Source organism: Scomber japonicus, chromosome 6 (assembly GCF_027409825.1).
Source record: "Scomber japonicus isolate fScoJap1 chromosome 6, fScoJap1.pri, whole genome shotgun sequence".
Lineage (NCBI taxonomy): Eukaryota > Metazoa > Chordata > Actinopteri > Scombriformes > Scombridae > Scomber > Scomber japonicus.
Genome location: NC_070583.1, coordinates 25,348,753 through 25,492,931, shown reverse-complemented (window position 1 = coordinate 25,492,931; position 144,179 = coordinate 25,348,753). Strand labels below are relative to the sequence as shown.

General features: G+C 39.6%; 5 protein-coding genes across 6 annotated transcripts in view; 3 read left to right on the top strand and 2 right to left on the bottom strand.

Moving 5' to 3' along the window:
- Positions 1–8,772: 8,772 nt before the first annotated feature.
- LOC128360157 (rho guanine nucleotide exchange factor 26-like) lies at positions 8,773–34,740 on the top strand. The gene is made up of 15 exons (XM_053320523.1): positions 8,773–8,954; positions 9,386–11,035; positions 11,790–11,841; positions 11,980–12,122; positions 14,305–14,361; positions 14,857–15,017; positions 17,966–18,118; positions 18,316–18,445; positions 19,058–19,132; positions 19,246–19,335; positions 19,785–19,939; positions 25,115–25,324; positions 31,707–31,777; positions 31,996–32,100; positions 32,267–34,740. The coding sequence occupies exons 2-15, from the start codon at positions 9,461–9,463 to the stop codon at positions 32,407–32,409; spliced, it is 3,120 nt and encodes a 1,039-aa protein (XP_053176498.1). The 5' UTR covers positions 8,773–8,954; positions 9,386–9,460; the 3' UTR covers positions 32,410–34,740.
- Positions 33,836–60,485, bottom strand: dhx36 (DEAH (Asp-Glu-Ala-His) box polypeptide 36). The gene is made up of 26 exons (XM_053320522.1): positions 59,934–60,485; positions 56,190–56,350; positions 55,962–56,027; positions 55,557–55,788; positions 53,527–53,565; positions 53,230–53,400; positions 52,976–53,055; positions 48,704–48,778; positions 47,656–47,822; positions 47,421–47,502; positions 47,157–47,297; positions 45,467–45,572; positions 42,803–42,890; positions 42,521–42,576; positions 42,334–42,398; positions 41,571–41,714; positions 41,036–41,153; positions 39,944–40,042; positions 39,170–39,343; positions 38,943–39,029; positions 38,769–38,852; positions 38,540–38,639; positions 38,337–38,427; positions 36,742–36,862; positions 35,125–35,277; positions 33,836–35,026 (listed from the first exon to the last, which is right to left on the bottom strand). Exons 1-26 carry the CDS (start codon positions 60,198–60,200, stop codon positions 34,793–34,795), a joined length of 3,201 nt encoding a protein of 1,066 aa, XP_053176497.1. The 5' UTR covers positions 60,201–60,485; the 3' UTR covers positions 33,836–34,792.
- An 8,842-nt stretch (positions 60,486–69,327) lies between these two features.
- On the bottom strand, positions 69,328–78,991 carry LOC128360727 (probable G-protein coupled receptor 149). The gene is made up of 5 exons (XM_053321218.1): positions 78,017–78,991; positions 76,258–76,438; positions 75,615–76,114; positions 70,476–70,616; positions 69,328–69,840 (listed from the first exon to the last, which is right to left on the bottom strand). Exons 1-5 carry the CDS (start codon positions 78,989–78,991, stop codon positions 69,328–69,330), a joined length of 2,310 nt encoding a protein of 769 aa, XP_053177193.1.
- A 15,595-nt stretch (positions 78,992–94,586) lies between these two features.
- On the top strand, positions 94,587–129,886 carry LOC128360530 (neprilysin-like). Of its 2 annotated transcripts, XM_053320972.1 has the most exons (23): positions 94,587–94,977; positions 98,194–98,370; positions 100,954–100,989; positions 102,153–102,314; positions 114,729–114,809; positions 115,149–115,244; positions 115,348–115,466; positions 115,651–115,719; positions 116,354–116,488; positions 117,135–117,236; positions 117,348–117,484; positions 117,707–117,800; positions 119,421–119,549; positions 125,282–125,380; positions 125,489–125,566; positions 125,749–125,852; positions 126,220–126,278; positions 126,387–126,506; positions 126,795–126,928; positions 127,338–127,403; positions 128,153–128,248; positions 128,412–128,488; positions 128,607–129,886. In XM_053320972.1, exons 1-23 carry the CDS (start codon positions 94,935–94,937, stop codon positions 128,701–128,703), a joined length of 2,310 nt encoding a protein of 769 aa, XP_053176947.1. In that variant the 5' UTR covers positions 94,587–94,934; the 3' UTR covers positions 128,704–129,886. The 2 variants fall into 2 exon arrangements, 1 of the variants encoding a protein (XP_053176947.1); XR_008321504.1 differs by lacking the exons at positions 128,412–128,488; positions 128,607–129,886 and adding an exon at positions 127,527–127,625 and having other exon boundaries at positions 128,153–128,212.
- A 12,630-nt stretch (positions 129,887–142,516) lies between these two features.
- LOC128360199 (extracellular calcium-sensing receptor-like) overlaps positions 142,517–144,179 on the top strand; it is a 5,390-nt gene continuing 3,727 nt past the window's right edge. The window contains exons 1-5 of the mRNA XM_053320572.1: positions 142,517–142,653; positions 142,782–143,073; positions 143,502–143,744; positions 143,866–143,961; positions 144,044–144,179. The exon at positions 144,044–144,179 is cut by the window's right edge and continues 165 nt beyond it. Coding sequence (XP_053176547.1) covers positions 142,520–142,653; positions 142,782–143,073; positions 143,502–143,744; positions 143,866–143,961; positions 144,044–144,179 — 901 coding nt within the window. The 5' untranslated portion in view covers positions 142,517–142,519. The remainder of the gene's footprint in view (positions 142,654–142,781; positions 143,074–143,501; positions 143,745–143,865; positions 143,962–144,043) is intronic.

Below are 144,179 nucleotides of genomic sequence, written 5' to 3'. Positions count from 1 at the left end.
TGTGATCATGTGCTTGTATGGGTGTGTCTCAGTGTGATGTATAATGATGTATATGAAGTTCAATCAATCAATCAATCAAACATTTATGATGATTTTTGATCCACAGGTTGGCTTTCATTGTCCTTTCCCTTGAGTTGTTCTTATCTTCTTTTTCCGCTCCATCTCTTTATGTTATCAGCCCAGATTATGTGTTGTCTTCCCGCTCCTCATTTCCCTTCAATTATTCTTTCCAAAAATGCCTTCCATCAGCCTCCCACTGGACCCTCTCATTACCTGCAAACTCAAACTTTCTCTTTGCAATCTTCTTCATAAAACAGGTACCAGATCCAGATCCTTATCATATATCTTCAGCTGATCTTGAAAATTATCCTGTAGCACCATATCTCAAATTTAATATTATTTTTCCTCCCTCTGCCAGTGTCCCTGTCTGTGATCCAGAACAGAAAATATGTAGGTTTCAATTATCCTTTTCTTCACTGTGATGTTCATGTTGCATGTCAGAAATTACTTATTCTCCAAGAAAACTATTTTTGCTAATTTAATTCTGCATTTAATCTTTTTCAGACATCTTCTATCTTCTTAAATCTAACATTCCAAGAATTTGAGCAATTGCTCTAATTCTGAAACCTCCAGTTTAATTTTGATCTTCACAGTATCGTATGTGTGCCTAATTTACAGCTTCTAACTTTTGTTGGAGTTCCTGCTCATCTTCTGCCAGAATAACCAGGAAACTAGAATCAGCATACCTGTTTGTCAAGATCTCCCCATTTATCTATATCCTTCTCTTCTCTTGTTTGCATTGGGCTAAAGCCAAGGTCAAAACAGTCCATTTTCATAAACTGCTGCTATATGCTGGCCAAACATTTAATGTATAGATGGGTTAAAACTGCAATCAATGCTTGATGGTCTCAGCAAACATTAAAATACATATCACAAATATGGAAGTGAATTCATACTCTGATTTAAAATTTTATTCCCATTTTACAAGATCAATAAAATATATTTTTTTCATCTGAAGAATATACAAACACAACATTAGACTTTTTTTTTAACTCGATGATGAAAGATGCTGAAATGCTCATTCACACTTTTATTACTACCTGTTTATACTATAGTAATTTTTTTTTAATGGATTACCTAATACGTCTATAAGAAAGCTATACTTAGCTCAGAATTCTGCAGCCAGAATCTAAAGCAAAGAAAATAGGACTACATCCCCCCACTGCTTAGGACACTGCAATGACTACCTCTATCTTTTATAATAGATTTTTAAAGTTATTTAACTTTTACTCATTTATAAAACTTTAAATGACCTTGCTCCTTCCTGCATCAGAGATTTTCTTTTATGTCCTTTCGGTCTGATCACTGTGGTCCTCCAACATTTCTCTTTCAAATGTTCCTCAGGTGTCCCATAACAGTTGAGGCTGTCTAACACACTGCCTCTGGATATTAGAATTGCAAACTCTCAGTATTTTGTGAAAGTAAATTAAGGGCCTATGTTTTAATTTGACTCTTAATTAGCAGTAATATTATAGCCTTAGTTTTTAAGTTTTAATCACTAGTTTTAGAGAAAAAGCGAAAGGATCACAAAAGTTATTATAATTCATCCTGTAGGGGACACAAATATGTATTACTATGACATTTCATAATAATCCATCCAATAACTGTTGAGATATTTGACCCAAAACTGCACATTTTTTGACCTCATGGTGGCGCTAGAGGAAATGTCAAGGGTTAAAGTCATAAGGCTTCGTCCTCCAGCCACCATGAACATCTGTAACAACTGCAATGGCAATCCATCCAATAGTTGTTTAGATATTTAAATCTGGACCAAAGTGATGGACTAGTTGACTGACATGTCCTTCTCTAGACTCACTGACTGACTGAACCTCACAGTTTACTGCCAACACACCTGGTGGCAGGGCGCTTATCTTCAGTTCTCACACCAGCTCATCCTCAAGCTCATCCTCAAAGTTTGCCCAAAGTGGCCCTGGGCTGTGTGGTTCAGTCTTCTGCAGGTTTGGAAAAGGTTTGGGTCACTGCACCGTGCAAAGGGAGATTTCAGTTTTATTTAATTAAAGGGTTCGTTAAGCAGCTTTGAGAAGAGTAATTAGTTGACTTGATGGGTTCACTGGAGCGGAGGAGAGGGTGGGGGGTCATGAGGAGTCGACTGGAGTGTTCAGGATGAGTCAGCAGCAGCAGGAGGAGGGGTGGTCGGGAAGCACATGGTGCGAAGACAACAGAAGGCCCTGCAACAGAGAAGCTGGGGCAAGATGGCTTGCAGGAGATCAGACTGCATCACTTCATGGATAGACCTTAAGTCAACTCCTTGTAGTCCATTTCTGTGTGTTGATTATTTTACATATTTATTTATTGCAATATATTATGTCCCATGCAGTGTGTTGCTGTGCCTTGTGTTCTTAGTTTCAGGGAGCTTAACTTTATATCTAGCATAATTTATCACAGAAATATGTCTCTTTTCTCCTGCATGCTTTTTCTGCACAGTTAAATTGCTCAAAAATAACATTTCTACTTAGTTCTGTGAGGACTGATCTTATGCATCTGGGCTTATTTTATCACTTTTACTGTCAAAACATATTCCACATTGCAAAATATATGGCAACATAATAAGCTCCACAGGGACTTATAGTAATACCACTTTCAGATTATACATTTTGAAATACAGTGCAGTCAATGGACTAGTGCATCATTTGTATTTCCACCCTTTTTCAATTTTACAGCAAAGGCTTGTTTCATCTCATTTCTTTTGTTGATCACAGAAACAGCTGATCATTAAGTGTAGTGTATTGATTTTACACACATACAGAGGAGCTCCAGCATAGATCATTTTGTGTATCGAGTGATTCACACATGATACACTAGGACTTGCATGGACATGTGTTTGTAAATTTATCCTACGGTATGCTGAGGCAGGAATATATTCTGATGGTCTTTAGGGAAATTGCTCATTCAAAGGGGAAAACCAACACATTCGAAACATCATAAAATGTGAATTTAAGGATCTGCATGTGAGTTTGTCATTACCGTCATGCTTTTCTTTTATCCCCTTGAATATGCCCTCTACTGGTTTCAATGGGTAGTATATCAGCTAGATGGGTAATATTTCTTAACCATCCTGCACAACTATTAGAAAATCTGATCCAAAGAAAACGCTGCCGTAACAGCATATGACAACCATGATCATTTTGGTCCTTAAACTTAAACCATGAAACTAAAATTAATGTGAATTATCTCTAAACAAATGCAGCTGCTACCTCCAGCTTTGATCTAATTTGGCTTTCTTTGATGCATACCCAGTAGTGCACGTTTCAATGCCACATCTAGTGAAACATGCCACACATGATGACATCATCATCCTGGGGCAAAGCGCCAATGAGAACCCATGGGAGGGAGTCAATCACGGGTCATTGCAATAATGTCAACCAATCGGCGCAAGCTGAAAGGCCCGTAACCATGGTGATTAGCCTGGGTTCAAATAGTGTATGTGTGGCAGATGCCCCCTTTGTTGGTTCCATATGCACTTGTACATGCATAGACTCATAGACTGGCCTGCTGCATTAATCCTATACGGTGGCTGTATGCATGAATGGACACAGAATTCTTATCAGCATGGGACACTGAGGTGAACTCACTCACACCACATCACATGCAATAATTAGCTGTTTTCCTAGTTCTGTAACACATGATGTGATCCATGCATGTATCAGCTATGCCTCTTCAACAGATTCAAATGTATTTTCTGTTTAGTACACAGTTTTTTTTTCAGGCATTGTAACTTAGCTATGGTAATTATGGTTGTTAGGTCTCTTCAGCATTGTTCTCCGAGAGGATGGATGAGGAGACGTGTGGGTGGCTGTGAAGGGTGAGGGGAGGGGAGGCAAGGACACCGAGCAAACGACAGTGCTGAGTAGGAGAAGTACAATGGTTTGTGAGTCAGAAGAAAAATAGGAGAGAGGAGCGAGAGAGAGGTTTGCTGAGAAAAGGTCAGTATGTGGAGGGCTTTTTTACAGTAAAATGCCAGAACACTAAGAATGCACAGGAATGTTATATCCATGCTAATTCTCTGTTTTATGGTTTCAGTGTTCATAGCTGCCTAAGTGAGACACGAGCAGGTGACTCATGATGCACAGCGGAGAGGAGCTCAACATATATATGTATTAAATGACTGTAAATGTATATCTCTAGAATACATTAAATAGCTTGTGTCTGATAACATTACTTTTAATGTTAAGTGTTTCTCTTCACAGTTTGTTCTAACAAAACTTTTTGAGTTCTTGCCTTTTCTGCTTCTTCGTTCACTAATTTTAAGTGTTCCACCATCATCATGATGAGGAATCATCTGACCCTTGCATTCCAACTCCTGAGACTGCACACACTATGGTTATCCACATTGTCTTGTGACTGAATTATCTGAATTATATGCTACAATACTTTGCACACCAAAACAGACACCACAGTCATCCAAGCTATTCACAACTTGGACCTCAGATTCAGTTGTCTCTATCAGATGGACACAAGGCAGTCCAGCACCATATCTGGCCACAGTTCAGGTCAGATATTGTCCTGATTAGATACATGCCTTTATCAAGAGCTTTGCCGATGCATTTTGCTCACCTTTTTTTAGTCTCTAGGAGGAAAGACAGTTCAGTCTTTAAGTGTTCAGATATGTAACCATGCAAATAGTTGCAGTTTAATTTGTTCAAGTTTTTTAGATCCATCTCTGAGATTAATTGCTATTTGATTTGTGGTGCTCATAGTATTGAAAAAAATACATTTTGTCTGTCGTCATTGGAACTATTTTTTAAATTAAAAATAAATACTCCTGATGAAATCTGTTCAAAGTAGGCTATTCAGATTATAAAATACCACCAGAGGTTATATGTGTAATTTGAGTGAAACTACCCTTTTACATTCCCAAAACAAGTGAAACATCCCACTTGGACTGAAACCAATGTACCTGTTTACACTGAGTACTGTGTCTTCACTCATGTTTACTGTACTTGTCACTGAAACCAAGTAAGCTTAACTGAAAGTATTTTTAACTTTCTACTGACTTTCCTTGTGTCTAAAATTTAACAAAAAACAAAAACTTTAGATTTACAGCAAACCACTGCAGAGACATCTTTACAGCAGAGTGTGTAACAGTTTAATGTAAATGCACACAACAGCAGCAAACATTTCAGGTTAAAACCTGCAGGTGAAACGAGAGATTTTTTTTTTTGTAAATGTCTAGCATTTACTTGTGTATTTTTCTTTCAATAAGGATCTGAATCAGGAGTGAAGCAGAGCTCTTTTTGGAAGGAAACCAACCTTCAGGGAACATTGGACTGCATTTTCATTAAGGTTTATTCATGGAAGGTCAGCAGGGCAGCTTGTTTGTCTACCTGGAGTCAATAGCTGAGATGACTCAACTTGGCTTTGAAAATAAACTATAGCCCCTTGGATATGTACACTAAATTCCTCTGTACAACCAAAAGCTGTACTGGATTAGCATGAGGAATGCCATGGATCACAGTGCAATGCAAGCAGTTTGCGCTTCCTTCTCTTTGTGGCTTTCTCTAGAAATACCACATCACCAGATAAACTGGTTCATCCGCCCTGGCCACTAAGGTTTAACTCTGTGAGAATAAGTTTCATGGCTTTCAGAGAATCTCATCCTGTCAGCAAAAGTTTGCACTAACTAAAAATCCAATCTGTGACAGTGCAGACAATGATACCATATGAAGCCCATAAGTCAATACATCCCCTTCTCACTACACTCCACACTTACCTGTTTGATGAAGACATTTTGGTTCTTAAGTATAAATAAGTTCAAAACACAAAATACAGCCAGTAATTATTAATTATTCCCCTATGGGAATCTTGGTTTCTTGTCTATTTATATCAATCTAATCTGTTTAGTTTTCACTGATGTACCATTGAGATGTCAGGTTGTCATTTTCACTTCCTTGTACTTGACTTGAACTGCTCTAAATTGTTTTTAAATGGATTTTGTTCAGACAAGTAAAAGCTGGCAGGGGCAGACAAACCTAATGCTCATGCCTTGCCTCGTAGAAGAATGAAGACAGATGAAGATACAGTATCTGGAGAACCTGGAAGGATAAACTCAGTCTGTAGGAGCTTACACACTGCCTCCCCTGTAGCAAGGATTTAAAGTTTTCTTGTTCTGAAAATCCAAACAAGAAGAAACCCACCATTGCTCCTTACATCCTCTACCTTTTGTCCTCCTTTTCCTTTTTTTTGTTCTACTCCTAAGGTCTGTGACAGAAAAGTTGAGGGATTCATGTCTCCTCATCAGGGCGGATGCTCGCTGTCCCAGGGGGGTTAATTCTCAGCCTTCCAGTCGGAGTTGACTATCTTGTCTGATGGCAATTTTTAAACCAAACAACCTGAGGAAACATATAGCTCTTTGAAAACAATACAACAGGATAGGCTGCTGCACTTCCTCTATAGAACATAATGAGCATTGTCATACCACCGGCATCACACATGTCTCTGGCTTGATGAATACTGGAGCTTTAAAATGTTGTGGTAAATGATATACAATACAATACAAACAACTGTATTAATCCCACTAGGGGCAATTTGGAGCAGCCTGTTGTACATAAAACACAGTAACATACAAACAAACAAATAAATAACGCAATGTATGGCAAAAATGAATATGTGGGCTATAAAAAAACACCAGAGACCTAAATGTGTAGTAGTTGAATTACAAAGGGAACAATTTAGAATAGCAGTTTTACAATCAGGTAAAACATGATGACACCTTGATAGCAACAGAGAAAATTCATTTGCAAGAAGAAGCTTTCGGTAGAATTTGTTGGTTACAAAAATAAATCAGATCCCTTTGATTCTCTCCAGTAATCTTTGAGCAGATTTAAACAATCCTGTTCAGGCTGTAACTGTCTTTTAATGTGAGGTTTTGAAACCAGCAGATAAAAGAAAAAATCAGGAAACTTTCAATGAAAGGTTGATAAAAACGACAGCGGATGACGGGACTGATAGGAAAAGAATTTGATGATACTGTAATAGTGATAATAATGGTCATTTGAATTATCATAATGGTAATTATGATAATGATGGTTGAATTGGATTTTCTTGATAAATGCATTGGTGTTAATGCTGCAAGCAGTTCATACATTAATATTGCTGCTGATTTGTGAGGGATTATTTTGGTAATGTTTTATACATCAAGAAGGAGGAAGATCATATTTGTAATGTATTTACCAGTGAAACAAATCACAGAATAAATTAATGATGATGCACATTAAAAAATCATTTCATCGGCTATGTTTTATTAACCCTCCCCACTACATATATTTATACAACATACAGTATACCTTTTGTCTGTGTCACTGTGTCTGTCATATATGTTTGTGCTGTGGATGACATTTGTTTCCTCAGCTGATCCTCCTATCTCAAACAACTTGTTAGCCTGCTGTCTGCCTAAAAAGCTTGATGCTGTACTACTAAGCACATTTCATTTCTGTTTCTATAACAACTGGATGCCTCACAGTTACTCTGCAACATATCAGACAGATGAAGAAGGAAACAATGAAGCTATTTTGGCATCTGTTTTGGACTGCAATCATAGAATAGAATGATTGACCACATGTGGCAAGTGTATAATTTGTACTTCAGTTTAATATAACAACACATTTGAAGGATGATACTTCCAAAACCATCAACAGTATTGCTATATCACCAGCAGTGATGGTATGTTGGTAACCATGGCAATCACGCCCCTTAGTGGCCAAATAGTTGAAATACTGGCACAGGAGAGCCATAGGGTGGCGCACTATCCATACAACCTTCATCACACATTACATTACAGCCTGTTTAGTCATTTACAGTGAGATCCATTGTCAGCATCCAATTTAGAGTTTCCTGGGTAGTTAATGTGAGCCGTATGTTTTAGATAATGACAGATGGTTATTATATAATTTCATAAGAACATTTTGTCACGCACAGTATTTCACAATCTGAAATTCTCAGCGATGCATGAAATAACACTGCCACAACGTGTTGCACAACACACACTCTTATTGTAGTATTATAAACTATAAATCCTTCAAGATCCCCTTCCTACTCAATGTTTTTAGAGGCATTTCAAATGTCACTGCAAAACAGACAATGTATAAGCTACCGCATCAGCAACGATGTGGATTGTAAAGAAAAAACATGACTGGACCCACAAATAGGCTTTTTTGGGAATGTAGCTGGAAGGGCAATGATTTCCTGCCAATCCACTCAGATTTATATGTAGCACATTCAGATTATACTATGCGGTAATACTGTGAAATCAGAACCATATTGTCTGTTGCAATTGCGCCACAACACACACGATGGCGCACAACAGCAACAGGTCGCAGCCTAATATTAATGCTCTGTTTGTGCAAGTGAGAAGCCAACAGCATATGAAAGGATGTTTTAAATGTTTAATATCTGCAGGCATAAAGTAAAACAAAAAAGGTGTAAACTCTCTTTAATATTCCTTAAATAATAATGTGATAATGATGGCCAATTTGTAGTTCTCATGTCATCGGTGGAAGGAAAAGTCAAAAAAAGGTCATGTACAATTTGTGAAATTCAGTTGGGTCGCTCGGATACTATGTCCCGTGTTGTTTGCCTATTCTTTCTACTCCCGTCCTCCTCCTCCTCCTCCTGTTCTTCCTCCTCCCTCCCTCCTTCAGTCACTCCCGCTCATAGAAACTCCTAAACTCAGTCAGTAACACTTTAGACGCGCTCACTGCCGCACACACTGGTTTCCTGCTGGTCACAGTTTAGTCTGCGGCTCCTACTTTGGTTTCAGAAAAAAACTCATTTGGCTTCGATACCATGCTGGATTAAGCTCATTAACTTTGCTAAGGTTTGTTTTCCAATGCTGTAGGTACAATGAGCGAATTCTGCAACAGATCGACAGATTAGAGGTAAGTTAACAACTACTAAAAATATAACAGTAATCAAACTGTTTTCTCTGTTGTAAAGAAAGTTGCATCTAATTGTGAGGGCTTACTGAATTTTCGTGGACACAAAGAAACATCAAAGTAAAAATGAATAATAAAAAAACAACAACAATACTAATATGGCAGTGAATATTATAGTGATTACTCAACTATCTTGTCAGCTTTGTGCTTGTAATTAGAGCATTTCACCACACTGAACATTTACAAAAGGATTATCAGCTGTCTTCACTGGCTCCTGTTCTGCACTGATGAACTTTTTTTCTCTTATGAATTTAGTGTCTCTAAAATTTAGCTGCCAGTTTCTGCCCCAAATCCCTGTTAATGAGTAAACTTTTGGAATTTGGACACTGCACTGCTCTTTGATAATGAATGGTTCTCTCTCTGTTTACTCTTAGGAGAGAGATCAGTGTTTTCACTGTGACCTGTAGGTTGTGACACAGATAGTGAAGAAGACAAGACACTTGAGGACCATGGATTTCGGCAATGATGTGGATTTGTCCAACAATAACATTACTCCTTTGTGGAAACGCCGCACAGACTCAAACAAACCCAAACCACGACCCCTCAGTTATCACATAAATGGGGTCATGACAACAGACTTTCCTGTGGAGGACAACAAGAGCTCCTTTACCTTGAGCCAACCTGCTGAGAGACTGGTGGTCACACCTCAGTGTCCGGGTAAGAACACTGCAGTGTTGAAACATGTTTTACACAAACCTTCCAGGAAATCCCGAGTTGTTCGAAGCATCAGCATCGGGCACCTCTCCAACGGACGCTTCTCCTTGTCCAGATTTAGGTCTGAGGACACCAGATCAGCCACACTGGACAACAGAGTGTGTAATGGTGAATGTGACGGGGTGAAAACCAGTAATGGAGGGACAGTTTGGCCTGACAAGCATGCCCAGGATTCCCAAAAAGTCTTGTCCAGTCCCTTCAGTCTCAGCTTACAGAAAGACAGGATAGCTTTTGGATCAACTTCACCTGAAGCTGCTCCTCTTAATAATTCCTCACCTGTCCTTTGTCCTCCAGACACCCCAAATAACAACAGCTATAACCACAACCACCATGAACTATCCTCCCTTTCATCTGCATCCAGCCCATCTCCTCCTGCCCGCCGTACCCCTACCCCTTCCCACAGCTCAACCTCAAGCATCCTCTCCCTTTCTTCCCTCACCTCCTCTGATCCCCCAACCCCACGCTCCTCGTCACCAGCAGACAGTAGGCAGACTCTCCACAGACAGTCCTCATCATCGTCTGCCTCCTCACAAGAAACCAGGCATGCCTCTTCCCCCTCCTCCATGTCCTGCACCTCACCCTCTCCCTCTCTTTCCCCGTCTGTCTCTCCCTCTCCTTCCATTGTCCTCAGCACCCATAGCCCAGCTGCCCTGAAGATGGGCACCAATCAACTCATTCCCAAGGGCTTGGCATCGGATATTCGCCAGAGCAAAGCACCTCCGCAAGGCCAAGGTTTGGCAGGGTTGCTAGGGCTGGATACATCCAAACGAGCAGTGAAAGCTCGAAGCATGGTGGAGACAGGAAGCTACTTCTGTACAGAAAAGGGGCATGGTGAGGGGACAGATACAGAAGGTGGGAGCCCAGGGACACTAAAGAGAGGACTGAGGAGTACATCCTATAGGAGGGCTGTTGTGAGTGGAGTCGGTCTTGAGGCCCAATCTATAGATTCTGAGGGCTTTCAGCCCTCCCAGCTTATCACCAAAGGACAAGAAGGGGATCATCTGGTTTCTCCAGCTAGCCCAGGCAGTGCTGGGTCTTCCAAGCCTGCCAGCCCTGCGACACTCAAACTCTCCATCATTGGAACACCCAAACTCTCTAGCCCTGGGTCACCCAAACTCTCCATCCTGGGAACCCCCAAACTCTCCAGCCCAGGGTCACCCAAACTCTCTATCCTTGGAACCCCCAAACTCTCGAGCCCAGGGTCACCCAAACTTTCCGGCCCTGGGACACCCAAACTCTCCAGTCCTAGGACAGAAAAAAAACCAGTAAGCCCTCAGACAGAAAAACCTACCAGCACTGGGAAAAATAAGGTAAGTAAACCTTTTATTCTATAAAAAGACATGCTCAAAAGATGCACTCAAGAAACAGACATTTGTGCTCTGGTGATATAAATACAAGTAAACAATTTAAAAAATGACCAGTTTCGACCTGAACCCCAATGCATAAAGATCAGATGTTTGCTTTTTATGTACACGTTTGCATTGACTTTATGATTCATTTGATTATACATCTGAAAAGCAAATCCCTAGTTCATTTACAACTGTGGTTGAACTTATAATAAATCTGAATGTGAGTGTAAATATTTGAATTTGGGAATGAGTTTTTTTTTTTTTTTTTTGCTGTACCCGAATTAGATTTTTCAACTCATTTAGTCATAATCCATCAAATAGGTTTATGCTTAATCATGTGTGTGCACAAAGACTGCTTCAACATTGACTTTCAGTGAGACGAGGGGTAAAGTTCATATTGTAAAAATTCAACACAGGCGGAGTATTGTGGAACAAACTTAGCATCAGCAGAAGTAAGGACAAGACCTTATCAGGAAACAATTAATGTGGTTGTTAGGAGAGATTATGTAATGTGACTCCATGCACACACACACACACATACAATGGGCCTGCATTTAGACAGGGGTCAGTGAAGGGGGTCACCAAAAAGGGCTGCAATAGGTCATGGACAGGTGACAGAGTTACACACTCCTGTTGCAGTGTGTGTGTGTGCTGTGTGTCTGCCTGTTCCTGCAGAATTATTACATTTGTGATGTTTATATTTTATTTTTTTCAGAGTCCAGATAAGAAGAAAGTTTTGACCACCCAGAGGACTTTTGACAGTGAAGGTGAGAAAACCTGTATTATTTTCTCACACTTTTTTCTTCAGTTTATTGTTTTTGTCTCTTTCTCAAATATTGTTTCTTCCTCATTGGCCTTTAAAAAAAAGGAATAATGAATCTTTCTGTCAACAAACTGTGTTTCAGAGGAGGAGCTGTACCAGAACTACCAGGAGAAGGCCTTACATAATGACTCAGATGAAGATGCAGATTCCAGAGAACCCAAACCTGATAACGGCATTGTGGTGCAGTACAGGCCCATACGCACTTCGTGGAGCCAGCTCAGTGTGGTATGTGGTCAGCAGACATTACACACACACACACACACACACAGATTTATATCTTTCTCTGTTCCCTCTATACATCCAGTACATAGACAAATATACAGTAAATTCTTCTGTGGAGGGTTGGAATGCTAGTGCTCTAAAGAATGCTGTCATATCCAGTTTGGCCACAGTCCAGATACCCATCCTCCCTCTGTTTCTGTCTTCCTCTACCCTTTACTCTATTTAGCAGGGAATACGGGGGCTATTTCGTCAAGGGCAGGAGGCAGACAGTCAGTTAGACCTGCAGGAAGTCTTGGAAGCACTGCTGGGCCTTATGCCAGTGTGTTGGCAAACTCCACAGATTTGTCAGCCTTAAAATATGTCTAAAATGCTGCCTCCAGAGAGAAGTGCAGTGGCTCTGCATTACATAATATCGTTAAGGATTGGATAGAGGAACAGAGGGATATAGAGGAAAGGAAAGAGCTAATTTAGTTTTCTACTTAGGCATTCCCATCTGTTTGTTTACTTGTCGCAGAGGAAAAATGAGGGAGCAAAAACAGGCGAGAGGATAGATAGAGGCATTCTGGAGGAGGATTGATTCTGGTATTGCTGGGCAGGGAATGATATGCACACAGACTCTAATAAACTGGAAATTAGATTGAAACTGGATAAGATTCAAAGCATCACTTTTATACTTTTTGTTATTGTGTATGTGAGCAAAATACAGAGCTGAACTGAGCAAGGATCTGGCATTACCAGGCTGACCGGGGTAAACCCAAACTCAGCTCCCTTTTTCTCAAGTGTGACTGTTTTTAGCCAGATGGTAGTCAATGAGACACTGGGATACATCTGCAACTTTCAAATTACGGATGAAGTGGTGGCATGATGCTGTCAATGTCCTGGTCTTACAGTAAACAGGCTTAGTTCCAATGAAGCCAAGAACCAGATTTACAAGTTGTCATAATGTTAGTCCAACCTTTCCAACAAGTCTCCTTTCACTCAGCTCCTCCCTTCTCTGTCTGTCCCTTTAGCACCTTCTCAGTAACAAACTACATCTCACAATTCTTATATTTCCAGGAATTACTGCCTGTGGTTTCAGAAGGTGGTGCTAAAGTTTGCCTCAAGTTTTACTTGTTTTGTTGTGCTTAAAACAAGGAAACAAGAATTCAAGCTTGAAAACAAGAATGTGTAAATTGCTGTTGAATAATGAAGATACTTAATTGATAACGTTTCGGTTACACCCAGTGAAACTGCAAGACAGGGTAAAGTTCAGTTGTCTGCTCTGACACTAAAAACAGCCTTTTAGTGATAATTGGTCTTCATCGTCATTGGTCGTCTATCATGGATTGATGGTTCAGAAGAAGGGAAAATAGGAGTGAGAAATAATTAAACAAATTTGTGTGTGAAAGGAATGAAAAATAAGAAAGCAGAGATGTTTGGTCTGTTGCAGTTTTGTTTGTTCTTGGTATTTGCTGAAAGCTGCAGGGCAGATACTGGAGAGAATGAAGGCTCCTTCAGGAGCAGTATCATTTCCTTGTGCCTTTATACCAAAACATGATGAGAAGGAAGTTAAAGAAAGGAAACACGGGTTTCTCCCTGCATGTGTAATCTGGTTAAGTATTAGCTGAATGTGCCCCAAGTGATATTATATTTTGTGAAACATGAGATGAAGGCATACTTTTGATTGAACCTTACTTTCACTCTGACGAAGCTGCAGCCTGATTAATTCAATAGCACTCCACACCCAGTCCATTCCAAAAGATTTCTTTGTTTCAATCTTACTCAAATATCTTTGGATAAAATCACACCAGCTACACACGTACACCTTCTGTATGTTTTCAGCCAAATGACACTTTCAAAATGAGCTGCCCATTTTACCTTTTAGAGCTCTGTGGATAAGTTCCAATGTATGCTCTCACCATGTGCCTCTTTATTCAGTGGAGTTCTTTTTTTTTCTTTTTCTACAACTTCATTGACTTCCTATTCAGTGTGGTATGCAAAGTGCTCACATCTTTGTGTGTCAGGACAACAGTCGTGCACAAACACATACACACACTAACATCCATGCTACAAATGCAAATGGCCCCTGACCTGAGAGAACCTCAGAGTAGTTGAACAACTGTGACCTTGTATTTGAAATCTGTTTATAAGGACTTAAAATTGTGCTTTTCAAACTTTTTTTTCACAAATTGTGTTTTCTTTTTAGGTAAAGAAAAATGGCCTCGCTGAACGGATGAGTCAGGAAGAACGCAAAAGACAGGAGGTATGAATAATGTGTTATGCTCAGTTTGGTTCCCAGTGGTTTGGCCCTCATGAGTATAATGTAGTTTTGGGACACATACATTATGTTAAGAGTTGCCAAGTTTTGGGCGGTATAGCTGACCATTTGGTCCCTGTAGACCTAGACCAATAAAAAAGCCATTAGGAAACATGCTTCACGGTCAATTATATATTTAAGGAACATGCAGTGTAAAGTCGAAGAGAAGCACAATTATTCAACTAAGCCAAATTAAGAATGAGGAAACTGATGATTAGGAACTCAGAATTGATCAACAGGTTGATATAACTTTCTGTAGCCTGCTAAACATAGTAGAGAACAGGTAGCAGTGATTGAGTCAGAACCCAGTGTGGTAACTGAAAGTCACATCTGATTGCATGAATTAGAAATATATAAAAGCAAACATAAATAGTTCTCTAATTTCTATCTCTACTTCTTCACTCTCTTGCTTTCCTCTGTCTCCCTTTTGCCTGTTCTTAGGCCATCTTCGAGGTGATCTCTTCAGAGCACTCCTACCTCCACAGTCTGGAGATCCTGATCCGCATGTTCAAGAACTCTGCAGAGCTCAGTGAGGCCATGACCAAGACTGAACACCACCACCTTTTCTCAAACATTACTGATGTCTGTGAGGCTAGCAAAAGGTAAGTGTCATTTTAATGTGTGTAGATTTCTTATGCAGAATTATTATGAGATATAAACATGTATATTGTATTGCAATCAGTGTTTGTTTATATGAATGTTTGGTGTTAGCAGAATGGTGAAACATGCTTGCTTTTGCATGCTGATAGGAATTCTTGGCTGGGCCTACATGTTCTGTAATAATGTGTCAGTGTTTGTGGCATTTGGTTTTGGATAATGAGCTGTATAATTCCTCACTTAACTACCCTTAACAGTCGGTAGACCACACTCCTTCCATGTGAGGTGTATCTGTAAACAGAATTTACTTCAGTCTGACGACCTTCAGTTAGTTGTTTTGAGAGAGTGTGGGATTGTGAGTAGTTGGCAGCTGTTTTCTGGTTGTGTGTGGGGTCATTTTTGATTGACAGAAAACAGAGCCTGGGAAGAAGTGAGGTGCAATGAGATAACAAAGAACAAAAGGACAATTTAGCTTAATTACAGTTGCATTGTTAACATGAACATTCCTTAGTGCTTGGGAGAACTCAACAGCAGGTTGGATGTGTGCTTGATGTTTAGTTTGTTTTTTATAGGTGTCTTGAGGTAAATGCATGTGGACTGTGTAATGACATCCATGACTGCGTAACTACGAACATTTAAGAATTGTTTAATCTGATGGAAACACTCGTCTGTTTATTAGAGGCCATGAGAGTTGAGACTGGTTGAAACTGTGTTGCTTCAGTGATTACTGTGTTGAACCAGGTTCTATTATTTCTACAAATAATTGACAGGAGAATTTTTGACCCTGACCTTTAGTATGTTCCTTCTCTGATTTAACTATTGCCTCATTTCTCATGTTTTTTGTTTAATGATATTATGATTCTGTATGATGCCACTATGATATAATTGGTCAATGTGAGAATATTCTCAGTTCCTTCTTAAAGGTCAGTATTCATGATGACAGTAGCCTCGGGTCCCGCTCTGAAGTCGCTGTTTACCTTGGCTGCAATTTTAAAGTGCTTCTGTGAAGTTGTCGCTTCAATTAAGACGCCACTGTTAGTCTATGTGTTGCAGTCTTTTCAAACCTTCACCCTCCCTCAGCATTTTAATGTCCAGTAGATAATTGTGATGTGCAGCAGCTAAGCCAAGTGGAATCCAGTGAATAGTCTGTATATGTTAACCCCCCATGCTCTAATTTGAAAATGTTGCCTCTTAACCAAGGGGCTTGCTGGAAACTCTGAGTTCAATACATTTAATAAGTCAGTACATCTAAGCTTAAAATGAGGTTAAGTTCCTGTTGTCTAGGGTTTAGGTTTACAAAGGGCTAAGAATGTAGAAGTGGAAATACTTTTTAAGACCATGAGTACTGAGATTTCATTGTGTTATTGCTGTTTCAGTGAAGATGAGTGTGTGCATACATGGAGAGCTTTCACAGCTTTCATTGTGCAACTGTTCATGACATTTGCTCAAGGATTCCAGGATGGCAGCCCCCTCCTTAGAGAGATTTCAATGTGTATGTGATGTAATATATTATTATTATAAGGAGGGAAATGTACTCTTCATTTTCACAGCTTATTAGTTAAATGTGGATTGACAAGTATATGCTGTGTCTACACATTGCTTTTATGACTTATTCTCATTTGCATGAATGTGGCTATATGTAAATTCCTCCCTCTGTTCAGACTTGCTGTAGCCCCTCTTTCTGCTCATTCCTATTTACAGGCCACACACATTCATAGTCATGGTTGACCCTCCCCACCTAAATACTTAGCCCAGCATAACTCCAGGGAGGAGAGTGGACGGCGAGACATGTAAGGACAGCAGATCATAGGATATAAAATGGCCTGTAGCTCTGGTTAAACAAAATGTTTTTCTTTAACAGACAGTCAGGCTTTGAGTTTGAGTTTACTCTCTCAAGGAAAATAACAGATATATCACTCCACCTGCAGGTTCTATGTTTGATAGTGAGTGGGGGGTCTGCTAGTCTTGGTATTTTACATGCAGGTATGTTACTGACTGTATTTCACTAGCAGCCCTTAGGGTATGACATACCTCATTTATTACCATAACATGCAGTATAATTGCAACAACATACTGTAATTGAGAGGTAAACTGCAACACTGCAGCATATCCCAGAAGGAACATGCATTTCATATTCAGCACTTCTTTTTCCAACCCTATTACCCTGTTTTAACTTCTCTCCCTTGACTTCCTCCCTCATGATATCATGCTGTTATTGGGGTCAGTAAGTTTTCCCCCAGGAGGGAGCGCAGCCTGTGCACTTGAGCATCCTTGACCTTTTTTAAAGCCCTGAATTAGGATATAGGCCAGAGGACAGGGCAACATGTGTATCTGTGTTTTCTGTTATCCTGTGTGCTCATGTCCTCATTTGGAAGGTTACAGTTCAGAGAGCACTGGGTCAGGCATGGACACAAAAAACATTGTTTCCCATAGATAGTCACAACATAGTGTGTGTGTGTGTGTGTGTGTGTGTGCAGTATAGGATAGGGTGGGGTGTTTTTGGGGTTACTAGAGGTGCTTTTGCAGATTAGCTCAAACTCCGTCCAACCGGTCAAGGTCAGCGTCCTGTGTCTGTGCAACACCTTCCTGTTTGTCACCTTGGATCACACACGCAAAAACACTTACTTGCTTGAAGTTGGCCATGTGGCGTGCCGTTAAACTGGCCATCTGCTGGTGTTCAGGAAGAGGAAAAGCCTCTGTGTTGTAGTTAATGGTAGGCTATGTCTATTTTAAGAGGCGTGGAATTCCTCTTTTGTGATCTTACAGCACGTTTAGAAGAAAGGTGTTGGCGGTGCTTCCTGCTCTGCTGACTCTGTATCTGTCATTGCATCCTATATTTCCCCAAGTGTGGGTTGACTCATGATTTGATGCGTCTGACTAAAGCTCATGCTATGAATGGCATGAATCGCTGACATACTAACCCTTAATCATTTACTGCCACTCATGTGTTTAGGTTTTTCAAGGAGCTGGAGGAAAAACACCAACAGAACATTGTGATCGATGACATCAGTGACATATTTTCCAAGCATGCACAGTCCAACTTCGATCCTTACATCACATACTGCTCCAATGAAGTCTACCAGCAGAGAACCCTACAGAGGCTTGTGTGAGTGATTTCTCAAACACACACAAACATATGTCCTTATCATATCTTTCCTGGATTTGATCCAACATGACTGTTCTGACACTGACACCAGGGAGTTTGCATTCCTCCTGTTCATTTTTTTCCTCTTTCTTTCTGTGTATCATCAAGTTACTCCTCTCTCAAATTACCCATGCCCCCTCTCTCTTCTCCTCCTGCAGGTCTAAGAATCCAGCTTTTAAGGAGGTGCTGACCAGGATAGAGGGCCACCCAGACTGCAGGAACCTCCCCATGATCTCCTTCCTCATCCTGCCCATGCAGAGGATCACGCGCCTCCCCCTGCTCATGGATGTGAGTGCAGTCATGGCATACAGTAGCATGAGCTTTGGAATTACATGACTTTGAGTCTTGCGCAACAGTTTGTTTATTCATCCTGCCCTGACTTCGTATCGTTATACGAAGGGTGTGTCTTTTTCTGCCTTTTAATGTCCTAACCTCAAGATATGTTGCTGACCTCACATCATTCCTTCATTTTCTTAACTGATTTAACTTTGTTTCTTCCTTTTAAATGTTTTTTCTCCTTAGGTTTCATGCTTCCGTTGGCACCACATTATTCTGTCCCTACTGTGCCTCCCTCTCTTCCTTTCTCTTGCTCTACTTTCATTCCCCTCTCTCCCCCATCTTCAGTGTCTCTCAAGGGACTCTGGGGTTTATGCTTGTACACTTGGAGGCTTTTGGATCCTGAGAAAGTTTAGTTTCAATTCATTTCTTCCCACAGCTTCCTTTTCGACATCAATATTTTATTAGGGTTTCCATAGAGTGTAGTGTACTTTGAATTGATGCCTGCATGGTTGCAGTGAATTGTTTTGGGTTTTTGTGCATTAATACATTTTAAGCGGGTTGGTTTTTGTTTAAGGTATAAATCACTTTGACTGATTTGTGCCCTGACCCCGTCTTTTGCAGACAATTTGTCAGAAGACACCAAAAGACTCTGCACAATATGAAGAATGTAAGAAAGCTTTACAAGCAGTCAGCAAGGTCAGTGGATTTACGGAGTCACATCCTAAAGCTTATTTTTCGCCCCTCGTCTTCGTTTAATTTAAGCAAATCAATCACTGACTGTGTGTGTGTGTGTGTGTGTGTGTGTGTAGGTGGTAAGAAAGTGTAATGAAGGAGCTCGCACAATGGAGAGGACAGAGATGATGTATACCATCAACTCTCAGCTGGACTTCAAGATCAAGGTATGGATAACATGAAATACATCAAACTGATACACATTTGTGTATGCGTTCTGGTCATTAAGTTTTTCACAAAGCATATACCTAGTCAACAACCCATTGTGTAACAAGCAACTATGTGAAAGATGGCTCAATGTAGTAGTGCAATGACATGTTCACACATGCAGATGCAGTTATACAACACAGTTTACACAGCATTGTCACTCACTTGCCGAGTGTCTGTACTGTACACATAATGCACACAAAGCCTGGCAGGCTCAAGTGTGTCTTGGTGTGGGAAATCACTGTTGGCACATTTGTGATTAACAGATGTCTTCCAGAAATATTCTCTTGTCTGTATAACCAGCTGTTCGCACACACAAATTGTGATTTAGTATTTCATGACAGTACCAACATTACAGACATTTCAAAATGCTTTACTCAATGTTTTCTTTCTTCCTGTGTCCCGCCAGCCATTCCCCCTGGTCTCATCATCCAGGTGGATGGTGAAAAGAGGGGAGCTGACAGCCTTTGTTGAGGACAATGGTATCTTCCTTAAGAGGACAGCACGACAACAGGTTTATTTCTTCCTCTTCAACGACGTACTCATTGTCACAAGAAAGAAGAGGTAAGCCTATCCAAGATTTCAGCAAACTGTTGGACAGTGTTAAACAGGATTTTTTTGATTTTAGCTGGTGTGAGTGTGGCCTTGATCACCTGCTCTGACATGTTGAGGGATCAGGTGTAACCATTAGCCCTCATTTTTGAATGTGTGTGAGTGTATCAACCACTAAGGCCAAGATCCTAAAAATGGGTTGTGCCATATTTTCTTCTGTATTTGAACTTGTCTTGGGATATGAGCCTGTTCAGTTGAAAAAAAAACCCTGAAATATGGGAAATGACAACAATAAAAACAAGGCTCACAGTCACTATGTGAGGTCATTATCAGTAGAGCTGACATGATTTTTAGGAAACTGAGAGGGATAGCCACCTGCAGATTCAATGTGCAATCAGACTGATCTCCCGTGCTGCCCCCCTCCCCCCCCCCCCCCCCCCCCTTGGGTGTGTTTGTTAAGCTGAACAGGTGCCGTTACCTGAACCTGCTGCGACTTGGCATTACTAATCTGAGCCTGTTTTTCTGAATGCCGTCAAGGTTTCAACGTGTCCCAGTGCCATGACTCATCGAAAGTTAGTGGAACTGTTCATTTTCAGCTCTGTCAGTGGGTAGGCCACCCCCCCTCCTTTCCCTGTTTCCTCTAGTTTTAGGCAACACCATGAGGCAAGCCATAAAGAGGACTTTCTTGAAATAATGTGGTTTTGATTTGTGTGTGTTTAGTGTGGCTGAGCACATACAAGTGTGTCTATTTTTGCCAAAAAAATCCTTTCCCGTTCATCTCCCTCTCTGTCTGGAACTGATTGTCCCATGACTCGCAGACTCAGAATTCCTGAGAATCTTTTTTTTTTTAAAAAGAAGGGAAAAAAAAAAACATTCCATATAATATTTTTCTGGGAATCTGATCCGAGACAGCAGACTCCAGCAGTGTCAGGCCTGTGTTTGGAGGAGTGATTTGGAAAAGGGAGTGCTACAGAATCAGAGGGTGTATCCGTGTGTGTGTTTGAATGAGAGAAGCTGTTATAATATTGGTTTGTACTGCGGGAAGTGGTGGAGCCCTGCTGTGGCACGCTACTCTACTGCACTCCATCTGCAGAAATCCAAACAAAAACACATAAGGCGTACACAGGGCTAGCCAGGCACCACCAGGTCACAAACCTCCTAGACATAATGGTATAATAGCTCTTTCCCTTGTCATTATGACTTTGATTGTGTGGGGGAGATGGTATACAATCACCACACTTTATTGCAGTGATCCTGTGTGCCTGAGTCCCTTCAGTTTCTTCTTGTCTCATTTTTCATTGACGTCTAGAAATACATTCAAAACCAGAAGGAAAGGGTAAAAAGGTCATAACAACAGCACTTACACAGAAGAGGGAAAAACATACCTATGACCTTTTTAGAATATTTTCTGGTTTATAGGCACAAGTATCTGTTATAGCCTGTGTTACTTTATTATGGATCCTACAAGATTAGTAGGCTGTTAAAAGCTAAACCAATACAAATTTAAGAAGTTATAATTCAGAGCTGAAACATTGAGTCAGATCAGTATCGTTTATTATTTTTAAGCAAAAGTGCCAAACATTCACTGGTCTCAGCTTCCCAAATGTGACTATTTGCTGTTTGTAAATTTAATATATTTGGATTTTGGACTGTTAGTTATACAAAACAAGACATTTGAAGACATTCCCTCCCTAATTGTTAAATTAATCAACATGGAAATTAATCATAAATTGCAGCACGGTTACAATTATTTGATAATTATAAATCATTAAGTTGAGATTCAAAGATTTCAACCTCAGTTTCTCTCACTACATTTCCCTTTGCTAATAAAGGAGAGAGGGCAAACGATTCAATAAGAGATTTGTTAGACTCTGAGGTTAACAAATCTGCTTATTTTGTTAACTTTGAACTGGATCCAAAAATGGAGCTGGTTATTGAAAACCAAACCCCATGTCAGACTGGGCTATTGTCACGCAGTGGGAAAGTGTTGAGCTGCTGCACTCTGGCTCACAGGAACACTTACATAACATCCACAGTCCACACCAGCTGGCTCCTCTCTCATCTTCAACCCCCCCCCCCCCCTTTCCTGTGTGATGCTGGGCATCATATAAACATTCAGTATTGTTGAGGTTTTAATCTCTCTCTCTTTTGTCTTTGTTTTTTCCCCCTGTCCTTTCTTTTTGGTAGTCATAAACCAGCGGGTTTGTGTATATGTGCAAGTCTTATTACCGTTACCCCAACACTTTCTGTTCTTTTTCTCTCTCTCTGTTAGTGTGAGTAAGCCATAGTCAACACTTTGCACCAGGACATTTTTCTCTAACCCTGTGTGTGCGTGTGTCTTGACTCCATGCTTGACTTGAAGTCCTATCTCAACATCTTGTGATCTGAATATTTGTGTTAGTTGTGTATTGTAGAACTGGTTGTACACTGGTTAGATAGCAGCTGGCACAGATGTGATGACGTATAGTAGATGCCTGCGCTATCTTGAACAGTGATGTTATTTTCATTCCACCAAGTTTGTGTGTTTGTTTCAGTGTAAGGAGCTGCTGATTAGCCCACATTAGAAATGATTTCTTTTAGCTATTATTTCAGTTTTGTAATGACTAACCCCCCCCCCCCCACACACACATAGAACATGACAATCATATAATCCAACACTGTATAGCCTACTCAACCACCCACTTATGCAAGAACTCACCCCACAAACATGCAGATTCCCCACCCATCCCATCTCATTCCTCAGTGTCATATAAATGGCATTCCAGGCATTTTACCTGTAATGCTGTCAGGAGAAAAATTCAGCAAGCATTCCTGTGGTACAAATAGACTTTTTAAAACTTTAATCCCATGTACGCTTTAGTCGGGAGCTGTGATAAATCTATACTTTAGTAAAGCTGATGGTAAATAAGTTAAAGGAGTAGTTGGACATTTGGGGAGATGTGCTTATTTGCTGAGAATTAGATGTGATGATCAATACCGTACTTGTGTGTTCAATACACATCTGGAGTCAGCAGTTGGATAGCTTGTAGCTTAGCATGAAGACTGAAAACAGGGTGAAATGACTAGCTTGACTCCTTCCCAAGGTAAATGTCTCTACCGGCACCTCTAGCCTCTAGGTCACCTCTAGGTTACTGAGCCTGTTTAGCTGTTTGCACCTGTTTTTAGTCTTTATGCTATGTTAAGCTAAACAGCTGCTGGCTCCATCTTCATATATGATGCAGAGAGCAGTCTGTTACAGTTGAATGCAGCTCAAGCACGTACCATTTCTTTTTCTTGGATTTTCTGTTTCAGTCTATTCTTTCTTTCCCCTCAACTCCCTCAGCCTTTTCTGATTTGTCTGTCCCTGTAGTTCCTTTCTCCTCTTTCTAGAAGTCTAATTGGTTGTGAGCAATGGGATTTAACTTGATTGATTGGTGGACAGTAGGTGGCTGATGGGTAACAGTTGAACCTTGTTGAGAACTTCTCAACCGTGACTGGGTTCTTCAACCAGTCATGGCCCCAAGAGTCTATGTGTGTGTATGTGTGTGTGTGTGAGAGACATTAAGGCATAGACACTTACACTGTTTACTCTTGTTTGTGTAAGTTCTACCTTTGTCCCTGCCCGTGTTTGTGTGTTTATAGTATGAATGGATACTCAAATGGACAAGGAGTGATTTCCTGTCCGGTAGCTTCTCAGCTTGGCTGCCGTTTCATTTTCAGGCTGATAAAACACATATGGGCTGGACTTAAGCTTCTGTTCTTCGGAACATTATGAAAACACACACACACATTCCTTTTCTCCTAGTTTATGCTGCTGCATTAAAGGTCCCATGTTTCGCAATTGGCTCCAGATGTTTTAACTAACTGTGTGTACTGTTAGGCATGGATAGGGTCACGCTCAGGTAAAGGTACTCATGGGAAAAGTAGGCATGTACTAAAGAAACCAGGTGGCAGCATGTGATTTAGCATAAGGCTATGTAGACAGCTTAATGTTTTTGACTTTTGACTGGATGAGAATCTGAGACTTAAAGCAACATCTGATTTATTAATTCAGGTGAATTTGACACATGATCTTTCACCTCTCAAGGGTTTTATTGCTGAGGGACCAAGAAGCTAGAGCTCTCCTGAAAAGAGTGACTTTAAATTTATAAGTGAGTGGATGGATGGAGGGTGTAGTGTGTGCAGAATAACAAGCATATGTATTTCAAATTTAGTGTCCAAACAAACATTTGAGGATTTGTTCTAATTTAATTAGCAATAGGAAAAGAAAATCCTGAGACACATGACCAATAATGAATGTTACCACGACAGATATTAGTTTCTTTAAACATCTCAAACAGAATATAAACATTTGGATTGAATATAATGCTGTATAAACAACAACATAGTATATTTTTATTAGCCCCAGTTGGTGACTGGTGTGCCTTGTCCATGACAGGGCAGTAAAAGGAATGCAGACTGTAGCTGGGTCAGCAGGATGCATTTCACCAGTTGTTGATTGGGGCTTTCTACAGACTATAACCATTACAACCACAAATAAACCATATTTCTAGTGTTTTTTTAAAAATGTTTGGAAAAGGTATCAGAATTTTGATCCATAATTACTATGAATGACAACCTGACAAATTATTTGGACCAGATCTAAAGAATATTTATATTTTCTAGTGAAATTGCATCTTTTCCATCTGTGTTGGCTGGTGGGACACAGTTCAAGGAGCAGTGTTTTTTTTTCTTCATTTGACTGTCAAATTCATATTTCTTCTGAAGTAAGAGTATGAGTGTTTGTTTAGTGATAACATTAGTGATAACATTCAGTCTGTATCTTACAGCATACAGTAACCCTTATGTAGCTGTACAACTGTGTGTGTGTGTGTGTGTGTGTGTGTGTGTGTGTGTGTGTGTGTGTGTGTGTGTGTATTGTAAAAGGTTATATCCTCTCAATATGTATCTGGATGCTCTTATAGTTATGGTCACCTTAATAATGGCTGTTGCATTATGTGACAATAATTGTCTTTTTTTCTTGCCTAATAAAGCCACAACATAGATACTCTTCTCATAGATCAAGGCCTCCATCACCAAATATGCCTGCCACAATGAATCTGACTTGATTTGAATTGGGTGAAGACCTTTAATGGTGAGCACTGGATGCCATCTGAAACACATGAAGTGAAATATAATTAAATCTTTATCTCTCTCTGTGTCCCTCAGTGAGGAGAGTTATTCTGTGATAGACTACGCCCTCAGGGACCAAATCTGGGTGGGTTCCCCCCAGCCTGAGGATCTCAACCTGTCACCAGTCAGAAGTACTGCCAGCATGCTGAGCTCACGGCAGGCTGGCGCCAACCATCTCTTCCGGCTCCGTTTCCGTAGCAACCACTCTGGTGAAAAGGTGCCTATGATCCTGGGGACAGAGTTACTGTGAGTACTTTATTCTGTAACCTTTTGTCCCTCTTAAAGGCACTTTTTGTATTTCACTTACATTATTGTTACAGATTTACGAGATCGGCTGTGAAGTAACAAGTTAATCTTTTTGTCCTCTTACACAACCTTGCATCTTTATACATACACATTTATTGTCGAGGCCACTCATAACACACAATGTTTCCAGTCCAGCAATGTCTTTTCTAGTCTAATAGAAGACAGCAGAGTGAGTCTAAATCTTATTTATTTCTATGTCTGATCGCTTTCCTGTGTAAGAGATAGCTCAGGTGTTCCCTGAAACCGATTCCTACTCCCTTATCTTCCCTTTATGCACTCCAATATGCTTTTAAACATGAAGTAAGAAAATCCCTTTATCCTGCTTTCCTCAGCTCTTATTTCTTTGTCTCATTACAGGTCACAGGGATATTTTGTTACATTTATTTTCAAAGAATGGCTTTAGCCTCACTGCTTGTTGTTAATGTCACCTAGGAAATGGAGTTTACTAGTCCATTATACAGTCATTGTGTCTGCAGTCGTACTGTAATGTGGACCGGCTGTTCTTGAGGTAATTGTTTTTGTTGATCGAGCGTCTTCCAAACCAGTCATCTATTCTGGAGAAAGCAACTTCCTTTTTTTTGTTTGTAGCTGAAATATACGGCATATGCAGATTACTCACACATCTGACCTAGAAATAGATTTAGCTAGTCTGAAGTTTCTTGATCCTGATTCATGCCTTTTGCTGTGTTGGTAAAGCTCAAAGCAAACCCTCAATCCTATTTTTCATTGTACGGCAAATGAAAAGCAGTGTTGTTTACATAGATTATATAACCCACAGAAACAAAGAGGATCTGTCATATATTGGACTACATAGAGGGTTTATTTGTTCTAGTTAGCATTTGTAAGTGAACGTGTGCACACATACAAACACACAAATGTGTACACACTGTTTTCACTGTAATTATTTGCTGTGGTTGAAGGCTTTGTCGTGGAGTGTTTTTCATATGCAGAGCCTGTTCCTCCTCATTCCTCTGGTATTTTAGAACCTCTCTTTGCATTCTCATTACATAGGCGTCACTGTATAAAACACTACATATAAACGGCTCTTTAGTCCTTTCTGTCTGTTTTTCCACCCTTCTTCTAGGATAAGCCCAACGACTCTTAAGTGTATGTAATTTAGCCACAAATCATGAGGGGTGCAAGGATTTAATCCAGAAGAGTTTCAGCTTTGATTTTACTTCAAAGGCTATCAGAGCTTTACAATGAAAATTATTAAAGGTAATAGAGCGGACTCAGTCAATGATAATTAAAACTTAGGCGTTAACGTTAGGTACAAGTTCAAAGAATAATAGTTATTTTCAAAGCAGAACAAAGTAAGTCACACAACAGGTGAACAGGAACAGAAACCTGTCAAAGTGACACGTAGCTTTAGAAGCCTTTTAATGACCAGAAACATTGTACTATCTACTTCAAATCTACACCAAGAGCTTTGCATATCACCTACCTTTCCTGCCTGTATGATCCATTTGTAGCCCCTAATGAAAGGTTTCATGTAATAATAGTTTTCTTGTTGAAGGGTAGCTTGAACCACTGAAATTGGTTATTAGCTTTTAACAAAGTGACTGAGGTAATAGTGTTAAGTGTGACTGCACTGGCCCTGTGTAAGAGGCATTCAGAGTGACTTGGCTTCAAAGTGCTGCCCGCTGAGCCTTTAGATAGTGCCCATGTATACATGAGGGGGAACTCTTCTAACTGCCCCCTCTGTCTAGTGTGTTGTTCTGGAAAGCCCCCAGACTCCCTCTTTTGCTTGCTTGGGTTTGGGGCCCTCGGCTGAGATGTAATGATGTGTATGTGTGTATAGCACTCACTGTAGTACTGAAAGAGCTGAGGAGAGGACACCCTGGCAACGGTCCATTGTTACAGTGGTTGCTAGGCATTTTTTCAGCAGTTGCCTAGCAGCGGTCCATTGTTAAGCAGGTTGTTTCCCATGACTATCCCTCCCCCACGCCTGTTACTTCATTCTCCCAGACCCTTCTTCATAATCCCGTGTCTCATCTTTTAGACAGCAGCCAGTGTCTGCTCTTTGTTTTCAATGACCAGAGAATAACTTCCTCTTCCTCTGTCCATTCATCCCAATTTAGCGATCTAAACCAACATGACACGTGGAATTGGTGATACATTAGCCAGCCTAGTTTAGCACTCTATCAAAGTTCGGTGAAGTAGAATGGACAAATAAGGAGTATTGAGGCTTTCTCAGAAATGCTCAAAGGGTGGAAAGTGAAATTGATTAAGCTGCTGATTATTTTTGATTACTTGTTAAAATGTGATGTAAAATGCCAGAGCTACCAGAGGTTTCTACAGATTACTTCATTTGATAGAACAGTCTATCGATAGTTTTCATTATCCATTTTTTTCTATTTAGAAAAAAACAAAACAAACAGAAAATGATGAAAAACACCCATCAGTTTTCCAGCGATATATCTCATGTTTACATTTACGAAACTGGGATCAGCGAATGTTTGACGTTTGACTTTTTTGTTTGAGAAATCACTTGAGGAACTAATCAATTAACTAACCAATCATTTCATCATAGTAGAGAGATAAGTAGATGAATAGTAACTAAAAACATTTACTAGAATTACCATGTGTTTTGTAACATTGTGTATTATTAGTTAGAATTTCATGAAACTAGATGATGTGTTACACACTTAATATGAACATACTCATACAGTGTGGGAATGGACTCAGGATAGGCTAGATTTCTTTTTGCTGTCAAATCTCAGAGGGCAAAGATGCATGCCAACTTGATGAATTATTTCTCTGTAAATAAGTGTGGGAGCAGCATGTGTTGCAGTATATTGTCCACTGCACCGTTGAATTTAAGTGCAGGGTTAAGTCAGGGTATAACGTGAAATTCCACACATTCTGGCTGAAGGCGGGTCTGTGTTTTTCTGTGGAAATGAAACTGTAGAAATGGGAATTTTCTTGTGGTGTTGCGGCTTTCAGTTCCGTTTTGGTTCTATACCTGCCGACCCTTTAAGTTGATGGCTTACCTGTGCCTCTAAGCCACTGTGTTGAGCTCTGAGAAATAAACAGCTATACTGATCTTTGACCACAGCAGTGACATGATAAGTCAGGAATCCAAGCAGGCACAAGAATGTCTGTGTGACTGGTGTGTCTCTGCAATCATATGTGATTCTCTTTTTTTTTCAGTTTCTGTCTTCTTACTTTTCTGTGTATCCTTTTGTTCGGTGTGGGTATGCCAGCGATTCTTCCCCATGACCCTGATGTTGTGTCCTGTCCGGCGAGTCAGTGAATAGTGCTTCTCTATTAGTGGAACAGAGTGGCTACAGAAGTCTGTAGCAAAACAGTTCTGTTAGTCAGATATGCAGCTATAACACAAAGCAGCACTGGTTATGTAACCGGCACAAACGGAGGAGGGAGCCTGTACTTCTGTTGCACACTTTGGCATTGCGTTATGATATTTTTCCACTCTGTCTGCTTTCGTTTATGTGATTGTTTTTGATTCTCTCACTAGTTCTGCTTTCATTTATATGATAACGAGAAGCTTGCTGATGGGAATTGTTCCCTCAGTCTGTCTGGGAGTTTCCCTGGATGGAGTAAGAATTGTACCCGAATACTGCTCTGACCTGTGGTTAAGTGGAAACAAGGGAGGGATTCAGTTGAGGGTAAACAAATTGATAGGAGGGAACAGACGGTTAGAAGGGAAGAGAGAGATGAAACTGAAAGGAGATGAAAAACAGTGGTCTGGTGGTGATTTTAAGTTGGCAGAGGACAGAAGGTTAGAAAAAGTCTGTCATCACTCTTTATCTGTGTGTGTGTGTGTGTGTGTGAAAGAAGTTTTACAGTACAGCAAGGCCTCTCTTCTTTTCAGAGATGAAACAAGAACCTCTGACAACAGATTTATGATGCTTAAATTTCACTTGCTCTTTGGGATGAATGGTTAAAGGCAGAAAGAGCTTTACTATCATGAATGGACTGATCCTGTGCAGGCTTGTAGCCCTCTTCAGGGGAAAAGGGGAGAACACCTGCCATTTGTGAATATGCAGTACTCACATGCCTGCCTGTAAACACACATACACACACACACACTCAAGGTTTGAAGGCAGCTTTTTTTTTTACCTGGTCCTCTTTTGGTATGTGCCTTACATTCCACAGATAACCATTAAGTGCCTCTCAAACACATGCGCTTGTCTGTGTGAGCTCAATAAATGGAATGGCTGTGCATTCATAGATTCAATAAAATATTTCAGCTGTTTTAGCATGAGAAGACAAGCTGTCATGATGGTGTGTTCTGCATTTGCGCATGTGTGTCCAGCTGTTAAGAGCAGGGACTATCAGCTGCCTTTCCCACAGAGCAGCTCCGATGATAGCAAAAATAAGACATGCAGCAGAGATAGATAACCAGTCAAAGTTCATTATTTCTCCTACATTTGTGTAGTATGTATTCACTTTATTATAATCATCTTGTGTAAGTTAATTCTCATAGATGTCCAGTCTCTTAGTGACCACACTTTCAGCCTGTGAGGTGGGTAGAAAGCTCAGCAGTGTTACAGCTACAATGATTTATCAGTTTATTGTCTTCTTGCCAACTATTAAATATCCTTAAATTGCAAACTGTTGCTTGGGCCAAAAGTAGACATTCACCTTAGGCTTTGTGATCAGTGATTGACATTTAATAGACCAAGCAGCTAATCAATCAATTGAGGAAATAAACAGATTAAACTATGCTGAAAATAATTGTTAGTTGCAGCCTTAGCCACAGTGCCAAGTGATAGAATATGACTCCCTGAGAGAATTGAGGATAAAAGATAAAAGAAAATATGGGTAAAATAGGTTTGTGTTTTAATAGACAATGATGGCATGTAACCAAGTTCTTCACTCTAGTAATATTTTCCCTTGAGTGTTCCCATTTTATACTCCATTGTATTTATATATAAATATTGTACTCTCCTACATTTTACACCATAGGTTTAGTTACTAGCTTCTTCTCAAATGTTTTAAATGTGCCAGATGTAAGCCTGGAGGAGATCATGCGTGTCTGTCCGTAGCTAATCTCACACACTACATGACCCATCAGCCTAACATTTTTTGTGCACATTTATGAATATGTGCTCAAGGACTTCTCATGGTTGCAGTGATCTATTATGCAACGCCATTCCTTATAAGCCTTGAGTGAAGCATATACATGCAAACATACTAAACTGAAACTATGACTATGGTAACCATTTTACGAGGTTACTGAAAAAATTGCTCATGACAAGTGAGTGATTACTTCATTCCTGAACTATGACCCCAGGACATTGTTTTAATGGTACTTGGTGTTGAACACATCAAAAGGGACCAAAGAGAGGCTATGGTCTATAAAAGTGATCATTTAACTCCAAAGGTCATCCTATACCAGTGATAATATTCCCCTAAGGGTACAAATTGATGGCCTTCTTAGTTAATGGTTTCTTTTATAGTGATGCTTTTATTTGTTTATGGTGATATGATTTCAAAACATTGGCTGTTCATGGATGACCCAGTATTTTACAGCTTTTGTGTCCTATAAACGATTAAAACAAAGTCTACAATGGGAACATGATAATGAGGCGTGAGTCATGGGACTTACCCGTTTGAGGTCCATGTGAGACCCCTGTGAAGAGCATTCACACAAATGCCCCTCTCTGTCTGTGAGCATCTTTGCATTTTGTACCCATCTGCATGATGCACACCACCGGTACTGAGTCACTGAGGGTACTGATTCACTGAGGGCCTCAATAACCCCCTATGGTTCATTTCCTGGACGCCCTTTATCTCACCCTCTCTCTAGCCCTTTCTAAATCCTTACCTCTCTTCAGCCCTAGCTGAGAACAGGTGAAATGAGATATAGAGTTTCGTGGAATCCGACCTGTTTGACTCCACCCACTGTTTTTTTCCCCCATGAAATGCACACAAGAGTGAAAGAAAGCAAAAGCATGTCTGTCCCCCTCCTGAGAATCAGCCTTTGTCCTTGTTCTCCTCAGTTCCTTCCTACTGAAAACACACCTCTGTTCTCTTACTGACAGGGGACAGAAAGAGTTTGGAGGGAGGACAAAACTTGCTGTGCTACTAAATTATCCATTTGCATGCAAGTCCCTTATTTCTTGGTCTAGTTTGATATCTCTCTCTTCTGTGGCTGTGTATGTTCATAAAAACTGCTCTGACAAAGCATTTTCTACACCTGTAGCACAAACATTAAATAATTACGCTCCTGCAAATGATTTATAAAGGCGAGCAACTCCCACAGCTTGTCCAGTTGAGACTTATGATTGTGTTTTAGAACTGCTTCAGTGGCAGAAAAGTTTACTAAATCATTTGTGTTTTTGTGTGTTTTTAGGAATGAGCGTGCTCGATGGATCAGTGCTCTGGGCCAAAATGACAACAATAAGAGGAATCAGGACAGAACCAGTAAGTTTTGTACCAAAGCATTCAAACACACACTGCACAAACAAGGCTACCCGACCTCTCATTTAAGCCTATGGCACCACCTTGTGGTTGTTGGGTAAAACTTTTTTTTTTTGGCGCATATTTATTTCACAAAGACTTTCTTCTTAATTCAGATGTAATAAAACAGGACCAGTGCAACTTATATGAAGTGATTTATGGATTTTTGTCTGTCATTTTAGATACCATGCAGGTGGAAGTGATCAGAACTTACACAGCCAAGCAGCCAGATGAGTTGTCCCTCCAGATGGCTGATGTGGTGTTAGTCTCACAAACTGTAGAGGATGGTATGTTAACTCTAGGAGCCTCTCTTGCCTTTATCGCTCAATCTCGTTCTAGTTCTCTCTACAGCTTCACTTTTCCATCTTTTTCTTTCAACCAGACCATAGAGACCATAATAGTAACACAGCACATGCCTGAGTTTTTATGCATCAATACAATTTCTCCTCTTAGGCTGGTATGAAGGAGAGCGACTGCGTGACGGAGAGAGGGGATGGTTCCTCGCGGAGTGTGCTGAACCAATCACATGCCAGGCCACTATTGAGCGCAACATGCAGAGGATGGACCGCCTGCAGGGGCTGGAGACTAATGTGTGAGCCGGATGAGCTGGGCTACTTAAACCACGGAGGGGTTTTCTCAGCTGTTAGTGACTCCTTGACACACCAGTGACCTGCCTTTTTGAAGCATTGAGCCCAGACAAATGAGTTCAGTAACAGTATCAGTGACCTGCCTTCAGGGACTGAGTTGGCCAGTATGGAAGCTACATTGGTGCTGGATTCACTCTTTTCAGCGGGATACAGATGGAGCCATAATTCAGACTTCTGCTTGATGTCCACTAAATAGCAGGCATGCTGTTTGAAAGCAACGACTGTGGTCAGAACAATCACAGTGAGAGGAACAGAGAGATTTCCTTAATTACTGATTGGCTCCTGTGTGGGAGGGATGCCTCAACAGTGGGATCTGTCACATTAATTCCCCAGTTGGATAGAAAACCTTCACACGCACTGCCAAAGTCACCGCTTGCAAGACCCTGCTACATAATGACTGATGTGAAATTTGTAAATTTTGTAATTTTCAAACAGTGTAAGTGATGTGCAATGTAATAAACAAAGCTACAGGAGGTAATGACAGCACCCAGCTCTGTTAATGAGGCACAGGTTATATAATTAGGAGCTTTGGCAGTGTAACTACAGTGTAACTGTAAGCATGTTGATTGTAAAAGTAATAATAAGGCAACATGGCGGGATTGGCAGCTTCTTTACAGTGTGTAGGTTACAGTAGGAACTTGTTGGCAAGTGAAACTATTACTATGATATTTCCTGGAAAATAAGATATGGTGTTTGTTTAGCTGCAAAAGAAAAAAAGTGCCATTTGTCTGAAGCCTGAGGCACTTTGTGTAAATAGAAGAAGTCATAATTAATTGGATAATATTTACAGTCATCTGGGAGTTATAACTTCATATGTCATCCCTAGGTTAAGCAGAGGGGCCAAGTATCTGTTTTCTCCCCCGCTGTTTGTCACCAGTTAATGTCACTGTCATGAATCAGACTCTACATTTGTGTCACAGATGCCATTATTCTCTCCATCCACTCAATGATTTGGACAGCCTGAAATATCACACACCCTTGATGCCAGCCAGAGGTGTATATATAAATACCCCACCTTGGGATTTATGTATGTGATGTTACAGAGGCTGAAATTAATTTGTGTGAGCTGATGGTGAGACCAGGAGAGACAAGTGGGCCTGCTCGACCCTGCTTTTAATGTGATTGTCCAGTATGAGTCATCTTTTTAGTGTTTCCTAGCTAAAGGAAATGAATGGCTTGGTCAGTGTGGAGATAACACCATCTATCAAGCCCACTGCTCTGGCCCAAATGACGACCACGTATGATTGAGCTACACAGAGCGAGGTATGACGACAGTGAGCAGAGCACCCTGCAGGATGGACATGTCTGTTCAGACTCTCAATAAACAAGGCTTTGCATTTGCACTCAGGGAAAATTAGCTATGTGATACCACATATATTAGCATGAAGTGATCTTTATTTCAATTGTTTCCTCTTGTAACTATTGTAAATCACCTGTGTACATGTAAATATGTAAAACAGTCACAGAGCACACAGAATTGTGACATGTATGTTTTCCTTAATACAGATTTATATGCAGAAACTTGCTTATTCAACCATATATATATTTTAATCAGACACTTTTAATAAAAGCTTAACTGCTTTGAGTCTATCATGTGTTCTGAATGATTAATGTAACATCTCTTTTCCCTGAGGACCACAGCCAGACCAAGGAACATGACTACTTTTATTCCTTAAATAACATGTAATCAGCTTTGGGCTCTTCAGACATTTGCTACAGATTAATCAGAATTATGTGTAAATCTTGTGACCAGACGTACTTTTTCAGAGATATTTACGGAGATAACGGCTGTTAAGTCAGGATAGTACAGAACTGTGCTGCTTGAGGTTGATAGCTATGCAGGTCTTCATTCCAACTAAATATTACCCAGGTGGTTCTAGTGATTGCTCTCTCAAAGCACAGAATAAATGGTGCTCTTTCATCACAGAATAGATGATGGTCTTCAATCATAACAGCAGTGATATTTCAAGGTAACGATTATCACTCTGTTTTTGAATTCTTACATTTAAGCCAAACCAGAAATTAAAAGTAAGAAACTAAACAAGAAACACAACAGCTAATGAGTGTTATACAACATGGATTGGTCCTTGCAAAAATGACCAAATAGGCAAATAAAAAGAATAATTATATAGGCATAATTCAAGTGCATAACATCTTCCAGTCCTCTTTCACCCTGTGTTTGTCCTTCAGGGGCATCCAGGGAGCACTAAATTTTCAAAGAAGAAGCTGGTTGTCATAAATATCCCAACTAACCTCCTGTGTCCTCCTCCAAGGATGCAGTCAGTCATTTCACAGGCTTTTCTTTCAAAGCCAGCCAAAAACCTGCCCATTTCTAATCATCGTCATCATCATCATCGTCATTGAAGTAAACGTGTTGTCCTCTCGGGGCAGGCTCCCACGTTCTGCCATAGCCTTTAGTGCTGCCTGCAGGCTTCTCCTGGGTAGTGATGAGGTCTATGATGGCTGTGATGACAGCACAGTCTTTGGACTGACGGTTTTGCCAGTCCACGGGAGAAGGGTTACGTATTTTCTCCTCCAGCAGAGAATCCATCTCTCTCTTTAGACTCTGGAAAATAAAATAAGTTAACAGCATATATGATCCAATATGATCAAATAGAATTAAACTTGAATGAGCTTTGTTGATATGAGTGCATCCTCGTTTACCTTCACAAGGTGAGCGATGCGTGCTGGCGATCTGAAGACGATCCACTGGTCCACTGCGATGGTCTCCTGGCCCTCGTCTTTCTGGATGGTGATGTCACCTCCAAAGAACAGCAGGGAGAACGGGGACACCTCAGTGCAATCGTACAGGAAGATCTGAGGACACACACAGAAAGATGTCGCTAACACACATCGAGGGGAATAATACAACAAACACGCTAACACACTCAGCGACAGGGAGCGGCATCATTATGACACACCGTGCCTGATAGCTATGCTGTAGTGGGGCTGAAAGTGTCCTATTAGTGATGAGAAGCTGTGTGAGTTTGAAATGTGTTTTAGTGCCTCCAGTGTTGGGAGAAATGTCATCTTGCCCTGTCTGCAAATCTCACTAATGTCACTGACTCTTCTCCACTAATGTTCCTCCCTGTGCTCAACTGTCAGCCACTTACATAGAGTAGTTTGACAATTGATACCCACAATTAAAAAAAAAAGAAAAACAAATAGGAAAGCGAGTCCCTATTTTTACACCAATTACTGAAAACTCAATCATTCAAAAACACTACAGACAGGAAAGAGCAGTAATAATTGATGTAATGCGCTGATTTGTATGTAAAAGACTACATCAGCAGTAGACTCAGGTCAAGGAAAACCCATTTAGTCTTTGAAAGTAACAGACGGAAGTGTTGAAATTTACCGTCAGAGCGAGATAGAGAAAGGTAGAGGCAGTGGGTAGGAGGCATGGTGAAAGAAAGAAACAAGGAGAGAGCAGGGACAACTTCTTCTGTCCCATGAATGTGTAATGTAATGGACTACAAGGGGCAAGTGCGTCAGAGGAGATAAAGTTTAACGTCATGCCTCTCTTTCTCTTTCTCCTTTTTTTCCCGCTTTCCATAGCCCTGGTCGTCTGCTTCTGTCTCTCTCAGTAAACAAATGACCTTGACAATCTTGCACTCGGAATACCTTACTTTTGTAATGAACACAAACGCGTAGCATTGAGCACAAAACTGCTTTCACAGTGCGAGAAAGTAAAAAAAGCATTTAATGGTGGCAGTAATGATGTCGCAATCCAGCAAAACACTTTTCTTCATAAAGACAAAGGCAGCAAAGTGAGAGACAAAAGGCGCAGGCAGCAATCAGAGAGGACATGAAAGGTGTTTTTCTGCAGAATGGTAACATTCACAAAGAGAGAGAGCACAGGAAGAACAAAGACAGATGGATGGAAGGGAGGGAGGGGAAACTGGGAGTGTGAAGAGCGGCGAAAAAAAAGGAAAAAGATAGGAAGAGAGAGAGGGCGGCAGTCAGGGAGCTGCATTGACCGCTTTGCCCCCCCCCCCCTTCTTATATTGTGTCTAGAAGCTTTGAAGCAAAAGAGCCTTTGAGATAGAGTTGAAAGGCAGCGTTTTAATCAAATATTCATTCAGTGTAAAGCTGGTGTGGAACCACTGCCAACCTTTAACCACTGGTCCTTCTCCACTCACATGCACCCTTCAGAGGGACAAAGCAACATGCACTCAAGTGTAAAAACACACAACATTCATACAGCAGAGTTAAAGGCTTAAAAAGGCATAAAAGTGAATGGTGCTTGTGTTGTATTGTATTTCCCTCCAGATTACTCACACTGCTCGTTCTCATCTTTAGGTGATAGATCAGCCATGTATAGTTGAACTCGGTCTCTTCATAATTGACAGATTTCGGGTGGATACACACCTTTCCATCAGCCTGGGTGTACACCTTAACCCTGAGAAAGATAAGATGTTAGAGAGTACGTGTGTCTGTGTGTCAAGTTGTGAGAGAATAAAATTCACGTTCCTGACATTTTAATATAAAAACAAACAGTTTTATTCCCATCATCATCTGACACAAGAACACACGGGGAAACTTTATGACAGCTGAAGCTGGAAAAAAGTGACGTTTTGTCAGCAGAAACAGAAAAAGACAACTGAACTTTTTCCCTCTTCTCGATGATGACCTGAAATATGATACAGTATCATAAAATGTGCTTTAGAAACTGTGGAAACTAGAACTACAACAATTAACTAATCTATCCATCTATTTGATAGATGGACAGAAAATGTATCTGCAACAATTTTGATAATCAATTAATTGTTAATGTGATTTATCAAGAATAATGTCAACTTTCAACTGATGGCCGGAAAAAACTAATTAAGCCTTAGGTTCAAAGAAACATGCACAGCATTTTACACTCTAACATTTTATGGACTAATTTATGAACTGATTAAAAAAAACAACCTGTAGATTAATAAATAATCAAAATAATATACCATAGTTGAGAATATTATCTAAAGTGGCAGTTATTGAAGCATGTTTCAAACGAGACACTATTGTATTGTGCAATTTCTATCGGTTTGTATGTTGCCACCCAAAATGTGAGCAAATGAATCATCACCAGAATAAATTTTGTCAAAATAAATCTCTATAAAAAGAACCTATCAGGTGCTTTTGGCTTCACCCAAAGCTATTAAAATGATGCACAAAGAATGGCTTATGCCACTTTGGCATGAAGGCTATCAAAGCAAAATTGTGATGCTGTTAGCAAATCATCTCTCACATGAAAGTAACACTGTGCCAAACTCCTGTGTGTGAGCCAGACAACACCAACTGCTTGACTGCAGGGAACAAGCTAGTTGTACCAGACAGCTGTCTGATTCAACAGCAAAACAAACAAAAGCTGCTTCATCGAACAACAAATTCATTAAATACTGCAAAGAAAACGTAAAACTGGCTCCGCCGCGTCACAACTGCTGAGAATTACTTAAGCAGAGGAAATGACCCTGGCAATGTCACTGTGCAGCTAGGTCTGAAGCTGTCATGGAGACAGACAAATAAAAGTGACAGTGAGTGTGTGCGTGTGTGTCTGTCTCCCTGTTGCATGCGTCTGTCTTTTGCACACAGGTCTCAGCCGCTGCCTATGACAGCTGCCTGAGGGCACTTTTATAATGACTGCATTGATCTTCAGCTGCAAAAGTGTCTGTTTTTGACAATTTTCCTAACACAGTCTCTCTGCACACCTTCAAGTAATTATCACAGGACCCTTACACAACTCTTACCAGAGATGATGAGATATTGTAGTGTGAAGGCCATTTTTCTGTCTAAAGATCAATAAGAATGATTGGGCACTACTTTATCTTGTGGTCTTCAATCCTTTCCTATGTGTCATTGATCATCTCTCTCTTTGAATTGTTGAGACTCACCCGGGCCTCTTTTTGCTGTGAGATGGTCTGATCATGGCCACCTTTGGGTACAGTCCAGCAACAATCACTGCTTTAATTAATTTTTCATTGTCTGAGGAAAGAAGTTACAGAAAAAAAAACTCATCATACTTTAGCACAGTTCCATAGCCTGACTTTTTCTTGTCACATAATTGAACTGCACTTAAACAACTCATCTCAGTTACCCGAGTTGACGTTAGATTTGGGGTCCTTGGGGTTCTTGCTGCTCACGAAACCTGCATTCATTAGATGTTCAGCAAATTGACCCTTCATATTGTGCAGCATCTGGAAGATAAAAGCTAAATTACTTAGACACAAATTAAACTCCAACTGTAATAATGGACAACCCAGGGTTTTATTTTCAAAGCCGTCAGCGTACAGCTCAGCATGACATTTGCAATAAGCCTGACTCACCTGGAGTGTATTGGCAGACAGGAAGTTGTCCCAGCAGTACTCCCTCTCATACCTGGAACCACGCTGTTTCACTTCCTCCCAACCCTAACGAATCAGTGGGTGATAAATGAGGACAAGATCAATTCATTCCACAGACAGAGATGACAGCAAATTGACAGATTTGAGCTATTTTACCTGGAAGGCATTGACAATAGTGAGGTGGTCACTCTTGGAGTTTCTAGACAGTGTTTTTCTCCTCATGTCTGCCATCTTCTCTTTACCCTGAAAGAGGTGCAGAGACATAAAAGAAAATGTCTTTAAAAATCAACATTGCAACAAAAAAAGTCAGAAGGAACAATAGAGTGCAGCAATGTGATGAATTGTGTTTTGAGTTTTGAAAATCTGTGACTTCACTGTCCTACCAGGGGTATGAAGAAAGGGTCTTTGAAGCTGAGTGAAGCTGCAATGGTGAGTACGGGGTCAAGGCAGCCCAACAGAGCTCCGAACAGGATGAGTTTTCCAATGTGAGGCTCCACAGGCAGACGAGCCAGGTGGAACCCCAGAGCTGTGAGATTCTCTGAACGGTCCAAGGCGTTCTAACATACAATGTCACAAAACAGATAAAGTGTTTTAATCATATCAACAAGAGAGGGAATCAATGTCCACTGCTTCATTAAGAGCAAAGAAAAGTTAAAAAGCCTTTATCAACATAGCAATAGACTGTAAAAGGCGAGGTTTATGAGAAAGACTTTTGTATTGGTCTTCCTTTTTATCATTTTAAAGCTTTCACAGGAGCCACTATATTACTATCACATTCAGATTACTATCAGATTCAAGCAGTGCTTCCTCCATTGATTTTTACTGTGTTTTTAACCATATCATAAAAACACTCATGCTTTATCTCCCTAAACCTTGTAATAACTACTGTTTTCTCTGCTGGTCCTCGTCCCCCCCCCCGCCCCCCCCCCCCCAACCTCTCTCCTCTTGAAGGTGAGTTACAAAATAGCATCCTCTGAGCTAGTACATTTGGATAATTCTTCCTGACAGGAGACCTCGAGTTCACTTGCTCAGGTCGAAGGATAGTCTCTTTAACCACGAATACAATCGTTTCCCATCTGGCACTTGTAAGAACAATTCATTATCATTATTGATTTGTGTCCTCGACTATTTTTAAATGGTTTTCATTGCATTCTTACCAGGTCTACCAGGTTCTTGATGGCTAGATTGACAGCCTTTTCTGTAGGAGGGTCCAGAGTTTTTTCCAAGAATCGAGCTATAAACCCGAGCTTCAATATCTAAACAGAAAATATCACATTACATCACACTGATCATTGATAATCAGCAATTTTGCATGATTTGTCTGGGGGGGCTATCAGAGCTATCAGGACACTTTGCTCTCACACACATACACATGCAGTCACGCGCTTGCTTGCACACTCAAGATTCCTCATTCCTCATTTGTGGGCGTCAAGGAGCCACTATCAATATGCCGGAGAGTTGGGATGTCTGACTTTGTAGTAAAAACACACCCAAAAAACAGATTTTGCACGGGCACTGCACTAGTTCATTCTCCTATTAAAAATAAAGAGATTTTTAAACAAACTGAACAACTACCTGTGGCAAACTAAAGAGTAAGAAATCAACTACATTTCTATGTCTGACTAATAGTGTTGAAGTGTTTGTGCATTAGAGTTTGCTCTGGGTTAGCATGTTGTCAGTGTTGCTCGCACTTTAGGGACAGATTAATGCATTAGTCCGCCTCTCACCCACTAGCTTCAAAAACCACGTTACACACATACTCAAATACATCCATCTGAAGCTAGTGGAAGACACACACTCAAACGCATATACTATAAAGTCACTGGTGAGAACAATCATTGCAAACACTAGATCTGAGTGAACTTTGGCTTAATGTTCCATTAGCATGCGTTGAAATGTGTGTGAGTGGAGTATGACGATTTAAAAAGAGCAAGCTAAAAGAGTAGGGGGGAAATAGTGAGCAATCAAAGAAGAAAACGACTATCCATGTAATAGACACAGAGACACAGAAGGGAGGCAATTTAGAGCACGGGGGCATGAGTCAGCCCAGGATTTTCATCCCTACTTCTCATTAGGCAGGAAAAACTGTAATTCAACGAAAGACCAAAAAGGGCATCAGTGTCCTCATTTGCCCCCACACTCACAAAACTCATTCATAGCAATCTTGTCCTCGACTCAACCTCTCCACCCAACACCAGTTTGTCTCCTCTCTATCAGATGGTCTAACTCTTTCTCTCCATATACACAACCTTGATCTGCAAACAGAGCTCCTCCAGTGGTGTCCTCATGATTTCAGGTAATTGATAGGCATCCAGCAGGCTGGCCCTGAGACCATTGTATAGATGATAGCACTTCCCTGGACATACTCTATATAAATGAAGAGAAGAAAAGAATGAGGGGGGAAAAAAAGGTTATGTGTGATGACAGTCCTGTGAAAAGGGCTTAATTTAAAATCAATAGGATGAAACTGCACTCAGGAAAGCAGCTGCTGCTAATTGGGCCTTGCTCCACTTTGATGACACGGCTAGCTAAAAGAACAGACGTCCCGAGTCACAGACTGGAAATAACCTGAGAGAGACTACACTTTGCCTTCATCTGTGTTTACACATGGGAAGGCAGGAAGGAGTGAGCTGATGGGGAAGACTGATGGATAGCTGAGAATACAAAAGGAAGTGAAAATAATCTTCACATATCACATTCCCTTAAGCATGCCAATATACAGCATGTCCTCATAATAAAAATATCCACAAATACCCCTGTGTGTAAACAAACACAAATACACACCTGCCAGCGCGTCCTTTCCTCTGTTTGGCATTGGCCAGGCTAACCCACTCGGCTGCCATAGTGCTGATGTTGTTGTTTGTGTCAAAGTTGGTTTCCTTAATCTTCCCTCCATCAATCACATAAACAACATCATCTATGGTGATGCTGTGAGGCAGAGTTTAGAGAGAGGGAGGGGGAGAGAGAGAGAGAGAGGGGGGGGGGGGTTAAGACCAAAATCAGAGAGAAAGACACTTCAAAGAAGTCTGTTGAGAATGCTAACTCAAAACTCACGCACACAATCATTCAAAAGTAAAAATAAATTCAGTTTTAGGTAGTTTACAGTCTATATTTAGTCGAGTGACGTAAGGAGAGTGCAGACAGCTTTTTAATTTGCTCAGTTGTGTGTGTGTGTGTGTGTGTGTGTGTGTGTCTGTGTAAGGTCTGTGAAAACATGAACAAATTGCCTGTCACAGAGTCAGTATGCTCTCCATCCAAGCCAATATGACAGTATTCATAATCAATTCATGACATGTATGCTAATTAGTCCCAAATCCACTGCTTCCATTAATGACTGAGATCTACTGCATCACACAAAACACACATACACACACCTGAAAGTAAAGCATCATCACTTTTTTTCTCTTTTCCCTCAACTGACAAGAAACACAGAGACAGAACAGCCAAAAATAAACGATCAAAGAGAGTACATACACACACACATACACAAAACACACAAACACACAGACACACACACACACACACACATACATACATACACACACACCTGGTCTCAGCTATATTTGTAGCAATCACTATCTTTCTTACTCCAGGAGGAGGCCTTTTGAACACCTGGAAAGAGGGAGAGAGATGAGATTGGACGTTTCTGATATTGAGAAGGGAATAAAGCAGGACATTTGTCAAACACACAAAAAAGGCACAAAAAGAGACGAAGAGTGGCAGTAAATGCTGACCTGTGTCTGATTAACAGTCGGCATGAGGGAATGCAAAGGGATGATAACGAACCGGTCTGAAACAGGACAGGGCACAGAAGATAAACTCAAACAAAGCACCATTTGCAAACATAAGATACATCTTCAAGTGTGTACAGCTGCATGATGGTCTATACTTATCACCAAGATTTGATAGTGGATGATGAGGATTCTTATTTGGAAACAAATCTTGGTACAGTGTATACAGTGGGGAGAACAAGTATTTGATACACTGCCTATTTTGTAGGTTTTCTGTGTGTATACCTGATCTGAACATCTGTTGAGCCATTAGTAGGTCATTGAGACTGCTGATGTTGTCCCAGCCGGGCAGAAAGACCAAGATAGCTCCTTCCTGTCAGAGAAAGAACATGACACAACACTTAGAAGCTGTTAGACATTAAAAAAAAAAAACACAGCTTCAGCAGAAAAAACAAGAGCAAGAAATACACAGCCAATGGGAACAAACAATCATTAGCTGGAGGAGCATCAGCAACAACTGAACCAAGAGAACAAGGTTCCCGTGTCCTCGGAGGAGCTGAGGCGAGGCAGATGAAGATGACTTGCCCTGAGCCCCCAATCTCCACATTCAGTCATACAATAGGGCCCTGACATCCCCTGGCAACATCTTCATCACAACATGTTCCCGTTACAGAATGGGCCCTGCTTCACATCACCACAGGGATGCAATTAATTCTCTCGGTCAGCAAAAAAAAAAAAAAGAAAACCAATTAGTCACCTGGAAAATATATAAACATATAAACACAAGCTGAGAAAACATCAGCAGGATTACAGATCATTCTGGCCAATAATAGCTAGAGGTATCAGAGTATGAGCTGATCTCTGCACATTTAGTCGTCTAACAATGCTCTCCCTACGTACATCTACAGCAGCGTCCCTAATCATTTTGTTACAGACAAATAGGAACAGGATACAGACAAATGTAAAATGATCAGGTGAAGATTCAGATAACAGACATAGGTTAATATTCAAAGAAACTGTTTTCACCATGTCAACTAAACTGGATACATTTATGTTTATGAAATTTACAGATGTGCAAATAAAGACAAATGCCATCCACAGTACCAGATGTACAAAGCAGATGTTCATATTATTAACTACTTAAAAAAAAGCAGGACATCTAGAAAGCTGCAAAAATTATGACTTATTATTTTTACACAAATATAAAGGCTACATACCTCACATTTGGTAATGAAAGCATAACTATCTGATCAAAATTTAAACTTCAATACCTGGAACTGAGATTTTGGATCAGCAAAGAAGAAGTTGGAACAGTGGATCTCTATCTCTACCTAATTTGTCATGTCAATAAAATTTGAACAATCATTGATGTCAACTAAAGACAATAATTTAAGAAATTGTGATCTCTGGAAACCAGGCTTTAGGTCTGCTGATCTTTTGGTAATGCTATTTCACCAAACTAAAGTACTAAATTGAAACAAAAAAATGTTCTCAGGATAATATTAAGCTGGTTTAAAATAACCTTCTCTTTAAAAAGGAATCATTTCTGGAGAGGAATGAAGGCGAGATGAAGAACAGACATAAAAAGGTAGCTTCTGAGCCCTGAGCACCCTTTCCTTTTAAATAAGGCTAATTACTATTATCAGAGCTCAACCACTGACACCCACATGGGACTGCATGTGTGTGTGTTAATGTCTGTGCATGTGTGTGTGCAAGTGAAAGTGCGGAGAGAGAGATGCAGGCACTGTGACTAGTTATAAGACACACAGTACAGAGAGAGGCTCTAATTAATTCCAATGAAAAATCAAGTAGCAGTACAGTAAGCCATGTAGTGTTGGCTTACTATTTAGCGCACACACATAGCCAACCACACACACAGAGATGCACCCAGCAGGTGTTCATTAATGCCTGCATGTCATCACCCTAGGTGTCTAATCATAGACCCCTGCAACATAATTAACCAATCACCACAGTCAAAAGCCTGGCAGACAGCCCGCATCCTCGGCTCAGAATGCAGTCACGGAAAATCGGCCTGTTCTCTCTCGGCCATTTGACAATGCCACGGCAAATCAGCTGGTCTTCTGGCTCAGGGTTGCCGTGACTGATAGAGATACTGCTTCATATGGGAAGGGATAATTATTCTGTCTCTCTGCATTAGTCACTCCTCATTCTGGCCCTTTCTATCTCTCTCTTCAGTTCCTCTCTCTCTCTCTCTTCAGTTCCTCTCTCTCTTATATGTTTTTCACAAACACAGCCACAAGCCAAACCAATACAAATAAGTCAAGTTCCACTTCTTGCTGGAAAATAAAGGAAATGTGAGTGTGTCATTTCCTCACAGGTTGTCCTCACCCTCAATATACTCATCCTCTCAAGACAAAAACACAATCATTGTGGATTTATTCTTGACAACAGGCTACAATGAACGTGATATTCTGTTCTATTGTGCAGCTCTGTCCTTGCACACGTTGGCCCTGGCCTATAGTGACTCACTGGACTTCGTTGACAGACTCCACAGTAATGAAATCTTCAACTGAGCACTGATTTCACAAGAACTGGAAAGAAAAAAAAGGGACTGGAACGCGTATCAGGAGATCATCTGTTCGAATACTCATTAGCACAGCTCTGCAGCCAGGAACTGTGTTATTTCCTCTGATCTAATGTAGCTCTGTGATAAGCAGCTAGCTCTCCTGTTCCATCTGCTCTACCTCGGAATGCGCTGTACTTCTCTCCTTTTTCTCCATCTGTGTCAACTACTCATATTTATTTGATTTGATCACCACTATGTCTGTCTGTTTTAGATCAAAATGTCTGGCTTTTTTCAAGTTCAGAAATCATAGGCTACCTGGAAGCTCCATTTTCATCTCAGAAAAACATACTTAATTAAAAAACAAACTTAGACACTAGGTCATTGCCACTTTCAGACAACCAGACCTAAGTGGGGAACCTCACCTCCTCATTAAGCACAATATGGCGGATCAGTGCCATGACCAGCTCCAGGTTAATCTTGTCATCACTGTCCAATATCTCCAGTGCCTCAATGGTTCTGTCAGAGTATCTGTAAAACATGGGAAATAATAAACATGGGTTACACTACAACATAGTAGTACAACTGTCCCCTTGTCATCCTAGCTGTCACACACCTGGATTATGAAAGTAAGAGGTTTATTTCAGACAGAGGGTTTTATCATGAAAATCTACTCAATATTTAAATATACTTAATTATGCTTCTTTAGTTTAAATGTATTACCTTTATTTCCCTTTTCTAAAGCTCAATGATGAACAGCTGTAAATCATTTTATTACAGCCAAAAAAGGAATAATTATTTTCCCTTGGCATCACCTTTAGTGTGTGATTGACAGGCCGTTAATAAGATTATTAAACTTGACAGAATAGTGTCTTCAGTCAGTGTCAGTGTAGGAATTATGGTATCTGCATTTTTCACAATCAAAATTCCTATTCTTATTACAAATCATTAATACACTGCAGACATTTCAGCCAGGACTCAAGACAAAACAAACAGCTGTTATTCTAGTGAATCATTTTGGTGCATATGACGCACAAGTTGGTACCATTTTTCAGGTATTGATATTCCGTCAGTACGAATATATTTTTGATTTGGTTACATGCTGTGCTAAATGTATTCAGTTGAAATCCTTAAAACTTCATCTCCTTCAAAAAGTTGATAGTTTACGGCTTTACGATTCCTGTTACCATCACTGCTGTTTTTTAAATATGGGCCAAATGGGTTTATTGTTGTGTGAATGGTCTATGCTATTTCTCAAGTTAGTACAGTGTATGCCTTGCATGGTACATGAAATACTGTATATAGAAAGGCATTAAAAAGATGATAAACAACAATATAGAAAATAAATTTGACAGCTTCATATGGATAAAAGGTTCCAAGTAGGGATGTACTTTATTGGCTGGCTAATGGCATAAGCATAATTGTGTATTTCTTTATACAAAAGTAAGATTAGCAATAGAATAAATCAGCAACCGGCAAAATGAGCAAAAACAATGTTGAATTATGGAAACTGTTGAGGTTAAGTTGATCTTGTTGCTTACATGCAGCAGTATGTAGGACTGACACTGTTAAAGCACAGTTGGGAGTTTCTAGTTTGCTAGTAAAGTAGTTTAAGTCACAGCCATAAAATACTAAATGGGCTCTAACCTCCCATTTGCCACTGAAATCTGAATTTCACTTGGGCATCAAGGAGTCACTCTACCTACATACAGCGTAGGAAGGCAGTGTGGGCACATACAGTGTGGGAAGTGATCTATAGCTCTGCCAAGAGCTCTTCCCATCAACCGTTGTAGTGCTTTCATTTAACAAGATCGTGGTGTTGTGTACTCAGGTAGTGTTGCGGTTGAATACATCTACAGAGCAGTAATAATGGCAAAGAAGAGAGGGACTACACTTCAAATATCTGCACTAAATGAAGAAAAGCACTACTGAAAAGAGGTTGACATTTCAAGATGAGCTGGTCTCCTTAAAGATGCTGAAAATGGCAGTGTTGTTCTTTTCTTTTTATGTGGTTGTCAAGCAGCCAGAATGTCCTAATTCACACCTAAACAACATATTTATCAACCTGACAGCTACTTTGCCAATTTAACTACCCTGCTGTTCTCTCCAACTCACCTGCCCTGAAGTGTGCGTGCATAACAAGGCCAGCTCTCCTTGTATTCAGCCTCTTTCTCCTCTTTCTCAGGTCTGGAGTTGCGTCCCTGCCAAAAGCCTCTTTTCCAGGAGGGGCGACGGTCCTGATTCTGGGGACAAAACCTGGCAGAAAGGAAAAAACTGGCTTATATAATACCCCATGGTGATAGTGGTTCCATCTGAATTAGTGTGTTCACATGTCTGGAAGTGACTACTTGTGTGCATTTGGGAGCAGTGCTGTTCTACCTGGTCATCTCCAACACATCCTCGAGCAGGAACTCTTCCACCGGAAAAGCCAAGCCTGGGATGTGGATCATTGGACACTTATCTAAAAAGGATTTTGACACAACAGAAGGGAATAAGAAAAAAAAAACAATTACAACAAATCCAACAGTAATTATTTGGTTTTCTTACAATACATAATATGCAACATAACATCTTTGCAAAGAAAATTTTAGTTTGTCATTTCAAAGGTGTATACCAAAATATTTAGAGAACTTCTCAGCGTTGAGCGTGGCACTCATGAGGATGATCTTGAGGTCATCTCGGAGGCTGAGCAGCTCTTTCACAATGACAAGCAAAACATCAGATTGCAGGCTTCTCTCATGGATCTCATCTAAAACCAAGTGGCTGACACTGGATAGCAATCTGATGGGGAGACAGAACATAAGGCAAAGTTACTAAGACAGAATATACATACAGAGAGTACAGTAAACAATGTAATGTCTTGTCTGGGATAAAACTGGCACAAGAGATGTTGTTGTGTGTTTGCATATTTTGTATTTAACATTAAATTCTCTGCTTTTCTGAGCAGCACTATTCTGTAATAATAAATGAGTAGCTGGGTTTCAGGGCTGAAAAGGTTAATGCATTATTTAGGTGATGGCTGGAGACAATATAGTCACACAGAAACTGACAAGCATAAATATATTGTAGCTGCAGTCCATACAGACTGTCATCTTGTAAGCCAGCTGCTGTGTAAACATGACTTAATGCCAAAAAGTTGCAACATTTTGTCAGGCTACTGTAGTCCTAAAATGACTCCGCAGTCATGCCAATTCTGGATGAACATGAAGCCAGACAGCAAGAAAAGCTGGCACCCTCACTTAAGTCTCTGTGGCTTTTCTGAAGACATTCAGAATGCAAGGATGAGCATGCAGGGATGAGTCAACAGAAGCTGTGTGTGTGTGTGTGTGTGTGTGTGTGTGTGTGTGTGTGTGTGTGTGTGTGTGTGTGTGTGTGTGTGTGTGTGTGTGTGTTTGTGTGTATGTGTGTGTGTGTGTCTTGATTTGCTCTGTCTATGAGAATGGGGACCCATACTAATGCTTCTTCCACACAGACAGTAGAGTCAACCACAAATCAATGGGGATAAAACAGAGTGACACAGAGGGAATAAGATAGTAGAGGAAGGACAGCTGGAGCAGACACAGAGAGATAAAAAAGCAGGAGAAGAAAACACTTGAAGAAGATGTGATGAGGATGAGGATGAGGATGAGGATGCAGGGATGCAGGGATGCGGGGAGACTCACGGGTCTGAGCGAAGCCACTGAAGAATAATGCCTGTTGTACAGTAGAGGATCGAACCTTGTCTCCGTGGTAACCGGCTGAAAAATAAGGGGAGGAAAAAAAAAAGAGACAGCATTGAGACTTTACATTTCCCAAATGACACAAATCAAGAAGTATAAAGTCAAGATAAAGGTTGACAAAATGTTCCTCATATGATTGTTACAGACTCTGTTATCTCTTCTGTATTTCTGTCCTATATCTCAATCCTTTTTTTCAATTCAATATTCCAGATGCCCTATTTTCAGGTATTTTCTTTTCTTTTTTTTTAAGTTGGTTGCTCAAACAGACATTATTTCATAGCAGCAATATCTTGATGCTCACCCTGTGCAGAGAAGCTGAGATTTATGTTGCTACATAAAATGCTACCTAATAAGTACTGCAATTGGTTGTAACAGGTACTTGTCTCCACACTGCATTTATATCATACTGTGCATAAGAATGAGTCAGTGATGAAAAGTTTATCAGATGATCGGCAATCGCAAGACAACTTCTCTTTTTCTTTTTCTTTTTTATTATACCCAGACAAAACAGAGACAAAGCACAGCCCTTATGGAGCATCTGTGAAATGTATTTCACTGACAACAGAGCCACATTAAAGGGTTGGTTGCATAACTGATGCCAGTGTTATGTTCCCAACAACTCATTTCAGCCACAGACAACACTAATTACAATGAAATAATGTTTTATAAAGCACTCGTCAAACAATTTAAATATTTCACAACATGAAAACACATAATTATAGAATCAAAACACTACACAGTAACATCATAAGCTATGGGCCTAATTAAGCTTCACTGATAAGCAGAGTGTAGCTAAACCACAGCAATGATACAAATATGACAATCAACAATAACAGAGAGATAAAAGCAATTTTAATACAAACATCTAACTTACTTTATGATAGAATTCAAATAAATGACATAAGGAACTGGTTTGTTTAACCCTTGTGTCTTCCTCCCGGGTCAAATTGACCCCGTCTGTTTTGACTGTTCCTTCTTTCCTCCCTTCCTTCCTTCCTTCTTTTTTTCCTCTGTCCTTCTTTCTTTCCCTCCTTCCTTTCTTCCTCTTCCTTTCTCACTCCCTCCTTCCTTCTTTCCTCCTTCCTTCCCTCCCTCCTACCTTCCTTTCCTTCCTTCCTCCCTCCTACCTTCCGTCTTTCTTTCTTTCCTCTGTCCTTCTTTCCTTCCTTCCTTCCTTTCTCCCTCCCTCCTACCTTCCTTTCCTCCCTTCCTTGTTTCCTTCCCTCCTTTCCTTCCTTCTTCCTCCTTCCCTCCTTTCCTTCCTTCTTCCTCCCTCCCTCCTTTCCTTCCTTCTTCCTCCTTTCCTCCCTTGACTCGAGGACAACAGGAATGTTAACAGTGATGAGGCTATACTGAAACTTGGCAGCAGGTTGTCTGTGTAGTATTTGGATCAAACCCAAAGCATTTTAGGAATATGCGGCACGTACTGTAGGTACAAAACTAAAAATAATTACAGGCTTAAAACTACCTTTGGAGACATGGACCCTCTTCACGACAGGGTCCCAAGGTCAGGTAATAAAGCATGGCCACATTTTTCAGGTCATTCTATAGCAATAGTCAGGTGTCCATATGAATACTGATACAGGTTTCACTCTCTGTAAATATTCCTCCTGTTGATACTGATCATTACAGATCCCCTTAAAATCATGTCAATATCTTTCAATGTCAAAGTCATTTTAGCAAAAAATGTCCCTCTTTGGGTCTCAATGGACAATGTTTTCCTGTTCAGCTGAAATGGAAAGATCACAGTAAACGGGGGAAAAATAGACTTTAAAATGGTGAACCTATCATTTAAAGGTCCTTCTCATGTCAGGTGATAGTGTTTTAATAGTGCACATTTCATAAAAGGTTTCCAGTTAACTTACAGAACCAGGGAGAACCAGCTGACATACAGAAAGCATGGAGCTGTTTTTTTTTCCAGCACAATATTAATCAGTGATCATCAGTCAATTACATGAATTCTGAATTTCACTGGCAACAACAATGATCTGTCATCTCTGGTTGTTCTCATAGCTGAGAAACGTTACTATCAATCAGATTCATATCATTTATTCCAAACACTTTAACAGACTAAGACTAATAGACTGGTTCCCTAAAAATGTAACAAATGAAGTTAGCAAAGACTGTATTCTATGTATTCTGGCCAAATTAAATCCAGAGCATTTTTAAAGAAGTTGACTACCTACTGAGAGACTGGGAGAAAAATAAAGAGCCTGAGCTCTGGTTTTTCAATAGTGCAGTAGTGTGTACTTTTTTTTATTAGTTGCTTTGTGGGTGTGCTGGACCATGAATAGAAGCCGAACAAAGCTTGAGTTACAAATTGCCAGTTTTTGCATATGCCCACTGAGAGACACCCATGGTCTTTATCAGTGACAGTGACAGTGTGTGCACTGACAGCACCACAGTATGAGTAAGTCTGAAGAGATGCCTTTCTAAATTGACTAGACTTTAGTTTCTTTTATTAAGTTATTTGAGACAAACATAGGCTGTATTGTTTTTTCCCCTTAACGAGAACTGTGAATCAAACCGTCAGCAGCTTGCAACTAAAGAAAAAAGTAGCATAGCTATGTAGATTAAAATGTGGACAATTGTCTTCAATTCACAGATTAGAAGACTGTTATTTGCTCTATTTCTTTGACAGTCAGAAATCATTTTCTTCATCCATCTTGTTACTTCTCACCCCCTGTATCAGTCTCCCATCATGCAATGTTCGAATAGCCACTTTTCCCCACTTCCTTCATCTATCTTATACTTTGTACTGAATACAATTCACTTCAGATTGCTGCAATTTTTTGCCTCCTGTAACTTCCCTCTCTCACTCTGCATTCTGCTCAACTGACATCTTCTCTAGCATTGACCATCTCTTTCTGTGTACATGGTCTCAGATAATCATTCCCATCTAGTAATTATTTTATTTCCTGTACATCAAAAAAACTTCTTGAGTTAATGATTCATCACACGTATTTCCTATATCCATCTGTATTCCGTCCATCCATCAACAAAATTAAATAAGACTGTGCACACTCTTGATATTAGAATATTGCCATTGTAGTGGACCAAGGAAGTATCTAGGCCACCAAATCAAGTTGAAGGCAGGGCTTTGAGGGAATATTATGCTTTTTCTTATGAAACATACACAGTACTTTCAGTTTCAGTAAATCTTTTGGATTAAATTACTCTCTTTGGCTGCGCCAAGTTTTTATTGCACTTACAGTAACTAAGGAGTGTAGCTGTCATCAACTCAAGCATTTCACCTGGTTCACTGTCTCTCCTCTGCTGCCAAGTGGGCAACACACACATGTAGGTCTCAGCCCCATCCTTGCTGAACCACAGAGAACAGAGGAGAGCAGCAGGACCATAAATGTCAGCAAATCACAGTAGAGAGTCAGATCATTTCAGCTCAGTGTGGCAGTATTAATCTCACACTGAGTTGAAATGAAACGAATGCACATAATTTAGGTAAATATCATAAATAAACATAGTCTCTACTGCATTTTGCTGTAATTTATGCTCACGCTACTGACCTCTCCTCTTTGTGTTTGACTGCAGGCAGGACTGAGTCCTCTGTGTGTTTGCAGCACACACAGTGCAGCAGGGGAAAGACATTGGACCAAGTGAATTACTCCAACTGGTTGTGATTAATGTAATCTGTAAAAGACAGACCTATAAATACTGCTGTAAAGAGAGTTATTTAATAACATAACATAAAACCATAGGCAGGTTTCCATCGTCTCACAATACATATCATATTGAACAGTCCTACATCAAATTGCTTGTTTTATCCAAACAGCAGTCCAAAACCCAAACATATTCAATTTAAGAATCATATAAGACAAAGAAAAGATGCAAATCCTCACAGTTGAGAGGCTGAATTTACAAAATGTTTGACATTTCTATTTTTTAAAATTACTTTACTTACACCATTAATTTGATTATCAAAATAGTTTCACACTGATGTTCTGACCATCGACTAATTAGTCAATTGTTTGAGCCTCAGAGGGAAAAGAAGCAAGCTCTGGAATAACTGAAGCCTCTTCCTTTCACACAAAAAACAAGCCAACACCAAATAACAATCAATAACATCATATATCAACTCTTTGGAAAGTCATGTTACCTTCACATGGCTTAAATTACCAGTCATTCAAAATTGTAGGGTATTTGTTAGTTTTGAAACTAAAGAGACCAAGTTCCTGCATTTTATGCATACATACATACCTCTGCAAGCGGATTTGGTATCCACAAGAATTTGCATTCCCAACACTTTCTGCCCTCTCCGCTGCTACACGTTCTGCTACCTGTGAGGAGGCACATGTATACAGGTTTTTAAGTGCACAGTCAGCACCATGAAAAAAAGCAATCTAATCTACATAACTGGTGGAGGAAAAGGCAAATGCATTTCACATCCACCCTCAGCATACACCCACACACACTCTGACACAGTCAGTTCTGAAAAACTAGAGCGCACATACCGAGATGGCACTGATCCGACGAGGCTGCGTGCAAACCACTCGGCACATCGAGCCCATGCCACGGTTGATATGGTCGTCTAGGATGAACTGGGTAACCTGGGTGGTCTTGCCACATCCAGTCTCCCCACTCACAACCACGACACGGTTAGAGTTGATCAACTGCACCAGCTCCTGAGGACGGAAGGATGGAATAAGATGAGAGACGCAGCATGGAATTAAAATAAGACATCAGTTTTATGAGAAACATTGCCATTCATTTTGAGGAGGGGGTATTTACTTATGATATTGAAAACATACCTCTTTCTTCGCATAGGATGGTAATTTCTCCCTGAATTTCTGAGAACAAGAATAAACAAACATTAGCAAACACTGATAAAAACATCAATACCATCAACAGAAACATGTTCTGAGAGATAGACTTTACTTTATTAATCCACAAAAGGGAAATTTTAAATGTCAGAGCAGCAATACCGCAATACATGGCACAAAGACATCAAACATAGAAATCACACAAAATACCTAAGAATACATAAAAACACACACCCTCAGAATAGCTAGAACCAAGTATAAAAGCACAATGAGTATATGGATAAAAGTGCATGTAAAGGCACAATAAATACACAGGTTAATAGTTTCTACACTCCCAAACAGCTCTTATGAAATTCTTATAATCACAAGTGAGTAAAGATTCTCAAAAGTGGTTTGGCGATAATTAATTAAATCCATAATCTTAAAATATGAAAAAATTGGATACTTTGACAGATTAACCGTTTATAATCAGTGATGGGAATAACAGCGTTATAAATAAACAGCGTTACGAACGGCGTTACTGAAAAAAGTGACGAGTAATCAAATTAATTACTGTTTCCCCCGTTACAACACCGTTACCGTTACTGCCCAAAAATGTGCCGTTACTTCTTCAGACCTCATTAAGAAAGTTTTTGCGATTAATTGACCTCGATTACGATTAATGAACAATTATCTCCACCCTTGATGATCAATTATGTATTTTCACAGTTTCTTTAGTTTTGTATTTTACACTGCTGCCCTCACACATGAGGGAGGGAGTGAAAATAATGATGTTTTAAGGTGTGACGCTGTGGTTAATGTCTAGTTTACTTGATTAGAACTATGTAAAGATCATGGTTTGAGTTAAAATGATCACTGGAGACAAGTTTTCAAATTCTTTAAAAGATATGCAACCTTTGCTGTCATGGCAACAGTGAACACCACGATTAATTGACATGAGCAAGATTAAGTCAATTACAGTTTCTAAATGTCGGTTTCGATTATTTTTCGATTAATTGCCCAGCCCTACTTAGGGGCATAACCAAGTAGGACGCAAATGAGACAATCTGGAACGAGTGTGTGCGTGTGTGTGTTTATGTGACTATCAATGCAGCGTGTGTGAGAGCAAAGTGTCCTGATAGCTCTGTGTTGCTGTTTATTAGACCAATCTCACCCCCCCCCCACAGACCTTTTTATTTATTTATTCATTTCCAGTACAATTTTTCATTGTTATATTAAGAGAAGTTTATACTGTTATTGCTTTTTCGGGAATACAATTCAATTGCTGCACATCTGCTACATGTACAATTTTATTATTTACGTACTTCTTTTTAGTACATTCCTTAAGCATGATTTAATTTTGAACATGTTTTGGGCCAGTTGTTGATTGGAGCAGCCAAGTAATATGACATATTTGAATTTTTTTTTAAAAAGTAATGAAATTGTTGCTTTTCCTGGTAATTAATTACTTTGACATTGATGTAACGCAGTTATTAACTCAGTTACTTTTTGGGAGAAGTAATTAGTAACTATAATTAATTACTTTTTCAAAGTAACGTAACCAACACTGTTTATAATACATCTGCATTATTTTCTTAAAAATCTCTTAAAAAGTTTCCAGTTGAGAAGAATAATCATCCTAATGTGGATGAGGATGTTTCACATAATCAGCAGAAAAGGAGCGCAAATGGAGATATTGAACTGTACTGTGGTAAAATATAACTAATTATTACCTCTACTAACCTGTAAATCTATAACATTATTATAGTATTGCTGTATTGTTATTAAGAGTGATGACTTCATTTTCACACAGACACAGCTATATTTTGATCATATCATCTTATCATATAAACATAAACATATCAAAGAAAAGATGAACATCTAGCCCAGCGGATAGTTTGATAACAGCAGGCACATTATAAAATAACTGAACTGCCACCAAGGCATTACTTAAACAAGCCCCCAAAACTTCACTGATGCTCCCTTCAACAACTTTTACTGCTGGTGACGTCAAAATGGATTTCACTCATTATACTCACCAGCATTTCTTGGTACTTTGGATCTGATTTCATCCTCTGCAGACCTCTCTTTAGGGAGTCATCCACTGAATTGTCTCTACCAACTTCCTGAAATAAGAACTCCAGATCCTTGTCTTTTATTCTCGGTTTCTCTTCCTCCTCCTTTTCCTCCTTCTCCTCCTTCTCCTCCTGCTGCTCTTCTTCATCCCACCTGTCAGGGGTCTCATCTTTAACAGCTGCCTGGGAGAGGTGACTAACAGAAAGCAATACAAGGGGAGATCAGTGAACAGTGTAAATATCCACAATGTAGTTGTTCTCCATACAATATTGGCTGTTTTGCATGACTGGCATGGAAAACCATGCAAAGATATTTTAGGAGTGGGTCAAGTCAGTTTTGGCTCGCATCTGATTTGCTGGCATAGTTACCGTTTCTCTTCGTCCTCAGATTTGATCTTGTGTTTATCTTCTTCAGGCAGGTCCCCATCAAAGTAACTACATACATAGACCATAGATGTATTAATTAATTAAGTCAAATCTGTGTCAGCAAAATAAAATAAAACATGTTAGACACTCAATCCTATCTGGCTTTTCTGGTGTCTTTATGGTACAGTAGAGCCAGTTTTAAAAGGGAAAAGCTATGCAAGCTGTTCTTACCTGTGGCCACTTCTGTTTGCAGTTGAATGCCAGTTGTCAGACATAGAGGATCTGGATTCTCTGCTGTCTCTCTCCGGGGGAGCAGGCTGGTCGTTCTGGACAGAGTTAAGCAGCTTGGTAATCTGCTGCTCTCTGGCCTCATCCATCTGGACCACCGCTCGCTGCACAGAGACACGGAAAGTAACCTGACAGTTAGCTCAAGTGCCTTACTTAATGTGATACCAAAGGCTTACTTTGAGGCAAAGTTTCCAAATTTCATTTTATCCCACAAATAGCTGCAGTCATCAGAAAGCTTCATAATTCCAAGTTTTGCGCTTTTTTTAATATTTTAGTGACAGCTGAGGAATTACTTGCACCTTGACCACTTTGTAACTTCTGCTTTGAAAAGTACGACATCAAGAAGTTTAATTAATGTATTCATTACTTCTATCAACCTCAGACTGAAACTATACACTATAAACCTATAAACCAACTATACACTATAAACTAAACAACTAATCAATTAACCAAGAAAGTAATCAATTGATCAATTGGTAATGAAAATCAAGTTAGCTGCAGACCTAAAGAAAAACCCCTAACAACATAATGAAAATGTACACAGTTTTATTCATTCAGAAAAATGTGTGTATTATTAAAGCAGTTGTGTATCCACAAAATGTATCCTGAGAGAAGATTCTTCAAAATCTGCTTTGAAACTGGGTGCACTTAACTCCAGCCTGTTGGAAAACAACCCGACACTTTTACACTACACCTGAGAACAACTCCTTCTGTTCTGTCTCAACTAGGGTTGCAAAGGGGTGGAAAATTTCCGGTAAATTTCCATGGGAAGTTAAGCTGGGGAATTTTGGAAATATTCCAAATTGGAAACTTTCCATGGGAATTAACTGGGAATTCATGGCAATTGAGGGTAATTTAGTGGAAATGTATCATCATTTGATTGATTAATTGGATAAAAAAATTCCACCCCTTCATTAAAAAACAGAACATTATTTTAAGTTGACGATGAAAAAAGGTGCACAAACAATGTCGCTTGATGTCCCTGAGCTGTTGAAGTTATATTAAATTATAAAATGATTTATAATTTAATATAAAAAAACAACTAAATGTTATTATTCTTAATGGTTTCACACACAACTCTGAGTTGAAAGTCTAGCTTCAAGTTGTGTGCTCTGGGCTCAAAAGTGTGGTCCAGAATTGTAGAAATCATCTGTGCATGTGATGGAGGAATGCACAGTGCATGTAGGGGGCGTGGTCTCAGTATGCACAGTGCATGCAGGGGGGCGTGGTCTCAGTAGCCCCGCAGTAAACAGTGTGCTATGTGAGCATGTGATTGTATAGATATTCAACTGTACTGCATGATATCTGGTTGTTTTAGTCAGGATTATGCTAAAATATTATTTTACACAACTATATTTAAGTTCCCTAATAAGAACATACCTTCAGTTTAGTAAATTCCCGGTTTATTCCCGTTAATTCCTGTAAATTCCTGTTAATTCCCATGGAAAGTTTCCAAGTTTGAAAATTCCCGGAATTTTGCAACCCTAGTCTCAACCCGCTCACCTGCTCCCCATCTACTGAGAATAGGTATGACCGAAGAAAAGAGGAAAGCATAGAAGGGTGAGACAACAGAGCAAACAGATTGTCTCTACCTTCCATGATGTTCTGCGATGCCCATTCCCAGAAGAGCTGAGCTGACGAAGTACAAGTTAACACATAGGATTCCTGCCTGCTTGTATTCACTGAAGCTTGGCTACATGAGGATGTGCACTACTTACTCGTTGGTTTGCTCCAACAGGAATGACAACTCGGGCAGGAGTAAGGGGGGGGGAACTGTGTCTTTATCAACCAAAAGTGGTGCCCCCAATTTATATCAAGGGCGTTTGCATCCTTGACATTAAGCTGGTGTTTTATTGGTGTGATTTGAAACATTTGCATTGTAAGCTTGAAGCTATGCAACCTTTAAGTAATATGTAGTGTGTAGATTTGCAGCAACAGAATAATTGATTCATATTGAAGACGCACACAGACCAGGCTAAACCCCTTCTAGCACACTCTGACTGTAATGGTAAATGGTAAACCGGCTGTTCTTATTATATAGCACTTTTCTAGTCTTTTTTTGACCAATACTGGCGGGGATCTCTTTCACAGACTGTATTTAATTCTGCTGAGACAATGCTCAAACTCAGAGGAAAATAATTATGTACCCACACAACAAACCCTACATTTCCAAAGAAAATAAAGTATATAGTTCATTAAAAAATCGCATTTAAGAGTGTGGACCTTGTGGAAATGAGAAACATTCAAAGATAACTTAATCATATTTAACAAAGCCGAGAAGGTCAGAGAAACAGAAATTTGAAACTCAGTGCTCTTCAATGAACAGCAAAAAAACTCTGTGATTCAGTGAAATCCATGACAAACATGACCCCAGCTGAAAAGTCTCCAACTGTTGTAAATGAGGATGCAAAGGACAAACTAAAAGACTTCATGTCAGCATGTAGTACAGAGGAAGCCTCTAGCCTGGACAGCATCTCTGGGTTCCTGCTGATATCATACATTGGAGAAACAGCAGAGGCACAGTGCCCCATCTACCAGAAGATACCATTCCTTCCATCTGGAAAACATCTAGTATTATTCCTGTTCCTAAAAACAGGCACACTATAAGGAAAATAACAACAATCAACCAGATACTTTGACTTCTGTAGTTATGAAATGTTTTGAGAAAATCATCATCAACCTATTTAAAATAGAAGTTATCTGTTCCTTTTCAGTTTGCCTCTCTAGGTGTAACAGAGGTACAGACGATGCTGTCACAGCCATGGTGCATTTTATCTTTTTTATCAGTCTACAATAGCATCTATACTTCTTACAGTGACACTGAGTTCAAGATGTTGATCAAAAGTTTATGACAGTCTTTATCAGTCTTTCATCACAGCTTGTTTTGGTAACCTCTCTGTGCAACATGGAAGATGATAGTGTCAGACAACATCCATCGCCACAGTCTACCTACAAACAGGCTGTTCTGAGTCAAGCCAACAAGATAATTACCAACCCATCTCATGTGCTACACACTGGGTACCAGCCACTGCCATCGGGGAGGATTTTTAGAGCACCACGTTGACAATATTTTTTTTCTGTACTATAAGTTTTTAACTATTTAACACCAGTGAATATTTTTTCAGTTTTTTACAGTTGTTTTTTAATGGATAGAGCATGTGGGACAAAGTGAAACTCAGATGTGGGCTTTAAATCAGGGATAGCAAACATATGGCCCACAAGCCAGAACCAGCCACCAAGAGGTACAATCTAGCACACTGGATAACTTTGCAAAGTATGAAAATTTCAGAAATATAATATAATTTTTCTGCTACTTCAGAGGGTTTTTTTCCCACCCTGACCTGAATTCAATTCTCTGAAAAAAAACAATGAATACATGTTGTGGTCATATTTAAACCATTCATATATTGAACATTGTGAAAAATGTTGTCACTCAGCAGCTTTTGTGTAAAAAAATAAAAAAAGAACAAATATTCTTCAAATTGCACTGATTTTTCAGGCTGTTCATCTGTTTTTGTAAATAGATGATATATATTGAATTATTTATAGGTTATTATGCTTACTGGTCTGGACCACTTGTTATCAAATCGGGTTGTATGTGCCCCTTGAACTAAAATGAGTTTGACAGCTCTGCTCTAAATAGTCTCTAATATGCAGTCACAGACATTAAAGATAATGAAAACATACCGATCTCCGGTCAGCCTGTTTCCTCCTCACAGCTCCGTATCTTGCGTACCACAGACCGATCTCACGGCCCTTCAGGTGGGGAGGAGGACGGTCCCGTTGTCCACCACCTCCTTGGTCCTCATCAAAGTTGGAGCTGTGCCCTCTCGACCCTCCTCCTCCTCCTCTTCCTCCTCTGTCCCATCTTTCTCTGCTACCGTCTCTATACCCTCCTCGACCTCCTCCTCTCCTACCCCTTCTCCCACCTCCGCCACCGTATCCATAACTCATACCGCCGAAAGAAACAAGAGTCGGTAGTACGAAATGAGACGATTATTTCAGGCTATTCGTTGTATCCTATGTCTGTTCGCTAGTCGTTACTTAGCTTGTGGGTTGAATTTGTGGAGCACAGACCGAAGTTACAACATATGACACTACAGCTACAAAGCAAACGTACCGGTAGTTTATTACCTTAACAACTGCTTGTACAATTTTAAATGCTATCCCGATAATTCATCACATAAATAGCATCAGTGAAAATGCTGCAGTCAACATGCAGGCTAACAGCTCCTGTGCTCCTTTCTATCCGGCATGTCGCACAGTTTCTTTCGGTCGCGGAAAAATGACGCTGCGGTCTGTGATTGGTTATTCACAGCACAGTAAATACACTCTTACTTTTTAGCTAAAATGGACTTTGTAATATTGCAAGTAGGCCTACATGAGGTCACTGAGGTCGTACTAAGTTGTGTTGGCGTACTGCAGTGAATTATTATGAATGGTGTTCCTAATATTTTGGCCCCTTCATTTATGTTAATGTAGTGGACAAAATATTAAGAACACCATTCAATATATTGCGCTCTAGTATAACACCATTACCCACTATGACCTCAATGATGCATAAGCTTTTCACGCATAATAGTCAATACAGTGGGCAGGTATTCAAAAGCTGTTCTCTGAAGAATGATTTTGACAGCATATTAACACTTTAGCCACCACAGTGGACACTACTGCATCATCCCATACGCTACTGTTTAACCTGCAGTAATGTTTTGGGTTGTGATTTATGTTATTATAATTTAATAATAGGTAATATCATTTGGTGAAAGAAAAAAATTCCAGTATGTTTTTTCATACCTAAAGGGAAATGAAAAAAATGAGGAGAAAAATCCTGACTGAGGTTATCATAACAGGTGTATCTAATGATATGGACTATATCACGCATATATTTGTGTGTGTGGGTGTGGGTGTGGGTGTGGGTGTGGGTGGGAATGTGTGTCCCCCAGGTTTTGGCATGTTGATATTGGGCTGCAAAATATGCCCTGCTTCTGTCTCCTAGGAGAGTTGAAAATTGTTTAAAATTTTAGTGTAGGAGTTCTAATAAAATGACAAGTGACAACTGTTTTGTGTGCAGAGTCACGCTGTTATAAAAGGACATGAAGTCACACTGCAATGATGTGATGGCAAAACCTGCTCTCTGATGGGCATAAAAGTGGTACCTTTACACAGTTCTTGAATTACACACTAACATCTTAACAGGATTCAGATTCTGGCAGACGGTAAACCTCTGCTAATGAATACGCCTCCATATGCACTGAATGATAAAATGACATGTCTGGCTCTGTGAGAGGAAGGAGACAGAAACTCAGGGGTATTTAGAGAAAACCTGCCAGCGAACAGGTTCACAGAGTCAATAACTGACCCAGAATTTAAGTTACATGAATATACTTAGAGTTTTCACTAAATCTGCTTTCTTGAATACAACTCTGTTCTTCCATCTAACTATAACCCTTCATGACAGACAATGCAATAAAAAGGTAATTAGAGTGAGTTAGAGGCCATTACATTACTATTTTTTTAAAAGTCAGTTGTAAAAGCATTAACAATATACTGTTCCACAAATTCATCCAACAGCTACAAGCTAAAGTAATATTTAGCAAATAGACTCAGTACATTGTAGACTCAATACATTGCTATTTACTGATGAACGGACATTCTGACATAATTGTATAATTGATCTTATAATTTCATATTTTTCAAAGTGACTCTTCAGAACAGTGATTTTCTTTTTTCACACACTTTGGTGTTTGTGTGTATTTGGCGATTTTTATAAGTTACCTCCTGCATTTGAAGTGATTCTACAAATTATTATGTATGTAACATACCATAAAAGGTATGCATGTTATGCTGTTGTCTTCCAATGTCTGTTTGATTTCTGGATAAAGTGAATTAAATAAAGGAACCTCCAACTATTCATTCACCAGACCCTACCCATGGCATTAACCTTGAAACTCTAATCCTTCTTATAACCAATAGTCAGACTCTCATGTTGAGCTTGGTGAACTGTAGGAGGCATTTGAATCTGAATCTGAACAATTGGAGGGGAATAATAAAAAACATAACTTTCCCCAGGCAAAAACTCCAGTTTGGCAGATATATATACACTGACAGAGACAGTCTGTGTTGTCAATGTAACTGGCTCATCCTGCTCACAGCTGAATGGAGCATCAGGCAATGACCTGTTGTCTGGTAGTCTGGGCCTTAAAGGTTATAGTACCATGAAAAAGATCTACACTGACTGCTATAGACTGTGTCTGCACTGCGTTATGGGCATTGTGGTCAATATCATCTATCATCACTTTCAAAGCAGTTTCCTCAATTTATAAAAACTCTGCAGCTTTTATTCTGTTGTAAAAAATATATGCTATTACAGTTTGATGAACAATAGTGGTCTGAAAATGTATAATCACGAAGCACTGGCTTAATAACAGTAACAATGATAGAATAACAACATGTCTGAAAACAACAAGGCAGTCAATAATTGGTTCTGTTTTGTTCTTATTTCAGAGTTTTGTGGCTGATGGCAATTACAGTATGCTCTCATTTGTGTTCTTCACCCTTCACTGACTCTGTTTGTGTTTGGACGTAAACATTTTCAGCAAAATCTCTAATTGGATAGTAGTTAACAGTCTCTAGTTTTAAATTAGCTGGAATATTAAATGAGTAAAGATGTATTTGTTGATTTATCTGTCTTCTCCCCCTCTCCTTCTGTCTTTGTCTTACAAATTAAAAACCTATATATACCCAATTAGCGCCACGAAGCACATAGGAGAGAATAGAAAGTGGGATGAAGGTGTGAGGCTGTCATTAATGTATGATGCTCACGAGTACTTGCAGAGTAGATCCATCCCTCAAGCTCTGTGTCCCTGTCATGACATATTATGCATCATCACTTTTAAATGAACTTCTTTTCATACACTCTCCTGTCATGCTGTCATCAAGAATATGATGTGCCTCATTTTATTATCTGTGAAATGAAAGTGTGCAAAGCATGTCCATTTTCATAGCATTATCCACATTTTGTAATCAAGGAAATCCAGCACGCATGCAACAACATCGACACAATGGCCGAAAATAATTTCCGGAGCTTAGAAGATGTATTTGTCCGCATAAATTGAATTATTTATTGTCTCTGTGTGAAAGATAAGCCCTGTTTATTTAATTTATGAAATTTCGTTTCAGTCAGTAATTTGCTGAATAGTTTGTTTTCCTCCAGCTTTCTCACAGTACAGTACATCTGGCTGTTTTTCAAAATGTAAAATGTTGACAGAAATACATTTAGTCTTGTGTTTGAGCTCAATATGAAAAATAAAAGTATATCACCCATGAACAACTAAACTGTATTTGCTTGCATGGTGGGTGACTCACAGCATTTCTCCACAGCTGCCAATACTTTCTTTTATCTGTCGAAATATGTGATCACTATCAATATCTCACCCGGCTGCTCCCAGGGGAGAGGGTGAAGGATTGCAAATGAGTTGGAGTCGGAGAGTAAGCAAAGCAGGGAAATAGTGGAGAAAGGAGAGAGGTGTGAGATGACAGAGAAAAACCAAAGAGCCATTTCAGTTGTGGAGTGGTTGTGAAAACAAAAGGATATGAGGAAAGAGAGGACTGTTTCATATGCTCTGCTCCCCTTCCCCCCTATGCCTCTCAGCTGTGGTGCGGATTGCTCTGTTTTCATAAACTCAGGTTTACCTGTGATGTAGACAAACAATCTCTGAGCCTAATGAATTATTTAATCAAGATCTTCAGATGATAAGAAGAACAGTTGTTTTCTTTTTTCTCCCCTGTAGCTATGGTTTATATTATCAATAATGCGTGCTGTATTCATTGAAGTTGCAGGAGTTGATCTAGAGGTCTAAAGCAGTGCCAGTGATGAATGCTTTACCTGCACCTTCTGATTATACTTAAGCGTCTTAAGAAGAGGTGAACACCAGTGGATAGAAATGACAAAATATCAGCAGAGGCCAGAGCCTTTGATAAAAAAACATGTTATATTATTTTACTTTATTTTGTTAACCACTTAACACACACCCCTGTTTTTTATGCTGTTAGCCTAAACGACATGCCCAAGTTGTGAGCAGCACAGATCCCACATAGTTTGAGACTCAGAGATGTGTCTGGTATCATTGGAAAGGAAACACTCTCAGGATTCTTGTAAAAGTGTCTGTGTGATTCTGTGACTTACTGACAAAGAGTGGCAGAGGTTACAATGATGGGGTTGTTTACTCGCCCATAGGTTTGCCTTTACAATGACATGTGTACAGACATTCAGGGACCTCTCAGCAGGATATAGACACAATGAGGCCACAGCCACAGGTCTTGGCTTCATGCAGTCCAATTTGGAGTCAAAAGACCAAAAGACGAATTTTTCAGAATTATTTTTCAACAGGTATGTCCATGCATTTTCCTCAGGTCCTTTTTGGAGACTCCAAATGGACACTTGTTTACCAAAGCTGTATAACCACAATCAAACACCTATAACTTCACATCCCCTTTCCCTACAATCAAAATCTTGGTCTCTAATGAAAGCTGACGCCATATTATTATTATTATTAATATTATTATTATTATTACATATAACCATATTTTTTTGTTTGGCCATATCTATCTATCTATCTATCTGTTTATTTTGGTATAAGTCATATGTCAAGTCGAAGAAGAACCAACCGTGTACCAAAATGCCGAGTGCGTAATGATATATGGTTCAACTCTTTTACGCACCGGGCGCACGCCGGTTACGCTTGGAGTTTGTTTATGGACAGCCAAACCAGGGGCCTGTTTCAGGAAGCAGGTTTAACTAACTCTGAGTTAAAACCTCAACTCTAGGTTGACCAACTCTGAGCTGTCAAACTCAGAGTTTTCAGTTTCAGAACAAGTGTTAACAGTTAGTTCAATCAACTCTGAGTCAAAGTAACTCTGAGTGAAGCTCGTACATGAGGAGATACCAAGCCCTCATCAATGGAGCACAGATAACATGATTCACCATGACAACAGGAGAAACAAAGGGCTCAGTCCTCCTACTTCTCCCCAAAGGAGTTAGAAATATTAATGAATACATGCAGATGATGAGTATATTTAAGAAAAGACAGTCAACAGTGAGCATTAATGAAAAAAAGAGAAACATTTTGTCTCAAGTGGTCAACTTATTCAACATTTATATTTTGTGTATGTGTGTGTGTGTGTGTGTGTGTGGCACATTTAACATTCATGCAGACCCTAACAGGTACACAACGTAGGCCTACGTGGCAGTAACTGAATATGAAATATAAAAATATAGCTCAAACAAGTAAGGTATTTATTACAAGCAATTGTGGTGTTTAGCCTGCCCTACCTCATTAAACAGCATTTAAATGCTACATTCAACATGTTATATATATTTCAGCAGTTGATGAAATCTTCTAAGCAAAAAAGAAAGTCAATTTTTCAGCCATCCCAACACTGCCAGTATTTAATATTGTCTATTTGAAAGCAACACCTACATCCCTTTATACATACAACACTACAAACTTGTAAACGTTTAAGTGCAATAGTCAAATTTAATTTTATGTTTGGGCACTTTCACCTTAATTTAACAGTAGCTGGTATAGAGAGAGAGAGAGAGAGAGAGAGAGAGAGAGAGAGAGAAAAAGTTCCTCACTGGTATCGAACCAGCAACACTGTCACTATGAAAAGGACACACCATGTCTTACACCTCCTTCAGTCTGCAGGCTTCAGCTATAAAGGAGGAGAAACTCAGGGTTAGATGAAGAAAACCTGCCAGCGACCAGGTTAGGTTCACAGAGTATGTTGCCAGGGTAACTGACTCAGAGTTAAGCTGAACTGGCTTTGTGAAACCATAGACTGTATATAAGAAAAACCAGAGTTTCCCTCATCTCAGGGTTAACTAACTCAGAGTTTTCACTAAACCTGCTTTCTGAAACAGGCCTCTGATAGCTTAGTGTCATACGCCGTTGGAAACCTCTGACTATTGGCTAAAAGGTTATCAACTTCATTTCACCGAATATTTCCATAGGCTAGAACAGCAGTCAATCAAAGCCATGTCGTCATTGTTGTCGGTCACATGTCCTCATTGGCTTTGGAGACATGTACTGCCTAAACCTAAACACCGATTGGCTTGTGTGTGGTGTCGTCAGAAGCAGGAGAGGCTCACGGTCGTAAACATCTAGTCACGTGTACTCTGAGATGGACGTGCAGGTCAGGAAATGACGTAAACGGACCGTGTATGGTTTGTTATTTGTGTTATTACGTTACGTGTTGGACTAAATACATGGACATATTGAGGAAAGTATTTCGGTTTTATGGAAACGGATTTCATATTTCACAAGAATGGATACTTGGCGAGCTGTACAGAAAGTCCTGAGTCATAAGATGATCGTTGTGGATAAAGGGAAGACTTTGAAGGTATGTAGGCATTATAGCTTTTCTTACTTAGCTCAGGGGCTAGCCGAGCTAATCGCTAATACTATTACGGCTGTGAGCAACCATATAAGTCGTGAGTGGTCTTGAATGAATCAGGACAATCTAAGCTTTCCAACGATGTACGGCATGAATATATATGTTTAAGGGTTGGTGTTTAAAACATTCAGAAGAACTTGTGGCTACCTCCTAACATCCGTCCCGTCCCGTAGACGGAACAGCGTGCGTTAAGTGGTTAATGGTACCACCATCCACTATTTATCTGCATTTTCTCTCCTGCTTTCCTACTATTTGCTTTTCTGTCTCCATCCCTCTACTGTCCTAAAACAAAGACTGTATCTCTAAATGTCACAGAGAGAAAATAGAATAAATGATTTGTAATGCAATGTAAGCAACCTAAAACACAAAAATTCAATGTCTTTACAACTTATTCAATCTAATTGTACGAACTGAAAAGAGCACAATACAAATATTATACTGTTATGGATCAGTCACATCATCTTGGAGGCACATCCAGTGATGACTGCAAATTATGTGAGACAGTCATTAAAGTAGATCATTATTGTTCTATGTGTGGGTCTGGGCTTCCCTGTTTAGGCTGCTGCCCCCGCGACCCGACCCCGGATAAGCATCAGAAGATGGATGGATGGTGTGAGTGTTCTGTATCAGTTTAGACGGTTGACATGAATGAGTAAACATGTAAACACTAAAGCTGAAGTACAATCCCTAATTCTCACAAACAGGACATATGACATTTTATTGATCAACATGATTTATGAAGATGTTTGACCAGAAACTAAACAAATCCTGTTCAAAGTGATAATAAGCAGATGATTGAGTTACTTACAGTCTTTTAAGAAGCAGAGATGACACTCTGTGCAGCTGCAAACCTCTGGCACCACTGAGAGCTGAAATCGTTTATGTTAATTAAAGAGCATGACATTGAATACAACTTTACATTCATTATGACTCATACAGCTGTACATTATTTTCTTATATATTTTTTCCCAGGAGCACTTGAAATAGGACTGCATTGCAATCTTGTTGGAGGCAATTTTCTTTAATGATAACATTCTTCAGGAGGATGGAACATGTTGCAGCTGATAACGTGGGCTTGCTAAAGGACAATTCAAAAGCCTGCAAATGAAGTCCACAAAGTGCTACTGATGTGCTCAAGATCAACTGCGCGAACAACTGACATATAAGACACCATCATAAAACAAACTTAAATAAGTATACAGTATATTTTTAAAATCATTCTATAATAACTACTATTAATATGTTTGTATACACACACATACATGAAAATGTGTTTATAAGTAACAATGGATATATATCTGTGAAATAGAATAAAGATTTAAAGACAGATTTTCATAGTCCATGTAACCATTCAAAATGGTATTGAAATACACAATACTATTTTCATAGATAAATCTATGAAAACTTTAGTCCACTCTTGAATTTATGCATGGATTAGATGGAAACTGAGAGGCTCCAGTGGCACACTGATTGGATGGGCAGTGAACTGAGCGAGAGATGATCCCCCAAAGTGGCTCTGGAATGTACATTCATATGCTGCCTACTGTAGTAAAATATGCACACTGTCACTCATTTAAATTGCACTGAATGTGCACGAAGCAGAAGACTGCTCTGCATAAGTATCCCCTCAACCTCTTTTTCAATAATCACTTGCACTCTTCCACAAATGCTTGCCTCTTCTTTCCTTTTGTTTTGCTCGCCTCCTGTTTTAGATTTTCAGCATGGATAGTGGTGTCTCTCACTCTCGCTCTCTATCTCTATCTTGTTTGATAGTAGCAGCATTAATTGTGTAATACATGATGGAAACGCAGCAGCAGATGCAAAGGAAAACACACCACAATTCAAAGAAATATAAGCAGAATAAACACATTCTTATAAGGGAAACATGTAGTATGAACATATTTCGCAGCTGACATCACAAACTATTACTCTCACACAATCAGTACCCTCATCCTTATAGGCAAGGCTACTTTCGTATGCAAAACACAACACACGACGACACACACAGGGATGAGTCAGACATATGGGTCAGGTGACCCCTCCCTTCACAGCTGAATCATCAGTGACGTAGGCAAGCAGCTTCATGTCAGACTCGTGACCAGACTGTGGCCCCTCCTTTTCCACGTCTAAGTTAATTTTCTCTCTTGCTGTTTTATGATGAGAGGCTGCCATATGGTGAAAGTCTTGGCAGGAATACAGATGCCCTGCTGAAATACTGTCTCACTCTCCCACACTCCGCTTCCTTCAGCTCTCTCTCTCTCTCTCTCTCTCTCTCTCTCTCTCTCTCTCTCTCTCTCTCTCTCTCTCTTTCTCTCTCTGTCTCTCCCTCTTGTTTACCCCTATTTAATACTATCTTCTTTTACAGCCTAATCTATCTCTATGTACTTTACAGACAGGTGATGTGTACATGTGTTCTCATGAAGCTATCTGAAGAGGAAGTACAAGAGTAGGCAAACAAACTTTTATAACAGTCTTGTGATAAGTCACAATATGGATCACCTGTCTGTTCTATTAGAATGTTGATCACAAAGAAGTACATTTGGAATGATTAGGAAATCTGTTTTCTATCCATTGCTGTCAGAGCTCTCTCAACTTCTGAGAGTCACTTTCTTGTCCTGTGCTATCACTCTTCACTGTCGCCAGCTTGCTTTCTGTAGGCTTCATTAAGCAGCTGTATCTCCTCACGATATCCCGAGCTTCCATGCGTTTGTCGCCGGCTGTTCTGCCGGTGGGCTTCCACAGTGTCAGGTATAGTGATGTTAATGGTCTCTGTTTCTGGGTTGCCACTGCTGGGGATGAGCAGAGAGTAAGAAGCTGTTTCTCCCAGGTCGCAAGAAACAAAGCGGTTTTCTCTTCGTGAGTAACGTAGCGACGGCGAGCGGGCATGGGTGGAGGACTGGCTGATGTTGGAGATGATGGACACACTGTCCATGGCCTCCTCGTTGTCACAGATCTCCAGAACCTCCAGGTGGATTTTGACGTTGGTGTCCCCCACACCAGCTCCGATGCCCATTCCAATTTCCATCCCCATCCCCATTCCCACACTGCTGACATTCACATCTCCAGTCTGGCCTCCTGATCCTGGGTCATCTGCACTAGGCTCGTGGCCAACTGATTTTGAACGGTACACTTCCACCTTTAAGGTAGAAGGAGATTAAAAATACAAGTTACTACAAACAAAACAGTGTGGAGTCACAGTATAATTCAATATAATACATATTTTTTGTTAGAAATAGTGTGAATAGTCATTCAATAAATCTAATTTCACCACAGGGACCATTCATGTCTTAACATGTTTTGTCTTGATAGTTTGTGCATGTTTAGTTTTACTTAATGTCCTGTGCCAAATATTCCCAGTAACATCCTTTGTTATAAGGCTATTTAATTTGTCTTTATTCCAATCATTGTAACAATGTCTTCCATTTATGTGTCCCTCCCAAAAGCCAACAGGCAATTAATTGATTGAGACTTTTAGAACAGTGGGACAAAAATTATGAGTGAGTCACTAGTTGTAATATACAGTAATTGTTGTAATTGGCCCTGAATAACTAACCCTAATACATTTTGTCAAATATCCACTTTTAGCTTAGCTCAACTGTCTCTTGACTCTTGCTTCATGGTTCATACAAAGACCTAAGAGTGGTGGTCCTTTCATTTAGTTTTTGGCAAGATAGTGTATTTCCCAAAATGTTGAGTATTCCTTTAATGAAATGCTCAAAATGAACGAGAATTGATCTCTTTGCTGAAACAAACTGCACTGAGTGATGTTACCTTCTTTGCATTGTTGGGGGAGATTTTGAGTCCATCACTGCTGACCTCATAGGTGGAGAGAGAGAGGGTCTTTCCGGTGGGTGCTTGCAGAGATACAGTGCCCTGGAAGGCGCACAAGGGGATTGACAGACCTGATGACCGCTACATAGGGAAAATAAAACAAAACAAAAATCCCACAGAATTACTATTGAAGTAAATACTCAATCATGGCTACTCAACATGTTATTGATAAGATGTCCAGATCAACTGATGCTTTACATCAACTACAAGATCCTTTTGCATCTTCTTCCCTCTGTTCAAACTAATTGAGCTTAGATTGTGTCTGTGATGTGAAGGCCATGGAGATTAATGCGTTGACCAAGCATTTCCATTCTGAGAGTTAATGAGGCTTACATGTGAGAAACCTGTCAAGAGTGGTTTGCTGGTAAAATGAGATGTTAGGACCCTGGGTTTAGCTGCTAGCAGAGACCTTTCAGGTTCACAGCAAAAGATGGTATCATTATGGAATGATCTATACGATTTAGCTGTTATCACATTTTTTCCCCCCATCTGAATAATATCATTTCAGTGTGTAAAACATTAATCAAATTTCCTCAGGGTTTTCCTTTTAATTAGCCATGTTTTCTGAACAGGGATAATTTATATCACTAATTTTCTCATCGTATTTCATATTTTATATTGTTTTCATTATGCTAGCAGTATGTGTATTACAAAATGTATATTGCTGGAAGGGGAATGGAAAAGCATCCTGCGGTGAGACAACAGGGAGACTGTGGCAGGTCTCATTAGGCCCTCTAAATTATTTAGATTAGTTCAATGTAATGATCTGATTGTGACTATGACGCACAATAGAAACAAAGAGGATGCCAATCTCTTGCTCTCCCTGACTGTTTTCCTGTCAATGTCTTTGCTTCATTGTGAAAGGAGAGAGACACAGAGAGGAGAGAGAAAAAGAGAAAGAGAAAGAGATAGAGAGAGAGACTGTGATTTGTAGCTGAAAAACCATAGACTGTAACACACACACACACACACACACACACACACACACACACACACACACACACTGTCAAGTAAATCAAATAATGCTTAGAACCCATCAACGTGGGGAGTACTGTGATGGTTGTGTGTGTGTGTGTGTGTGTGTGTGTGTGTGTGTGTGTGTGTGTGTGTGTGTGTGTTATGGGTATTTGCTGTCTTGTGTAATATTACAAATGCTACAGCAGGCAAACATTTGTGCATTATTGCTTTTTAGCCACATTAGCGCCATGGCTGTTTTGCAATGTCAGTCAGCTGGTAGACCCTTTTAGTCCAGACTGAAATATCTCAACAATATATCACACATGTATTACACATATTGTCTAGAGGATGAATGCTGTGATGTTCTGATGATCTGTTTAGTACTAATTAGCAAATGTTGACATGATAACGACATGTTGCATGGTATATAAAAATGCTATATATATTATTAATATATTCAATTATTATTACTACTACTATTATTACTATTACTATTCATTCTTCCTTAATAAAAAATCTAGTTTAACTGCTTATTGAAAAATTATTCAAATGTCATGTACTTGTATAAGTTGCATAATGGACCGTGATTGGCATCCAAAGTACTTGTGATGTCACAAATCATTCTCATAGGTAAATGCCTTGAATTGAATGAGTGCAGAGAAAGTTTCCTCCTTACTTGAAATAACTTTCAAATTTTCTTTTCATCACTGTGAAGAAAGTAATTGAGAACAACGTGTCAAGTGCTGCACATACACCATTATGTACAGTGAAGCTTAAACACCAAAGTCAGGTGACAATAAGAAAAACATATTTTGAGTGGAGGGTGTGATACACAGGATACATGTAATGCAGATGCATTTGTGATACATGATGTGTCTGATTCAAGCCCTTACCAAATGAGTTCATACAATGCTGGTTGAGCCTGTCACCACCAGGTACATTTCTCTGTATTTTGCAGTATACTGGAGTTTTTTTTATCTGGTGTTGGGTTTGACATTCCTGCTCTGGCTGGATGAATGCATACTGCACATGCTCTATGGGCAGAGCATGCACACCAGAGACTTCCACTGGCTGAGTGGCTAGCTTCCTGTTAGCTATCAGCTAACTTGAATAAGGATAAAATAATTGAATTGTGTGGCTCTTCTACACTGTCCAGATGCTATCAGACTGAATAGATCAAATGCTGATATTGAAACAAGTCATTTTACAGAGGCTGTGTTATACACATAACGATTATGATCTACTGTACAGCTGCAACAGTAAGTAGTAGGCTATGGTGGAGCCTATGACAGAAGAACATGTTGACAGTTGTTTTGTGATTACTCTCACTGCCAGAAGGGGCAGAGAAAGGTCCTGTACTCCAGTTTTAAATATGAGTAGATGTATTCTTATATATTCATAAAATGTTCCATATGTAAGTCCACAACAATGCACGATGTATTGAAGGAGGCTCATGTGTGTTACATGGCAGATGTTGTGATGTATGAAGGATAAGAGTGTCTTAAGAAAGAAAGGTTTATGAGAGAGAACATCTGTCTCTGCTTGGTGTCCATTCATCTCACACTGGCTGATGGTCTCACTGTGTGCACAAGGTGAAAATTAAACCCCTGAAAGAAATATCTGTGTTGTAAAGTCCATTTTATAACAATATTACCATGATAGGGGGACTTTGACCTAACAGGGAGAACATGGTAAACATTATACCTGCTAAACATCAGCATGCTGTTATATTAACACACCAAAGCAGCTGCTGGAAAACTCTTTTTGTACCTATAATACAAGAGTAAAAATTAACAACCTATGAGCAACAGGACTAGCTGTAAATATGCATTATTGATGCCTACAGATCCTGGTGGGCAGTATTGATTCTGGTTTTGTATTTTTTTTTTCTATTCAAAATCAATTGCTGTTTCATTCACCACCTTGCAGCCCTATTTGTGAGAGAAACATCTATTTACATTTACGGATATATTCTCAGAAGGGTAAACGGGTTTTAGTTCCCTACATCTGAATGCACACTAGATCTCTACTTCCCCTTAGGGGGTGCACTTGTGAACGCACCCCCAGCTCTGTGCTTGCTAACAGAGAGTATAAAGTCACAGAGAGGGTAAAGATGTCTTTAAGCTCTAATTCCACCTCTCCCTGTGGATGTTGAAGGCCAGAAGGGTTGACAGTATGGAGGAGAGACGCTGGGTAATGACATCTAGCCTGCTAACAAGGGACAAAACACAGCGAAGAAACACTATAAATCACAAATTATTTATATGTCATCTGTTGTGTTATACAGCATGTATGTGTGTGTGTATGTGAGTGTGTCTGTGTGTGTTTGTTATGTGTGCTTTTATGCCCATGGGGAGAGGGGGAGGTTGCTTGATCTGTCTAACTTAATATTTGTATTTTTTTCTTTTCTGTTTTCTAGTGTTTGTGTGTGTGTGTGTGTGTGTGTGTGTGTGTGTGTGTGTTTATATATGCAGTGTCTGCCTGCACATACTGTAAATGTGTATCTGCTGACCCAGCCAATGACTAAGGCCTACAGGAACACAGTGTAATATACAGAGTTTGCTACCAAGATACTGAGAAGTAGGACACACACACACACACACACACACACACACACACACACACACACACACACACACACACACACAAGCCAACAGTGAGCATCTTCGGCTTATACATGATGCAAAGTGAGTGCTAAAGCCAAGCAGTAGATGCATGCTCCATGGATTTTCCACCCTCTGGTGATTTTCAACCCAAAACATTTCAGACTTATGAGTAAAGCAGAGACAGAGAGGAAGAGAGACAGAGTGTGCATGTGTCTATGTGTGCACATGTATGCATGCATGTTTAAACATCTGTTAATGTCCTAGTTTGTTTTGTGAGTTTACCAGCTCATAGCATTATTGTTCTGAAAAACTCACAAATACTGTAGGCTACTGTCAGTTTCAGAGGTAGCTGCTGTTCTCTGGAAAAGAGTGAGGCTGTTCTCTCATCTACGTCTGGTATCTCCAATGCAGGATACATTAATCATTAAGCCTTGCTGTTTTGTCCTTGTTTATCAATTCAAGTGGGTCCAGCAAAACAGAGAGAGAATTAAGCTGGTATTACAAGAGCACAGGATGTCAACTAAAAAGAAAGAAATGGATTAAATATGGATTAGGGGGTAGTGGCTCATGTGCTCTCAGCAAACTGTCTTGAGCCTAGTTGTTTACCTGTAGTGCTCTTTGGCTTTGCATCAGTTGGATAGAGCAACTATTGAGTGATTGAGAAAATCATAATTGTATGAGCACAACCTTGGGTTTCAACAAGCAGACATAACAGCACTGCACACAAAATAGTGTTGATATGTGGATGCAGTGTGTGTTTGATGGAGTGTGAGTGGATTGTTTAAAACATGGATTCTGCTTAATTTTTCATTCAGTTAATTCCAAATCACAGATATGTACAAAGAAGATTGACAAACACACATGGGGCCAGCCTTTAGTGTATAAATGTTATTAATACTACTTAAAACCCCAAATACCAAAAGACTCAGTGAATAGAGCTCTGTCTTGTGAAGTGTCTGTGAAGCAGCAATGAATGAGTATTTGGTTTCGAAAGACAGGCTTACATTTGTTACTAAAAATGGGCTGCTGATAGTATCTTGATCAATTGGTCTATTAGAGGAGAGGAGAGGAGAGGTGAGGTTATGGGTCCCTTAACCCACAGAGACAAAAACAAACAAACAGGAAGTCAGACAGGCATTTGGACAGAAACAAATGCAAAAATATGCCCACACCTCCAGCTGCCATACATCTGGCCTATCACAAAAGATTACATATGGACTGTAATAAAACAGTATTTAATTTCCTTTTGAGCAAACTGTAAACACAGAAAGGGTGATTGAAAATCCATCTATTTTATTGTCCTGAGTGACTAATCACTTATAAACAATCACCTCTAGAGTACATGACCATACTGCATGCTAATGCAACCGTTTTTTGACTAGTTTAGAAAAGCAACATGGCCAAGTGAGAGTGTAAAAAAAATAATGAATGCCAGCCATAAGCAACACAATGACAGATACAAATGACTTCATTTAATGGTTCACGTCAGACTAATGAACTGACTGCTCTGATGTACCTGTCTTGGTGTTCTCTCTGATTTACTCCTGCACCACTCCCAGTCTGTCAGCTCGATTTTTCGACACTCCTCGTGCGACAGCCTCCTCTCTGACCCGTCAAACACAGATGACGTGTCGGTGAGATTGTGATCCTGCTCCCGGTGATGAGAAGTCAGGGAAGGGACGCAGCGGAAGTCATCATCATCTCCATGGTTCTCATGGGGAAGTGAGGGACAATCAGCCAGGGCCTCTCCACCAGCCACAGCTTCCAACAGAAGGTCTGCATGTGAAGAGCTGTCCACAGGACACGTGGTGCTGAAATCAAAACTGGGCCCCAAGCTACAGAGGCCACCACTCTCTAGTGCATCGAGACGGGTGTTAGGGAGGTCACAGTTAAAGAGACTGTGATAGGCCGGCTTCTCCATGGGCGGACTGTGATGAGACATGGTGGCATGGGATAACTTATACACTCCATAGCCTTGTTGGAAGGAAAGGTTGAACTCAAATTTTCTTTTCATCACTGTGAAGAAAGTAATTGAGAACAATTAAATTGCATCCTTAATTTAAAAAAAACAGGAGTTAACTGTATATCACATTTGGAAAAACTGGTTTGGGAAAAACACAATTACTCTTTGTTAGTAAATTTAGATCAAGCCTTGGTACCTGAGGGTTCCTGCATTGGATCCCGTTTGCAGTTGATGAAGCAGCCACATGGCATGTGAATCCAGCGCTCAGACAGCACGAACAACGGAGTAACCGCAGGGGCAAGCAAAGTGAGAAAGAAGCTCAGAGTCTCCAGGGATGAGCTGCGTGCATTCACTGCGTGGCGCACCAGCACCAAAGTCTGTGAATGAAAGGGAAGGGGAAATTAATTCACTGAGGTATGTGATTCAGTATGCATGAGGATGTGAGGGTAGAGAAGCTCATGAATGAAAACAAATTACACTGATCCTTCATCCATACTGGGCTTCTTTTTTGCTTTTACCTTTTATTATTTTTGCATTTTCAGTCAACATGCAAATTGATTATACAGTTGCTCTATTGTACTGTGTGTGGGTGTACTAAATGCAATAAATATAAAATATATATATATATATATAAATTTTTATAATGAAAGTTTTCTTTCATATATATTGTTTATATGACTCAGTCAATTGTGCCAAGTGCAGCATTGTTGTAGTGTTGACCTCCAAAGCTTTCTACAAAAATACTTGTAAATTCAAACACAGATACAAATGATAACCATTTAGAGGGAAATCTTCTAAAGCAAAACACATTTGTTTAGATATGTGTCTTAAAAAACAAGTACAGACCTACTGAAGGAAAGGTCATTATAGTGTTCCTGGGCAGTTTGGAAAGCTGTATTATTTTCTCATTTTCTATGTTACAAGTTTGAAATGCCGACTCTGCTTGCCCATCATTGTCTGCTGGCTGACGAGCATTTATCCTCCTCTTTTTTTGTTGGAGTAGAACAAGCACTTGTTTGCAATCATGCAAAAATATTTCATACTATGAATGCTACTCTTAAGATTTGAACTGTAAAACCTGCCAACTGAAGGCCTTCTGGGAATGTTGATATGAATGGGACACTGGTTGTCACTTATCATAGTTTTAAGGAAACTTTCAACGACACTGCAAATCTCAATAAGGTGTCTTAATGGTTTCAAAACTCTAAATGTCCAATAATTGATTGTTTGTCTCACAAAATACAATTCCCAAAGTTGCTGAAAGGATTTTAAAAGTAATGCACCTCTTGTCTGACTTACAGACCTTTTGTTAATTTGCTGATACTTTATCCACAGCATAAACTTAAATGCCATAGCTACACTAACAGCAACAACAATTGTGGCCTAATGTTTAATTTAGGTATGACAGTGTTTAGCAGTGTTGGGGTACATTAGAGGCCCAAACATTTGTTTTCAGTTGGCTTCAGGCCCTACTCTGACTTTGTATACACTGCATATGACTTTGTTACTCCTTCATCTGTCTTTGTGCTAAAATACAGGTGTCTGGAAAAAAAAGTGCGGCATAGTTCTCCTCATCTTTGACATCTGATGCTCAAATTGGCCAAAATAACAGAAACAAGCAAGCATAGTTGGACAGGGGTGTCAGTCTAAGAATCCCCTTTGTCTAGAAAGAAAGTGAAAAGCTATTTCAATATGATAAGACACTTGCATTGCTTTGCAATATAGTTCAGGAATCTTCTAAAAATAAAAGTCACTTAACGATACATCCAGACCTAAAACATTTAACATTTACTTGAGACAAGTAGATTTACAATGGAAAAAGTACATAACTCAACTGGTAGATGTCAGCTGTCAGAAAAGCGTAGGACATTAAACGGTTTGGGTGTGTCACATTGACAGCTATTATATGAGGCTGTTGCTTTTGGCATGGCATGTGCTTTTATCACGCTGCTTACCATCATCGGCATCCATAAAATAACTCGGACAACCGCCAATATCATGGAGAAGCGCTTTTGTGCAAAAACCACTGGTGTGTCCCCAACAGTTGCTGTCCTCCGTCCGCTGACAGACATTGGGGACAGACCGCTGTTCTCTTTCTCCCTGAGCTCAGACCCTGTCCCGCAGGAACTCGGGCTCAGCTCGTTGTAGACACCGAAACTTTTGTTCAGACTGTCCCGAGAGAAGGACTGGAGATCACAGAGAGGGGTGGATCTACTAAGTCCCCTCGCCATCTCCAAATAGCTCGGGTACAGCAAAGTCCTCTGGGGCTCTCTCGAGCACAACAGCTGATAGGTGAGGGGGATAAAGAAGAACAGCAAGCCGCAGAAACACAGGGAATATAAAGAGAAAAGCAGCAGGATGTACAAACTGTCGCTCTCTGGGAAACACCCAAGAGAGGCCGGCGTAAAGCTGCCCCATCCGCACAAAGGTAACACACTAACGGCCAGGCTGACCGCCCACACACCGGCTATGGCCCACATCACTCTCAAGGGCCGGCGGACAGACTGGAGCACTCCAAATCTCTTTGTGACATAAAAAGTGTAGGCTGCTATCAGGCAGGCCTTCATATTGCTTGAAACACCCTGGAACACGTACAGAAGTCCGGATAAAGTGCATAGACTGCCCGACCCTCCACCTCCATCTCTCTCCCACTGTAGAAGCATGAACATGGAGAGAGGGACCACACTGAGCAGGTCGTCCACCGACATGGAAGCCACAATGAGACACAGAGAGGTTTTTCTCCTCATCCGGAGGAGAGACAGTAACGAATACACCCCTCCGACAAAGGTAGCAGCTGCGATGGTTACGCACAAGCCGAAAAGCAGCAGGCGAATTTGCCTCTCCACCTCCGAGGGGTCTGTCTGCTCGTAGGTGGCCGTAGAAAGGTGGCTCTGATTGGGCGCCGGGGAGCTTAGGTACGTCGTGGACATTTTCAGTGAATGAACTTTGCCTTCTCTATCTCTTTTGGCACTTTTAATTGGTTAAATCGGACTCATTCGCCTGTAAAGTTTACCGCGTTGCAAAGATGTGAGGATGGCACAACGTGCGCCGCATCTCTTAAAAAAACTGGACAATAGAGACGAGAGAGACATAGCGCAACATCCTTCTCCGATCCAACGGGGAACGCACGCGTAACCAAAGCTTTCCTGTCCTTTGGATGTGGAGCCCCCGGGTACACTACTAGCAGGCACTTCTGTTCACCGTTCAAACCGCGTAACCAGGGCACCTCTTGTTTCCAGCTGCTGATTTACGCGCTGTCGTCATCACCGTTTCCTCTCGCGGCAGTCATTTGGGGTTGGGCCAAACACAGGCAACTACTACAGCATCTGCGTGGAATTGGTACGATACATTAGGCTGCGTTTTCATTTGTACCTTGGCACAACCTTTACCTCAGGTCATGCCAAATACTCAAATTGTCCCCATCCCACGTCTCTGAATGAGGGATGTTTAACAACAATTGAATACAAATGAGAAAAAATAAGCTATTATGTTTTTTTCTTGCCTGGGAAGATTTGTATTTGTGTGTAAGAGGCCCTTCACTTTCTGGTTAATTCCATCTGGAAACCAAAATAATCATCTACATGGACAGGCAGTTTTATTGCCAGCCAGTTTCAGCAGATTGCCTTTCATTGTTCCATTTTCAAAACCTTTCCAGCGTAATAGAGTCAGGCAACTAAATGCCAAGTCAAGGATATTAAGGATAACATAAATTAGATAAGGTTTGAGTGGTATCTTGTGACCAGACTGAACACAGCCAGGCCATTTTATTGTATATGTGTGTTTGTGTGTCTGTTTCACATCCATTGGTGCAGCAGCATGAGGCAGGAGGACAAAGGGCACATTGAAAGTAGCGAAGTACTTTCAAAGAAAAGTTATACTTGCTTGACACATCTGAGTGGACACTGTCTTAACATACAATACATCTTGTTTATCACTAGTGACATGTGTACATTGTAATGACAACAGCCTGATGGTTTTAACACTAAAGTTAGTTATATAGTTTTGACACTAAAACAGCCTTTAGTTCCAACACTAAAACAGGTTAGGGAGATAACAATAGGAGATGCAACCAACTAAAGAAGAACCCCAATTAAACAGTATGTGACCATGTGGCTGGGTAAAGACAGATTCATTTGTGTGAGTAAATCCTATACCCTGGTGTGGATATGGCCTTGTCTTGTTCTCCCCTGTGGTTTTCAAGGATTTTCAGGCTGAAGGACTTGCCCGTTTGTTTAGATGGTTCATGGGTGTTCTGTTATTCTCACAGCACTCCGTAGATAGAAATAATACCCAACGTTTAGTGCTCTGTTTATCACTGGTGATATATTTTTGGACCAGTGCCCTTTATGTAAATGCATGGATCTGGATGATGACAGTCCATGCTTATTTATTTACACTCCTCCATTATCTGTTCACTCACTCTGTGATATCATTACACAGTATCTGTGGATGCAAACATGGCATCTGACTTCAGGGCTTGTAATTAAATTAGAGTTTGGGCTAAGTGACTTACAGCCAGTCTAATGACTAGACTCTCTCCAAGGCCATGGGGACACAGTGGGAAACATAAGAGGACAAAACACAATCCACAAGGGTGTACACACACAAACACACACAGTCACACCAGCTGATCTCAGCGTCACATATCAAGGTGACCTACTTTGTGTGTGTAAATGTGCATTTGTGCACATTCCATGCAATAGATTGTTCACGTGTGCCTGTAAGATGGTGCAAGGTGAGAGTGCACCTCTCTCTTTCTCTCTCTCTCTCTATATATATATATAAGATATGGAAAAATCACAGAATGAAAAATGTTTACCATATAACATTTTCAAAAGACGGTATGTGCAGTTTTAAATTTTTTATTAAAATGTGTAGATGTGTATTGTAAACAAAACAGGCCATCTTTTTAAATATTTGAAAATAAATATCAGTCATATATCAAATCATTCTGGCAAATCACATCCTATATTATCATCCATAACCCATACATGGATGTATTATATATGTATAATAAGCTAATCTAAATCTGGATAAGATGCAAAAGAAGAACATTTCCATGTATTTCCCAAACAGTGAAGCAGATTTAATATTGCCTCTTATGTGAAAAAGAACAAAATGCACACACAGAAGAGTTTTCCATTGCTATATGCTTAATCTAAAATACAATAAAACATAAGTCCAGGTAGTGATTAGACCTGTCCCATTTAAATGGTAAAATTATAGTGAGTGGTCACATGTCAGCAGTATAATCACAGAAACAACAGAAAGACTGCAGCACAACATGCACTAGCTGTGAGATCTAAATAAAATTAGATCAAAAGAAATATATTTCTCCATCTGCACGCATCCAGATGTTCCTGCCTGCTGCTGCATGATGCTCCAATGATAAACAGAGTTTACCCTGTACATACTTGTTTGGTAAACACCAATAGAATTCCCCATTTCTCTTAGATTATGGGGCCCTTTTGTTGAGTGTTATGCCACATTAAATTTGGGAAATGAGGTCTGGTATGAGCAATCCTTGTGTTAACACAGAAAGGTTGTCTGCTAAAACCTGACATTTTTATTACAGTGTCTGCTTTCATTACTCCAATAAACATTTGATGAATGCTCATGAAGTCAAACAAAATGACATTAAAACTAATGAAGCAAGAGTTGTATTTGAGAATTGCAGCCATCTTGCAACATCTAATAAATCATTCATCCATAATATTGGCTTGGAAATGAAAATGAAACCATAGGAATGCTATGAAGTGAAACCTCATTGAGTTCATATACTGCAATTAATCTGAACCATGAAATGGAAGCAGCTAATCAAAGATAGATGACTGTAATATGCTGTATAAATACCCGCCAAGTTCATTAATAATGTACTGTGTTACACATATGGGCATACATATACATGTTTGCACCAATCACACCGCCATTACTAGTGGCTTATACTGGCGGTGGCGTATCCTAAATCCAGCAGAGCACAATTTGTAACTTTGTAGAACTGATGGAGTGCCAACCCCCCAACCACCTCACTCCCCCTCCCCTGAACCACGAATCCACCCACACCTGTATGCACACACACACACATGTGCGCGCCCACACACACACACACACATACACACACACACACACACACACAGACGCACACACGGTTCAAGTGCATAATTATCCTAAGTCAAATCAAATATTAATGAAGCAGCACTTGACATGGAGACTCAGAGACAGAAACAGAATGGAAGATTATATTTGCATATAAGAGAGAAGTGAAACTGAATGAGGAAAGGGAGAATGAATAGTAAGTGACATAAATTCATAATGACTCAATCTTAACTCTCTGCTGAGGTGCTCCTAAAGCTGCAGCATGCTAAGTATTTTGGACTCCTTTAAGTGCTATTTTTCAGAATTAGACTTTGAGAACCAAAATTTGATGTTTTAGAAAAAGAACACAGTGCTGACAAAATTAGGTGCATTACATAATTATGAACAACAGGTTAAGCCTATATTATTCAGTAATATTTGTAGTGATTTTGTATCAAATGACTGTGTCATGAGAGAAAGGTCACCTGTAGTGCAGAAATCACAGAAAACATTCACCTATCCTTACCAACAAAGCTATTTTTAGTCAGTGTTTTGGTTTAATGATTACTTAAAGTCTCATCATCTTTCTACTCTCATCAAAAGTTGAGCTTTGAGTGGTCGTAAAGACTAGAAAGGTGCTACATAAGTACAGTCCATTTACCACTCACCATTTGAGTGATAAACCCACTGCACACTACCTGCCCAGCACAAAACACTCCTGATGCAAAGTTGCCAAATCTAGCTAGACCAGAGCATTTCTTGTTATGAGTTGGTGAACACCAATAATAAGCTAAAAGGAGAGAGAATATTGGATGTGTATTCATCATGTTCATCATTTTCCTCTGTGTCAGCCTGATGCAAGCAAACCGCTTGCTGATATGATGGGATATGATGGTGTGTTTGTCTGCTAATTGCAAAAAGTAAGCACCACCTGCCATCCCAGACAATTAGCCAGTTGTTAACATGAAAAGCTGCAGCACTAGATAAGCCATCAACCAAAGTTCTAGCATAAAATGAGGTATGAATTTCCTGATAATCTCTACAATTGTCAGAAAAAAAAGATATATGCTACTTATCTGGGAAGTTTGCCTTCCACAGAACCTAGATGCTCCTTTCTCACACACATCTGAATAAAGTGAAATTCGGCCTTTGTATACCAGTTCCACAGTTTCCTGGATGTGCGTCCTTTCATACAGTCTATTTTGATGTTTTTCTGCCCTCGAGTGGCCATAATGTGATTCACGATGCTTTAAATGACTATAATCTCTATAATGTGTTCAGCTGTCACGGACATTGTAAATGTTGTCTTTTGAGTCAGGCTTATGTTTTATACTAACGAAAGAAGAGCTTTAGAATATTAATGGGAAAAGAGAAGGAGAAGGATGTTATTTATTGTCTTTAAACACACTTTTGAGATGTATCAAACATGTTATTTCTTAAAGACACTTGCACCACACTTTCAACTCACTCAAAATCACTTCTGAATGTAAAAGTGAATTTGACAAAATGAATTAAATCAATTGAAAAAAAACCCCAATACAGATGTGAACACAATAAATGCTAAACACACAGACAGTTGGGAGTTGAAGATTGCTCCTTAACAGGAAAGAAATGTCACAGCTCTGTCTTCATACAAGACCTGTGCCAGTAACCAAATGAATCTGAACTATGTGTTTTGAATTTGACTGAAATCAAGTGAAGTGAGTCACTGAAACCTGATGTGTATAAATATTATTAATTCAGATTTGCATTTGACTGCCAACAATGAACTTCTGTTACGTGTTTAGTAAGAACTTTGATTATGTCTAACAACACATGGCAGTTATTTTTTCAAAATTAAGCAGCATTTTGAATACTTAAATAAAATATAATGAAAAATTGTAATTTTAACTTTCATTTATAATTCATACCCATTCACTTTCACTATATACCAATGCAAAATGCATGGTTAAAGATTCACAGATATACAACTTCATATAAATACAAAATTTAATTAAGAAAAATGTTTCAAATTTAGAAAATTCAAGTTGATTTGGCCACTGGCAGAACTCTGATACCACGCTTGGCCTTGAATACTTATTTGCCCAGGTGTGTACTATACAGTATGTTTACAGAAGTGTGTGTGCACCTGCAGGCTCAGTAATTGATCATATCTGTGAAAGTGTGTGAGTGCCTGTGTGTGTGCACATGTGACTGCACACACATCTACATGCACACCCAGAGCGCTCATCTATAATACATGAGGTCATGTGTTTGAAAATCATATCTTTGAGCATCTTTCCATGACTTATTAATGCATTTATGATATAAGAATACCAACCAGCAGCAGCAGAAAAAGTTAACAAAATGATGTTGAGTAAGAACTCCAGAAAAATAATGTGTTTATGTGGTGTGTGTGTGTGTGTGTCATTCCAAGCCAGAATGACATTTAATTCACAGCACCTGTTTCCAGGGAAACACTGGACAGAGTTGATGGTCACACACAAACACCTTTTCTCTCCTTCTCTCTCTCTCTCTCTCTCTCTCTCTCTCTCTCTCTCTCTCTCTCTCTCTCTCTCTCTCTCTCTCTCTCTCTCTCTCTCTCTCTCTCTCTCTCTCTCTCTGCAACACATGCATACCAAAATCCTGTTTGCTTACTCCTAATTGACTGAGTTTGAATATTGACTTTATACTTTTCCAAAAGGGTTGAGAGACTAATGGTGAATAATCTTAGATGGTCACAAGAGGGTGACATCCTCATCAGTAAGCCAAACATTACACATCAACCACAATGATTTTAAAGTGGGATGAGTGGGGGGATATCTAGCAGTAACAGAAAATCTGAGCAAAACATTCACTGCCTACCTATGACACACAAAAACAAATTTATTCAAATTCAGCTGAGCCTAAGCTTAAACATTGCTAACACTTTAGCAAGGAAAAACATCCCTTTCAGTTTTTCAAAGTTTTTAAAATAGATTTAGTTCAGACCTGAGTTGGGCTGATTTGCATTTGCAGAAGAGCTGGAATAAACATGATGCAGCTGTTAGAAAGGAAGCTGGTAAACCAAGGACAGGCTCAACATGGCATTTGTGAGCCACTGGACCATATCCCAACAAAATGGTTGGTTTTGGAAAAGAGGCTTTTTTTTTTTTTTTTTACTAATCAAAACAAATTAGCTTCAAGCCAGATGAATACATATGAGAGATAATGGATTGAAGTGTTGATCAGTACCATCAACTAAAGGTATTCAGCTAAAACTCAAAGCAGATTGCAGACAAATAGGTTCAAGCTGAAGGGTCTCACGGTTAATACCTGGATATGAAAGCAGAAACAAAACATTTTCCCACCACACAAAAATATGTGAAAACATGTTTTAGATTTTCCTTTAATCTTTGCTTTCTCCATACTGGCAAAATAAATCACTATTTATTTGAGTTTGTCACATGACATACATTGATAATGGGGGGGTCATATGAAGGCATTGGTTTGGTTTAAGGGGTCATAAGTTAAATAGGTTGGGTGGCACAGTAGTGCAGTGGTTAGAACTCTCGCCTCACAGCAGGAGGGTTCTGGGTTTGAACCTGCCGGCTGGCTGGGGCCCTTCTGTGTGGAGTTTGCATGTTCTCCTTGTGCCTGTGTGGGTTCTCTCCCACAGACAGGTTAATTGGAGACTTTAATTTGCCAGCAAGATAAGCAGTTTGGACAATAGATGGAAGTCAAAAAGGTTGGGAATCATTGCTTGTGAAGTGTCACCAGTGCATACAAAGTTTCTAATTCGTCCACCAGATGGATCTATTGTACTGTGGAAATGCTGGCCTGTGTGAGAGACCAGCTGTGGCCGGTCAAATATAGCCCCGTCTAATGGATCACTCAGGAGGAAGCAGGTGTCCAACATATATTGCCTAAAGTCAGAATAAACTGAACATAACCAGAGCTAGACAACAATATAATGTCTCCAAAGACTCAAATATATTTTCATGAATCTTGTAGCCATTCTGTAGGTATGCACTGTAGGGACGCTGGTGTTGATCTGCATGACCTGATGACACAGGTGGGTCACTGCTATAGTTCTATGAGGAGAGCAATCAACATGTGATCTGATTGAGAAGAAATGTAGCAAATTAGCTCTCTGTTTTTTTATTTTTTTTTACCATCTCCCTCCATGATCCCCAAATCTCTATTCCAACAACCTGCAACATTATAATCAACATAATGAATTCCAGCAGCATGCCTGGCTTAATAGAATCAATTACTTCTAGAAGACAAGAAACCTGGCAAAAAAAACGACCAGCCAAGAGTGATTTACCTCAGAGGTTACAGAAAGGATATTAAGGCGAAAATATGTAGCTTGTCTGAGTGTTTATGCAGAGAAACCGATGATGACAAACTGCCATTTGTTTTGTTTCATATTAGAGTGAAAGACAGCATTAAGTGACAGAAGAGAGAGGCGATGATAGGAGAGCATAAAAAGCAGCTGATGTGACAAACCCATCTGTTTTTCTCTGTGCATGTGTGCTTGTGTGTGTTTGTATATTAGTGTCTAGTTTCCCTTCCATAATCATGTGCATGGTGTGTGTATATTTCTACATTAATGAGCAGACTGGAGATTTTCATTAGGGCCCTATTAGTACCTTTTTTCCCTCTGGGCTCCAATCTCACTGCTCCGCTCTCATTCATTCCTCTGATGCAATAACTAAAGAGACGCAGCCAGAGAGTGGCAACACTCTCTGTCTGACATGGCATGGCTCACTGTTGCAGGAATTCAATAAACTGCAATATGTCTGGCACCACTTTTAGAATATACTGAATGTTTTGACTTGATCATCAAATTGGAGTTTTCAGAAAAAGGCATCAGCTTGAAATGAAGCAGAATGAAGTAAATTATGTAATATGATTGTTCATTAGGTAAGAATTTCTACTTTAACTTGTCTGCATTATCCGGAACTAATATGGGACTGATATCTCGCCGAAAGGTTTACTTGACTGATATCTGTGCACTAGCTTGGCTGTAATCCACACACTGCTGACAAGCATGGCTGAGCAAACTCTTAAAACCCTTTCAAGCAGACATGCTATCAAACTACAGTGCTCTTCAAAACGCAGTGGAAGCACAGCAACTCCCCAACAAGTCAACTGGCAGCAGATTTTATCTTGGGAAGTATGTTTTCAATCTTGGTCTTTCCAATCCAGTGCGCATCTCAGCCAGAGATGAGCAGTTTGACAAAATTTGGCTGCCGTAAAAAAACCTTTCTTTGGAACATGACTAAAAATAACAAGTGTGTTTCACCACAGGGGGTTACAGCTAAGGATGTTGCTGTGCTTTCATTATAGAACATTAGAGGGCAGTGGCTTTACATAAAGCTACAAAGTGGCTTCTGGATCAACCAGAACCCTTTAAAATAGCTTGGAGAGGTAGGCAGGACTCAGTGATTAGAGTTAACCAGTCTGTCTGAACACTGAACAGCCTGCTCTGTTTTTCACCTTCATGCTGCCTTGACCTTATTTGCTGCATACATTTCTGTGCTTATCATATACTCACTTCATGCTGAAAAAGAGACAGGGAAAACACAAACACATACTAATAGTGTTCTTGTGTATAGAGGGTGGAGGAGAAAATGTAAGGTGGAAGTCTGTGCTGACTGTTCAAAGGCAGAAAAGCCTCCTGTCAGAGAATTTAGGACAGAGGGGAAGATAGGAAAGAGGGAGGAAACAGATGGTGTAAATCTAAGAATGTCAGCAGTGGTTGACAGATCATGTTATTGTGTTAAGACAAATATTGCTTGAAACTGGAAGATGTCTGCTCAAAAAAATCAGAACACCACACAAAGGTGACCACATGAGCCAGTGCTAGTCTTCTCAAAGGGGTTTGTCACAAAGTATGGTAGTTAGCCACATGACCCAAACCCAGATATCACCACATTAACATGACGAATCCTGGTGGGTTTTTGTGGACAAATAACCGTGCTCTCAATTAGTCTAGACATGTCTTACATCTAGATCAGTGGCTGTTTTCAGTCATCTCCATCATCAGTGTAAAGGATTAGGGTAAATCCCATTGTTGCAACTGGATTATGTGCCCATATTACACCATGCCCAGATTCCTGCTGAAACATGTCATGATGACAGAACACATATAAAATCTCTGTGGAAATCATTGCTACCATAAAGATCACATATGTGTAGTCATGTCTCAGGGTGAACCTCCTGTTAAATTTGATTTTCTATTTGGTAACAAAGATGTCTTAAATGTTGGTTATTCATGAAAAAATAAATTCATGATACTCCCCAGTCCTTTTCTAAAAGGCCATATGATCCAATCAGTTAAAAAGGTGCTTCACAATGTGGCAGCTATTGATTAATGGCTTAAAGCTGATCTATAAAGCATTAGTTTGCATTCATTGAGTATTAATTGAGTCAATTAAGTCTGTACTCCTACTTAATTAAGACAGTCTAGTACTGTCTCCTTTGCTGCTTGTAGTACATTGCCAAGTACAGTAAGATGCAGGCAAAGTCACTCACATGTGCACCAATCTCTGTCAGTTCATGTGTGCCCTAAGACAAACAGTAGTGGGACACAGTGGAGTGTTTTATCAGTCTTTGAGGGTCTGGCACTGAGGTGCCAGAGGGTAAGAGGACACACTCAGGAAAAGGCATGCTAAGTGGTCATGACAGATGAGAGCTAACGGAGAGCATTCTTCTGGATCTCGTTCAGACCAATTCAGAAAAGCTTACACATGCATGAGCACAACAACACACAAAAAAGGCACACAGCCTGGCAACAAAAAAAAAGTTTTTAAAAAGTGAAATAATGCACATTTAGTTGTTTAAATTGTTATATGGGAAACTATTACAAGCAAGAGAACTGATCAGAAGGTTTCGGGCTTCAGCACAAGGCCAACCAATTTCACAAGGCTACATTTGGAACCAATTTTACTTAGTGTATATGCAACTGAGACTGCTGTATTCTTCATAGCAGAGCAGTCTTGTGCCTGGTACAGCATGGAACCCATGGCAATACACAGAGAACATAACGCACTGTACTGGTCTCTAAATACTACTAAAACTCAGTCCAGAACAAATTATCTCACTAAGTCTGAGATCAAAGGTACTGTAGCAGCGGTCAACTTGACCTGGTCGACCTCCAGCTGTCAGCATGTGAGAGTCTCTGGAGGGTCAGGGGTGTGTGTGTATGTGGATGCTTTGTAGAATTGTGTTTGCACGTCTGTCTGTGTTTGTGTGTGTGTGTCTGTGTGTGTGTGTCTGTGTGTCTGTGTGTGTGTGTACGTGTGTGTGTGTGTTTGTGTAAAATAGAGAGGCTGAGTTAACAAGGACATTTACTGTCATTGATGTGAAGCACCTGCCCAACTAATATCATCCAACTTTAGAGCAGGCGTTCTGGACATAATTTTTGTCATAGCTGCACCACCTATTGGCAAGAAAATTAACTGCAGCAGTAGTAGTTTGGAAGTTCCGGTTATTAGATTGATTTTAAGCTGCAACATGTGGAACTAGACTGACAACTAGATTCATATGCTGATTGTGAACAAGCACATTTGTGACTGAGTTACAAGCTGGAACTATGAGACATGTAATTCTGATGAAATAAGCTTTTGTTTGTTGAAAAAATTGATAATTCTAGTGAAAATTGGTTCACTCTTAATGTTGCCTTCAAGCCCTTCTTCTAAATGCGTGGATTTGATCCAAGGGTTGCATCACTTGCCTATTGACAAATCCAACAGACAAGGAGCATTTGGAGTCATGTTTTTGGCCATGTAATGAATCAAACTCCTGAGAAAAATGTGTAGCTTTTTTGGTTGCGAAATTGCTCCACTATTTTTGCAAGCTAGTAGCTATCTATGTCTATCCAACATTTACTAGGGAGTGGGTTTATGAGAGCTTTTCCACTGAAAACATACTGCTGTGTCTGCAAATCAGGCTGATGAGACTGATGAAAATGAACCAGAACACTAAAGTTGCAGGCTTTAAAAAATGCTAAAATTCTCTGTAGAGCTGAGTGGGTGATCATTCTCTGTGGGTTTCTCTAATATAAGCAACCCCTGTCACGTATAGTCATTTTAATCATTGCTAATACAAAACTTCCCTCGGTACAAATGAATAAACAAATCTTTTATAAAACATTGTAGGTGCAGCGACAAAATATGGCTACATTTGCTGTTTGGGTACACAAGACATGAAAACTTTATACTTCATGAAAAAATGTATTTTGTCTTGGGGATCTAAATGAATTCAGCATGTACTGGCATGCAAGACAAAAGGGTGGAGGCGGTGGAGAGGGCTGTCTGGAGAAACAAAGAGACATTGAGAGGAAAATGGACACATTATAATGAGCATGATGAGGGCATAAGACTGCCACACATTTATGTATTTAGGATGTTGGAAATGTTCCATCAAATGTACATCTCAATATTGTGAGATTATCTGATCCATATAGGAGGTTGTAAGCTACCTGTCATTCCTTTCCATGTCTGCAGATTCCTATAAATACCAACTCACTATGGCAAAGCAAAAGGAAATGTTGAAAAGAAATGTCTCTTATATTGTGATATTGCTCATGAAAGATACTTAACTGATAATGATGGAGATAAACACACGATGCAGGAGACGTAATGCACATATACACAGGAAAGAAAAGACATTTCTTGTGACAAATTTTCAGCATTTTATCATAAACACAATCTCTGCACAACTCATGTATATCCAAAAAATGGCATGTGAACTGTTTTTTTGTGAGTGACTGTACATGTACTTTTCTGGGAACTAAAATCAGCTCAGCCTCATTACAGGGAAATCTGGTCCCCAAGAAGTATAAATCATCAATGTTTTGGGTTAAGACTGACTGGATCAGGTTAGGGTTAAAATGAGACAAATAGTGGTTATGGTTACAATAAGCCTCCAGAGAATAAAAGTAAGTAAATACAATGTCCTCTCAAGTCACAAAAGCATGATATCATGATATTGTGTGTGTGTGTGTGTGTGTGTGTGTGTGTGTGTGTGTGTGTGTGTGTGTGTGTGTGTGTGTGTGTGTGTGTGTGTGTGTGTGTGTGTGTGTGTGTGTGTGTGTGTGTGTGTGTGTGTGTCTGCGTGTGTGTGAAGGGAACATTTGATCATCTCTTGCTTCAATATTGGGATCGCTTCCCATGTGTGCACTTAGCTAATGTTTTTTTCACACATTGTATTTCATACTGCATCATATAAATCACTGAGGAGACTGCATAGAACAGTACCAGTGTCGTGAAGTACAACAAAGAACCTTTGCTATTATATTGGAATTTTTTTAAGACACTCATAACGTTATTTCCTTCTATCCAGTTTCTCATAGATAGCAGCAGTAAGTTAAAAAAAAAACCAAATGGTCTGTGGCAGTCTGGAAATATTGAGTTAGTTGGCACTTTTAACCATTTTTCTGTCTTTTTCTTTTTCTTGTCTTCACTGTTCCTCTTCTTGCTGCTTCATAAGCGGCACAAACCTCAGTTTGAAAGACCCTCTATCTGAGTGGCAGCAGTAAGGTTATTAATGTTTGTGTGTAGTATATGTGAGTTCATGCCTGTGTGGGTGTGTTTGTATGGTTCTGTACTCTGGTGCCAGATTGTGCGTGTGCGCATGTGTGTGTGTGTGTGTGTGTGTGTGTGTGTGTGTGTGTGTGTGTGTGTGTGTCTTTATGTGCACTGACTGTAGACTTTAAGCAGAACTGGACAGCCCTGGTGTTGCTGATAGGAGAGTTACTCCCCTGACAGTTCCTGAAGGGAGGTGCTGATAGAACAAACCATTTGAGTGACCTTGATCCAACCAAAGAGCCTTCATATCTCACTTCCTCTGAAGATTCACACCTCTTATACATCAGTTGAGTTTGTCGTCAGATAAAAAATGACTTCTTGAAATCACGGAAAACCTGCTGTTTTGCAATGACTTTGTGTGATTCACAGTTTGTGGAACTGTTTTCCAGTCATGGTTGCATCTTTGTAATACCAGTTTACTGGAACAAAATTCTTCCAATCTTGGAAGGTGGTGTTAACATTTGTTGTTGATTAGTACTAAAAACCACAAGGATGTGAATCATGTCTAAAATAAGAATACGAAAAGTAAATAAATTCCACAACATTGCAATTAACACCAAATCTTTAAAGCCAGAGAGGAACGGTAAATTCACACTGACACAATGCGTATGTTGCTACTTAAAGTGTGTGTGCATCTGGATAACAGTGTTTGGCACTGGTTAAATTCATTGAGAGATAATAAAAGGCCTTAGCACTAATGTCAAGTGTGTGTGTGTGTGTTTATATCTGGGTTTGTATTGACACGTGTCTATTTTTGCAACAAAAGATGGTTTAATACCTGTGTCACCATGGGCACAGCACATTTAAAATCCAATACTCTCCAGGAGTCCATAACATGCTGGGTTTACTGTCAGTGAACAGAGCTCAAATGGCCAACAGAGAACGGGCGAAGGGTTTTATTTGAAGAGCACAGCAACAAAATGATGGAAAATATGATCACAGAGGTTGCACTGCAGGCAAATGTGAATATCCTTCAGATACATTGACAGGCAGCTTCTGTGAAAAGTGCTGTCAGTTCAGCTCCTCAGATATTCAAAAGATGTACACACGGATCAAAATTCCTCTGAGGGGAATCCTGCTGTTCATTATCAGAAGCATTGAAACATGGATGTTATGACGGGGTAACAGGCTTGCATACGCATTTATCTTTTAGGTTTAGAATACATAATTGACAGTGGAGCTGTGATGAAGGCATATGCAGAGATGAAATCTATTGGCCAGCTGAAATTTATTTTGTACAGTAAACCCATTTCTTTTGCTATTTTTAGAGAAAAAAATAGTATAATAGTTAGCTTTAGTATAGCCTTCACATCATAACATTGTTATCATAAGATAAACCTAATCTTTTACCAGATAAGTACTGCACCTCAGTTACAACATGACATAAAAATGATCTCTACATAAATATATAAATACACATCAGCAACCACAGCTTGATAGAGGGTGCAAGATTATAATCATAAAGCCACTGATAATGATGACAAGTAGTCTCATTTGGTAAACTCCCCTGCCCTCCATTGAAGGAGGCAATGTATTCTCTGCAGTTTCATGCTAACTTTCACTCTGAGACCAAACATCCTCATGTGTTTGCAGAGTTAATTGCTCCAAAAGAAGTGACCCTTTGTTGAACTTTGGTGTCCAACAGCAAAGAGAGCGAGAGCAAAAGAGCCCATGTAACTAAATAGTAACAGAACAGTGGGGATGCATCAAAGTAATAGGTTTGTTTTTATGCCAGTCATTTAGTTATACTGTGAAATGTATTTAGTCTAACAAACATCTAGTGGGGCCTTAGATTCGTACATCACAGACTAAGCAGACTTAAACTGTAAATAGGCCGATATTACATATTGATGGTGATGGCCCCAATTTATCTATGTAAGTCCAGAAAGGAAACAGCATGGTTTCAAATCCTGTTCTAAATGACAAGAATTAACTTATATGATTATATGATTCTTCCATTTATGTGTTGCCTCAGTGGCTGATATGTATTGCTGTGTAAGGACAGCATGTACAACATTAAAGGGAGCCTTAAGAATGGTGAATTCCAGGTGCATAAAAGCCTGCAATTTGGTTTTGAAGCTTTATTTGATGTTTAGGTCATAACTATCATTTTAACATTTTAATGACTACATTTCAGTGAGATGCCTTGCGAACACACTGAAAGATATATATGGAAATGTTACTAAAAGGGGTTATCTGACAAGTACAGTATGCATGCTTACTGACTTACATACTGTCTATATTGTTGCGCATGTTCTAAGTGCAACCTGAATTAAAGAGATGCTATTTTTAACCTTCTCAGTGGTTACAGTAAGGTTGATATTTTCACAGAATAATTAGAGGCATACTCTAGGTAGTTGTTTTTATTTTTCATGAATTTGGCTATTCAAATACCCTAACCTTCCTGTACTGACCCAGACTAATAAGTACGTTTTAGGGTGTGTTGTTTCAAATGATTTAAGAGTGGTTCACCAAGGGAGCTGCAGGGACATCCATGTGACCCCACTACAACATTTTAGACAATGTGTTGACCATACATACTTTGACCCTTTCATATATTTAGTTTATTTAATAGCTATAGATCATTAACACACCACATTGCACATTGGATTAATGTCACATGGATTTGACTGTATACACTTTGATACCTAACCACAAAGTGTTATGAATTATCACACAATTGTATCACATTTTTCAGCTGAACCTGCGCCCTGAAGGTTTTCAGGCGCCACTGGCAGCAAGTGCCGCTGCCAGGGTCACTTCTAATCGCAGCCCTGGCGGATGAGGCAGCGACACGGTGAACGGGGAACTTCAGAAGGCTACTTCACCCCTTCACTACAGTACATGTCATACGCTGTATAAATATGGGATCTCTCCCCCTGTGGATCACACACTTGCCCAATCGCGCCGCGCAACATTCTGATGGGTCATTTGAATTCAGCGATCCTCACTGGGTATGTGGTACAGTACAGTAGGTAGTTGTAGTGAAGGGTCTGTGCGTAAGTGTGCATGTGTGTGTGTATATGTGTATGTGTGCGTGCGTGTGTGTGTGTGAGTGTGAGTGAATGTGCACTCCTAGAATAGAAAGCCAAAGCAAGGAGAAGAAGGAGACGAAGAGAGGCGGGATCGGTTTGTGCGTTGTTGAAATCCAGGGTGAAGCAAATAGATCGTCTGTATAACAGATCGATCAGCAGTTCGCGCTCCCTTTGTGGATTTGATGGATGTTTGATCAGTGGATGTGATGCCCATATATATCATCGACCGAAAATTTCCCGACACATCTGGTAAGTCGTTCACGCACCATGAGCGCCCCTTATAGCGCGGTGCCATCTGTGTGCGTATCCGTCTTTGTGTGCGTGCATTATTTTTTTGCATGTGCGTGTGCGCGCGTGCCGGCTGGGTGATACGGGGCAGCTTGCTCTAGTTGGTCATGCCACCCCCCTCGGAGTTCCCGACGTGCAACAGGAGATGAGGAGCTGGCACGCGTTTAGCTGCGTCTTGCTTGAATGTGTGCTGCAGCTGATTATGTTTATCACTGGAGTTTGAACACCTTGTTGCATTCGGTTTAACCAGAAAATAATACCATCTAATGCAATGGAATTTCTTAGGGGTATCCTATTAATACTTACTTTACGTTTAAGTACTGGTTCACTGTATCACTGTATTCCATCTCTGGTGAGGTTGCTGCAACTTTGGTGTTATATCCCTTTAGAAATTAGTTTCTTTATTCAATTCATTCTCCTATCAGAAAACCATCAAAAAGCTATTTAAAAGGTAGACTTCATTTTACCTAGATCACAGTACCTTTGGGCATCAAGTCCTCTCTCAAAATGATTTTAAAGTAATTTAGTCTTCAGTGTGCAGCTATAGGCCCTGTGCTGAAATGAATATCCCAGTGAAGGTATTATTTTAAGTTAAAGTAGGCCACATTCCAGTACTCATTCAAACTCAATTTGGCACATGTTTATGGCTCACATGGATGTAGGTTGTAAAAAGTGACTTCATGGAAGCAGTGTTCAGTGACTTATGTGTTCAGGCACATGGGTGTTTTCAGGTGTCTCAGTGAATGATGGGTTTAATTTTGAAGCAGTTTGTGAGGTCTCACAAGACATAGGGACTGTTTATGTTTTCGATATATCATGACAGACCGACAGAGAGGGGACACAGAGAGAGAGAGTTTTGACTTTTGGTACCCCTTTCATAAACCATTATCTGACTAATGCAGACACATGCTATATACCTTCCAAGGCACAAAAAAACCCATCACAGCCACATTATAAAAAGTAAAATAACAGTGGCAATGTATTGCTATAGCAGCAAGAAACAGCATGAGCAGAATTGGAAAGTTACACACATCACAGTCCTCCCGTACAGAGCAAACATCTTCAAAGGCATCAATGTCATACACATACTGGCTAATACGTATAGATTTCTTAATCTGCACAGAAGCAGTAAAGAAGAGTTATCTGACTTTAAACACGCCTGAGTACAAATCATAATCCCGACAGAGTCATGTATACAAGCACAGCTGTAAGTGTACATATGAGTGATAGTACATGAGAGACACATCCAGTAATTGCTCCTTAAGATTCATACCTGACATGCCCGAGCATACTGTGAGGGAGTCACTTAAACATGATTTACTGCCTCTCAGCGTCCCACTCCATCTATACATCTTTCTTTCCCCCCTCTGTGCTTGTGTTCTTTTTTGTACATTCTTTCACAACGTCGTTATGTTCCTTTTCCTTTTTTGATACGTTTCATTTCTTGGCATTCGATGTGACAGGATTAGAGCTAATAATGTGCACCCTCTGCAACACTGATATGCACACATGGTTTTATTAGAGCAGTGGGACTGCCGTCACAGTGATGTGCTTGCTTGCAAACAAAAAAAGAAAAGAGCAAAGTTGACTTAAAGTTCCTACTAACACACCTGCAGCTCAAAATCGATTGTCAGGAAGTTCTGATTAATACATAATCTGAACTCTTCTTTTAATGGGTAATCAGTCATTTTCCTCCACATTTCTGCCTCATGTGTCTTGCATATACTGCATATAGAATCACATCTTTCAAACACAAACACTGCAAAAGGGAAGGTATCCATTACATGTCGGGCCACCACTCTCCTGTAGTAAATCTTATGACCCACAGTAAAGTCATGCATGCTGGAGTGCTAGTGTGGAGTGGGGGGAGCAGCCTGTAGGGAGCTGTGGTTGGTGTATACAATAATGGCCAATTACCAGAGTGGATAATGACTGCAACCAAGGGGGGGTTATTTTACATTGCACTATTGTTTTGTCATGAAGAGGAATGGAAGGGGATTTGAGGTCTAGCAGGGCTGTGACTGTGTTTGATGCATGTGGATGTGTGAGAGTAGGTGATGTTGTGTGTCTGTGGCTTTCTTCATGTTCAAAGGATGGTAGGAGACTTTGTCCTTTGGTCGTGTGTTGCTCTCATCTCAGCCAGTACGTAGAGAAACCCGCCCATCTGCACAGGGGCCTCATGACACCAGCCTGTAAAAGTGTGTGTGAGAGCATGACTGTGGACGTGTGTGTGTGTGTGTGTGCTCGTGTGCAGTGATTGCACGAGTGTATGTGTGTGCAACGTCAGTAAGGGATTAAGGATTAATTGCCTTCAGAGATAGACTTAACTGCTTGTTACATGAACTTTGTAAAGTTCTCACTTGGCCCCAGAGAGGAGACAACACACTCTATATAGTGAGTAGCAGAGGGAAAGTCTGTCTTGTTTTCTGTTCTTCAGAAGTGTGTTTCTTTTTTTTCTGTCTGGAGTGTACTGCCGCTAGAGGGTAAGAAAGTCCATTGTTCTCACCTTTTGCTCTAAGACTGGTTAAAAAAACTACTATTTGTCTTTATTTAGTGATAACTGCCATGTGTATTTCCCTTTTTTAAGCCTGCATGCACCAATCTGGAGAATTCAAGTCTCTTTATTAAATAATTTTGAATTGAAATAGTATTTTGCCAAAGTGCAGAAATACCTTATAGATCAGTAAATGTTGCTGACAGCAACAGATATGATGCAAATGTATGTTCAAGGTGCAAAACCTTGTAAACAGATGTTACATGCACTAATTCTTTAGTTCAATTTCAGTTAACATGTGACATATACATGTATTTTTAATTCACATATTCATCTCTTATTTATTTATTTTTATCATCTAAGTCTGTCTCAGGCTCCCTTTTTGTCTTCTATTTAGGCTGATTGTTTTCATTTCATTTTATTGGATTCATATATTCATAAAATGTCAGAAAAGAGTAAAATATGCATCATATTCTCAGAGTTATCAAATTGCCTGCTTTGTCTAACTAACAGTCCCAATCCCTAAATAATGGATTTAAACCAGAGACAAGTTGTAAATCATTTGATTTGTTCGCATTTTTGCCCAATTATCATCTTGATAAAGTATCAGAATTGTTTCAAATTGATTTCTTGTCAACTAATTAATCAGTCACGCTGTCCTGCTATTGTTCTTCTCCTCCCAGGTGAGTTGATACAGCCTGCAGCTGAAGGAAGAGACCTGAGAATGACAGAGACCAGCCCCCCCAAGTCGGCTAAGAAGCCCCGCTGGACCTCCCTGGAGATCGGCCTCATTACAATCGTTTCATTGCTCTTCATTGTCATTGTCGCCCTCGTCATCCTCTTTGCCACTCAGAAGACTGGTGAGTGCATTTAAGGGTAGGGGGCTCTGCTGGACAGCTGATGGTGAAAAGTGGGAAATATGTGCACTGAGTGCCTCTTAGAAAATATTTTTCCCAAAACTGTCTCAGCTACACGTTGATGAAAGTTTGATAAACCTGACTGTGATCAAAAGAAATTCATCATGTAATATTTCTGGGAGCCACTGAACATTGAGGACACTTTTTTTCTGAAAGCAAACCTTTCAGAACTATTGAAATTACCTTCCTGAGACTAAGGGTCTATGCACTATCACTTTAAACTGAGTTCATAGTTAATGGTAAACATGAGGGAGTGCTCTGAAGAACAGTATTTAGCTCAGGTGAATAGAGGACTCTTGAGCTGTGTACTTTCAAAGCATAGTGCAAAAGTACAACCACTGAGCCAGAAAGAAGAATGCAGCGTGCAAATGTCCTTTTTGGAGTTGCCTTTTTGATGACAACAATTTTTAAAAGACATATTCTATGTACTTTGAAAACATTGTGAAATTTAATATTTCAGACTTTTGTGTAAATTTGTTCAACTCAGATATTCAAGTCAAATTTCATCAATTAATTCATGATACCAACTGCTAAAAGCCAAAGTGCTAAATCACTTTGGCTTTTATTTTTTTTCTCTCAAACGTAAACATGTCCAAAGTGTCAAATAATCAGCGAAATATATGAAGCCATAACCCTTGTGATATAAAAGCAGATAAAAGACTGCTCTGAATGCTCAGTTTCCAACATTTTTTTCTACTTTCAGCCCGAGCTGACGTTGACTTGTGACGGATTGGTCATCTGCTCCACACACAGAACACCAGTTTCACTGCTTCTCTGTGCTAACATTATGGCATTTTTTCATTATTTTTAGGGTAGTCATGCTGAACTGTGACTCGAGCTGTCATGCTGTGAGTGTTTTTTCCATTACGCAGCACGGAAAAGTTAAATAAGTAGTTTACCTATTGGAAGAGTGCTGGTTGTCTGCAACACTTCATCAAACATCATCACTGTGGCTGTTTCTGATTGTCCTATTCCTCCCAACATTTTTTCTTACTGATCTGCTGGGCAAATAGCTTCAAGTATCTCTATATGTTGTGCGACTGGTTTTTAGCGCCATTAGCATAGCTCTGCAAAGTCAGTGAGGAACATGCTTCTTATCCTTTAAATAAACACAATGAAATTCTCTGGTTATTTAGTCACATGAGGCAGTTTTGCAGTGACGCAAGAAATATTAAGTTTTCATCAGCAGTAACAGGTGATATGGCTGGCTCTTGGCATGCTTCTGGAAAGCTGAACAGAACAGAGTGGGCCTTAAAGCAGAGGGCGACCTTGAAGAGGCAGGAGCTAAGACTACCTGTTAAGAGACAGAAGCTGAACTTAGGGGCTTCATAAAGGGGCAGCAAAAGATAAATTATAAAGTTTTTTAACTGTGAATCATGCAAATCTACTCTAGGTGAGTCCTGGAATAAAAATGTAGAGCTTGAAATCAGCATAATAGATCCCCTTTAGTATCCTGACTAATGCTTACCTGCTCGCTTTTTGTAAAAATGTATTAAACTGGTTCTTAGAGACTACACAGGTGGTAAGAAGTCCAAGGATAATTGATGATTGTGCTGCGGTACAAGAATAGTTATCTACTAGTATGTCATTAACATTAACAAACATCTTATTTACGGATCTACTGTATAGATTAATTATTGATAAAAAGGCACAGGTTTGAAGTTCAGCAAGTTAAGAACTCCTGACAGATAAGTTAGTATAATTACATTTAATAATAGTTAATATTATCTTTGGCAGTCAAGTGCTTGGTAAATGTGTAAGCTGCCATGTCAGGGAAATGAGAAAGTTTAAAGTCCCCCTCTAGTGCAAAATGTGTTGTTCCTCTTGTTCCTTCAGTTAGATGTTTGAGCTTCACTGTGCAGAATGATGTGTGTGCAGAGTTTGACCCCAGAAGACTGTTTTAACATTCATCTGCTGAATGTGGAAAGTTTCTCTGTGCTCATCTGATTTTAAGGGATGGGCCATCCATTTGTGACATCACAAATAGTTTCTAAGCCAATTTTGGAACAATACACACTTTTCAGTGAAGTACGAGATAGCTTGTGTCCAGCAGCGTAATTCTTAAAATTCAACACTTTTTATATTCATAGATTGTGGATTTTAATGAGGTGGAAGGAGTAAATGCCATTTTAAGGATTTTATGAGGGAATAATATGTTTTGTGGGAAAAAAATACACAGTCCCAAGCAGAGTATTTTTGTATGTCTTCATACATCTAAAAAGGGATCTTTAATGACTTTGTCTGTGTTTATATCTGCATGTGCACTTACCTGTGTGCACATCATGCATTCACACTCAACACATGAGGGTAATATGACAGCATGTGTACTTTTGTCAGATTAAAGTTATACACCTACATTTCTGACAGTGAAATAAATACTCCTAAGTAGTGAGCAGTAAGTTTGAGAAGGATGAGATGGAAGGGAAAGAAAGAAAGAAAAAGGAAGGAGATTATGTGTATCTGACATAATGACTGATGACTGCAAAAATCCCACTGAGTGATGATTTGTTTGGCATTTTCCTGTAGATGAAATCTGCACCACGGCTGACTGCACACAGTCAGGTAAGCATTGTGTGTTTGTTTATGTGTGTGTTTGCTTTAATGTCTCATTTTCAAGACTTTGATTTTTTCTCAAAGGAGAACAGAATGGGAAAATTTAGAATGCAGCAGAAGCCCAGAGACTTCAGCTGTGAATGTGTTGCCGCTGAGTCAAAACAGTGTTCAAATCAGAAACAGTCCTGATCAGTAGAAACATTTTGCAGAGGTTTATTGTCCTTGGATCACCTCTCACCAACTGTGGGCCTACAAGGGAAGTTGAACAAATTGTAATGGCTGAGTAAGTGTATCCACAACTTTAGAAAACTAATTAAGACACAAGTTAAGATAAATTAACTAATGTCTACCTCTAGATTACAGCAACAGATGTCAATTCAGTTCAGATTCACTTTTGAGGAACCAGTGTCCCAATTAATAAAGATTTGATAGCCTTGTCACAAGAGACCTTTCCACTAATTCATGTAATATAATTGCAGGTCCAAAAAGTAAACACATTTCCAGTATTGGTGCCTAACAGAACCCAATTCTTCAGTTTTTCTCATGCCAATTGGTGCATATCAAGACTTTTCAAGGGCCTGTTTTTTACTTTTTTAATGAACCGTTAACTAAAAGGAGCTGTTTTATTTATTATATTAGTACATACAGTAGCATGAATCATTTTTGGCATGCACTCAAGGGTGATAGTGGATCCGCAATCTCAGCTGTTCTTTTGCAGAGGATGTCCAACATCATTTATTGCAACAGCTCTCTTATATCTGTCTGTTCACAAAAGATTCCTACCAGCAGCTGGTTAGCTTAGCTTAGCTTAAGACTGGAAACAAGGGGTAATATCTTTCCAAAGATAACAAAACTACTACCTCTGAAGCTCTGTAGTTAAAGCAATGGTTCGGCGTAATTTCAACCTAGCGTCATATGCACCATGAGGTCTATCTAAACACCACCTCAGCTGTTTATTTTCATTTGGTCAGAAAATAGTGGAGTTAGAGCTATCAGCCGAATGGCCTAGTACAGGCGTTAATGGGACCACCAGTGTATCTCGTAAATTACTATTACTATACTATTATACTATTTATGTCTGTTGACTCCTATATCTTTAAGTATAGTAATCTCTGGGTGAGTATTTCTATTTCCTTAATTTCTCAGAGCTTGTTTCCCTTCTGTTCATGCAGCGTCCCGTCTCATTGAGAACATGGATGCTAGCGTGGACCCATGTGATAACTTCTACCAGTATGCCTGTGGAGGCTGGCTTAAAAAGAACATAATCCCAGAGACCACCTCTAGATACAGCACCTTTGACATCTTACGAGACGAATTGGAGGTCATCCTCAAAGGTCAGTCACCTACACACACACACACACCCACACAAACAAAGATCCGCATACAGAAAGACCACAACACTGGCAGACAGGCTGACTATTTTATGAAAGATGTAGAGATCTGTGCTGCTTGTTTTCATCAGAGTGATAATTCTGCATTTAGTCCAGGATTAATATGATGATTAATCCTACAAGAGTACGTCTTTCTCAGTCCACTTGCTTTGTGAGAGGAGTGAGAACAGCTTGATTCAGTTGCTTGAGTATATGAGCTAAAGTGGACTGTCCTTCAGGGATTGCAGCTCTATAGATATCACAGATGCCAGGGGAGTTTGGCTTCAGCGCTGCCTACCATGTGAGCTCGGCGTTTGTCAACAGAGCTGGCATTATCAGTGCGTGTGTGTTTGTGTGTGTGTGTGTGTGTGTGTGTGTGAGGACATTGTGTCCAGACTGTGCTAAAAGATGTCTACCCATAGTACTGGGAAATTAATTGTACGTTTGGACTGTATGCATGTGTCTCAGGTGTTTTTCCAGCTTTTACCATGTGTTAGAGTCTTGTTGGTGTCCTTGTGACATGGTTGATACAGCGAGGGTCAAGTTAAACTACAAATGTGTGGGTGCTTGTGGATTTGTGTGGCTTCATACTTCACCTCAAGATGTCTGTCAGAAAGCCAGTCGAGTCTTGAGGAGCGGGTGCTAAATCCTTAAGGGGCACAAACTTTTCATGGACAACCAAAATTCTTCAGTTACCATAAATTTACAATTTATCTGCCAGTCCCTTCCACTACAATAAAGACAGTGCAGATTGCCTGCAGGAGAAACGAGTGTGATTCAGAGGGGTGAGAAAGATTGATCCTTAGTGGGAAAGGAAAAATCAGGGTTTAAAGTGCAGCCTGTCTTGTGGACTCTAATTTGCACCAGCCTCGTGTGCATTATCTGTCCTTTCTTGATGGAAAAACATGCAGCCTTGTGTCTTGGGGCACTGTTTCTTTTTTCTTTTTCTGGCTGTCCTTGCGTTGGCTAGTGATGACATGCAGATTATTTTCAAAACACAAACCTGAATGTGGGTGGAAACAGATAAACTTGTTAATTAAATCCAAAAGTAAATAGTAATTTACTGTAATTGCTCATAACGCATAATCTTTGAAAAGATAGGGAACCTACTGGAAAACTAAAGACACCTAAATTATGCGTTTGTCACGATTGTTTTGGAAAACAGATGTCTTGCTCTTTGTGAACTGACCACTCTCACTGGCCATGCTTTGCATTCACTTCTTGATAAACATCTTTTTACAGATGAATATAACTTTTAGGGATCATAATGTAGTCAGCATTCTTTTCTATACCTTTCCATCACAGGGTATGTGTTAAAGTGCATCTTCATTCATTCTGTGTAGTGTAGTTTAATTCTAAAAGTCTGTTATAGAAATCTGGACTTCTGATCCTTGACAATGATTTGTGTAAAGATAAGATGGTTCCAAAAAAAGTGGTTCATAACAATTTACTTGCCTTCTGTTCTGTTCTGTACTGCTCTGTCCTGTCCCCTTCTCTCTTCTCCTCTCCACAGTAGTCTTAACACCCATAAAAATCACACATAGGGGGGAAAAAGCAAAATAAACATTGCCCAACAAGGACTCATTCTAGGCATTTTGTTACCATATGTGCATTTACGTACATAGCATGTCTCTGTGTAAGTGTGTGGCGTTATTTCACACTTTGTTGTATTTTCACTGCATTTATCACATGGTGATATTTGCTGCCTGTCTGAAAACACACACACAGAAAAAAGGGAAAGAGAGAGAGAGAGAGAGAGAGAGAGAGAGAGATAGACAGAGAGACGAGAGAGACAGAGAGAGAGAGAGGGGAATAAAGAGGAGAAATGGGCTTTTGCAGCTTATGCAGAAAGACCGGGCAAGGTGCAAAGGTTATTGTTTTAGAATCATTGACTTCATTGCTTTAAAAGTTGCATTTACCACAGAAAGGAACGAGGTGACTAAAAGAACTGCTCCTAATCATTCAACAGCTCAAATCCTTAACAATTGTCAGGGTTGTGCTCATTCCTTCTGGCTTACCAGTCAGTGAAGGAATGTCTCACACTGTATTGTATACACACGTGTGTATTTATGTGTGTGACACAGAAAATACTGTGTATTTAAGATTGTATTTGATTGTCAAAATCATGGCATGTGTGCAGTCTTGGACATGTACAGTAGCAACTACTAGCCCTCAGAGTCAAAATTTTTCTTAATGACTGATGTATGCTGAGGTGTGGGCCCCAACCAGTGGGAGGCCTCAACAGAGTTGTGACCTCTACTCTTCAATGTGACATCAAACATCTGACCTCTGATCCTGGGACTGGCTGCTGCCGCCTGCTTGGATACGACCGCCTGCTGATGGACAGATCCTTTTTCCTGTCAACAGCTGCAGGGGCCTGGAAACACCTGGACACTGAAGTGCTTGAGGCTGCATGACAGCAATAAAAAGGCTATGTGCATGTGTATGTGTGTGAATAGCTGTGTAGATTTGTGGTTGCTTGTAAATGCCTTGGATTGTTCTCTGCTGCTGTAAAAGGTCATAAATGATTCATAATGAGGATCTGCACACTGATTGTGACTACAACAGTGTGTGTACAGTATGTGTGCCTGTGTGAGCTTTTTCCCCCCTGCCCCCCTAATTTACCCAATTGACCATGAGCGTTTTAATTACAAACTAGCTTGTTGGGCAGAAGCAGAATGAAAGAAAGGACACACATCAAAATTAATAAAACTGGCAAAGACTAAGGTGAAATAAAAGACAAAAGGAGAGTGATAGAAGAATAGGTAGGTGGTGAGATGCACAAGGAACTAGGGGGCTTTGAGGTGAAGGGAGGAAAAGGTCTGAAACCAGAAGATCATGGTATATTGAGAATAGCTTTGAGGATAAGTCAAGAAATGTGAAACAGCATGTGGTAGTCATCTCCAAGCTAAGCCCTATGTGCGTACGTCCATTCGTGCATGCACGCGTGCATGTGGCTGTGTGAGCGTGAGCAAACTGCTGCTCTTACACGAGGTGCTTCTTGAAGGTCTAAATTACACTGTACAGTCAATTCTAGCTTTCAGCATGCTACATGAACCAGCTTATGTTTCTCGCCTCACTGAATGTCTATGACGTAGCTGTGATGCCCAAAAAAGTGTGATGTTGATCTAACAGTCGATGTTATATATATATAAAAAAGATTGAATGTTTTTCCTGGGATAACAATGATAAAAAAGTCATTCCATACTAAAATAAATGGCTTGTTCACATGACCTCGATGATATCAGAATTCCATTCAAAACCATTGCACAACACCATAAATACTGCATTTCTCATAAACATATCAAATAAAGATAGCACACCACAGATTTGTGGCCAAGTAAAATAATATGAATATTAAAGCAGTAATTCTTAGCCAACAAAAACATACTGAATAAAAATCTTGAATCTAATGTGTTTTTGCCAGCCAGGATGCTTATGAATAACAGGAAAGAGTTCGGTAGAGCGCAGACCTCCACCAGGGTAATAATCTCCCTTGTTAACTGTACTGCAGCCAACAGTGTAACAGTGTACATGAAAAAACGTAAGTACACACTAAGACCAGCCAATGGGCATCATGGTATAGAGTTCATGACAGAATAGATATTCTGGACTCCAATTTCAAAGTCTTCTTTCAATGATATCCTCAATGTTCTTCCACATAACAAACATATACTTTAATGATACTGTAGGTTCTTTCTGACACCAGCTCCACTCTCCACTTGACTCTATATTCACCACTGAACTTTGGATAAATGTAACCAGCTAATCAGGACGTTGCTGCTTCAAGAAGCCTGCTCCTGTCTGTTGTGTCCCAGTTTCATACCTGGCAATTACCCCCATGGATTATGCCTCAAGTGCCACAGATGAGACACGCAGAGAGAGGTGTTCAGCAACCACTGTCCTGTGTGGATTGCCAACTACTGCCCAAGGTGAAACACCAGCGGCGGTGAGAGACTTTGAACATTTCAATCCAATGCTCTGCTGTAAGGTGAACAAGCTGGAGCTTGCTATAGATGACACTTGACACCGAGTCCCCTGCTCTAGCTGACGCCACATTCCTGCTACTCCTGGTCATTTCCGCTGAAACAGCTCATCCTCTCTTCAGCAACATTGCATCTGCTTTGTTCAGTTTGTGCATTAACATGTTACGTTGAATGCACAGACCCAATCAGGCACACAGACCAGCTGTTTGTGTACTATGGGAATGGTTTGGCTGGAAATGCCATATCCTTTGCCATATGCTTTGTGAGTGCGTCTCCCAGGCCTACAGGCAGGTGGGAAGAGTCCTTCCCACTGTGGTCTGTGTACACTCTATACACTATGTGATAGTGGTGACAGCCTTGTTTAATGGAATAAGTGTCAAGGACATATGCACATCAGCATCATGGTCTATGCCCTGTCTGTTCATACGGTTCTAAGTCTTGAACGTTTTGGACTCCTTTTCACAGTCTATTCTTGCTGGATTGACCCAAACCCAGTCTTGGGTCTGGGTCAATCCAGGTGTATCATGTCCCTCAGGGTTATCATGAAGTATGCAGAGGGTTTGGTGCAGGGGTGTCATGACCCAATGGGTGTGTTGAGTGACAGTAGACTCCTGCGAGGTTAGACCATGGCCTCACCCAGTTCAGTGGTACTCATGGGTACAATGGGCTACAGCAACTTATCTTTGAGACCCATCAACTAGGGTTATAATATCATAACCTTGGTTCATGTTATGGTCATCAGCTTTCATTTTTCATGATTAAAGTCAGGGTTCTAGAAATCATGTTTTTTACCATCACTTTGATATGGCTTTAAAAGATTATACTCATGAGCCTCAGCTACTGTGGCTATAAAGCAGAGGCCAGTCAGAGCAAATTCAGGCTGCTTCAGAGTTTCCATTAGGAACAAACACTGCGCCACAATTACAGAATTAATCCAAAATTGACGGAAAGAACTGAGAGAATGTTCTATTTTGTTTCTACAAACAAGCAAACGTAAACTGTAGTTTACACTTGGCACTAGCAGTGCATGCAACAGCATATTAAACTCATTGATTGGATTTTCCATACAGAAATGCACCTTTGTAAATTATACTTCACTCCTTTTCACAACATGTTCTGTTTGACAACACATTTTAAGAGGCACCGCTGAAAAAAATCAACACTTGTCTTTGAAAGAAAAATAGGTCATAACTTTGTAAATGATTTACACCTTTGTTAAGGAAATTAAGGTTTTATTGGGCTATTCTACTGGTTTGAATGACATTTTAAAGGTCTTTTATGTTTTTATACTGTGGAAGGAACAGTAAACAACTCTGTTGTTGCTGACTGAGACTCATCACTCTCAAACAGTGTCATCTCATTTCAGTTTCAATTGCGTGTACAGCTTCTGCATGCATTATAATATGAATCTGTTCCAAAATGATAGATTGGAATGAAAACTCTATCTGGCAACACTGAAACACTGAGAGTGAAATGCCTTGCGCAATGAGAGACTGTCAAGCATAAAACAGCAATACAGAGAGGATAAACTCAAAATTCAGATTATGTATCATGATGAATGCTCTTGCCGAAATTGACATGGTGTCTCACACAAACATCAGGTGGCACAAAATCCATTCTTGGATAAATCCAAACTTGCACACAGGGAGAGTGTATGTGTGTATGTAAGAGAGAGTGAGAGAGTAAGCCTTTGCTGTGGTTAAACAGCACCAGGCAGTCAGTAATCCAATCACTCACACATGATCTGTGCCCTTTTGCAGGAAGCGCCCTGTGAAGGGTCCTTATCTCAGGACTTCATTAAGATTAAATGAGCGCATAAATAGTGCACACATGGTAATGAGAAAATGGGACGATTAGAAAAATAAAAGGGTAGAAAGAGGCTGAAGTGAAATGCAGCAATACACAGAATGAAACAAGTAGAAATAAAGGACATAAATGAAGCCCAAAGATAGTGAAAACAATTAAGTGTAGAATATTTTGGGGTTGTTAAATGAAATGACAGAAGGGTGGGTTTTTCATGAGTTCTGCAGCACCAGAACAGGTGTTTTTAGGAGACAATGAGCTGATATGACGTTAAATTAAATTAGTGACTAAACAAAGGCACAAACTTTGTTTTAAATATAGCTAGCCTCTTAATCTACCTGTCAAATTTGCTTCATCTTTATCTTTTGATCCCAAGTCACTGTGACATCAATGATGTTTTGTTGGAGTCAGGGGAGAGTTTCCTGTCAGCTGGCTGACTCTTTCCTGTATTGATCCTGAAGAGATTTTTTGACCAGGTGACAAGCAATCCTGAAACCATGTTAAGATTTGTGATGGCTTGTCAAAGTATCAAGATTGTCTTCCTTTCAAGTACATGATACAACCTTTACAATGGTTTCCTTACTGACACAAAATAAGCTGGATTTTCATTCAGAAATGCTGTTTTGGTGGTGTGAACATGTGTGTGGAAAGTATTAAATTGTATTGCAAAAGAGGTATAATTAGTTAGGCATGCTGGATTAGCTTGTATTTACCACATGGTTTGTCTGGCAAGCTAAAAGCCATACACAAACCTCCCTTAAGCCCAGTTTTTGTGTTCTTTAAATACAGAAGGAGTCTGAGCACCTGATACAGTCATTGTGACTGATGAAGGCTTTGTACTGTGGTACACATTGTTCTCATAACTTGACTTGGCTAGCTCACTCGACTTGGAGTATGTCAATAAGTGGCATATTTGTGAAAGTAGAGAAGAGAGGCACATTCTGAAATGCTAAGCTAGTTAATACTGGTGATTAATGGCATTTTAAAGCTTCAAAAACTCACCCCTGAGGGAAGTTGAACTGAGAGCCAAAAAACAGTAACATTACAGCAACAAATTCTTTTACCTTTAAACATCTCTTCCAAGGTGACTGGTTGGACAACACATCCTGACCACATGCTGATCATCCTTGGCACTACAGATACACTGAACACATTAAGGGTGCACAAACCAAGTTCTGCACCAACACAAATTAAATATTACAGTCGTTAAATGCTTTGTCAGGTACTTTGTCAGGACAAACTAGATGACTTTGGGAAGGAATTGGACTAGAGTGGCTCCCTTGACAGAGTCTTGTTCTTTATCCTCATACTTGGTTTCGCTGCTCTTTATACTCTACTGTGTTCTTGAATATATTCTATGTTCAGTTTCTTAGAAAATTAAGTTATCAAAATGCATGCTGTCATGATTTTGAGAGTGTTTTAATAAAAAATCATATGATACAACTAATTTCAATCAGTTTTTGTCAGTCACATGTCTGTTTTTTGCCTTGAGTTGTATTTTTTATCTTAGTATAGCCACAATACACCCAAAATGGCAGTAAGAGCCAGGATGCACTGCAGATGTTTCAAGTGTTACATCTCCTCATAATGACCAATTATCTAACAGAGAATTACATGCAGTGTGAGCTCATGCATGTTGCGTAAGCACAGAAGTCATACATATGCATAGCTGAATTGGTCAAAATAAACGGGATAATAACTTCTGGACACCTGTTGCACATACATACAGAATATGCAATATAAATGTAAATGCCCATGGACTTCTGATGGCATACAGTACATTTTCCCCCATGTGAAATACATGAAGGCTGCTGACTGAATTTCGTGCCACAGAATTTTAATTATACTGCTGAACCCCCTAAACATATTTATGTCTTCCTTCTAAATTACCATAAACAATAGCAGTAGCAACCATGAAGTCAACTATTTACATACATTAATGTACAGGAAGTTTATTGCAGGCACTTAAGGCCTGATTTACTAAGATCACAAGTAAAGGGTACTAACTTGCGTGCACAGTGCAATAGATTGCGCGTTTTGTTTGCGTGCGTTTTGCGGGTGATCTACTAAGAATAACTGCGTAAATGAAAACAGGTGCAACAGGGTGGAGACAGCAGTACGTAAATGAGGGTTTTGCGTGTCTGAATGGAGAGTTTGGACGACTAGAAAGCTGCAAGCGCAAAATGAAATATGATCAGGTTCTAGTGGAAGAGGTTAACAAATGTATTGAGTTATAAAAAAAAACATAATATTGCCAGAAAAACCGACATATGGGAGAATATTATTACAAAGTCAATACTGTTAGTAAAAATATTCCGCTCCAAAATATTAACACTTGTTGAAAAAATCCGTCCTGTAGCCTACGTATTCTGTCATTGTGCCTCTGTCTCCTCCTCTCCACAGTAACAGAAGTCATCTGTGCCGTTCAAAGGTATTATTTATAGACGCAGTTTTCGCAGGTTTGGTAAATCACAATGCGTGTGCTAAATAACATATTTGCATTTTCTCCTCCCCGCTCCATATTACATATTCATTATGGCAAACTACTGTAAATGGACAGCGCGTATTATCTTGCACATTTGAAAGACGCAAACTTCAGCGTGCAGCGTTAGTAGATCAGCTTGCACATTTTTTGCGGGTGATGTCAAGTTTGCATACGTTTTTACACACGCAGACCTTTTATTAAATCAGGCCCTTAGACTTTAAAGAGTTTTGCATCGTTCATTATTTATGATGCAGTCTCTATAAAGCAAATACACACATCAGACATCATATGCACTCCACATATTAATGCACAGGCCTCTGGAAAATATACTCTTCCATATATTTTAGTTGAAAAAAAAAGTGTTAGACAGCAATAAAAAAATATTGCCAAAACATTATCTCCCAAGAATGACCATCTATATATATATATATATAACATCAATATAGTTATGTCCTTTTGTTGGACATTTTGACTTTAGTGTAACCAAGAAGTGCTGTGCCACTTAACCATTACCAGATGTTGGATTCTTAGCAATGACATCAAAGCTCTCCTAAATCTCCCAATACTTAAAAAGAAGTGCTGTAAATCATGATAGCTGGAAGAAACAACTTGTGGAAATGACTAAGAAAGGATTTGACCTCTGGATCTCTGACAGGACAAGTCACTTAAAAAAACAAAAAACAAAAAAACACAGTTATTTGGGGGATTTGTTCCACCCAAGAGCCCTGGCATGTACTGCAGTTAAAGCAGTAATGTGAGATTCAGGCCTGGGTCTTAGATAAACACTGCAATGGTGTAGGCACAGTCAAAAAGTTCAAGTTGAACTTTGGAATACCTGTTGAGTGTGAGGTGTTTTCTTGTTGTGAGTAGTATGACCGTACTACTTGCATTCATTGTGGTGGTTTCCAGCAAATACCAAAATTACAAGATGGATGTTGGATTGAACCCTGATGATCTGAACATGTATTTAAGCTCGCCCTCTTGCGCAATGCTGCTGGAAAGTGACAGTGGTTCCTTAAGTTACAATATGCAACTCATTGCCTTAAGGCAGTAAAGGGAAGCGTATTGTTAGTCCTGTTCTCCTCCCCCGCAGTTGAACAAGTTTATACCCCAACACTTAAACTCATTTTGATTAGCTGTCTACCTAGAAACACTACAGCCTGGGGCTGAGCTAACTGGCGTCCATATGCCCACAACAGGTGTTGAAGAGGCAATGAACACAGGCTATAAAACAAGCAATGGTGTTCACTCTTTTTTCATATTGCCCTTTTCCGCCACACCTTCAGCTTTGCACTTTCTTGAATTCTGTCCAGTTTATTTACTGTGACTTCCCTGTTCTAAGGTCACTAGCCTCACCTTGATTATTGGTCTGCTGAGAAGTTAGTACATTAAAAAATGTGCATGCAAATTGCCACTTTAAATTGTGATTTTTTATGGCATTAACCTCTACAACAAATGACCTATATAAATCACCTAAATAAAAAGATTAATTGCACTGCAATAGTAAATAATTTATGTTTAATTATTTATTCAATCTTTCAAGCAAAGACCTGCCATTCCCCTGGGACTTGTAATGGGAGCAGAGTACAAAGGGAAAGTTTGCAGTGGTGTATTTATATATACACATATAATAAACCACTGCAAACGTTTTACTTGTACTTGGTCCCCATTACAATTCCTGGAGGAAATGTTGGGTTTTTGGTTATTAAAGGGTATTGTGCTTTTTATGATTTTCTGTTATTTTTATACGGGTGTGATGTCAGATGTCTATTTTAAACATGGTCAAAGTTCCAAAACAAAATATAAATATGTAAATGTGCCAACAACTCCTTCAAATCAACGATCAAATATGTCGTTTGACCACGCACTTGAGGGGACACATAGGATAGCATTGTCTAATATGGCGCCTCTCAGCAGTAATCAGCAAGACAGCATAATTTGTCTGTGTTTTTCAACACTGTTACAAATGACTGATAACAAACATAATGATAATGGTTAATGATGTGACAGTGCTATGTTTAAGGTCTGCTTAGGTTTAGGCACAAAAAACACTTGGTTAGGGTTAGGGAAAGTGACCACCTTTACTCCTTTCACACCAAAGCAGTTCCAGTGCTGGTTCGGGGCCCGTGCTTAATTTGGAACCGCTTTTCCTGTTCATACAGACAAAGAACTGGCTCTTGGCCAGAAAATCTGGTTCCAGAGTGGCACCAGTTCTTTACTGGACTAGAAGAAAGAACCGCTTATGTTAAGGGGCAGGGGGCAGGGTTTTTGAGCATAACCACAGCAAACAAGACTGAAGCAATACGTAGCCTCTGCTGTGATTGGATGCCAATGAAGCCTCGAAGAGCCAGGAGCAACAGCTGTACAAACGTGTAGTCTGCCATTGTTGTTGTTGTTGTTGTTGTTGCTTCGGAGTTGACGCAAGTCTTTAAAGGAGAGCAGCCAACGTAACTGGCGTATGCGGTGACGTCATTACGTGGCCCTGCAAGAACCTTGAGCAGTGGGAAAGCAAACTGTTTAGAGGATCAAGTTACCACTTCCTTGAAGTTAAGTGACCTTCATCGCCAAGCCAACAATAAACACCACAGGGGGTTGCGGTTGGAAACAAAAAATGAATAACAGTCTCCTGTTGCAATGTCCATTTTTTGCAAGTTTGAGTTAATCCACAAGAAAGTGGTCAACTTATAATTGCACCACATCTCAGAGTCATAATTACTACGGTTGATCAAATGTAACCATAAGTCATTTTTGGGGTACTGACATTATGACCTGTTGTGTCATTTTTCTTCAGAGGACAGGTTAAAAAATGCTCCCTGCAAGAAAAAGTGCAGGTTTCAGCCTGCTCTGAATTCTGTGTTTGCGATGTTACCTCCACTTTCTCTTTGTGATATCAGATTGTTTGCGCATGTCTACATTTGTTCTGTTGCCTTTGTCGCTAAGGTTGTTGCTAAGTTTGTTCCACGGATTGCTCAAGTGTTGTCCACTAGCATATTTCAGATCAGACTCACGCTGGAACATGTACAGATGTATTTGAGAAGTTTCCATTTCTGGTGCACAACGACCAAAAAAAAACTATTTGTTTACCTAAATGATTGGTAATCACTGGTGGTTGCAGAGCAATTTCCAGAGGGCTAACCAATCAGAAAAGAGTGGGGTTACTGGAATAGGGGCCTTGAAGAGACAAGAGCTAAAACAGCCTTTTTCAGACACAGACACAGGCTGAACTGAAGGGATGAACTCATTACAAGATAGCTTTTTTTACATTGTAAATCATGTAAAGACATTCTAGTCAAGCACCAGAATATAAATATAGACCTGGATATGTACATTATACATCCCCCTTAACAAATCCTAGTCATTATTGTGTGTAAATGTTTTTGTTCATTATCTACCACTCAATACAGTATTAAACACCCCCTCCAAAAAGAAAGAAAAACAGATGATCTTTTGTTGTTGTTGGTCATGATATCATGTCACAGAATTGCAAGAATAGTGGAATGTGACTTTTAGACTGCTCATTAAGGCAGAGTCAACATTATAGCTTTATTTGTTTTCTGCAGTACTCTTGTAAGAATATTACGTGTTGGACTGTTTTTTCATTATATACAAACTTCATAACAGCTTTTTCAGGAAGCAGCCTATTATAAACGATTAGTATTTACATGAGAAGAAGTGTCACGTGTTTCAGCTCTAAAGCATTTCTTTGTGCACGGCAGCTTTGAAGTAGACTTTTTCTTTAAAAGCATTCATATCATGCTTTTTATTAGCTTTTTTTTATTTCGTAGAATAATGTCATTCCTGTTTTCTGACTAGTTGCTATGTATTGCCATGTTTTGAAGCCATCACTTTAGTTTTGTTAGCGCTCTCTGACACAGGGACAGACAACATGCCTCGGTTAAAATGATTAAATGCATCTGGACGACAGCTGGATTCTATTTCCAATCCACAATGATGAAAAACTCTACATTGTACCTGAGGTTATTTACATCTCTCTCTCTTTCCTCTTCCCTCTGTTGACATGTAGACCTCCTCCTCCTTTATCTTTCTGTTTTTATCTGTGTTTCTTTCCCTCACGCTTGCTCTGTGTCTCTGCTCTATTTGTAGGTGTCCTTGAAAAAACAGTGGACGGGGAAGCCATTGCTCTCACCAAGGCTAAGACCCTCTACAAGTCATGTACCAATGAGAGTGAGTTAGCAGGAAGATATCATCACACACTTTTTTTGTATTTACTAATGTCCTAAATTTAACTTTTTTTTACTAACATCAAAATTAAATGCAAAATTAGTGTTCTTTCTATCTATCTATCTATCTATCTATCTACAGTATCTATCTATCTATCTATCTATCTATCTATCTATCTATCTATCTATCTATCTATCTATCTATCTATCTATCTATCTATCTATCTATCTATCTATCTATCTATCTATCTATCTATCTATCTATCTATCTATCTACAGTATCTATCTATCTATCTATCTATCTATCTGATTTTTGCTTGTCTGTATCTACGCTTCATTTAAGGTTTAATTGAGCAAAGAGGAGGGTCTCCTTTGCTTGACATGCTGCCTGATGTGTTTGAATGGCCCATAGCTATGGACAACTGGGAGACCAACTATGGTATCATTCTTTATGATATGCTTGCATGCAGCAAATATTGCCTACAGGTATTTCTTTCCTATTATTCCTCTCCTCGCTTTCCTCTCCTTCCTCTTTTTTTCAGGTGAAACATGGAGGTTTGAGGACGTAGTTGCTAAGCTGAATGAGAAATATGGAACTCAACTCTTGGTTAACTTTTTTGTCGGCACTGACGACAGGGACTCCAATTCACACATCATTCATGTAGGTGTGCAACAGTAGGAAGCCCTCCCTTTTTTCTCTTTCTCTCTTTCATGTACCCACATGCATACATGCGCTCACACATCACATCCCATCGAGCTTGAAAATAACCACCCACCAACCACTTCAAATCTGAATGCTTTGGCTTATATAAATACATCTGTTTTCTTGTCTTCCTCTTTGCCAGTTTGACCAGCAGACCAGCCTTGGCCTCTTGTCCAGAGATTACTATGCCTGTACTGGACCCTACGCAGAGGTGGGCTTAAAGTTCACATGTACACACACACACACCACATGCATGTGCACACACACTTGTAATATAATTAAGGCTTTCAACTGATGCATGACGAAAACAACTCCATGTGTTCATTTGGGCAAGTGCCACTGAGTCTGTTTTTCATGTCCCCTGGAGTTTGTTCCTGGAAACTTGATGCCCAACAAATGACGAGGGCATCAGTTGAAACATCAGTGCCAGGAATTAATTTAATGTGTTCATTTGTGTGTTTCTTATAGTAAATGCATTTGCAAGAATGTGTGTGTATAAGATAAATAAAATGCATTCTGAGGCACTTAAGTGATGATTAAAATCAAAGAAGCAAAGGAGAACAAATTTGGTTGCATCTCAATCCAGACCAGATGTGTGTGATTGGAGCAGACATCCTCTGCTCTGGTTTTACTTTACAGTTTACCATAGACTCTTGATTGATATGCAGAGAGAAGCACTTAACTGCACTCCGCTTGAGGCGAGCCGCATGTGTGTGTGTATGTATCTGTGAGTAAATGCACACTGTTGCCTCTGGTTTTTGGTCGCTGGTAAATCCAAACATTTTTTCTTTCCAGCTGAAGTGAAGTCAAGATGTGAGTATCATGAATGTACATGTATTTGACAGGCATGTCGAGCCTACGAGCAGTTCATGAATGACTTGGCTAAGCTTATCCGCACCGACCGAGGATTGGCCATAAATGAGACCCGCATCAGAGAGGAGGTGATACGAGTTATGGACCTGGAGAGGGACATAGCCAATGTAAGCACATACACACAAACACACACACACACACACACACACACACACACACACACACACACACACACACACACACTAGGTAATCCCACAGTTACTTACAGTATATCCAAAAACAGCTTTTGTAAGACTTTTCATCTGTTCTTTGAGAAGCTACGGAAAAAAGACCTTGTTTCCAGCAACAGTGCATACCTTATATTCTCTCTCAGCTTCACAAAACAGAAGGATTTTGTGAACAAATAGGATCTGACATTATGACCTTCCACTCCTCCAATTGTAGCCAGATCCTCTCTCCTCTCTTTGTGTTTGTGGCTCCAGTCTAGAGCAGCTGCTGTGTAAAACAAGCTGTTAACCAGTCTGATCCCAACACAACAACTTTTCTTAGACATCAACAGGTTTTCACAGTCTGCATTTGTCATTCTGTGCTGGTCTGCTCTGCTCGCTGCCATGCTCCACTTCCCCTCCACTTCGCTGTTGGATTTTATAAGGCAGTCACAGCACTCTAGCTCTGACATTTACAAACCTGAAGCCTCCTGGGACTCCAAATATATTTGTTGCTGCAGTGTTATGCTGCATGTGTCAGGAGACACGAGGGGTGTGTTATGACAGCATTCTTGATTTCTAACTTCTCCATCTTTACTTGTCCAAGGCGACTGATACTCCAGAGGACCGTAACAACCCAGTCTTACTTTACAACAAGATGGAATTGGGTGATTTGAAAGCCAACTTCACCCTTGAGGTTGAATCACAGGTAAAAAAAAAAAAAAAGAAGCTGTCTTTCAGAATTTGTTGGGTTTCTCCATCGTTTTTCTAATGTGTTTTTTCCCCCCTCTATGTCTGTGCTTTTGGGTTTGTCCTGAAGGTATTTAACTGGAGTTACTTCACAGCTAAGATAATGGATACAGTCAACATCACTGTTCCTGATACAGAGAAGGTCATAAACTACTCCCCCAACTATTACAGAAGACTCAACCTTATCTTGGCCAGATACACCAAGAGGTTTGTGGGTTTGTTGTAGTCTGTAGCTGTGTTTGTGTTTCCAAATCTGTACACATGCTTGTGTTTGTTAGATAGAGTGATTGTGAGTATGTGTGTGGGGGTGGGAGTGCACAGCATGCAGGAGGGCACAGCGTGCAATGAAAACAGCTGCTTACCCATTATTGATATATTGTAGCTTTGAGTGAATAAGAGTTCCTTTGAACATCTTTTCTCTCCTTGCAGGGATCTGCAGAACTACATGGTGTGGCGCTTTGCTATGAACATGGTGGTGGGCCTGAGCAGAACATACAGAGACACCAGGAAAGCCTTCCGCAAGGTATGCTGCCAGAGCCCTGACTCTGAACCTGCCTGAGGGTAAACACAAGAGCCCAACTCATTCTGGATTTTTGAGGCAAATACCAATATCCAGTCAAAAAAACAAAACAAAAAACAATATAGACAGTATATGATTTTAACAGATATAGGAACATTGTTGATGAGGATCCCCTAAATTTTAAAGAATTATGACCGAGATACATAAAGACCAAGATATTTTAGAGTTATGTATTCTACAGTTGCCCATTGAGGCTGTATGTTAGCACAGTGGTTGTTTTGGCTAAAAGCTACTGCTATCATGGTCAGAATGACAATTCTAACGTGGTGATGTTTAGCCTGTGTAATTTTTACCATGCTCACCATCTTAGGGCCTGATTTACTAAGATCCCAAGTAAAGGGTACTAAATTGTGTGCGCAGTGCAATAGATTGTGCGTTTAGTTAGCATGCGTTTTGCGGGTGATCTACTAAGAATAACATGAATTAAATCAAGTGCAACGGGGTGGAGACAGCAGTATGTATGTAGGTTTTGCATGTCTTAATGGAGAGTTTGGACAAACAGAAAGCTGCAAGCACAAAATGAAATTTGATCCCATGGAATTAGAGATTCTAGTGGAAGAGGTTAAAAATTGAAAAACAAAATGACCAGAAGAACCGCAATATGGGAGAGTATTTGTGACAAAGTCAATGCTGTTAGTAAAACCAAAAATATTCCACTCAAAAATATTAACACAGGTGGAAAAAATCCGTCCTGTGTGTATTCTGTCATTGTGCCACCTTCTCCTCCTCTCAACTGTGACAGCAGTCATCTGTGTGCAGTGATCAGCTGGTTAATACCTGCCCTTCAAAGGTATTATTCATAGACGCAGTTAGCATCAGAAATAATACCTTCAGGTTTGGTAAATCACAATGTGTGTGCTAAATTACATATTTGTATTTTCTCCTCCCTGTATTATTATTGGGTTAAAAAGTAAAGTAAAAGTAAAAGTACTAAATGGACAGCGTGTATTATCTTGCACATTTTTTGCGAGTGATGTCAAGTTTGCACACGTTTTTACACATGCACACGATTTTTATTATTATTAAATCAGGCCCTAAGAATAGAGTGCTACATTCTTCTAATTAGTGCTAAACAAAGTACAGCTGGAGCTGGATGCATCTAGGAACCATGAATGTTTGTACAAAATTTGAATCTAGTAGTCATTGAGCCATTGTATTTCTCAAGATTATTTGCTGGTGATGCTAGAGGAAAGATAAGGGATCAACAATATCTTTAGGATTTGTCCTCTTGGCACAGTGGGTATCTGTTCAAAATTTCATGGCAAACCATCCAAAAGTTGTTGAGATATTTTGATTTTGTCTTACTTAATCGGCCAACATTAAACTTTAATAACACTAGATGTGCACATTCAGCCCCATTCATAATCCTAACCCTTTTCCTAATCTAACCATTTTTTCTGCTGCCCAATGTCTTATAGCCCTTAGTATAATATATACTAGTATATATATATATATGCATAGTGGAGGTGCAAATAAAGAATTGCCATGAGCCTCTTTAACCAATATACTGAGTGGTTTAGCTGCCATCTCTAATTGATCTGTGCCTTGTTACTTTCCCTGCAGGCTCTGTCGGGTACAACGTCAGAGGCAGCAGTGTGGCGACAGTGTGCACTTTACGTCAACAACAACATGGACAATGCTGTAGGACGTCTGTATGTGCAAGAAGCCTTCTCCGAAAAGAGCAAAGAACTGGTCAGTGGGCTGTGGATTAAACTTCATATCATTTAGGTTAGATTACATAAAAATGTATTAAAGGGATCAGTTAGTCTACCTTTTATCACACAGCTGTATCACACAAAAGAGGAACCATTTAAACAGAGTACATATTTGAATATGACTGGTTTTAAATTGCAGAGATGAATTCTCAGGGCACACAATTTCACAACACAGTGTGAGTGTTTCTTTATTCTGCTATTCAGAAATACAGTATGAGAACATGTGTTTCAGTCGCATCCCACTGAATTTATTTATGTCTCTTATCCACCTATGTTTTTGTCACCTTTTTGTCTTGTGTGTCCACCACTGTACTGTTTTTTTGTTTTTGCCTGCACTCATTGAAAGCAGCTGAAAAAGGTGTCCTTGTTATCATGCCCACACCACCCACACTGTAAATCTGTGTGTGTGTGTGTGTGTGTGTGTGTTTTAGCGTATGACTGTGTGTGTTTGAGTCAGATTGAGTGCATCTCCATGACTGTGTACATCTGTCGTAATGCTGAGTGTCTCACACACCGTAAATCTCTATCATCTTCTGGACCTTTGCCCACTCTACCATGTGGATCTCACATTGCATCCTGTGTAAATGTGAAGCAAATGTGTGTGTATGTGTGAGAGAGAGAGATCGACAGGAAGACAGAGAGACAGAGAGAGAAGAGACACACAACTCCTTTGACCATGCAAGTATATATCAACCCCCCTTTCCCCAAATACATGGCCATACATATACTGTATGTGTGAAAGGGTGCTGAGTTGATCTGCAGCCATCACACATGCTGCACTCCTCACTTATCAACCTTCATTCAGCCTGAGAGATATATTTCACATCTGACCAATGGTGGTGGAGTGTATCTAAGTACATTTACAGTAGTATTGCTGGGTATAATCTAGAGGTGCTTGTTGTATTTGAGTGCTTCCATTATATGTTACTCTATCCTACTACTTCACTATATTTTAGAGGGAAAAAAAAACCCTTTTACTCTTCTTCATTTCTTTAACTACTCACTAGTTACTTTGTCCATAAAATTCCACCAACAGATATAATCATCTTATAAAATATGATGTCTTTTTTGCATTAGACATTGCAGCACATTAGTTAATAAATCAGTTAAAATCTGCTTCATTTTGACCAACTACAACAGGAAAGTGCCACTTACACATTAATGGGGACCTATTATGCTTTTCCTTATTTTCAGTCATATAATATAATGCTGCAGTGTCGGATATTTATATTAAACATGGCTGAAGTGTCAAATAATGAAGTAAACTTATGTAGGAGTTATCCCTGTAAACAAAAATTACTGGCTTCAGACTTTTCTGAAATATTGGTTTCCAACAGTTTTTTCTACTTTCAGCCCGAGCTGATGTCAGCTTGTGATGGATTTCTTTTTATGATTATCTGCTCCACACCCTACATTGTTTTGAGTGTAGTCAAGCTTAGCCATGACTCGAGTTCATCTGGCATGCTGTGTTTTTCCATTACACCACACTGCAAAGAAAATGCATTATCTTGTGGGTATGAGTTGGTTGTCTGCAAGGCTTCATCAAACATCTCACTGTGGCTGTTTCTGCTTGTAGACTTTCCTCCTTACATAATGTCTAAGTGATCTGTCGAATAAGTTGGTCCAGTTATCCAGTTACCTTTAACCTGGAGACAGTACCTTTTAGAAAAAGAGTATAACCAACCCCTGCAATATAATGATAAAAAAAAACATGAACCAAATTAAATGAGTAAACTTTTCTTTTGGTTTTCCACAATTGAAATATTTGGAGCTCTTAATGTAGAACAGGAATCACGGTTCCCCATACTAATTTAATTGGCTGGTTTTCATTTGTAGAGCTTACTGTGGACATTCTCAATTCCATTGAAAGCCAACTCCTCTCGCTGTGGTAGTCGGGGTCGTTAGAGATCATTTGAGGGGGGATCATTAGAAGAGAGTGTCTAAGACATATTCCCACTATATGCTACTGGCTCGGCTCAACTCTTCTTGCTTTACTGTTCTGGACCCCTCCTATAAGGCAGTTTAATATAACCAAGAGAAGAACATGAGAAGAGTCTGAGATTTTAATGACACAAACCTGAGAATGATCCCAAAGAGACCTTATTCTTGTCCCCTCTTGTCTGATTTATTCCTCTGAAATGTTCCACTAAACCTTTACAAGGGAATACAAGATAAGCCATATTTGAGAAATATGAGAAACAATTAAGAATTTCATTAATGAACTGCAGCAATTAGAATTAGTATCAGAAATACTTGATTGACCCTGAGGGGAAATAGGGTTATGTTGCAAATGCTTACATTCTATGTGTAAGTAGATAAATAAGAATAATAGACCACACTGAATGAGCAAACAAGGATATCCATCTTCCAGAGGCAGCCACAACCTGTCTGTTAAGATATTAACTGAGTAGTTTTGTCAGGTAGCTCAGAGTCATCTTTTTGCCGAAAGCTGAGATGGTTCTGCATTTATTTGAACTGTTTACCATCTCAAACCGCTTCAATCATCCATCATTGCTCTGATGCTCACTTTTTTCTAACTGCTGAGCTCCAGCACAACTCCTTGTTGTGTTGTTATTAAAACAACCTGCAACGTTGAGTTGTCATGTCAGCTGCGACTACCTGCATATTAAACAGGGTGTCTCATATGGAGATTTTTATATTTATTGCTTGTTTATTCTATTTCATATCAAAAATGTAGGCTTTAATGTGAATGTTGCATATTTTTAATGTGGTGAAAAGCTATTAAAAACACAATCAAGGGCAAAATCCTCTGTCAGACATGTGGGGTGGGAAGGGGACCAAGTCAGTATGGGGTGGCAGACTTACCACAGACTTTTAGCTATTTAAAATTAAAAACATTCTGACAGCTCTGATGGAGCTCAGGATTCATCCATAGGGCTGTTTTATTACAAACACGACATAAAGCTGGAATCTGTATGTAACAGCTGGCCTATGTTGATATGTAGCAGAATACAGAAAATGAACTACTATCAGATCTTGTTCGATCTGGTGTAGCTAAAGTTTTTACTGCTGTGCGTGCTGCATAAATGTGAACTTCACTCTCAACTTAAAGGTGCACTTACCGTTATAAATACTGGAGACAGCTGCAGAAACTGCTCCACTCACTGTAAAAATAACTTTACTGATCTTATAATACATCCACAGTGTGCATTTGTCTTGTTATGTGCAGCACCATATTTCTCCCCCTTCCTCCAAAGTTCCACATTAAGTACTGCTCTGTTACATTAAAATACCAGTTTTGAGGAGCAGAAATATGCAGGGCTATGCCCAAAACATTTGGGGCTGAAGCAGTGGCAGCCCACAGGACCCACAGGATGGACCCATAGCTTTGGCGCAGCACTCACAGCTGCTTTCCACTGCTGCTAAACATGAACACAAATGAAACGCAGCAGGTTTTCTGTGAAGGATACTGAGCCAATTTCACTCTAAATATTGAGGAGAACGAATCAGCTGTCTTTCAGCTTCTGGGGAAATCTGATGTCCAGTTAATTACAAATATTGGAGGGGACAAATTTCCATGTTTCAAATATTGAGGTCTAAACTGTATTGACGGATGGTTGGTTTGAATATCATAATACAAACGTCTCTCGGCTAGCACAGTCACCATTTTGTATTGACTACCCTTACAGAGAGAGACATATACAGACACTGCATCTGGACTACTCACATGTGCTACCTGGTGGTTGGTATGTTGGTATGCAACTACTCCTGGATCATTTATTTCACCCTGTTTCATTACTATGGTAGCTCCTGTGTCTTTAAGACATACAATACATGGAAAAACCTTAGCTGCAACCTTAGCAACCAATATGAGGGACTGGTTGGCTGTTTAAGGGTATATGCAATGTTGCAAACAAAACATTCAGGGCAGGTTGAAGCCTAAACTTTAAACTCACAAGGAGCATTTCTATGTTAACGTAAACTTTTGCAGCTTTGGTTATGTTTCATATAAATATCTGGTTTGGTAACAGTATACGAATAACATAAAACCAAAAAAGTAAATTTTAATTAATTTGTCCCCTTTAAAGGATTGATATGAGACAGCGCTTTTAAAATGCTTTAACATAACTCCAAAATTAATTAAATGGAGATGACTTTGTTTATGGAGACATTAAATCAAATTGAATAGTAGTGGGTCAGAGTCTCAAATAGAAAGTCACTACATTTCTTAAAGCAAGCTAACATGACACATAAAGATTTAGGACATTTTTGCATGTGTATGTATATAAACCCTATTTTTGACCAATATCAATTACGTCGAGGATTTCTCATGCAAACAAACGCACATGCATACAGCCATAACATGCATGCACACAACCCAATCTCACATGCACACACATACACAGGCTGTATGCTAAAAGGTTTTTAAGAAAGTCCTCATCAGTGTGGTCCCTGCAGATTTGTGGAAAACCACAGCGTGTTGTCCGAGTGGTCATGCAGCGTGTTAGTGAGGGGTCTGCTGATGTGATGAGACACTGGAATGCCTCTGTCAGCTTGCTGCGGTCTCTGAGCACAACTGTGGTTAGAGGGATCTGTAAGGGTGACCTTTGCTGTCACCTCAGTTTTTTATTTTTCCCTTCCTATTTTACTTTCATTTTTTTTTCTTTTTGCCATCCAGTTTACACAGCGTTGTGCCCTCCTGGTGGCGTCAGTCATTCTGTGTGTCTCTCAGTGTGCAAGCTCATTCTTGTAAATACTGTAAATCAAGAGCAATACATTATGGAAACGTTAAACTTACACCACAGGTTTGATGTGGATTTTGGAGCACCTTATACAAATAGAAAATCTCATTATCTTATAGTTCTGCCAATATTTTATGTGAAGACAAATATGCTGAAATAGAAACATTTGTGCAGTTACACACACACACAAATAGCATAACTGTTATAATCATAGTGAGGGTGAAACATTATGCCCAAGTACCTTACCTTCTGTAATTTAGACATATATGGCTCAAGTTCATACTACATGCATTCATAAATAAATGTAAATATTTAAAGGTTAGGATGCAGAATGTAAATTGGTAGACATATTAATAATGCAACTGCAAAATTGTAGCAAAAACAGCAGACAGCTAATGTAGATAATTAGAACAGACTTTTGTAAATATGTAGAAATGTCTTTTATGTCCCTTTTGCACTTTTTCTCACCATGTTCTTTTCTGGTTCTCATTGCCTAACTCCCTTGTATATGCACATAAAAATAGTTGATTATATTTTTGTTATGATTCCATCTGTCATAATTAATCATTACACTACTGGTAATACTACCTAGGGTCACCAGACTCCAACGCAGAGGGACTGTAACTCAGAGTGCTTCTACATTGATATGTGACTGTGTAATGATGAGGCCTAATTCTGGGAGGTGTATTTTTATGACTTTGTTGCACAATGTGTTGCAGTACTTGGAGCAAGCTTTCAACTGGTTACTCTCTCAGTATACCTTATGAGGAAATACTCCCACGCCATGAGCAATTTTGAAGACATTTTATTGTATTGGACACACAGACAGTCAGTGTTGAGTTTTTTCATGTTAGAAATACAGTATACAGTGACATATTTGTAATGGTTGTTTCTTTATTTCTTTATTGTGTGTGTGTGATTGTGTGTGTGTGTGTGTGTGTGTGATTGTGTGTGTGATTGTGTGTGTGTGTGTGTGTGTGTGTGTGTGTGTGTATGGGGGAGTCAGATGGAAGAGATGATTACAGATATCCGGGAAGTGTTCATTAGTAACCTTGATGACCTGGCCTGGATGGATGTGGAGACCAAGAAAGCAGCTGAGGAGAAGGTACTGGTTATAATTAACTGTTTGTTGCATTGTACTGTATTATGTTCTATAGGATATATGATGACTGAGACATGTGTTTGACAAATTGTCTCCTCTCCGTCTCTTTAGGCCCGAGCTATTCGGGAACGAATTGGCTATTCTGACAACATCATGGATGACAAATATCTTAACAATGTGTACAAAGATGTGAGTGTATGAAAAGATGTGATTATGAATATTTCAGCAGGTTCATTGTGGCCACATATCAGTTCTATGAAAATATCTCAGTGAATTATGGGCTTTTATGAGCTTTGAGAATATATGACCTGGTGTTGATAGCTCTCATCACGGCTAATCCTCCTGTTTCTCTGGCTGTGTGTTGGTGTTAGCTGAGCTACAGTGCAGAGGAGTACTTTGAAAACATCCTACAGAACCTGGAGTATGTGCAGAAGAAACGCCTGCGGAAACTCAGAGTCAAAGTCAACAAAGAGGAGTAAGATTTCCCCATGGGGGCAGAATTAAATATATGCTCAGCAAACAGGCTTATTTCAGATGTGAAGTAATTTAAACTTTCAATGTTAAGTATTTAAACAGCTGATAATAAATTACTTATGTTATGGTACTTGTGGTGTGACACACATGCTTGCGTTTGGCATAGTGCATTCACATTCTCCCACACAAACTCCTACTCACAGATAGAGTTCAGCCTTTCACTAAGCACAGCAGGAATGCTAATTTTAGCAAGTTATTATTATTGACCACAGGTTAATTTTAATATCGTTCACTGAATTTGAATTCAGTTGTGCTATAGAGCTCCTTAATGGACCGTTCTTTAATTCCACTTTCCTTGCCTTCTGCAGGTGGGTAACTGGAGCTGCTGTTGTCAACGCTTTCTACTCATCCAGCAAAAACCAAATAGGTATTTCATATGTGCACATTCATTTCAAACATTCATACCATAGATGTTTTTAACATGTGGTAAAGTTTTATAATGATAAACCTTATTTTCCTTTTCCCCTGGTGTCAGTGTTCCCTGCAGGTATCCTCCAGCCCCCGTTCTTCAGTAAAGGCCAGGCTAAATCTCTCAACTATGGTGGCATTGGCATGGTCATCGGTCACGAGATCACACATGGCTTTGATGACAATGGTATGATTCTGTTCCTCTCATGGGCAGTTTTGGCGGATTATATTGGTCAATGGGTAGAAATATGCACCCCCTGTTCCTGTACCACTTGGCAAAAAAGTGTTTTTAAATCCCATTTCTGTGTGCCGCTTGAAATCTTTTTTCAAAACCCCCATTTTCATCAATAGTAAGTAATTATGTTTAATTTCAAAGACGTCAGGATAATTTAATACTGATATCCACAGATGTAAGATATCCAGAAACATAATACAAACACACAACCATTTTTTTTCTTCATTCCTTCTTTTATAGGTCGTAACTATGATAAAGATGGTGACCTGAAAGACTGGTGGACACCAGACTCTACTCAAAGGTTTCTGGAGCTGTCAAAGTGCATTGTGGATCAGTATAGCAACTTCTCCTGGGACCTGGCCAATGGACTTCATGTATGTCCTGGTAGACAATCTCTCTCCTACTTCTTTACTAATTTTTATAAGAGTTTATAGAATTTACAGCAGCAAATATGATCCCAAACATTGTTTTTTCTCATTTATTTGCTTTCTTGATCCAACTGATCCATTCCTTATTTTTCTATCTTACTCCCAGTTTTGCAGCCTCATCTTTTCCCTGCTTCAGGTGTCTTATGTGTTGATGTATCAATCTTTCTTCCTCTATTTGTTTTGCCTCGTTGGTCCTATTGCTTTGAACAATGCTTATTTTGTCCTGTGGGAAAATTACTTGTATCCCAAAGAGTGATATCTGTGGTTAGCTGAAAGACTAGAAAAATTGCAGGCTACTTCCATGTCCTTTTTCCTGCCAATCGTTGTGTTTTCTCTCCTCATGTCCCCCCTCTAGTTAAATGGCAACAACACCCTTGGGGAGAACATTGCTGACAATGGAGGGATACGACAGGCATATCAGGTAAAGAGCAAGATAGCATTAAGGGAATTTGGTTTAAGAGGCCCGGATTACAGATGAATATTCAATCTGTTGTTTGTGATTATCGCCTGCTTGCTAACATTAATAGACGTGTCATTTTGCAAGGTCACTGACTTGGTTCATCGACGATTGTAATCAACAAAGACATGGTGTTGCTGCTGATTCTGTCAGTCCTCATTTTAGATAAACCATGATGTCATACAAGTATTATATCTACAAAACATTTACATTGTGAAAACATTGTACATTTTGTGACACAAATTAAATTTAACTGTTGATTTTACTGCTGAAAATTAGTCTATGCTAGAAATGTCAGTTTCAGGAACAGACTGTTTTCAAGTCATAACAACACAGTTAAAGATTTGTCATGCATGTTTCCATGCACAATTTGGCATGCAACTCCTTACACTGAGTTTCACCACACTGTAAGGAGTTAGCAGTCAATATCCATGAAAATTAGACATGATGTTGAAGACAGCAGAATAAAAGCAAAATAGGAAGAGGCATTTAATATTTAATATGCTCATTTTATTGATTATTTTTCAAATTTACCATTGGATGGTAATGATTCAGGAAGGTTATTATGAGGTATATTAAGTCAGTTTATTGAAGGAATCACCCATATTACATGTGATATAAATATAATATGGGATGTTTTTGGCTGGGTTTTTTATAATCAGTCAAATATGAAGTACGATCATATGCGATGATGTGTTTTGTCATTATTGTAGGCCTACAGGAACTATGTGAAGGAACATGGAGAGGAGCCACCACTGCCTGGAATTGACCTTTCCCATAATCAACTCTTCTTCCTCAACTTTGCTCAGGTAGTGGATGGATGGATGGATGGATGGAAGATTGGATGGATGGATGGATAGATGGATGGGTGGTTGATTAAAGGATCAGAGGGTGAATGGTGAATGAAGGATTTGATGATATAATTGAATTTAACTGTCTATTGTAGTAAATCTTAATCTCTGTCTTTTCCAGATATGGTGTGGAACACACCGACCAGAACAAGCTGTTAATTCCATCAAAGTAGATGTACACAGTCCAGGGAAATTCAGGTTAATTTAAACTAATATGTTTGTTCTTTATATCAATCATACATTTCCTTGTTATAAAGGGAATGAAACAAAATATGAAGTAAGTACATTCTAATGCAGCAACTTGTGTGTTTCACAGGGTACTAGGTTCCCTTCAAAATTTCCCAGAATTTGCCAAAGCATTCAGCTGCAACAAGAGCAACATGGTCCCTAGCAACATCTGCCGTGTGTGGTGATCCACAGACTTGTGGGATGCCAATGTGGGTCGTCCCTGTCCCCTACAGTACCTCTCCCCTCTGACTGTTGGAGCACTCGTGGGGGGCTACAGGGAAGTGGAAGCTCCCCTTAGCTCTTTACTGGATGGACCAGGGCTGGTGGACTGACACTGCAGTATGCTTTCCTCCGAGAACAGCAGTGGACTGTACCATTACGGACAGACGGAGCACCGTCTCTCCGACTCTGATACTGTAGTTCAATCAATCAGCCTGATTATTCTGCTTCTCACTGGATACAATCACTCCTTCTGGTTTTTTTTCTCTCTCAATTTTCATCTTGTTTTACTCATTATTTGTGAGTCTGCCTATGTGTATATGTGAGTGTGTGTGAGTGTGTTTCAGTCAAAATACTGTACAAATTGTTGGCAAGAGAGGGGCAGACAGATAAATGTGCTTAAACCCACTGGCATATGAATACTCCACACACCCACTCACACTCATACACATGTAACAGGGCTGAACCACTGTACTGTATGTGGGACTGAACTGTATGCCTCTCATAAAACCTCAGCTGGTTTCAGCCTTCATCTACATGCTGATACACTCTACAATGTATTCGAAAATGTACTCTTTGTTAATACATATTACTAGATTAGGTAAATTATTACAGAAAATCAGAATTTATTTTGTTGACTAGACCAGTATGTATTTAACCGTGATCACATATTACACAATACTGTTCTATATTTAATGTTAATGACTCAACTGCAGTTGACAGGCGGCTGCTGATCATTAGCAGTATGTCAAATAAACCAAAATGAAGTTTTTGCCTTTAAGATGACAACTGGTCATGAATCATTGAACTGACAATCGACAGACGCCAGACCCTTTTTATACGTTCACTGAGTCTCCTGTGTGTTTCTGTGAGGATGTATGTCTCTTAAGTGTATTCCAATCATTGTAAGTCATTATGATCACTGCCTACTGTTTGTCAAGCAAATCAGTATGCCTTACATGATCTGTTGTGCTCTGTGTGTGAGAGTGTGTATGTGTATGCACAAGAGAACAAATAATATTAAAATTTAACATTAGGAAATAGTTCGACATTTTGGGAAATGCACTTTCTTGTTGAGAGTTAGATGAGAAGTTTAACACCACTCTCACGTCTGTATGGAAAATATGAAGCCATAGCCAAGAGACGTTAGCTGTGGAAACTGGGGGAAACAATTAAAGCTCACTAATTAACACATCATATCTTGTTTTTTTTAATTCATAGATAAACCAAGGTGCTGAAATGACAGTTCTTGGCTGTGACAATGCATCTCCACTGGTTGTAAAGTTTTTGTACAGCAAATAAATGAGATATAACATGTTAATTAGTGAGCTTTGGGGGTTGTGGTTGGTCGATTTTGTTACCTTTGGACTGAATCAGACTATTGCCTGGTGTTTCCAGCATTAATGCTAAGCTAAGCTAACTGGCAGCTGGCTGTAGCTTCATATTTAATAGATAGGTGAGAGAGTGGTTGTGAGTTTGATTCAGTTTGTTCTTTGTTTATTCACGTGAAGTGCACCGTATTAGCTGTCCCTTGTTTGAATGATTACTTTACACACTGAAGCAAAAGTCAAATGACACATCATAATATTATTATTATTATTATGCTTTTGAAGGAATGTTTATCTTGTCTATTTTAAACTGTAGGCTGAGTCTTTGCTTAACCTAATGAACGTTTCATAGTGCATTTATTTCTCTGAATGCAGTAGTTGAAGGTTGTATCAAGTCAGTGGATCCCAATTTAGGATTCACTGTTTTGTATGGCTTTATTTTCTACATTAAAATGTAATTGAGGCTGTGATACAAGGTAATTAATTCATGAAAAAATGCCTTTGCCTTTTATATAGAAATTAGTGCAATGGATGATGTGCCATGATCATGTAGACCACTTCCTCAGATTTTACAACACCCTCCATGTCTTACCTGTACACGTTGTTGTTTCCCTGTGTTATGTTTGATCATTGTTTGTGCAAGCTTCATCTCTCTCTGTCACTATCACTCCTTCAGGCTGTCTTTCTTTCTGCCTCTCTTTTCTCACACACTCCACCTGTAGGAAGACAGATATACCTCAGTTGCCTGTATTTAGATACTTTATAAAAATGATTGATAATCATCTTGAGGAGCATTTTTTTTTCTTTCAAAATAAATCTTTAAATAACACTCTGAGTCTGCAGGCAAGTTGAGTCTTCACAGTATGTACAGTAAGGGCTTTTGTGTGTTGTTTTTTCAACATCCAAGCCAGGCTTTCTCATAAATGCAAGCTCTTAAATATGATATAAAGGACTGTATCATTGCTTCACGAGGTTTGGTAAAAGTTATTTTTGGCAAAGAGTCTCAAAATGGAAAAAAAACATCATTCAACATTGGACTTACTCAAAATATGTATGTCTGTTTAGATGTGTGTTTGTGTGTTTAGAATAAATGAAGGCTGATATATTTCTACATTCTCATTCACTCATGATTTGATTGAATGAGAATGTAGAAATATATGTAGGTTTAGTTTAATTTAGTAATTTTTCACAGAGAGACAATAAAACAATACGATAATAAAAAGCAACATTAGCCCAAACTCTTTTCCCACTAATTGGACCCACAAACATGCAGGGAAGAAGGGCTTATATGTGAAATTAGTCAAAGGCATGATGCAAACAAATGAATGTGCCATATATCTTGATGGCTACTCCCAAGCTGCTGGCTGGCAGTGCAGTGGACCAGCAAGCACATTTCCTGGCTCGGTGACAGCTTCTACCCGGGCTGAAACTGGAGAAGCAAACAGTCAGGGATGAACAGGGACCAAGAAAAAAACACTTCAAGAGGTTCAGAGGTAAAAAAGAAACAGCCAAAGAGAATTATAACACACAGGATGTATAGGACAGGGGTGCCAAGTAGGACAACCAGAAATATGGCCTAACTTTGAAGCCAAGTTACAAAAAAAATCTTGAGGAGTGGGGATGTGAAGTTGTGGAGCCAACACACACTTGTGCAAATACACAAATACAATTTTGGAAGTTCATGACTTTTATTTTACAACTCTAATGTGAATACACTACTTTTGATTGGTGGAGCTAACCAACAACATTTCTGGGGGTTTTACTCCACATTCCTCAAAATGTCACCAATGTGGCAGAGCCAAATAGGCTGACTTTAAAAATCAACAACAGACTGTATTTCTTAAACCATTTTCAAAATGCTCCCTTGATACTTGAGATATACTACTATATATAGTCTATATCATTTACAGTGAATATATAAAAACAACTATGTGATTTCCACCTCTCTGAGACTCATTCAAGTATTTTTTTCAACTGAATATCAGTTGCAATTTTTACAATTTACTTCCTGGCTTCCCCTTTTGCTCTCACTGGCTGGTGACGCTGTGGCAGATAACTGAGGGTTCACACCACCCACTTTCCTCGTGCTTTCACCCTCCCTGTCATTAGCAGCTATGCTAGCTAACATAACAGCTAACATTACAACACCTCAGCATGTTCCTGGGAGGCTGAACAGTGTGTTTTGCACTTGGAACACTATAGACGGCTGACGTTTTATCCTGTAGTAACACAGAGGTTTGGTGCTTTCACAAGAAGTTAAACTTAATAAGAATGAGAAACGTGACTTGATTGGAGATACTGTCAGTTGAGAAAACATACATACTGTAACACCTCTGCACTTCAAGCCTTCAATCATGAAGGTAGTTTGTAGAAAGCCTTTCATGCTAGACCTTCTTTTGTTTTGCAATCAATACAAAGTTCTGTTCCCCTCTGTTGCCCTCTAGTCATAAAACGACTCAGTTTTCCTTCATGTGCCCTTTTGGTGACCCTAACAGTGGATCCAATGGTATGTGTGTGTGAGTGTGTGTAGGGGAGGCATGCAGCCTCTGGAATGCATGTCAGTGTGTGTGTGTGTGTGTGTGTGTGTGTGGTTGGGGCAATGTGTTGTGTGCCTGAAGCGAGCACAACACAATCATATGCACATATGTTCACACACACCATGTTGACACCTTTAAGAACACATACACACAAGCACACATGTGCATATAGTATTTGTGTGAAACTAGTGTTTCAGGTAGGCAATTAGAGTGGGTACTGTCCTATTGAACACTTGATTTGAAAGAAGCTCTTATTGTGAAGTGTACTCTCACTGTGCTCTCACTGTTAAGGACCACTGATAACTATCCATTCTGAATTTTAAGAGGGATAATTTCTCTAAAAGTTGATTCTTTCAGGCATTGGTATGAGAGGCAAAGAATCAATATGTGCTCATAAAATGCAGTAGCCTGAAAACTGTTCACGGCTTATGCATATGATCAAACTGACACACTGTACACTCAGTGGTCTGCCTGTGAAAAATCACTCTGAGACACATAGAGATATAAATTACAAATGTTAATTAAAGCTGCAAGCGGTGATCTTCGGGCCTTCGCACCGTTATGCTCCTAACAGCATCCTTGCTGTTATTGTGGAGCAACTCGATGAAGCAATATATCTACCAGTGGACAACTGACATGGATATACATTTTTATGAATATTGAAAATTGCATGAAGGAGATAACTATCACTTCCTGTGTTCACTATGTGTACACCTACTAATTATACATCCTGTTGTATAATGCTGTATGCTGTATATCATGTGTGATGTTTGTCATATAAGGATGACATCCTGTTGACAGTCAGTGGTGCTATGACTGTGACTCAAAATCAAGCATGAGAAATATGGGGCAGATGTAACAAAGTCCAATTGAGTTACAACAACTTCTGTTTTATAATGAAACATATTGCTTCCACACCAGGGAAAGATATAATGTAAAACTTATAATATTATAATGTGATAGGTGTTATGGAGCATTTATTGGTCAATGGTTAACCTCCACAGTGAAGAAAGTGCCCAGGAGCCCAGGATGTCTTACGCTGAAAATGTTTATTGAAGCTTGGCTAAGGAGAATCGAAGTATTATCAATACACCCATCTAATCTGATGCATGATGCTACCACAATTCTGAGGAAACTGTTCTCCGCATATAGCGCCTGATTTACTATTATTTTCACATTTGCCTTTTAAATTTTGTATGTATAGGTGAAAGGTAGTTTTCTGGCCTCCTCTGTTGAAATTTTAATATAAGGGTGTGTATCAAGCCACATTGCCAAACCCTAAGCCCAAGACCCATATGAGACAACAAAAGTCATCCTTTCTGTTAGTTTTCATTACTTGTAAAAAATATATGGTCTATAACTTTCTGTTGCCAGTAGGTGGCGCTATGACTATCATTCAGTATTTGTCTTCATGTCTTCAGACTGGGACTCTTATCAAATATGTGAAATTTAGAAAAGATCTGACGACATGGAGTCATGTTACAACATCCCTTTTTTAAATGTCTAAGCATTGAAATTTGCCTTGTTGCCACAGCAACCACATTCAATTAAAATTCACAAGCTTCACATCATCAAGGTTTTAAGGCTCTCTTGACCAAATTTGAGATTTTTTGTTCAAGAGAAGTTTGGGACAGATTGAACATATTTGAGTTACAACAACTTCCTCATTCATGGCAAAACATTGAAATTCGCCACCTCACCATCACAATGGTGTTCAAGGAAAAGTCAACTTTTATACCTTTACATAACAAAGGTCTGTAGATGAGACTGACCAAATTTGAAGTTGCTGTGCTTTATTCTCTAAGATGAATTTGGTAGAGTACAATATCTGGCAAACACTGCACAAAAATTGCACAGTAAATTCCAAATGGCTGACTTGGGCTTAGGGTATGGCTTCAAGAGGCTTTTTTGTAAGTGTGGACATGACACATGTGCCTACCAAATTTTCTTCATCTACCTCAAATTTAAAGGTGGATGCTTTCAATTTGATCATTTCTAGGGGGCACTATCAAGTGCTCAAGTGCCTAAGACCCATGAATCACCCATTCAGATTATAGACCTTACAGACAAGGTTCCTGATGAGCAATCACTAAAGTTATTTCAGTACTTATTAACTTGTCTCTATCAGTTGACAGGAAAGCTGTATTGTGTTGGAGCCTTCACAAAGGTTTATGTGTTCTTTCCATAATTAATGTAAAATAGTGACATCCTGTGGTTATTTAACATACTATGTTGTTTAACTGAGCCTGCAGTGATTAACATATTGTAAAAATAAGAACAATCTGTACAACAGTTTACTTATAGCAAAATTATAAGATAATTATTTATTAATTAGAGATAATTTAACTAACTGATTATATCACATTTCCAAGCTGCATGTTAGGTTGATATGCTCAATGTAATGCACCTCAAGACACTGGTATTGACAGTGGCAATTGTATAATTTACAAATCTGTAGAAACTGATTCATGCACTTTGTTTCTCCTCATGTTTTGACCAGGCTACTATAAGAGCCTTACCCTTTCCTTTTGTTATTTAGTTATTTAGTCCTGCAGCAGTTCAGACTCCAACATGAACAAAAAAAATAGAATCTCAATCTTGACTGAGGATTATTGTACAGTCACAGACTGTCAACATTAAAATCACAACTGATTCCATTAAGCAGCAGACAGGTGAAGGATCATTTTCATTACTTTCACATCTCAGAGTAGTCAGTGACACCGTAGACCATGCATTTCTAATTATCTGCTTCAAGTTCAGGACTGGCATGAAGGTCACAGCTCATAATTGGTTCAGCCGATACAACACATTTTCTGTCACAATAGGAAATGCCACTTCCTATTTTGACATGCAGTCCTCTGTGAGGCTTGTAGCTACAGGCTTCATTTTTCTTTCCGTTTTGATGCTCTCATTAGGCCAAATAATCCATAAACACAGTAGTGGTTCCCTGAGTTGTTACACACTGTTGACACGCAGATACAGTTGGCTCAAATGGCAAGCCTGCCTTAAAGAGGCATAGACTGGCAGATATTTGGAAAAATTCTGAAAGCCATGCAGCTTACTTCTTCAGTTTTTAATCATCTTAACAACTTTGTACTTTGATCACCTAACATCTGGACTGCTTGTAATGGTTACATAAGCATAGCAACTCTGTAGTTTGACAAACAAAATCACATTACTGCAATTGTCTGACTTTATTTCAGGGTTTTATTGATTTCTTACAGCACAGTTCAATTTGGCCTAAAGCTACTCTTATAGCAAACTTTTAAATGTCCTTATAAGTCAGTGAAGAACATCACAGTCACATGCAGGGCCCTTTTTACTGTCCCAAAAACAAGGTTTAGACCAACAAGTAGCTGGTTTTGTTCTCAACACCCCTGCACTTTGAAACAACCTATCTTAGGCCAGATTCTTCTAGGACTATGTCTACAAACACCACTACCACACCTACTACTGTTACTGCTATTACCATTAACACTATTTAAAAGAACAGAAGTTTGTAGAGTGCTTTATACTTTTTTAAATTACATTTTCATATGCAATATGGTGTAACTGTAAACAAATTACATTTATCATTCTTAATATGATTAATGTTGCTTATATTTAACATGACTTATGTTTTTTGATATTAGGATAGCACATCTGTCTCCTGTGGATTCAAACTATGAATTATCTATATTTTTCCCAATTTCATTTTACTGTGCAAGCGGCATGGCAACAAACACATAGTATAAATAGTATACACAGTTAATGCAACACACCTGGAAGACATCTTATTACATAGCACCATATGGTGTATACCTGCTTAATGACCTATTTGAGGACAGAAATGCCAAGTTGTGGCAGACTGTGAGGGTTGGAAGGGGTGTGTGTTTTGACAAGTGGTGGTGAGAAATAGTGTTTTACAGTTATTGAAGTAAACAGATTTAGCATGTTAACCGCATAAACATTGATTTATTTTTCTAGTTACAAACAACTTGGCACTGCTGAATTGCTAGTAGTATTGTGTTTAATACAAGCTTGTACAGTATGTGCTATGTTTATCTTGATGAACATGTGTGTGTGCAAGTGAGTGTGCATGGTGTCTCCAATAATGCATTGCTGTGGTTCAGAGAATTTCCATCTCAGCGTGTCAGGCTGATGTTTGCATCTGGTGCACATGTTCAACACAACACCAAGTATACAGGCTTATTTAGTGATGCAGGCTTGTAAGGCTTACACCTCCAGCTTTCTGGAAAGTGGATGTGGCACAACCTGCAGTAACAACAACCTAATTCCCTGTTATTAAATGCAGACTTCAAAATGCTCTTTAAAGCTGACAGTGCCAGTATTATTACAGATTTAGAGGATCAGCTATAATGACAAGTTATGAGCTGACATGTTGGGTAAACAGGAGTTGTTTGATTGCTTCTGGCTGGAATCCAAATAGTGGCTGAAATATTTGAGGCTGTGTTTAATTTGGCTTTAATATTAAGCTCAATGATGTGCCAAAAGTGAAACAGTTCATGAAGTCCTCATGCTTGATAAAAACAAATTACGAGTGAACCCCCCCCCCCCCCCCCAAGTCATCTATGAAGACTTAAGAATTAAAAATGCAGCTCTTCACCAAATTTCCTTGTGTGGGAGTGTGGGAATACACACATACTTTTGGTAGCCATGGCAACGGCATTGCCAGTCCTAACACCCAATATTTTTGATGCCCAGCAGTGTGACATGAATACACAGAGGAAACACATGCATAGATGTTCCCATTCCTTATTAACTACCTTTTAGTTTTGAACAAATGTCTGTTTTTTCAGTTTTGAAGAGCTCTACAGAGTAATGTGCAGCAGGCTGAATAGGCCAAAACTAAAACATAACATTGTTTGTGGAAACAGTGGGTGTTGATTAGGACATCTACTTAGTATAGTATAGTTAATGGATTTTAATCTGTGATGCTCAAAATAGCCATAACTCAGAGAGATACTCTAAATACTAGAGAGATACTATACATATTAAGCTTTTGACAGGACAGACAAATATTCATATCAAAGGAAACTTCACAGATAAACATCATTACCACTGGGCCATGGCAGAGGACAATCCTATGCTCACTATTTTATCAGCATTTTAAGTTGTCTGCCAAAAAGCTGTCAGTGTGCATCTAATAGACAATTAATATCAAAATACAAATAGGATCTTTTATTCTCATGTCCCATGGAAGGTGAACTTCATTTCTGCAATTAATTCAGTTTCTTCCTCGAACACCTCTCTTCTGCCAAAGAAGAACAAATCAAAATAAATTAATAGAACAAACATGCAAGCTAATAGTTGGACTGACTGGTGAGTAATTAAAAAGACTGTAAAAAAATTAACAAAAAAGAAAACGTTTGGATCACTTACTACACACCTACTAAATTATGAATACATTTATACAGTACATACTATATATTTTATGAATGAATCATGTACCCAAGCATAAATGAAGACAAAGTAGATGACTGCTGTGCAGCTGACAATCCATCCAACCATCAGCAAAACAGAAAAGAGTTTGTGGGACGAAGCAGTTGGACCCACAACTAGGGACAAAAATAGAAACAGACAAAGTATTGGGATGGTGTGGAAAGATTTATTGAATTCAACTCCGGATCATTTTTTGGGGCCAATGCCTCTTGACAAGTGTCTGAGTTTCTTACCTCTCTTGGGCATGGCACCTCTCTCCACTCTGATAATCTTGTTGTGATAGGTGCAATGCCAGGCGCTGTGCTGTGAAGAGTTGACGTTGGCATCCGGCAGGGTGGAGTGGAACAAATCTGGTGGACTAGGAATTAAATCCATCCTTAGCTCTCCAGCAGTTGCATACAATAACTTGAGCCTGTCCTCTTCACTCAAACATTCGCAAGCATTATTCCTCACAGAGACATAAATTTGTCATTTGTCATGTTTTGGAGGTGAGACCATTCCCATTGCATTTTTTTCTCTGTGGACCTCGTCCCATATGTTAGGCCATTAGCGCCACTTTATGTCGGCCTCTGGAGGATGTGCTACAGCTGGGGCTAGCAACTTTGTCTCTGGAGGGTACTGGGTTTTCTCCCGTTAGGTCAATACTATGGGTTAATATCATAAAACTAGTTTTAGTGAGTAGATTCTGACTGAAATTAAGTTTCATGAAGGCATGGCTAATAAGTGTCTTATGTGAATTTTGATCCGTTTCGAGGAAGGCCATTTGAAGTGCACAAGGAAACCATTTACAAGCTTTAAAGGTATATTTGTACATTTAGGGAAATACACTTTTTTTACTTGCTGAGAATAAGATGAGAAGAGCAGTACAGTCATTGGTGGCTCATTAGTTCGGCATGAAAAATGGGGGCAGTGCATTGACATAGCGGGGGTGTGTCAATGCAGAGTCACAGAGTCATCCGTCAAAAAAGTTGAACTTGGTTCAAGTTTTGCTGCAACAACACTGTGTCATCTGGCACAGAGCTGTGTCCAATCACATACAGATGTTGCACACGTGGACACAAAGAGACTTCCAGGCATGCACAAGTTTAAAATGATTTCTTTACTTCTGGGCCAAACAGGAAATATAGAAACACAGGCACATTAGCCCCCCATCCCCCTCCCCCTCAAGGAGCTGGTGCTTCTTGTCATGCCATCATTGAAAATAAGAACCTGTTCTTAATTGATTTGCCTGGTTAAATAAAGGTTTTAAATAATAATAATAATAATAATTAGCCTAGTGTTGCTACATACTGCACATTGTCTCTGTTTACTGAATGTAATGTCCACAAGTGTCTTGCCTGTGCGACCTTTACTCATTAACCCTGAATTAACCTACTAAAATATTAAATGAACCAATACAATAAAAAATAATACATGAGAGTGAAAGGGGTTGCCCAATGTCCATTGATATGTCCAACTTCACTGCAGCTCCCACATATACAAGCACACATTCCTGGTGGGTGGCTTTACATGAAGTAAAGTAGAGTTTCTACGATTTACCTTGAGATCATTGCTCTAAAAAAATTAATCGTTGCTGCTACTACAACTTTCCAGGGAAGTAAAATCCTGTTTTGGCATCTGATAAGCCTTTAAACACATTCATCTGTATGTCATGGATCGTATTTCATTGTCTCATCTTTATGTAGATTGTAAAAAAAATATGGATATAGTGCCTGTGACATCACCCATTGGTTTGTGGCTGCTGTTTTGAAGCCTCGAGTTCAGCGATTTGACCATTGCCATCTTGAATTTGACGTTTGCCATCGTTGATTTTTGGCCATATTTGAATGAGAGGTTGGAGCTGACCCTAGCACTAGCTGTTTGACTAGCATGGTTAGCACAGTACATTTACAGCCTATGGTTAACTGGGATAATACAATGCTAATTTTCACTGAAAAACAGAATGTCTGACTCCTTAGAGGGCCTTTTAATACAACTAAATGGTGATCAATACTTTTTAGGCAACCAAAATTTTACAGTTAATTTTCATGACCTGAAAATACGCTGTGAAATGGCTGCATCACACCTGTGAATATGGGGTTACAATACACAACATTGTTGCTGTAGTGACTTTTTTGTCTAATTTACTCTCAATGGGACCATAATATACAAAATGAACATCATAGTGTATTGGAAAAGACTTAATGTAGTTACATTTTTTTTATTTTAGGAATTGTGCCGGTAACATTTGGCAGGGGGGATTACCAATGGAAGTCAGCCCTTGGCTGCAATTGGGTGCATTTACGTTTTTAGACCTCTGAAAATGTATAATGATGTACATTGTCCCTGTGAAGAATGAGAGAGAATGCAGGTTTAAGACACTTTCATAAATTGGCTTCACTTTTCAGACAAGGAGCTACATGTATTCCCTTGCATCTGTACTTGTACAAAATGCTCCCACCAATGCAGCCACCTGCATTGTTTTAATGCAGGGCTGTTTTCAATCTGAATACAGCCTTAACAGACTGGGAGAGGTGGAGGTTAATGTGTCTGATTATTTTTTGGCAGGGAGCAGTGACTTCTGGGAATAGAGTCTCTGCAGATTGGGTATAAAACTGCAATGCATAGTTTTTCATTTTCTGTGCAAATTAAACAAACAAGATGTTATATTTTAATTAGTGAGCCTCAGAGGTGCTGGTACCTCCACACTGAGCCAAGCTGTTATCCAGTCTTAATGCTAAGCTAAGATAACCAGCTGCTGGCCCCAGCTTTATATTAGACACATAGGGCCTGATTTACTAAAGGTTCGCATGTAAAAACCTGTGCAAACTTGACATCACCCGCAGAAAATATGCAAGCTGATCTACTACCACGGCGCACTGAGGTTTGCGTCTTTCAAATGTGCAAGATAGTACGCGCTGTCCATTTATTTTGCCATAATGAATATGCAATGTGGGGCGTTTTATCCCCACTGCGTTTTCATTTATGCAGTGTGATTTACCAAACCTGAAGATAGATAATACGTCTATAGATAATACTAGAATACTAGAACCTGATCACATTTCATTATGCGCTTGCAGCTTTCTGCTCGTCCAAACTCTCCATTAATACACGCAAATCCCTCATTTAAATACTGCTGTCTGCACCCTGTTACACCTGTTAGTTACGCAGTTAGTCTTAGTAGATCACCCACAAAACGCATGCAAACGAAACGCGCAATCTATTGCACTGTGCACGCAATTTAGTACCCGCTATTTGGAATCTTAGTAAATCAGGCCCATACAGTATATGGGAGTGATATTGACCTTCTTTAAATGTTAAGAGTGCAGACAGGAGAAGGGAGAGGTGAGGAGCTGTCATTACTTGAAACCCTTTAAGAGGCAATGAAGAGTGAGGGGATGAAGGGCAGAGGAAGAGAGGGATCAGGTGGTCTGGAAAGTGGACTACACAGCAAGAATGAGAGGAAAGCAAGAAAGAAAGAACAGAAGAGAGGACACTTGTCTTGTAATTGGATGAACACTTGTCTCTGACAGGGCCTGCTCCTGAAAATGACAGCTCACTCCTTCTCCATCTAACCCCTCTCATCTTTAATAGGCCACTCTAATCTATTCCTCCTGCTAATTGTACATCTACACAAGCACCCTCACATGTCCACATATAGCCCACCATCAATATAGTCAGATTTGAGAGACATGAGGTCAAAGTGATTGCATGATTACATAGAATTATTAAATCCCTGCTATCACTGAAGAGTGTGTTTGTTGAGGCCCATCAACCATCCAAAATGTACCTAGGTGTTTTGTATGGTCTTACATAATAAGTGCAACAATGAGAGAGAAAAAACAAAACAAAGAAAACAATTTGCTTATACCATTACTTACAGCACCCCCAGATTTAGATAAGCAAATTACAGTTGCATCATGTGTTTTGAAGCTATTTTCCCTGGCAATCAGAATGAACACACCTGGGTTTTGCCCCATTATCTCCAATTTATCTGCACTGTATTCTTTACCTTCAATAACAAGATGAGTGTCCCCCCTGCTTAGCTAGAATCTCCCTCCCCTCCCACGTGATTTTTTGTATATCAGATGTTTATTCTTCCTATTCTTTCCTTTGGTGTTGCAAGAAATGACCGCCACCACTGGTGCTCAAAGTAAGTATCCATCCCTGTGACTGAGTTGAGTTAAGGGTTTGTATGTTATGAACAAATGAATACAGTACTTCATTTGCAAAACATGTTGGATGGAATGTCACAATTTTTTCTCCACAGCATTTAATAGTTTCCTGTCTCCCACATCACTCATCATCTCTGTCTTGTGTATTTACATATTATGTCTTATGTGTTAACTAATCAATGCTGTTTATACTTTATACTTTATAATTGGGATTTCTCTTGCCGAGCTTATATCTTCCAAATGATGCATATCTATGCTCGGCTCCTCTGCTGGCTTGCTGGGATGATCCAGGGGGTATTTGGAGGAGAGCCATGCCAGTTGATGGTGAAGTCTATTCCTGGTAGTGTTTATCAGGCAGGAACTTTAGTCATTGGAGGGCTGTTCCCTGTTCATGTGAAGGCACCAAAGCCTGAGTTGGAGTTTCGGATGGAGAAGGTTAATGCTTCCTGTGAAATGTAAGATTTTGAGGAATAACTTACCTGATTTAAGATGAAGGTTTAATACATTCTTTTATCATACTGTATGTCTTGATGTTTTCATGTCTTTCTGTGCTGCTGATGCCTTCCTTTCTCACCTGCTGCAGTTTTAACCAGCGAGCTTATCGCTGGCTTCAGACAATGATCTTTGCAGTGGAAGAAATTAACAATAACCCCAACCTTCTGCCCAATGTCACCCTTGGCTATCTGGCAGCTGACACTTGCCTAGCAGAGAGCACCACTCTGTTAGCAGCCATGGCTATGGTAACTGGACAAGAAGTTCATTTAGCAAATTCAGAATGTGGATCTGTGCCGATGGTGCCAGTTATTGTTGGTGATGCAAGCACTTCAGCCTCCATTGTTGTGGCAAACACCCTTGGGGTGTTTCATATACCCATGGTGAGAATAACTGATGTGTTGCAAACATAATGATGAATCATGTGCGTGTTAGTTTAGTTGCAGAGTATTTCTAATACTATTACTGCTCCATATGTTTCATTGCTATTGTTGCTTTGTCATAATTGGTCATAGAGACTTTCTGGGGGCTGCAGTGTTACATTGCTGCTTCACAAAAACTGACAAGTAGAAAACTTTAAATGGCCGATGGATGATTTCTGTGTTCACAAGTTCTCTAATGCAAAGTGGCTGGTGACTGTGTTTAAATAGTTAGGATGGGACAAACACAGAGTTGGCTACCTTCTGAGACTACTAAACTGTAACTTACTGTATGTGTTTATTTTCATACTTCATCCTCACTGTCACTCGCTTTTTAAAAATCCTCTTTCTTCGTCCCTGTCAATCTGTGTTTTTAATCTTATTTTACACAGGTAAGCTACTTGGCCTCCTGTATGTGCTTGAGTGATAACAGCAGGTATCCTCTGTTCTTCCGCACAATGCCCAGTGATGCAGCACAGGCGTGGGCCATGGCTGAGCTGCTGCGCCTGATGGGGTGGACTTGGGTGGGGCTGGTGTCTGCGGATGATGATTTTGGTCGATTTGGGATTCAGATGTTAATGGATGCGCTTAGGGGAACTGAAGTGTGTGTTGCCTACCATGAAGTCATTCCAAAGGTACTGTAATGTCTCATTTTAAGGATGTCACTGCATATTCCCTCCCTTCCCCGACACACACACCATTTCCTCTCTTTCTTGCCATTTCTTGATTATTAAAATGTCTCTTTTTCATTCCAAGGATTATCCAAAGATGACAATGCAAAGGATTGTTAAAAACATCCAAAAATCCAATGCCAGAGCTGTGGTAACATTTCTTATAGGTCAGGATGCAAAGGTAATTCATATTTTTCATGTGCTGAAAAAGACTATATCCACTCAGCCAGGTTATGATGCCCTCCTATTCTTCTTTATGGCAGGCTTTGTTTGAGGAAGTGGTCCATCAGAATGTAACAGATAAGCAGTGGATTGCTAATGATGCTTGGGTTACTTATGGTACGGTCTCCGTCCCTCATAATATCCCTTCGTTGGCTGGGACAATAGGATTTGCTCTGC

Excerpts from the sequence above, each read along its gene's own strand:
- LOC128360157 (XM_053320523.1), top strand. The coding sequence starts at position 9,461 with ATGGATTTCGGCAATGATGTGGATTTGTCCAACAATAACATTACTCCT. Across the intron at positions 11,842-11,979 it reads GAGGACTTTTGACAGTGAAG|AGGAGGAGCTGTACCAGAAC; the intron begins GTGAGAAAACCT and ends ACTGTGTTTCAG. Across the intron at positions 19,940-25,114 it reads ATTGTCACAAGAAAGAAGAG|TGAGGAGAGTTATTCTGTGA; the intron begins GTAAGCCTATCC and ends TGTGTCCCTCAG.
- dhx36 (XM_053320522.1), bottom strand. The coding sequence starts at position 60,200 with ATGAGTTATGGATACGGTGGCGGAGGTGGGAGAAGGGGTAGGAGAGGA. Across the intron at positions 40,043-41,035 it reads AGCTCTGTTTGCAGATCAAG|ATATTGAAGCTCGGGTTTAT; the intron begins GTTGTGTATATG and ends TTTTCTGTTTAG. Across the intron at positions 38,640-38,768 it reads TGTCTGCCAATACACTCCAG|ATGCTGCACAATATGAAGGG; the intron begins GTGAGTCAGGCT and ends TTTATCTTCCAG.
- LOC128360727 (XM_053321218.1), bottom strand. The coding sequence starts at position 78,991 with ATGTCCACGACGTACCTAAGCTCCCCGGCGCCCAATCAGAGCCACCTT. Across the intron at positions 70,617-75,614 it reads CAGAGAGAACACCAAGACAG|CGGTCATCAGGTCTGTCAAT; the intron begins GTACATCAGAGC and ends TTCCCTATGTAG. Across the intron at positions 69,841-70,475 it reads CCCCCAACAATGCAAAGAAG|GTGGAAGTGTACCGTTCAAA; the intron begins GTAACATCACTC and ends TCTACCTTAAAG.
- LOC128360530 (XM_053320972.1), top strand. The coding sequence starts at position 94,935 with ATGCCCATATATATCATCGACCGAAAATTTCCCGACACATCTG. Across the intron at positions 115,467-115,650 it reads CCAATTCACACATCATTCAT|TTTGACCAGCAGACCAGCCT; the intron begins GTAGGTGTGCAA and ends CCTCTTTGCCAG. Across the intron at positions 125,567-125,748 it reads TTAACAATGTGTACAAAGAT|CTGAGCTACAGTGCAGAGGA; the intron begins GTGAGTGTATGA and ends TGTTGGTGTTAG.